This window comes from Cucurbita pepo, chromosome LG10, assembly GCF_002806865.2.
Source record: "Cucurbita pepo subsp. pepo cultivar mu-cu-16 chromosome LG10, ASM280686v2, whole genome shotgun sequence".
NCBI classification, from domain to species: Eukaryota; Viridiplantae; Streptophyta; class Magnoliopsida; order Cucurbitales; family Cucurbitaceae; genus Cucurbita; species Cucurbita pepo.
The window spans coordinates 2,675,502-2,801,325 of NC_036647.1; the positions used below are offsets into that span (position 1 = coordinate 2,675,502).

Sequence of the window (125,824 nt, forward strand, 5' to 3'; positions counted from 1 at the left end):
CGACGTCGCTTTACGCCTCCATCCGTTAGTGCCGCTCGCAGTCGGTTCCCACATTGTCCGCGGCGTGTCGGCTGCCCCCATCGCTCTCTGCGTTGGAGTTTTCTCTTTTTGGATCTAAATTTTCTTTTATTTCCAACATTAAAACGAAATATTTGTATATTTAATTCGATATAANAAAAAAAAAAAAAAAAAAAAAAAAAAAAAAAAAAAAAAAAAAAAAAAAAACTATACATACCCGATTTCTTCAACGTATAATAAATGCGGTAGGTTAGGTATTTCTCTCTTTTTTTTAATATAAAAAATTAATGAGTGGATGATACGTTTGCACAAGTTTCAAATATCTATTAGTATTTAAGAACCTTAGGAATTGTGATATGTGATTGATATTATATAATTATTAAATTTTCATTATTTTTAATAGGATCAATATTATCTTTCATATGGACAAAATAACACAAATATTATCTTTCATCGTGTGATACTAATGTTTAGGCTCTATAAAAATAATATCATTTCAGTATTTAATAACTTCAACTTTGATTCCACTTTGATCACGTTCCAAGCATTTTTGCCCTTTCAAAATTGATAGTTTTGTTTGAGTTTAAATACATGTTATTGCCTCACATGCTCTTCTTTCACGTCGCTTGACTTATTTTCTTGTGCAACGTCAATGCCAAGAAAATTAATATTATCATTATGCTGCAATATATATATAGCCAAACAATGGCAAGAACAAAGGAACTAAGGAAGTAAAAGACAAAGCACACATTTTTATAAATTTGTAATAAATAATCCTCAGTCAAGAAGGTTATCCACGGTGGGACGAGCTCTGCACATGGCCTCCAACGGGACCATCTTGGTCATTGTGGCACCTACCCTCTCGTTCATGTCCAAGTCTTCTGCTCCAATTCTCTCCCACTCGAAGCACTGAATCAGAGCCCCCAAAGTTAGACCCATTATCCTATGCGCCATGGCAGACCCAGGACAAGCTCGCCTTCCTACTCCGAAGGACAACAGCTTGTGTACCTCGACTTCTGACTTTTCGTATCGCTCGGGTTTGAAACTTAAGGGATCCTCCCATTCGTTTGGATCCCTATGTATGGCCCATGCATTGACTAGTAGCATCGTGTCACGTGGCACGTCGTATCCATGTATTGTGCAGTCGTTGGCTGCATAATGGGGCAACAACATCGGAGCTGCGGGAGTCAGCCGCAGAGTCTCAGAGATGATTCCTTGAAGATATGGTAGTTTGGACACGTCCGGTTCTTCAACTAGGCGTTCTTGTCCAATTTGAGTGTCTATTTCGTCTCTTGCCTTCTTTAACACTTCAGGATTGTTCAATAGATGACACAAGGCCCATTCAACTGTCACGGCCGATGTGTCGGTCCCCGCAGTCAGTAACACCTACAAATCAATTGTTACTAATAATACAATTTAGAGCTATTTGAAGTATTTTAAAAAAAATTATTTACCAGTATAAATCCTTTGATTATTTGATCGTCATAGACAGCCGGTTGCGATTCCTGCAGGGAGAGCAAGTGATCGATCATCGTGTTCCTGCTTTCTTCCTTCTTCCTGCGGTGGTCATCGATGAGCCCCTGCAAGAACGCATCCACTTTCTTCCCCAATTCAATCAATTTCCTCTCGAATCCCTTCGAGATCCAGTTCAGAATGGGGAAAAAATCCCCTGGATTTGATACTCCTCCTGCCGCCACAATCTCCTTAATCAACTCCCTGAACCTCCTCGCCTCTTCCTTGTCCGTCACGTCCTCGCCGTAATACCTCTTCACGGCCGCCATTCTCATCGAGATGTTGAACGTCATCTCCGACAACGCCGATTGCATTTCAACTTTCGAATATTGATGGATCGAATTGCGCGACAGTTTCCGCACCAATCGTTTCACTTCATCCCTCCGGATATCGGCGAATTTGTTGATTCGAGATGAAGAGAAGATCTCGATGGCGCCAATTCGGCGGAGGTTCCGCCAGTGATCACCGTATGAAGCCCCAATCATGGTAGTGTAGTTGTAGCCGAGGTATTTTCCAATTAGCAAACGAGGACGGTTGGCAAGAACGACATCGTTTTTAGTGAAACACTCCTCCACCGCTGACGACGAAGATACAACGACAGCGAGGTTAGATCCGAGGCGGAGAGACATAACAGGACCATATTTAGCGGAGAGATTCTGGAAATTTCGATGGAGTGGCTTTTTCAAGAGATGAAGATGGCCAATAACCGGAAGAGATGGCGGACTCGGCGGTAAGTTTTTGCGAAGTCGAAGAGATCGAGTGATGAGGTTGAAAGCAAAAAGAAGAAACAGAGTGGAGAAGAAAGAGTAGAGGAAAGTGTGTAAATCCATGGCGTTTGAGTTAAAGCTCTGTTACTGAAATGGTTTGGGATTCAATTTGTTGTGTGTTTATAGTAGAGACGGAGAGCCGTTGAGTATCCTCCACGTCTGGAAATTTTGAAGAGTATAATTGCAGAGATGAATACGAGTTCCGTGAATGAATTTTGAAATATTTTATTTTTCTTCACGAGTCAGCGCAGCCAGCAAGAGCAGAAAAGTCCATTTGAGTATCGTCCACGTTCTTATTGGCACAGTTCAAAATTAAATTTCAATAATCTCAACCATATATTTGACCTTCATATTTTTGTAGCTTCTAGACCTCCTTTTTTATCCATAAATTTAGCATACCCTAATTTTGTTATAAATTAACGGAATAAANAAAAAAAAAAAAAAAAAAAAAAAAAAAAAAAAAAAAAAAAAAAAAAAAAAAAAAAAAAAAAAAAAAAAAGAAAGAAAAGAAAAGGTTAAAAATAGGGATGGGGAAGGGGATTGTAATTTTAGGAAAAACAATTACAAAAGCTAAGTTTGCAGTCACGGGATCCGCCAGCTGTCAATGACAGATGGACAAAGTAAATGAGGAGAACCGCCAGATGTCCGTATAGCATTGGTGGGTCATCAAAACAAGGCTCTAAGACGCCGCACCGTAATGTCATTGACGGTTCTCGTTAAAGTGACCGTGGGTTTCTTTCTCTCTACGACTTATTCGGCACCCTGGAAGCCTCAAAGCTGCAGTTTCACCGGCTCTCCCATTCCCGTTAACATAAAGCGGGTTTCCGTTTCATTCTTCCCTCCAACTGACCTCTACTGGAAATCTCTCCACCTCGCCCGCATGATCGTTTAACCCCTCTCCGGCCTCCCTGCCGGCCTTCTGCTGCCATGACGTCCATCACTTCCGTCGAATTGAATTACCTCGTCTTTCGGTACCTTCAGGAATCAGGTGGTTTTCGCCTTTCTAGCTCCTTCTAACTTTTTCTAGTTTGGTTTGGTATCTTTTCATCTGTTTGGATAGATGAGGAATTTTCTGCTATTCGCTTTCATTACAGAAGGAAATGTTGAGCTTAATTTTTTTAATTTTTTTTTTTTAATTTAGAAACGTAGCAGCAAGGATTGGTTTTTGAGCTATCTAGGGCTAGAAATTTAGTGTTCGTGTAATCGAAATTTTTAGATCAATGCAACTCTGGTCGGTTTGGTTTACTTGAGCTTTCTGTTTCTTTCTTCTTCTTCATTTTTTTTACATTGTGTGTGGTTCTGTTAGGGTTTTCGGTATTTTGATGTGGTGTTAATAAGTGAGTTCTAGAGTAGGTTAGGCTTTGCATACGCGAGTGATGCACTATCTACGGCTAAGAGCCTGGCGCCCCTGCCATTTTTTTTGCTTGGCGCGAACAATGACAATAGTCTGGGTAACCGGGTTTACGAATTTTGGCTTTGTCATTCCCTTTCATTGAAAGGAAAAACTAGAATCTAAGTAAATGCGTTTTCATTTTCATACACAGCAATTACTTTGAAGTGTACTTGAATTTAGACCGTGGATGACCAAGTAAGCTCTCGTCTGTCATGCTTAACTTTACCTCTGAAACGATTAGAACCCTAAGTTTAAATCTAAGCACTGAAGTGAGGAACAGTTTAAACGTCCTCTTGGGTGTTCTCTAGATCTGTCGAATACCATCTTTGTGCTAAATGGATGTTCAAAATAATAGCAACAAAAGGGGATTGACAGAGGGCCCTTCATATTCCACAAAAGGGATGGGAGGGTGATAGGAAATTTCCTCCTTCACTCTAGAACAAGTATGATCAGGGAAAGAAGTCACTCTATAAGATTGAAAAAACCACTACCAAATCCTCTCAACAAACAAACAGATTCAAAGCATGCGATCAAGCCTCAGATATGTGCTTGCTTGAGTCACAATCCACAGAAAGAATCTGACCTACTTTCAAACTAAAACCTTCTAGAGTTCAGTCTAAAAGAGGACTGATATGTATGCTGGGAGTTGGTAAGATGTGTAAATAAGGACTTACCGGTGTTTTACCTTAGATGACCCAAGAGTCTAGGCCCTTCTTGGTTTTCGTTTGTCTCTTGTTGATTGCTCAATGGGAAGGTAATGCTTGAACCCAAGTGCTGAATCAAACATGTTTGGATCTAAAAGAATAAGGAATCAACTTGGCTACCTTTGTTGAAAGGGTATTAGGGCAATGGTTAGAAGTGAATCTAGAATATAACACCTACCTTGGCCCCTCAAAAAGATTCTTCCACTAGACATTACAAAATTTCAACCTTGGAAATTGTTGGAGACTCCATAGGATTAGAATACCTTCTGAGGGTCCCCAACATTGAGAGTGTCCAATTCTGAACCCTTCCTCTCTGTATACTTCTAATCTAGGTGAAACATCTGTGCCTAGTTTCTCTAGATTGTACTTCTTTCGATTAACTTTTTTCTGACAATGTCGAGGTATATAGGTCTCAGTCCTGAAAAATGAATTTCTTCTAAANTTTTTTTTTTTTTTTTTTTTTTTTTTTTTTTTTTTTTTTTTTTTTTTTTTTTTTTTTTGCAAATATAAAATCTCGAGCCGATTGTTAGTTTCTCTCTGAAAGTTCATTTTCTGTTCATTTTAATTTTTTTAACCAATCTTATATCTAAGAAAATAAATTATAATATTTTCTTTTTGTTCTCCATTTCCTTTTTAGGTTTCATACATTCAGCCTTTGCTTTAGGATATGAAGCTGGCATTAACAAGTGTCCTATTGATGGCAATTTGGTTCCACCTGGTGCTCTAGTTACTGTTGTACAGAAAGGGCTTCAGTATTTGGAGATGGAAGCTAACTTGAGTAATGTTAGCACAATATACTTCTTTTCTCTCCTATCTTTGTATGCTTGTATCTATTTAAAATCTATGCAGGCTGCAACCTGAGAAACTTTTGTGTTAATCTTGTCAGAATGACACAGATCTAGATGAAGATTTTTCATTCCTACAGCCTTTGGACCTTATTACAAAAGATGTCCATGAATTGCGTCAAATAATCAAAGATAAAAAGAAGAGTTTACCAAAAGATAAAGAGAAAGATAAAGATTTAGATAAAGAACTTGAAATTGAACGGGGACGTGTAAGAGAGAAGGAACGACGTGAAATTGAAGTTGAACGTGGGCGTGCAAGAGAGAAGGAGCGACTTGAAAGGGAGAAAGAAAGATTGGAAAGGGATAAGGAGCATGATAGGGATAGAGATAAAATAGAAAAGGACAAGGAGCGAGAAAAGCATCATGAGGACTTCACAGATAAAGATATGGTTATGGATCAAGATGAAAAGGTTCATGCAAACCAAGGAGAGAATGGAGTTTTTGGAGGTATCGTTTCCTCAGTGTCTTTCTTTAGCCCATGTTTGTATCCTTGAAAATTACCATTATATGTTGTTTTCTTTTCATAGTATGTCTGTACATACCATTGCCTTTTTCTCTATTGTGTTTTTCAGATACTATCAGGTTTTCTTTGAACTGTTTGACTTAATACATATCATTTTCTTGGCGGATAATTTAGTCCTTATGTATGTTTGTTACATTTGGTTGGCATTATTAATTTGATCCGTGAATTCATATGAAATCGCAAGAATGTTAAAAGTGAATGGATACTTTAAATTACTCTCTAGTGGATTTTGTGGGCTTGTTCGTTTGTATGCAAATTATTTCACTTTTTCTCCATGAAAGTTTGACTTTTNAAAAAAAAAAAAAAAAAAAAAAAAAAAAAAACTACTTTCTAGTGGAACTGTTTTTTGTTTGTTTTGTTGCCTCAGCAGAGGATGGGTTCTGTAGTTCCCCCTCATCACCAATGATCTGAGCTCTTTCCACAGACAAACATAAAAGTATACAACTTTTTGATGATTGAACCTGTGCATCACTATTTTATTCGTAGGACCAGAACCAATGGATATATCTACGACCTCAACATCTCAGTCCTGTGAAATTTCTAGTTCTGATGTGACAATTTTGCAAGGACATACTTCTGAGGTGGGAACATTTCTCAGACTTCTTCATTTATTCTATAATCTTTCTTTCCTCAAAAGAATTGTTTGATATTTTATATTCTCCCTTATCCCCAATTTTTTCTATTCCAGCTGTATCCTATGTGACGATATGTTGCTTTCCACATCTAGGTTTGTGCTTGTGCATGGAATCCAACAGGTTCTCTTCTTGCATCAGGGTAAGCCACCCTTTTTTTGATACACAAGAAATATTTGAATTGGTTTTGGCTTGTAAATATTAAGGGCTTACATGTTAATATCTCTTGTTATTTTGATCACGTTATTTTTTTAGCCTTTGTACCTCCACATGAAGTTTTATGGTTTATCAGTATTAGTTCACTCTTGCTTACGCCAATTGGAATCTTTCATTTAATTGCAATAGTTGCGTGGGATGATATCGTGTGCTTTATTGTGTACCTGAGCAATCACGATTTTGTACCTAGCATTAATGTTGTACGTCTCAAGTGTAACTGGAAAAAGGATACTTATACAGAATGTATATTGGAAATCTTTGTATAGTCTGACATGTCTCCATCCTCCTAGATTAGCAAGAAATGTATATTATGGTTGTCTTTTGATCCCGAGGTTTCTATATCCTTTATGTATACATTTTCAGATTCTTACTTCAATTACAGTTCTGGAGATTCAACAGCACGCATTTGGACAATAGCAGATGGTAGCAATAGGTCTGGAGCTCAAATTGGTCCTTTAAATGTCTTAGTGTTGAAGCATGTTAAGGGTAGAACTAACGAGAAGAGCAAAGATGTTACTACACTAGATTGGAATGTAAGTTTTTTTTAACATTTTAAAATATTGTTTACAGGTGCTTGCTATTGATGAGCTCTCACATCTAAAACTGTCGCAGGATGCTAATAATAGGATATCATTTCGTCTTTATTATCTTTTAAAATATCTTCTTCTGTGAGATTGGTGGAGTGGTTGTGTTTGCTTCATTTACTGTTTCATTTTGCAGATTGGCTTCGTTTACCTTTCTGTAGTTACTTTAAAGTAATGTTTGCTTCATTTACTTTCATGTTGTAGATTTTATCTCGTGTTATCTATTTCCCAATAAACTACAATGTATTTGGTATTATGGAGATGAATTAGTGCCAACCCATTTTGTCCTCAGATTTTTGATGTTGCGTGTGTTTTGCAAAATTATGCTTCAGCCTTAAAAAAGAATTAAACGACATTTTGGGCTTTTCCCTTGTGATACTGAGGGGGATGCTTGTTTGCTTATTTAGCTTTGCAAAATGCAAATTGCGGATCTCTCGTTGAGGGAATTTGTTTATGGACTGGTGGCTATATTGGAAGTAAGCACAGTTAGGCTGGCTGTTCTCGTTCTTTTTATACTCCCTTTGTGGGTTGCCCTGGGCGGGATTGGATGCCAAGTGATGGTTATTGTATCCAATATGCAAATGAGAACCCCCCTCCGCNAAAAAAAAAAAACAGAAAGAAAGAAAGAAAAGAAAAAAAAAAGAGAGGATGATGTCTCATGTTCATGCCATTTCTTTATTCTGAGTGCTATATTTATATGATTTTTTATTCTTAGATTGTTGTGTGACAATTCACAAAGTTCCTTAATTTCTTAAGTTTGATATTTTGTAGAAATGTGCAAAATTGTGTATTTAGGTTTGCATCAACTGCTAAATAGGAATACGTGCGGCTTTATTCTCCTAATCATAAACCTTTAGCTTTTTTTCCTTCCTGTAGGGAGATGGGACCCTGCTGGCTACTGGTTCATATGATGGACAAGCTAGAATTTGGAGCACCAACGGTAAGCTCTGTAATAAATTTGGTACTTAGAATTTTTCCTTGAGAAGGTGAAGCATAAATAAGATACATCCGCAACCAAGAATTACGAACACGAACATCAAATCTGCCAAATTTCACAAACACATCAGCATGCCATATTCTGAGAAATTAGGACATGAACATATTTTGACTTGTTTTAATAAATGGAGGATATGAACATAAATAGATGTTAAACTAGAACGTTTATATTTAAAATATAAGATCAAAGAAAGGATAACATATATAACACAAGAAGTTGAAGAAATCCAAACCTGATCTTGTATCTTATAATAATATTTGGTTTAAAGAAATCCAAAATCAAGAATTTGTATAAATTTCAACATCTAAACCCTACACACACAAGCCAGCCATTGACTAACCTATTGGTCAATAAAGACCAATATAAATAATAAAGTCTTAGAGGGAATGAGTTCAAGGCATATTGTCCATTCACTAGGATTTAATATTCTCGAGTTCCCTTAGCAACTAAATGTAATAGAGTTAGGCTATTATCTTATGAGAATAGTTAGACAATGTACGAATTGGCCTGAACACTCGTATATATATTCTAGTGTTCACCTGCTAATTTTCATTAAGAGAAGAATCTCACACACATAATCGGGTGGGTGTTAACTACCATGGGATGACCTAGTGATCAATAATGATCAATGTAAATAATAAAGTTTTAGAGTGAATGATTTGAAGCCATGATATCCACATACCCAGAATTTAATATGCTCGAGTTTTCTTAGCAACCAAATGTAATTGAGTTAGATAGTTGTCCTATGAGCATAGTTTAACAACGTACAAATTGGCCTGAATGCTCATATATAATCTAGTGTACACATGCTAATTTTCATTAAGAAAAGTATTACCGATGATGAAACATTTTAGTCGAAGCATTTGATAACTGTCAATGTATAATACATTTTTTTTTTTATAGAAGGAAACCTGATTCACTATTTAGTCGATGGATTGAAATTAACAAAAAAAATAAAAAAAAAAATAAAAAAATGTAAAATTCCATCCACTCATGGTATTGACTACAGAAGTAAGGATATAGTCTTTAAACAGTCCGTGTCCTTGTGTTTCATTTTTTCTCAATGAAAGTTGGTTTCTTCATTAAAAAACATAGTAAAGAAACTTAATAATAATAATAATATATATAAGATGGTCAAGGGGAGAAGTTAAATCGTTGAAGATGAGATTGTTCCTTTCACACCATAGGTTCTACAAGAAGGCCTTATTTTTGCCCCTCATTCTGTTCGAAAGGATGTGTGTCCCACAGACATTGAGACAAGAAATTCATGGATGATACCTGGCATGACCATTGACCAACCGAAGGCTTCCAAAGTCTAGTAGTTTGTGCTTTATACCCTACTTGAGTAGATACAAATAGTTCTTGAATTAGAGGCCAGCTGCAATAAAACTTAATAGGAAATTGGCATTTAGCATAAAAAGGAAATACAAGCAGCGATTAGCAAATTCATGCATCAAACATCAAAGATCTTGTTGGGCCAGAATTTGGTTGTTCATCATTGAATTACAAACTGATTTGCAAGAGAACCAATTTTTTGCAACCAAACCCAATCATACTTGAAATTAGGGACAATCAAATTAATAATGTGGACTTCAAGAAAACTTTAAGGACCTACTCTAGCTCCTAGACAGATTCAATACATGGCAACAAGGACATGTCCCTATCAACTAAGATGACCAATTTGATTGGGGTGCAACTTGGGCTTAATGCCAATAGAGACACGCCATACAAGCACTTAAGAACCACTCAATTTGAGAGGAAGGTTGGAGATTCTGTAGGTATTGGAAGAAATAGAAGATGTTGATGGAGGAACAAGGAACATAGGCAAAGAAGTGTTGCTGGAGGTACCTTAATTATCGTTAACCTTGTCATAAACTTTACTCTGCCTCACACAATATTGTTAAAGGGTATGCTTTATGGAAAGTGGTAATGGTGTGAGACCCATGACTTCATTGTCGATATCTTGGCTGCTGATTTAAAGCTATCTTGGGAGAAAAATAGAGGATTATTAGGGTCAAGCTAGACCGTTATAAGGGAGAAAGGGTCTGTTGAGGAGTGACACTATTACTAGGAACAAACTTGAGGGGGTGGAGGACTTTTTACCTCTTGAATCAGGTAGCTGTATCACTATTCTTAGTATGAGGATGGTTGGGCACTATGAGGAAATGGAATAAAAAATTGCAACAGAAAATGTTTGGGTTGCTCTGAAACCAAAAATATCATCTTCTGGTAAATGTGGGATAAATGGGTAACTTAAGTGACATGTTGGTACAAACCTTATATCATGACACCACCGAAGTCCTGCCCAACTCTGGTTTGGCATGGGCAGTTTCTTTCATCCATTCCTTCAGTGGACTAGTTACAACTTGTAAGAAAGAGATGTGATCTTGGATTATCTTAAGTTTCTGCAGTAAGAGATCAACAAACTATGGAAAGGAAACATAGATGAACACCAAATGATTGTTCTGATGTAGTCATAAAAGTTGTGATGTAAGCATAGATAAAGGGGATGGGTGAAAGTTCTGGGAGAGGTTGGAAGGATGCTACACTTTGTACTCATTCTTTTGATGTGAATACAGTTTCCAACAGCTCCTCCGTGAGCTGTCATTCAGCTGTAAGATCCCTTTAGCATGTTAGTGTGTGGATTACAAACTAGACGAATAGAGACTTAATAATTTCATAAAATTATCCTTCACATATCACCCAAAACAATTGCCAAGATGTCTTAACTATTTCCTTAACAGAGTCTTCATCCACCTAACTATTGAAAGAGCAAATGGCATCTACCAAACTACTGACTTTTGTAACTCTCAATCAAGACCTTGATCACTATTTGAGCTAACTGACTAAAGAACTATCCACTACTACCTGTAAAGAGGATCTCCCTGCCTCAGACATAAACGTTTTGTATACACACCAAAGAAGTTTTGATAACAAAAAGAAATGAGTACTAAGACAACCCCTAATGCAGCACACACCTATTTGAAATAATTTTTTTTCCCTTTATTGAACTTTATTGCCCTGAGTTCTCTGTGTACTTCATTATGGCTGAACTACTTTCTATGTATGCTCTAGGTGATTTAAGGAGCACATTAAGTAAGCACAAAGGTCCCATATTTTCTCTAAAGTGGAACAAGAAAGGTGATTATCTTCTCACTGGAAGCTGTGACAAAACTGCTATTGTTTGGGATGTGAAGGCAGAGGAATGGAAGCAACAGTTTGAATTTCATTCAGGTTGCATACTACTTTGAATGTTGCTGAAGGAAATGAATTCTTGCTAAAAGTTTGCCATAATGATTCTGTTTTTACGTTTAGGTCCAACGCTTGATGTTGATTGGCGCAACAATGTATCCTTTGCAACAAGTTCCACAGACAATATGATCTATGTCTGCAAGATTGGAGAGACTCGTCCTATCAAAACATTTGCAGGGCATCAGGTCCTTTTTTTCTCCCTTCCCTTTTTTAAATGTTTGGTATTGCCAGTTGTTATCTACTTGAATTGTGAGTTATGAATCTGATTGACTTGGGTGCAAATTCATTATTGAGGTCAATGTAGTTTTCTAATTTTGTTTCGAGTTTTGAAAGTATGCAAGTTGCATGGGTAGCTAAAGTCCTTCCTTCTATCTAATTTTGTTTTGTAACTTTGCAGGGCGAAGTGAACTGTGTCAAATGGGATCCCACAGGATCACTGTTGGCTTCGTGTTCTGATGATATCACAGCTAAGGTTATTTATATTCTCCAATTTTGTGGCTCTGTTACAACTAAAATCTGGGTTGAATTTTAGATTTTCTTTGGTTTTAATTTTGAAATGAAAACTGAAGCAATAAAAGGATGTGCTTTACAATTGTGTTTTTTTTTTTTTTTTTTTTTGAAATTTTAAAAAGGATGTGCTTTACACATGTCACTTGTTTGTTACATGCTATGCTTATATCTTGTTTGTTACAGATATGGAGTATGAAGCAGGACAAGTATGTTTACGATCTGAGGGAACATTCCAAGGTACTTGTGATCCAATTTCATGTGCTTGAATTTATATTTCTCTTCCATTTAGACTACAACCTCAGCGTTTTATTTTCAGGAAATATACACCATAAGATGGAGTCCCACTGGACCGGGTACAAACAATCCGAACCAGCAGTTAGTGTTGGCTAGGTGATTACCTGTGTTGATTGATGCTCTCTCTTTTCTAACCTGTGATAATTTATTCATGCGACTGATCTCTTTGTTTGCCTGTTTATAGTGCATCATTTGATTCAACAGTGAAGCTGTGGGATGTAGAACTCGGGAAACTCATCTACAGTTTAAATGGACATAGGTACCATACTTGATTGTCAAATATGTTTAAGATTCTTTTAGCAATGAAGTTTTATTTTAGTATACCGATTCTTCCAGAATTTTAGACTTGTCTACTAATTCTATTGGTTGAATCACCAGGGAACCTGTATATTCTGTTGCATTCAGTCCAAATGGTGAGTACTTGGCCAGCGGATCTCTTGACAAATCAATGCACATATGGTCACTGAAGGAAGGCAAGATTGTTAGGACATATACGGGTAACGGGGGTATATTTGAAGTCTGCTGGAATAAAGAAGGTGATAAAATTGCTGCCTGTTTTGCCAACAACACTGTTTGTGTCTTAGATTTTAGAATGTGAGATTCTGAGAAATTCTAATAGGATTAGCTGTTTTTCTTTTTTCTATTTTGATGTGAGAGAACTTCTATCCGGTGGAGGGCGATGTTCTCTAACCTAGACCTTAAAGCTACCTTTTCACGTCAATTTGTACCGTTCTATGTAATTGTCACTACATTGTTAACAGTCCCAACTTCAACAATGTTTCAACGAACTTGTGTACAGCATTTGTAACTCTGGTTAGCAATTCTTGGTTTATTGTTGTATTGCAAGAGTGTGTTTGTTAGGATTGTTTCATTGACTTGTGTACAGCATTTTTAACTGTAGTTTGAACTTCTTAGCTAATCATTGTTTTGCAACACTATGTTTGTTTAGGATTGCTTTACCGGTCTCCATCAATTCCTCCATATTTTAAAATGAAAGCTGCACTTGATTCATAAAGTTCCATATTTCCAGATATTGATGCGTCGGAATCTCACTGTGTATAGAGTTTTGCTCTTTCGGTGGAACTGAATTGAGTTCCCTTGTCCATATTCTAACCTAGTAGCTACTGAATTCAAATCCCAAATTCTGGGAGAATTTCAGTTTATGATATTTGATAAGCACATCTTACATTAACGCTAATAATTTGTCACAAAATCCTGGTGGATTATAGCACTGTTCACAAATCATCTCCTTTCACCAGTAACCTCCACAAGAACATAATCCATCTTCGAAGTGATGGAACCGATTCCGGTCCCTCATTACAATCTTACGTCCAGTGATTTTTGATATCAACTTCATTACAGCATGGCAATCTGAACAAACTCGGAGGTTCTTCACAATCTTGATGGTGGTGCCTGGTTGAGTACTGATAAGCCCAAAGGCAACAGCAAGCTTCTCACTATGAACTTCGAGTGATCGTTCCTTTTGTTCCTCCCCGAGATCATGTAAAACGACATCGGTCTGTGGCGTGTATCTGTGAGCTTTGAGCCAGCTATTTATCTCATTCAACATCACATATATTTCTTTGCTTTTGGGATGTTTCCTCTCCCCAGCAAGGAACTCATGCACCTTGTTGTTAACTTCAATTGAGCTGCAACCAGGCTCCTTTTCAATGCCATGCTCTTTCATCAACGTCCTCATCTTCGAAACCCCTTCCCAATTGCCTGTTGCAGCATATATATTGGAAAGAAGAACATACGTCCCTGAATTTGCAAGCTTCTGGTCAACAAGAAACTCTGCAATTTCCTCTCCCAATTTTATGTCACCATGAAGTCTACAAGACCCGAGCAATGTTCCCCAGATAACAGGGTCAGCTGCAACTCTCATGTTTTTCACGAGTTCATATGCTTCTTCAAGATGTCCCGCACGTCCTAGAAGATTAACTATACATCCATAGTGCTCGACCTTAGGTTCAATTCGGTATTTATCTCTCATCAATCTGAAGTAACTCCTTCCCTCCTCCACCAAGCCGCCATGGCTGCAGGCACTCAAAATGCCGATGAAAGTGATATCAGTTGGCTGGTATCCGATCTCAGACATTTCCTCGAACAACTTTAATGCATGTTGGCTGAATCCGTGCATGGCATAACCAACAATCATCGAATTCCAAGCGACCACATCCTTATCCCGAATCTGATCAAATACCAACCGTGCATCTTCCAAACTACCACATTTGCTATACATATCAACCAGTGCGGTGCCCACATGAACATTCATCTGAATGCCCTTATTCTCAATATACGAATGAACCCACCTTCCAGATTCGAGGGCCCCAAGCTGCCCACAAGCCGAAAGAACAGCCAGAACTGTTACTTCATTGGGCATGACTTTCGCCATCAACATTCGCCTGAAAAGCTTCAATGACTCATTGGGAACACCATTCTGCGCGTACCCACCAATCATCACATTCCAACAAACCACATCCCTCTCTTTCATCCCGTCAAACAAGGCCCGTGCCTCGCCAAGCTCCCCCAGCTTCACGTAGCAAGTAAGCATGGCCGTTAGAGAAACCAAGCTTCTCTCAGACATTTTATCAAACAGCTGGCGGGCGCACACGACATCGCCCCCCCTCGCGTATACATCGACCAGTCCCGTCCTGACATACAAATCAGAATCGAACCCGAACTTTATTGCTTGGCAATGGAGGACCTTTCCGAGTTCGAGCGAGCAGGATTTCAAGACCGAGGAGAAGGTGAAAACATTGGGCTCCACACCACCGTTTAGCATTTTCAAATAATAATTGAGAGCTCGGTCAAATAATCCACATTGTACGTGGCTATGAATAATTGCACTAAACGAAAAGACATTGGGTTCATCGGAGGTGTTAAAAACGGCTACCGAGTAATCAAGGCGTCCGAGAGCGGCGTACGAGCGTTGGAGCTTGAAATTTAAGATGGGGTTGTGGTAAAGTCCGTGGCGGAGAACAGAAGCGTGGATTTGAAGCAGGCGGTCGACGGATTTCGATTTATCAATTAGCAAGGCAAAACTTTCTACCTGTTGGAAACGATCAGAGGTTCTGGCGGTGGAACAAGAAGATCGCAAGACAGAGGAACAGTTGGTGGTGAAAATTGGCGGCGGTGATGCAGGTGAAGCTGTGAGAAAGGAAGATGTCATCCTTTCGGTGTTAACTCAAGCACTTGGCGCCATGGAAATTCATGGGACACACAGAAATGGCATAAATTAACCCAAATACCGAACGGAAGAGGATAAATGTTTCAATTTTGGATTTTTTTTTTCACTTTAAACAATAATTTTTTTATTTTAATCCAATAAATAAGTGATTGGAAACATGGTCAAAAGAAAAATTCAATTAAATAAAAAAATACAATTTCAGATAACAGAGATTATTCGATTAGACACAAAATTTTTAATTTTCATGTGTCTTCTCACTTTAACAATTATTTGTGCCTTTCTACACGTGAGAGCATATGAAATCGTTGCATGTTTTTGTTTGTAGACGTATTAAACGTCTTTTTCCTCATTTGAGCATGTATGTTGATGTAATTTATGTATACAAAAGAGTTTAAAAGGGAGTTAAAGTTGGTTGGGAAGGGCTTAATATTAGCATCATGGAATGAGCTTCAAGTAAGATATCATGAAGGCAAAACAGGAAGGAATGTCTGGGTTCTTGAGAATTTCCGCTTTTCATTCAAGTACCCTACCAAAGTAGCAAGCTTTGAAATTCTTAGCCATTTAGAATATGAATATAGAGAACTTAAAAGTATCCTGTTTTCAAGAACCATATGCAATTATGTGATAGCAACACAGAATTGAACAAGAAAAATTAGTGCACGAAGTATAATCCAATATTCTATACCCTTTAATTAGTGGAATATAATGCAACAAGCCCAACATTTGATAATCACTCATTTGGATATTCTTTTAAGGTATTCCAGAGACATTGGATGCTTTTGTTTCCAACATTTTAATCCTTATCCTACACTGCTTATTCTTAGTCTTATCAAAAGTACTTCAACTTCTCTTCAATTGTGAAAGTACCAGAAGTTGAAGCTACAAACAAAGAGTGAAGAAGAAGAATCTTTAGAACAAAGATTCAAATTGTCATTATGGTGACAACTTAGGCTACAATACAAAGATATGCTTAAAGTATTATAAACAAATGAATTCTCATACAAGCTTAGAATTGTTTTTGTTTGGAATATTAGAGGACATAGATCGAGAGATATGAAACCAAATCATCCTAAAAGAAAAGTAAGTTTGGCATCGAATCTTCTTTCATTGCCCAAACACAAATATGTGTTGTCGTCTCCATTGGTCTCTTTCACTTTCTCTCATATGCTTGCCAAATTCACAACATGGAAACACTCAAAGCCAGTTGGAAAATGTGGACATGACAACCTCAGGGCACCTAGCTGTACAATTGGACAAGACATCCCCTCCATTCTCTTGCATCTCTATGTTTTGTCACCATTGACATCCCCAAAACAGGAAATGAAAAGAAGGAACAGAACTATTCACAATTCCTACCATTTCCATGGAGGGTCCTCTAATTAATAGTTTTCTCATAATAAGAACGTATCAAAACTGTTCTCTTTCTCTTTCCTCCTTAACTTAAGTCACCCGTAAACAAATATTGTATGTTTCTGCCTGTTACATATCAAGTCAGCCTCATGATTTTAAAACGCGTTTGTTAGTAAGAAGTTTCCACACAGTTCTAAGGAATGTTTCGTTCCCCTCTCCAACCGTGATGAGATCTCACAATCCACTCCCCTTTAGAGCCCAACGTCCTCGTTGGCACACTATCTAGTGTCTAGCTTTGATACTATTTATAATAGCTCAAACCCACCGCTAACAAATATTATTCTCTTTAGACTTTTTCTTCTGGACTCCCCTTAAAGTTTTAAAACGCGTCTACGAGGGAGAAGTTACCACACCCTTATAAAGAAATGTTTCATTCTCCTCTCTAACCGATTTGAGATCTTACAATTCGTTTCTTTATAAAACTTAAGAACACATGAAAGAAAAAATTGTTCTTTTAAGTAACTCTCTTTCTTGCTTGAAATGTTTGGTTACAAATGAGAAAAATGATACCTTTATGTACTTTCTTTAAAGACAGCTTTACAAATGAGTACATGTATACATACTATTCATGTACTAGATCATGCCATGCACCTAGAAATTCATGTATCTAACCATTTATGTATTTAGAAAATGTACTCAAATAACTCAAGACGATATCTTGAAAATATTTTAATCCAACACTTCGTTGTAGCATTAAAACAAGTCATCTTGACAAAAAGCAAGGGATCATAAGTTCAAAGTATGAGATCATATTAAGTTTTTCTTAGTATAAAGCTTAAACTTCTAAATTTAATGCGAATTTGATACGATTTTAAAAATGGATCCTTTAAGAAATTTTAGTTAAATATGAATACATTACTTAACTCAATTTCTGAGACAAATACATTATGGAACAACGTAGGATAGTTTAATGAGAGAGAGAGAGAGAGAGAATAATGGATTAAAGAGTGACAATGAAACATTAGAATGTGGAATGTTTGTCTGTTAGAGGTGTACATAATTGAATTGACAGTACACAGCTTCTCTTTCTTAGCTTTTATTGTTTAAAGGTAAGCGAACAATAATACAACTCCACTTGTAACTCACTCCCTCCCTCCCTCATCGGATTCTTACTTCCTTCCCCATTTATATTTATATTAAACTCCCACACCCATACAATGCAGCCATCACCTTCTTCCATGAGTTTCCCCAACAAATATGACTCAAATGGGGCGCCCATCCACTGCCACCCAGATCACAACTTGGGCCAATTGTTGAGCTTAGGCCTCTGCACACCCGAGGGGCAGCCCTCCACGGACACCAAAGCCAAGCTCGCCAACCGTGGCGAGGACAGGCTGTTCTCCTGCAACTACTGCATGAAGAAGTTCTACAGTTCACAAGCGTTGGGAGGCCATCAAAACGCCCACAAGAGAGAAAGAGGAGCCGCCAAAAGGCACCACCACTCCGATCCCAGGACCACCATCATGCTCTCTACAATGGCTGCTTCTCTCAACTACGCAGTTGCTTCCCTTGGTATCACACCCCATTCCCTTCCCCATAACCCCACACAAGGTGCTGGGATTCAAAAAACGCCATTGCCAACACCTTTGAGAAGGGAAGATCATGCCATGGAAGCTTCCGATTCCACTTGGCCTGGAAGCTTCCGATTTAAGAAACAAGGATCATCCATGAACCACCTAGACTTGAACCTTCGACTATGATCACCGCACCCACACACCAAAAAATCAACCTCACTTGTTTTAATGTAAATTTTTACTCATTTTTAAAAAAAATTTAATTCTTGCTTCTACCTCATCAATGCAAATAAACATAAATCATTACATCAACGGTTCTTCTCTCTCGAGGTCCGACATTCAAATTCTCATCTAAACACTTCAATTCATTCATTCTAGTGTAATATACTCTCGAATTAAAGGTTTATATGCTTTATTATATTAAACTTTTAAAATAAGAAACTTGGTGTTTGAGCTTTTCTTTTAGTTTCTTACATCACATGTAAAAACATATTCCTTCCATGATTTAATTTTAGCAAGAATCGAATAATTCCAACAAACATTTCTTCAACTTTTATTATAAGAAAATTTTTAATTTTTAATTATCAATCAAAATTGAAGATAAGCCCAATGTTAAAGGCCCATTACAAGGGAAGATAAGCCCAATTAATTGAAGAATGACCGACCACCTTAAAGTCCAACAAAACGGAAACATTGGGCTTATGTTCCCTTGTAATGGGCCTTGTCGTTACTGATTGTATACAACACAATAGGGTTAGTTTCTTTACTTCATGTGTCCTCGTATGCTTAAATTAGTTAGTTGAACTATACAAATTGACACGTAATATATATATATATATATATATATATATATATATATATATATATATATAATAAAAACATTATGATATATAAATTAGATTTTAAAATGATGGTTTAGTGGTAATGAAAAGGAAAAATGAAGGGTTTGATCTAATCCATATTAATGTGAGCGACAAGAGAGCAAAAATTAAAGGAATATGTTCCCTAATAATAATTAATTAATGTAAGTGCAAGAGATAATGGAATTACTAATTAATTAATAAATCCAGTAGAGGCTATTTTAAATTAATATTAAATTTTAATTGTCGAGACTTTTTTTTTTGTTGCTTTAAATGTCCATTAAAAAGCCACCATTTTTTGCCATTATTTCAACGCCAAATTAATAATCTCAATTAAGTCTTTGTTGCAACCATCAAAACCCTTCTTTGACTTCTCTAATATTCACTAACGTTGTCCTACAATTCTTCGACAACAGGTCGGCCCACTAAATTGCTTTGAATATTTATGCTTCAAAATATATATTAGGGTATGTTAGATGAATATCCAACACCTTCCCTTAATCGAAGCTCGACTCCTTTTCTTTTGGAGTCCTTTGTTCGAACATTTGAAGATTTACCAACCTATTGGCACGACGAAATTTAGGGCATAGCTCTTATACCATATTAGATGAACACGACTCTCCACAATGATATGATATTGTCAACTTTGAGCATAAACTTTTATAGCTTTGTTTCGGGCTTCCTCAAAAGGCATCATACCAATGGAGAGAGTATTCTTTAATTATAAACTCATGATCATTCCCTAAATTAGCCGATGTTGGACTTTCATCATCTAACAGTCTCAAGATTTTTTTTAAAATGGCCTTATAAGAGAGTTTAATGCTAAAATCATCTGGAAAGCCCATTCTAAGGTGTGTAGCCCACCCTTGAAGTTACCAACGAAGTAAAGGTTCTTCTGTGTCATCCGAGTCCAAAAAATAACTCGAATCGCCTTCCAGCTCGTCTATGAAATCTACAAACTAACAAAATGTTTCTAAAAGTAGTTGCATCATAGCTTCGAACACGATTAAGAGTAGACTCAAACGAATGAATATTACCAATATAGAAAATATAAAGACCAACAAATATATTTATAAAAAATAAAAACAAAACAAATATATAAGAACAATGCACGTGTGTTGTCCCCATCTATCAGAACTTCTAGAGGACACTAATTAAGCATTCAAGGCTAGCAAAGGTTTGGTCAAAGTCACGGGTAGGATTTTTGAACATTAAATAAACGCGTGCGTTTTAAATGTCAACACAAATACCCTATTTCAATTCAAACCCAATAAAACATTCAAAAATAATTTTAATATTTAATTTAATTATATTCAAATAATAAAGAAAATATATTGTTTAATTTCAAATTAAAAATAAAAATAAATAATTGGGCCAACTTAATGAACTAAAATCACAGAAGTTTATTGTATATATATTAAGAAAATGCTTCTTATTTTAGCATAATGTGAATCAAAAGAAAAAAGAAAATGATGTGTTTGAAAAGTTGACAATGATGAGGTACACCTCGTCCTTATTCATGACGTACATCAATATAATATTTACACGTCAGCCATGGCGTTTCCAACTTAAAAGGAGAGGTTCCCCATGACCAAAACATCAATACATCACACCCTTGGCCCTCCTTCCTCTGCTTACTAATTGTCGGATCCCGCCGGCAGCCGTCATTGTCGCCGATCAACCAATCCAGCTGGAAAGGATCCTCAATCTGACCTGGCACTCACGGTGGCCCCCGCTGCTCTCCTCTCCCCTCGACAGAGCTACTCGTCCTGACCCCATCTGTCCTTTCTCTTTGCTTGCATGATGTCAACTATGACGTGTCAATATTAATCTATATATATACACCAATCCCTTCTTCTTTTTCCTCACTACTCACAGCTCAAAACTTGAAACATATATCCATCGCCATATCAGCTTTCTGTAACAATGGCCGTTGATTCTCCGGTTTCTCATGCCAAGGCCCTCCGGTTCATAGAGGAAACCACTACAAATGCTGACTCGGTTCAGAAAAGAGTGTTGGCCGAGATTCTGAACCGGAATGCTGATACGGAGTATCTGAACCGGTTCCGCCTCAATGGAGCCACCGACCAAGACGCCTTTAAGTCCAAAGTTCCGGTGGTTACTTACGAGGAGCTGGAGGCCGACATCCGACGTATTGCTAATGGCGATCGCTCCCCTATCTTTTCCTCTCATCCCATTTCTGAGTTTCTTACCAGGTGGAATTTTATAATAATTTCCAAATTATATACAATTAATTAATATAAATTATATCATGGTTACTCTAAATTGGATTTTAATTATGATTAACTGTATTTAATTTGCAGTTCTGGGACATCGGGTGGGGAGAGAAAATTAATGCCCACAATTAAAGAAGAAATGGAACGTCGTCAGCTGCTTTATAGTCTTCTCATGCCTATCATGAACCTGTAATTATCAATCTTAATCTCGGATTTAATTGAATGAAATTTGGAGATTAAAAAAAAAAAAATGACAAGTAATGATTTTTCAGGTACGTGCCGGGGTTGGACAAGGGGAAGGGACTCTACTTTTTATTTGTGAAGGCTGAAACCAAGACCCCTGGAGGGCTAGTGGCACGTCCAGTGCTCACCAGCTACTACAAGAGCGACATCTTCAAGACTAGACCCTATGACCCATTCAATGATTACACTAGCCCAAACGAGGCAATTCTATGCGCCAATTCCTTCCAAAGCATGTACACTCAGATGTTATGTGGCCTCCTAATGCGCCACCAAGTCCTCCGCGTGGGCGCCGTCTTTGCCTCTGGTCTCCTCCGCGCCATTCACTTCCTCCAGCTCAATTGGAAGCAGTTGGCATATGACATCTCCACTGGCACCCTAAGCCCCAAAATCACAGACCCTTGTCTCCGTGAATGCATAACCTCCAAATACCTAACAAACCCAAACCCGGAGCTGGCGGAATTCATCTCCAAGGAGTGCTCCATAGAGGAGTGGGAAGGAATTATCACAAGAATTTGGCCAAACACTAAGTACCTGGATGTGATTGTGACAGGAGCCATGGCTCAGTACATACCCACCTTGGAACTTTACAGTGGAGGGCTACCCATGGCTTGCACCATGTACGCTTCCTCGGAGTGCTATTTCGGGTTAAATTTGAACCCAATGTGCAAGCCCTCGGAAGTGACCTACACCATCATGCCAAACATGGGCTACTTCGAATTCCTCCCTCACGACACGTCGTCTCCTCCAGCTCACTCCCGCGACTCCCCACCTCGACTAGTCAACCTCGCTGACGTGGAACTCGGGAAAGTGTACGAGCTCGTAATCACAACCTACTCCGGACTCAACCGTTACCGAGTCGGTGACATTCTACAAGTAACAGGGTTCCACAACGCAGCCCCACAGTTCCGATTCATGAGAAGAAAGAACGTTCTTTTGAGCATCGATTCTGATAAGACAGATGAGGCCGAGTTGCAAACGGCCATCAACAATGCGGCGTTGTTGCTGCGGGAGTTCAACACCAGCGTGCTAGAGTACACGACCCACGCAGACACCAAAACAATCCCAGGGCATTACGTCATATATCTGGAGCTTCTTGTAAAAGACACCGCAAATCCCCCTCCCGTGGAGACCTTAAACCACTGCTGTCTGGCCATGGAAGAGAGCCTCAACTCGGTGTACCGCCAATGTCGAGTGGCCGACAACTCAATCGGACCGCTGGAGATCAGGGTGGTCAAAAACGGGACGTTTGAAGAGGTAATGGACTATGCAATCTCAAGGGGTGCATCAATAAACCAATACAAAGCGCCACGATGCGTGAACTTCACACCCGTTCTCGAACTCCTCGACTCTAGGGTAATTTCGGCGCACTTTAGCATATCCAAGCCGCACTGGACACCCGAACGAAACCGTTAGAGGTTGTCACTCTTGACTTATAATGATGGTCGGATACAAAAGTAATTAATTATTAATACGGGTTATGCTTTTAAATAGATTTTAATTCTTATTTTATAATATTTTATCTCAAATTAAGTAATTTAAATAATCAGACAGAACTTGGGCCAATGGGCCATGTCTTTCATGGGCTCGTATGGACCTCAGACGTCCGATGACACACATTGGGCTTAGTTTCCTCGTAATGGGCCTCGTCCATAGCAATGGGCCGCTATGATTTGAATTTTTTTTAGTAATTTTAAATTTGTATTAATGGGTAGTTAAGGGCTATTTTGGACATTTGATCATTATTAATTAATATAAAGTGAAGAAATTATTACTTAAAGTTGATTTTGTGGTGATAGTGAAAAGGGGAAAAGAAAATTTATATTCTTGCAGGCGACAAGAGAAGCAAAATTCAACGACTATGTTCCCTCCTAATTAATAATATAGACGCAAGAGATAATAGGATTACTTAATCCTACACTAATTAAACACACAGTATAGAGGCTAATTAGCCACTATTTTAATATAATATTCTCACAAATAAAATAAAATATTTGTTAGGTCTTTTCTCGAGGGAGAGAATATTAGCTTTAACCACAGCATCTACCACGTTACCCCTATTAACTAGTTAGCTTATACCAATGGGGTACAGCATGCACCTAACTACATAACTCGACTAGACTAGTATTGTGTGTCTGTAATGAAATTAGGTTACGATCATAAATATAACAAAGTTACGAGAAGTTATATTTAAAATGTATCATTGTATAAATACTTGAAAGCTTATTGTTGTCCGAACAATTTTAGGTTGACAGACATAAAATGAATGTCGTATGAACATATAAGAACATGAAGAACGATCGGAAAAGCCATTTAAAACCGCGAAAGATCTAAAGAGTAGAATCCAAAGAGAGTGGGTTGGATAGGATGATTAAAGTTTGATTTCACATTGAAAATTCACGGCCTTTATTCATATTTGGATTGACAAATGTGGTTTTTGGTCTGATACAATGCATGATTCTAAAAGTTTTGGAAGTTGCCTCATTTTAGCCAAGCAAAACGCTATCCACAATCCAATCTAATTCCCCAAATTCTATTGTAGTGGGTGAGAGGATCATACATCAAAAATATATTTTTGTATTCTTTATTTAAATCAATCTATTTGGATTACTCAATAAATTCCTAAACAAAATTATTCATACCACAAATACATGATAAATTTCAAACATTTCAATCTAAAATGTGTTCATGTCTGGCTACAAATCTCCAAAAGATATAATAATTATATCAAACATAGACGTCATTTCATATCAAATCTAAGCATAATTTAGCTAATTAAGACAAGTTTTCCGACCAATACGTTAGGACTTCAAGTCTTTTTGAGACGTTGTTAATATCTAATTTGACATTAATAGCATTTGGACCCACTGGTTGACAAAGTGTTCCAAGATTATGTTGGGAGAAAGCATCCCATTGAATATCATATCACAAACAAAAAGAAAAGCACGTGAAAAGTGATTGAATGATTTGAGAAAATTTGCAAATTTTCGTCCCTATCTTCATTAATTACTTCCATTGTTATAAGCTCACGAGTGCTCTACATCTTTGGTTTAATTCATCAACACATTATTATTTTTTATTTTCCTCATAATCCCATTTTATAGTAATGTTTCCCTAAACAAAGTTACTTTGATTTATTTTAGTGCACAATCACAGAATTACCGACTTAGAAGTGCTAAGCTAAAAGCATAACATAATCAACACATTATTAATTTTTAAAAACGAGCCGAAGCGAACAATATCGGTTAGTAGTGGGGTTGGGCTGTTACAAATGGTATTAGAGTCAAACACCAGACGGTTGCTAGTGAGAACGTTGGGTCCCTAAGGAAAGTAAATTGTGAGATATCATACCGATTGGAGAGGGGAACAAACCTTCTTTATAATGTTGTAGAAACCTCTCCCTAACAAATGCGTTTAAAAAATCGTGAAGTTGATGACGATACGTAATAGGGCAAAACAGATAATATCTTAATGGTGAGCTTAGGCTGTTACAAATTAGAATCATATGAGTTCACAAAGCTAGATCATATGAACCTAACCAATGAACCAAAGCTTGAGAGCAACGGAAGAAAGAAGAGAACGAATGCCTTATTTTGGAGGACAAAGAAGAACAAAACATCTTCCTCATCTCTCGTCCTTTTCACTATAACAAGTAAAACAAAGGGTTCGTGGTTCTATAAGAGTTAATTACAAGTGCATGCATATGTCCTGTCTGGTTTTATTTTGAATCTTGCTTGTCCCAATTGTCACTCTAAATAATATTGTTGTCGTTGACCGCAAACCCCAAAACTCTAGACATCATTTTCTACGTTTTCTCTTCCACAGCCAGCTTCTTGCCTTTTCCATGCTGCTTTCGTATACGTATGCCACTTTGCCACTTATTAACACACGTGTTTCCGACCATCTAAGCTGAGCCAAAAGGTACTCGAGAGAAATTCGTGTTCAAGAGAAATTCGTGTTCAAAATATTATGTTACGTAGAAGTTTTCATCAATTTTAGTAGTTTTTGGGTTCATTAGTGATTTAATATAGATAGCAAACGAGAAGGTCATGTTCTTAACTTGAACCTAACTCGATTTGTTTAGGCATATATCCTTTGATCCATGTTGGAATATTTTAGGTTCAATTATTACGCGTGATTGAAGGAAATTTGTCTTATTTATCCTTTCGATTCTTTTGAGCTTCGAGACAAAACAACTTCTTACCCATGACCTAATTTTATAAATATGAACAGTTATTATAATTTTTGTAATATATGTTATGAACACAATCCTTCTCTGACAAGATTTGTTTTTCTATTTGAACAAATATATATGAAAATGACTATACCCTTTGAAGAATCTAGCTACAAGTTTAGTACACGTAAAGTATTCTCGATGTTTTGTCATTTTTGTATTGAAAAAGGGATGGTTTTGGTGTTTATTGAGGGTATGTAGTAGGGAAGAATAGTTTTATCGACATGTTTTTACGATTATGAATCAAAATTTGTTTAGATAATTAGATTAGCGTTGTTAATGAACTCCAATTTCTTTGTTGATGATATTAGGGACAAGAAAACACATACACTTAGCTTGGTTGAAGGCTTCTAATTGATACCATGGACGCCCAACATGGCTGCTCATGGCCTCCCAATTCATTGGCCTCCAACGAACAACACAACTAGGTGGGTGAAGAAAAATCCTTCATGGGTTAAATTACTTTTGAATTTAACAAATAACATAGAAATTATTGATTTTTTTGTCACAAGATTGAATTTCAAGTCGCAATCTATATTGGAAACCATCAAAATTAGGGAAGTGGGTAAAACGTGTGGACAAGTTTTGACAAACTCCCAAACCTAACTGTTGAATGTAATGAAGGAAATTAGGTTAGAAAAGAACCAAAATTGTCTCAAATTTTGACCATTTGTTGCTTTCATCGACTTTCAAAAGAGGCAGCTAACTATTCTCTGTCCCCCCAAACTTGCTCTAGTCAAACGCCTTCAAACCATATGGCATATGGCATATTCTAATGCCCTCTTTTCTACGAGACAAAACAAAACATTATGTAATCGTCCAAGCCTACCGCTAACAGATATTATCAACTTTGATCCGTTATGTATCGCCCTTTGCCTCACAATTTCAAACCGTGTTTACTGAGGAGAGGTTTCCACACTCTTATAAGAAATATTTCGTTTCTCTCTCCAATCAATATGGGATCTCATAATAATCCATACGTTAGAGAGGGGAACGAAACATTCCTTATAAAGATGTAGAAACCTCTTTCTAGTAGACGCGTTTTAAAATCGTGAGACGATACATAACAGGCCAAAATAGACAATTTCTATTAACGGTGGGCTTGAATTATTACAAATTACATAAGAGTCAATCACGAGGTAATGTGTCAGTGAGAACGCTGGACCCTGAAGGAGGATAAACTATAAGATCCCACGGTTGAGAAGGAGAACGAAACATTCCTTAAAAGGGTATGAAAACCTCTACCTACTAGACATGTTTTAAAATTATGAGGTAGATCGCGATACGTAACGGGTCAAAACAGACAATATCTACTAGCGGTGAATTTAGACGGTTACACGTTGCCACATAATTTATGAGGGTTTGTGAGTTTGAAAACTGGAAGTAGAGGCATTAATAATTAATGATTAAAAGCGAGGAAAAGATGGTGTGAAAGTCATGGGGGATATAAATAAAGAGAGGGTTTAAAGATGAAGCAAACGTGTGTGGGTTAGGAAGTCAATGCGACAACCAAACATAATTTGGTGTTGCTAAGAAGTTTGAATCTGGGAAGCCAAATCCTTTGACCCTCCGAATGTTTTGTGGTAACTTAGCAACGCCCCCTATTGCCTTTGCCCTTTGCTTTCCTCTATCTTCAACGCTAATTAATTCCCCAAAATTCAAACTCTTCTTAATTCCATGTTCCACAATTCCTCGACAACACGTCGGCCCTCTCGATTGTTTGACTCTCAATCTCAAACACTTCTCAACGCCCATCCGTTTTCCTTATATTTTACAAATTTATAACAAAAATGTCGAAGCTTTCGATATATGTAAATAATATAACATAACGTCCTTTTCCTCTTATAATATTTTTCTACCAAATAATCTTTACGTGTGAATGTCTACAATAAGGAGATACAAGCTGTCACTTGTGGGTCATGAATGTGCATGAAATTCAATAATAATATGTCCTATTGTGACTAAATTATTAGGTAACGTCACACGTGTCACGCTATTACGTGTTTAAAATAATGTTATTTTTCAAAGAATATATACGCATAATTGAGAAGAGGACCATAATAATCTTGTATTATTAGATTATTTTCATAATTTAATTATAAAGTTTGGATAGTTAGGGTTTGGCAATAAATGCATTTCTTTTTTTCTAAGTAGAAGCCAAACAAAATCAAATCTATTTATAAAAACTAAAGCTTTTTGTTGCAAAAGAACAAAAGTTGGACGGCCAAATTTTCAGTGGTCGTGACATTTTTCATTAAGAACAAATAAGAACTGTATTTAATCCTACAAATTTCTTTTCCTTTGTATAGCAATTTGAGACAATGGCCAATTTGGTAGTAGCAACAATAGTTCCAACCTCAAAATGACCCAACAAACATTCTCATTTCTTCTATTTTGTTTTCCTATCTTCCAATACAAAAACTCGATAGTAACAACGCTCGTATTTAATTTAAAGTGACACGAGAGTAAAAAATTGTAGGTATAACAAAAAAACGAACAAAAGGAGAGGCTAGAGGAAGGTCTTCCAATTCAAGAATATAGTATAAATATCATAATTTGAATATGGTTTTTCGTAATGTCATATGTAAGAGTCTTCTAGTTTGATACACGATTTTGTTCGATAATTCAAATGATGTACCCTATATAAACAAAATACTCTCGATAATCTTTATTTTATTAGCAATAATTCCAAAAGTACTTTTGAAATCTTATTCAAAAAGCTAAAAATTAATTAATTTTTTTTTTAAAAAAAAAAACATTGTTTTATGGTTTGAAATACGAAAAAGAATTAAAAGGGCTACTTTGTAATTAAACCAATAGGACCTTGATTAAATGAACAATGGATTCAGGTTGGAATTATAGTTGATAGAAGAGATATGCAAAAGAAAGGGATATTATTTGTGTCAACAACGTTTTTGGGAGGAGAAATGAAGAGAATATATTCCATTGTCAAAAATAAACCAAACAAATTTAAAACCTTAATTACAGTTTTGATAATAACTACCTCTTATGACATGCAGATTGGGAGATTTAATTTCCTTTTCTTCTCATTTTTTACACAATCATCATTTTCTATGCCAATTATTTTTTATTTTGTTAAATATCCAAACTTCATTTATATTTTAAAATAACCATTTCATAATTTATTGGTTGGAATAAAAGCAAAAGGATAATATAACATAAAGATAAAAGTAATAAAAATTGAGAGACATTTATGGAAACTTTGCATGAATTATATTAAATTTTGAAGGAAAAGAAAACGCATAGGCTGGCGAAGAAAACTATGTAAATGCAATGCAACTGTCATAAGTTTAATTTTAAAATAAAATAAAACAAAAACAAAGCCAGATTTTTACCTACCCTCTTCGTTTTAAATGCTCGACACCAAGGGCAGGTTCAAAATTAAAATTGTAATCAACTGAAAAAGGAAAAAAGAAAATAAAATTTATAATCAACGTCATGTTCACGTGATAACACCACCAAATAATAATTCAATAATTCCCATTATGATCTTATCACCAATTGCTTTTAAACAATATATTATATGATTAATTATATTTCCATCTTATCCTATCCCCATGTTTGCGACCATTTTTTTTATAAAATAAAGTTTTCTAAAGAAATTAATAAATCGTTCTATTTATTAATGAATATGTAAAATGATTAGCGTGGGATTAGCAATTAACAGTGGAGGCGTTGAAATATACGGAAGTGATTGGCCGCCTTCTCCCTTCCTCCTTCTCGGGTTCTCCCTTGCCTTACAAATTGGCTGCTTCCGCCGGCAGCCGTCCTTGTCTCCAATAACATGGTCCTCACTCCAAAACAAAATCAGTATTTGACCTGGCACAAACATGTGGGCCTCACATGTCCACCCCTTCCTACACACGCCTATGTGTACTGGACCCACATGTTCCTTCTCTCCACACCAACAGTCACATCCAAATATATTTTTTTCTTCCTTATATGACGTGGATTTTGAGGTGTCATCACAGCATGCATTACCATTGCCTCCCACCTCTTCCCTCATCTCATTTTGCTATATAAATCCCACACTCACAACTTCACCGCTCATCTATTCCTTCTCATATTCCTACTACTATCTCTTTTCAAACTTCTTGCCTTCTTGTTTTTATAATGGCAGTTGATTCTCAGCTTTCGTCCCCTCTTCCCCCGCCGCCCTCCGACAAGGACGCCAAAGCCCTTCGCTTCATACAGGAGGTCACTACAAATACTGACGCGGTTCAGCAAAGGGTGTTGGCAGAGATTCTGAGCCGCAACGCTAATACTGAGTACGTCAACCGCTTCCGCCTCAATGGAGCCACTGACAGGGACACCTATAAGTCCAAGATTCCCGTCGTTACTTACGAAGATCTCCAGCCCGACATCCAACGTATTGCCAATGGCGATCGCTCTCCTATTTTTTCATCCACTCCCATTTCTGAGTTTCTCACCAGGTCAATTTTGTAATTAACCTAAATATATTTGGGTTTTTTTCTTTTTTTTTTTTATGTAAATGGAATTTAAATTGTATTTAATTTCACAGTTCTGGGACATCGGCTGGGGAGAGGAAACTGATGCCGACAATTCAAGAAGAAATGGAGCGTCGTCAGCTGCTTTACAGCCTTCTCATGCCCATTATGAATCTGTAAGAATTCACTCTTGTCTCGACTCGACCTGACTCGACCCGACTCGTTTTTAATTTAATTTTGAGGGGGAAGAAAATTAATAATGAACAAAATGGTCAGGTATGTGCCGGGATTGGACAAAGGGAAGGGGCTCTACTTTTTATTCGTCAAGGCTGAAACCAAGACCCCTGGAGGGCTAGTGGCTCGTCCAGTGCTCACCAGCTACTACAAGAGCGACATCTTCAAGACTAGGCCCTATGACCCTTTCAATGATTACACTAGCCCAAACGAGGCCGTTCTATGCGCCGATTCCTTCCAAAGCATGTACACTCAAATGTTATGTGGGCTATTGATGCGCGAGCAAGTCCTCCGAGTTGGCGCCGTCTTCGCCTCTGGCCTCCTCCGCGCCATCCGCTTCCTGCAGCTGAACTGGAAACAGCTGGCACACGACATCTCCACCGGAACCCTAAACCCCAAAATCACAGACCCTTGTCTCCGTGAATGCATCGTTTCAAAATACCTAACAAACCCAAATCCGGAGGTGGCGGAATTCATCTCCAAGGAGTGTTCCACAGAGGAGTGGGAAGGGATTATCACTAGAATTTGGCCAAACACCAAATACCTTGACGTCATCGTCACAGGAGCCATGGCTCAGTATATTCCCACGCTGGAATTTTACAGCGGTGGGTTACCCATGGCTTGTACTATGTACGCTTCCTCGGAGTGCTATTTCGGGGTTAATTTGAAGCCAATGTGCAAGCCCTCAGAAGTGACCTACACCATCATGCCAAACATGGGCTACTTCGAATTCCTCCCGCACGACACGTCGTCCCCTCCTGTTCTCTCCCGCGACTCCCCACCTCGACTTGTCGACCTCGCGGACGTGGAAGTCGGGAAAGAGTACGAGCTGGTAATCACAACCTATGCTGGACTCCGGCGGTACCGAGTGGGCGACGTGCTGGAGGTCACAGGGTTCCACAACGCAGCCCCACAGTTCCGATTCGTGAGACGAAAAAACGTTCTGCTCAGCATCGACTCCGACAAGACCGACGAGGCGGAGCTCCAGAAGGCAGTGGAGAACGCGTCATCTCTTCTCCGAGAGCTGAACACCAGCGTGGTGGAATACACGAGCTATGCCGACACAAAAACAATCCCAGGACATTACGTCATATATTGGGAGCTTCTAGTGAAAGACGAAGCTGCAAATTCTCCGCCGCCTGCGGAGATTCTAAATCAGTGCTGCCTTGCCATCGAAGAGAGCCTGAACTCGGTGTACCGCCAAGGCCGAGTCGCGGATAACTCAATTGGACCACTAGAGATCAGGGTTGTGAAAAACGGAACGTTTGAAGAGCTAATGGACTACGCCATCTCAAGGGGTGCATCAATCAACCAGTACAAAGCACCACGGTGCGTAAACTTCACACCCATTGTGGAGCTCCTCGACTCTAGGGTAGCTTCAGTGCACTTTAGCCCATCCAAGCCGCACTGGACACCCGAACGACGTCGTTGAAACCAACCAACAAAAACAAAAACAAAAAAAACAAAACAAAAAACAAAAAAAAAAAAAAAATTGAAAAAGACCCATATGTATAAAAAGATTATATATGATGATGATGACGACGTAGCAGCAGCCAAGCAGAAGAGGATAGAGTTTGAGTTTGTTGGATTATGCATATGTCTTTTAGAAGTAAGTGTTTTTTTTTTTTCTTTCTTTTTTTTTTTTGGGTTAAGGAAAGGTTGTAGGTTGATGTGTTTGTGTGTAATAAGGTTGAAGTAATGTCTAAAATATGGGCTTCATGATGTAATTGTTGTGTTTACAAATATGTCTGTTGGTCTATTGCATCCTTTTTCTTTCCTTTTTCCTTTCTTTTGAGTGTAAAAAGAGAGTGTGGAAAATAATAACTTTTTAAAAAAAATTATTTTCTTGGCTGCCGCTGCTTCTTCCATAAAGCAATGCCATATAATTTGTAGCTATCACAAACCCTTCTCCACTCAATTCATTCATTTAGATGCATTGCATTTATCTATTTTTGCACTTATTCTTCATAATTATATCAATTATGTTCTTCCCTCCCTTCTTCATCATCANTTTTTTTTTTTTTTTTTTTTTTTTTTTTTTTTTTTTTGGTTTTACGTTGTAAGAAAATAAAATAAATACAATTTTATGGAAAACAAATATGAGAAATTCTATTTTTGTGTTTTTTTTCTTTAATTAGACTAAAAAAATATTAAAAAGAAAGTTTTTGAAAGGTGGGTGTAGATTACACATAAAGGAGAGTAATTTTAATGAGACTTTTAAAATATATGCATAAAGCACTTTAATTTAAAAAAGCGAAGAAATACAGAGGACAGGACATGTCAGAAATTTGAGAGTTGTTTTTCAGATACAATTCCAAAAGCCTGAATGCCTCCTTTTAAAACACGTTAAGACATGTTCAGTGATTTCAGATTTCATCGTTTTTCTACAAATTAGTTATTATTATTTCCATAAATAAATAAATAAATAAAAACTGTGAAACTAAATACCATTTTTTAAATCATCAATATTCAAAATAATGTGTCAAAACATGTAAAAAAAAAAAAAAAAACAAAGTGTGCATGGAGGTTAGCGCACGTGGGAACATATTCCTTGTGTGTGTCTGAAATCGGATATTTTGAGCATTTTTGGCGAGCTGTCTGTGAGGAAAATAGTAAATAGGCAGTGATATTAAGGCATCAATTTTGGTTTTGGCCGTTTTAGATTTGGAGCCACCTGCGTTGCTCGCTTCTCCACGCCCTCCTCCTCGCTCCTAGGGTTCCCTCTTTCACACATTAATATTGGTATTATTATTATTATATTTCCTCATAACAATTACAGGAATCTATGTCGTGGGAGCAAATGAAACATAGTTTAATTGATTTAGTCATCAACACTGGATGGATGGATGAAGAGACTGACACATGTTTGAATGCTATATTTAATCAGTTTTAGAGTGGAAGTAATATTCCGTGTTTAACACACATTAATGCACTGGAAAAAGGGGTATGTGTATAGCTTAACGCCAATTATTTGTAGGCATTGGCCAATAAACATGAATGCGTATATTGACTAAAAGGATGGCCAAGCTCTAGGGCTATTAAATTATTGTGTCTTTTTCTGATAATTAATTAAATAATTAACATTAACCTTTCAAGAGATTAGTTGGGATTGTTACGTCAACTTTGATTCCTAGCTCGGTGCATGTGTTTCTTGTCTTTAAATTAAATGTTGGGAGGATAAACCAAATTCATCATGTTGTAGCCACTCATTTTTTTCAACATTAACTATTCATAAAACCTAACCTAAATCGCCTTAATTGTATTTTAATTATGCAAGGGTTTGGTATAACGATATATCCTATAGTGTATTTTTTAATTACCCAATAAAATAATTCGGGAATTGAACCCACGTATGATTCACATACCACCAATCAAATCATAACAACATAGGAAATGATAATATGTGCTTAACACAGCTTTTACTTCAAAAAATTTAAAATTATAAACTTGCTTTTAATTAAGTATTTGTTATTAGGATAAAAATATTGAGTTTGTCCCCCATAATCATGTATATGTCACTTTAGCAATTTTTCCTTTACCTGTTTTAAATGAATGATTTCAGTATCCTAACATTTTTAATGGATAAGATTCATTTCTAATTTAATGGATAAGATATTTAATAGATAATATTCATTTACACGACCTAACACTTTCGACTAAAATATTTGAAGTTTGAATTCTCGAACTAAAAAAATTATACTTAAGATGACACCAATACAAACGATACGATGCGTTTTTGAAAATTGAAAAAGATTAACTTGAAAGGATTACGTGGAGAAGTAGGTCGGTGAAAAAAAAGACCTAAAAAGTAATTAAAAGTTGTTTTACGAATATTAAATTTAATTAAGACTTTGAAATTGATGGCCTTTGTCGACCAAAGTGATTCAACTATGTTAATGGAATAGCTTTTAAATGTTGGATTGTCTGAAACAAATAATTTAACTTAAAATTTACCCCAAAACAAAGTCAATCGATTTTGACAAATCCTTGTTTTCACATTGGGTTATATTCTTGTTCATTTTTAATATGAAATTTTAATCTTAAAATTTGTTGATTTCGACAAATATTGTCATTAAAAGCAAAACACAGTATAGAATTAAAATGAAAAATGGATTTATAAAATTATAATTATCATAAGTTGAAAAAATAATGAAGTTGAAAAGGTTTGGAACGGGTCGGGAGCACACAGAAAAGTGTTTGAAGCCTTTGTTCCCCTGAAATGGACACTCTTTAGGGAGAAACAAACGGATCCCACACTTGCAATCGACACTGCAAAAACAGCCATTACTGTTTTGTAAAAAGCCGATAATGTTTTGTCGTCTTCTGTGTTCTTTTCTGTAAATTACTTTTTTACTGTTCCTTCTTCCTTTCTGGACTTCTCAGTTTTACCTTTTTTGTTTTTTACTTTATTCCTTCCCACTGTTCCATTGCCGACCGAGAAAAGAAAGGGACATTATGAGTTCATTTTTCAAAACCATAAAAATAATATCACTGTAAATGGGCCTCATTCAAACTAGGGACTGCTACCATTTTGGATCGAACTGGGCCCAAATAATTGTACGATTTGATTGGAATGGGCCTCATTGAAACACCATCATTCTTCAAACTGGAAGCCCAGCGGCAAAGGAGAAGAGTTGATAGTTTTGGTAGTCTTTCGGTGGTTGATGATAACCAGGCCGACCCATGAGGGTGCTATCCCACCATAAGTGGCACTGTCACAATCAGGCACAGCACAAGCCCCATGGCTTATGAGTCCCCCACCCTGCATTCAAATAAACATCTTACCCCACATTTTGAACAAATAACAATGCAAAAACTATATACCAGTTACTCTCTTGGACAACAGTATTTATACGACGAATCAGCAATGACCCATGAAAATGCCTATAAGAATGATCTACACCCCTAAAAGATATTATCTGTTTTGACTCGTTGCGTATTGCAATTTTAAAACGCATATGTCACGCTCCTTGTTTGTCCACTCTATTCTATTCATTCTAAATATGATTTAATCAAAGTTTCAAGAGTGAGTTTGAGATGCTAATAATAAACGTGATTTATTGTAAAATGCTTGTACGTATTTCCTTGAAGGGGAAGGTTAGAGAGTGGTTGGATTCTTTCCTTAGTATGGAAGTTGGACAGTGTTTTATAGCATCAAATCTTTTTGTGTTCTGCTGCTTTAGTTTGGTTCTGGGAATATCCTATTCTTAACCATCAAAAAGCATGGCCGCAAACACCACCGACACTCCTAGTTTTCTTCTTTTCATAAAGGTTAAATGCGGATCAAGCTGCTAATTGGAATTTAGCTTCTAATACAAACATTAAATCAAAATTAGTATGTTCGGGATCAATTTCAACTTTCAACGTCATGAACAATGTCAATTAATAATAATTAATAATAAAAGAAAGAAGGCAGACGCATTTTGAGAATTATTTATGAATTATAGAAATATAAATTATGTAGCTACCGCTACAACTGCCACCACCGACATGAATGTTATTTGTGGTAATTCCCAACCAAAAAATATATTTCAGATCCCCCACCAAACATCGTATCCAAAATATATATTTAAAAAAAAAAAAAAAAAAAAAAAAAAAAAAACCCCTCACACTTCACTTATCCCTGTCGGTGGACTGCTGTTTACTACGGTTGATGTTGCTTTAAAGAATAATAAGTGTTCATATTTTGTTCATACATTTCATCGAATAAGGCTTGTTTAATTGGAAAGCAACCTCAGGATTTTCACTAAATTTAGTTTTTGAGCTACTAGATCTGTCTGTGTAGATGTCGTGTTGGAGTGTTCCTAATTGACACACATGATGTATTAGGAAACGAAGGAGAATTAATTACAGAACACAAACAAAAAGGATCCCAAATGTTGATCGATCAAAGCAAACACCCAAGTGTGGTCGATTCGGTACAAACAAATTTCATCAATCAATTCAATCAAAAAGCACCTCTTATGATATGGAGTACAATGGAGGAAATTTTAAACAAAATAAAGATTCAATTTAAATAAATGAAGAACGATCACATCATCTCTCAACTTATTTTCCTCGCTCTAGATGATGAAGCTGAGGGCGACGGCAGCCCATCCCAAAGCCAAGCTTCCGGCCACCTTCTGCAGTGTTTCAGCTCCACTCTGCAACAAAACACAGATCCATGACATTTCTTTAATATTATGCTCAAAATTAATAATCTCATGTGACTCACTACTAGTCTATTTAATTTATTAATCTGTTTGCCGTAGTGTGAGCTCAGAACACTGGACTGACATTTATTCATCTCGAGCGTAGTGTGATCTGACATTCTGACGTTTTCTTTCCTTTTGATTTGACGCGTTATTGAGTACTTCTATGCCTTGGGTTAATCTTTAGACTCGACCATGGTTACTATCTCGACTTAAGGCCTCTTAGACGCTAGATCTACGCGTGTCGGTGGCGCGTGGCATTGAGCTCATTTCACTTTGGCAGAGTGAAATGAGCTCAATGCCATCAATTCTATACAGATTATGGACACATATTGGGTATGATGGTAGAGATTTAGGCGGAATTAAATTACCTTGTCTTCTAGTGAAGGGCCGGGTGAAGGACCTTCCTCGCTTGCACCAGGGGCTTCGGAAGGAGGTGCAGGTGGACCAAGCAACGCCGGGGAAGGAGCTGGTGCTTTGTGCTTCCTCGACTTCTTGCTAGGCGCCGGCGATGGTGCCTCAACAGGAGGAGCACTTTCGGGAGTGCTTGTCGGAGTTGGCGCAGGAGGAGATTGCGTCGGAGTTGATACTGGAGGAGAGCTCTCCGGCACTGGGACTGGTGGAGAACTTGCTGGAACTGGAACCGATGGAGAGCTCGCTGGAACGGAAGCAGCGGGGGGAGAGCTAGCCGGAACGGAAGCAGTCGGTGGAGAGCTAGCCGGAACGGAAGCAGCTGGTGGAGAGCTAGCAGGAACGGAAGCAGTCGGTGGAGTGCTGGCCGGTGGAGAAGCTACTGGAGCGACTGCTATTGGCGCAGATGCGGGCGGCGTGGAGACGGGAGCTGGGGAAACCGGCTTTTGGGGAGCGGCGACGGGAGATGAATTTGTCGGTGGCGATATAGGAGACGCGGCTGGAGGTGTATACTTTGCTGCTGCAGGCGAAGTAGCGCCCGGAACGGTAGTCGGAGCTGCAGCTGGTGACTGGCCACCGACGCCAGCAACGACGGCGCAAATGAGAACGAGTGCGATTACAGACTGTCTCCCCATTTCTACCGTGGGAGCGTTTGTAGACGATGAAGTAGTGAATGTCACCAAGCACTTGGCTTAATCGTGTATATATAGATTATAGACCCACAAATAATACCCCAAAGGAAATTTCTAAATTATAAAAATATATTAAACAATAAATAAAAGAACAATAGAACTGGTTACACAAATGGGCCCACTATTAATGGGCCTGTACTAGCCGTTGGGATAGAGAAGAGGGCCCACGAAGGGAACCAAACAAAAAAAACGGCATACCATGGGAGATTTAAACAGATCTTCTAAAGCCCATCGGGTTATTTTCTCGACTTAATTTTCTAATATTTGTAATCAATAATTAATATGTATTTTAAAATTAAAATAGTAATAATACGTTAATCAATGAACATAGGGTGATTAAAACTATAGTATAGTAATTGAACCGTTAAATTTAGGCGCCCCACGTGAATAGTAAATGGGGGATTAATTTGGCGCTTTAGTAACCAATAATTTGGTTGGAAGGAGGAGATTTTGATTGAGTGAGGGGAAGTGGATACAGCTGGATGATTGATCNTTTTTTTTTTTTTTTTTTTCATTTATGGTTTTGTGTTAACAGAGTATTTATATTGGAGTATTCTTCAATTCATCTACCAAAGTTCTGGTTTTATTTCAAACCAATTTATTCTAAAAGCAAATAATGCATCTTGGGTTTTCTTTTGCATCAAGTGATCTCTCTTTTCTTTTTATTATTTATTTATTTATTTTATTTTCACATCTTTTGATGTTGTTTTTTTTTTTATTTTGTTTGGTTGATTTCTATATATAGTCTTGTTAGTGCACAATAAATACTCAATAATTGTCAATGTGTTTTTTATAATTGTATGATAAAATTAATAATTTTTTAGAATTATTGAATCATACTATTGAAGATGGGGCTAATAATTTTTCAAACTGGCTTTATGTTTTTGTAGGTTTACGTGATTCCTAACTTGAAAAAAAGGTAACTGTGTAATTAATCTGATGCACTTTACTCGTCAAATCAATGGCTCGATTCATTATTCTAATTTGCATAGCTTATTATTTTCAATATTTATTGGAAATAATTCATTTATAAAATAAAAAATATCTTTATGTAATTTCTTATGTTCAGTAAATTTTATAAAAATATCCCTAAATTCCATGATTTTGTTTCGGTAATGAATGAACTTAAAACTAATTATTATAATTGTTATTTTCCGTTTTAAATTTTTTGTAATTAATTATCTATTTTGATTTACTTATATCACCTTGTGTGTATTTTATTTTATTTTTTATTTTTTATTTTTTGGGTAGGGCAGGCGTAGGGCAGCTTTAAGAAAAATCATCCCAAATATGTTATTATTGGAACGCTTACCAAAGTAACATTTCCGCTGCAGCCACGTGCGTCCAGCATTTTTCTGATATAATATTGAAAATATTGTTTTAAATATAATAAAAAATTGGACATTTACTTTAATATGTACAGTTTATGCTCCTTTTTGTTTAATATTTTATTTTAAACGTCACTTTCCGAAAATATTACAAAATTTAACTAATTCCTTTTGTAAATAATATAATACTGATGAAAAGTCCGTGACTATTAAATAAAATTAAAACTTATCCGGAAAACCAGGAAATAAGGTGTGAGCGCAATATATATATGTGATGCTAAATGTCAATTCAATTTTTGTTTATGTTTTTAAAATTAATCATGATTTACTTAAAATCAAACATTAAAGCAGTAACACAAATGATATGACGCTAATTAGACTGCAAACTTTACTACTTTCAATTAATGTCTACTTATATTCTATATTTAAATAATAATAGTAAAGTTTATATATAATATAAATACTTTTCCTCAAATTTCATATTTATCTAAACAAATAATAATTTATATGACAATTTGAACGTATCTTGGCAAATAAAGAACATATTATTATCGTAACAGTTGATGGTTGATACTCACGTATGGGCCTTAATGGGCTGGATCAATTGATCTTCATAAGAGATTTGGCCCATTTGAAGGAGAGAATNACCATGGGAGATTTAAACAGATCTTCTAAAGCCCATCAGGTTATTTTCTCGACTTAATTTTCTAATATTTGTAATCAATAATTAATATGTATTTTAAAATTAAAATAGTAATAATACGTTAATCAATGAACATAGGGTGATTAAAACTATAGTATAGTAATTGAACCGTTAAATTTAGGCGCCCCACGTGAATAGTAAATGGGGGATTAATTTGGCGCTTTAGTAACCAATAATTTGGTTGGAAGGAGGAGATTTTGATTGAGTGAGGGGAAGTGGATACAGCTGGATGATTGATCGTGGGGCCCTTCCCATTTTCGACAATCCAATAACAGTTGACCACGTGAACTGTCCCGCCAATTATTGCGGGGAAATTTACTGAGAGGTCTTACCAGTGGGTTGGGGTTCTTTTGTCGCACTACCACCGCCTTAGAAACCGTGCCTCACAAAAACGATATTTCTCTTCTTCCTTATGTATATACGTATATTATACGTACTTACATACATTACCAAACACATAATATAAAATATATATTTATATTAATATGCATTATCAAACCCTAAGTATGTANATATTGGAATCCTTAAAAAAGCCCAACAATTTCCTTCAATTTTATTTATTATTTGTTATATTTTCTGTTATAGAAAGGGCTGGACAACTTTGGTCCGTGCAGAGCAAGAAAGGCTCGAAGTCGCACCAATACAAATAGAGGGACGGAGGGAAAGGAAGAGAGACCCAGAGAGATCGAGAAGGACGCGGAGAGCAAGGGAAAGGGATCGGCTGGCTATCGGAGACTGACGGGCGAGTTCAACCGATAAACCCTCATAGGATAAATTTAGCGTGCCGACAAGGGAAGAGTGTGCAAGTCGTTGTTGTGGGCTGATTAATTCAGTGCCCTAAAACCATCCTCTTTCCACTTGCTGATAATCTCAGGCTCCGGCGAAACAGAAGGACGTCGATGGGCATTATCAGAAGTGGCTTCTCCCTTATAGCGGGAACTGTGTTAGGGATTTACATCGCTCAAAATTACAACGTTCCCAACATTAGGAAGCTCGCCAATACTGGGCTTGTGATGGCCAAACACATCGAAGAGAATTACAGGAAGCCAAAGAAGAGGGAGGATGATGATTGATTACAAGGCTCATGATCCAGGTTCCCTTTTTGACGTACTATTGAAGAAGTGCTTGTTAATTCTGGATTTGTAGGCATTGAGTACTATATGTTGAAATTTTGTGATTTTCAATTTAGGGAACTGAAAAGTTCTTAGCAATTAAAGAAGTTTTGATCACATAATTGGAGTTGGAATTTATTCCTTCGTGAACGCGCCATTGTTGTTTTCGGATGCTTATTGTGGGTAATTAAATTGGGGAAAAATAATGCAACATTTTCTAAAACCCTAGGTATGCGTTTTGTTCTTTGCAAGTATTTATCGATTGTCTGAATTTGAAGGCTAGCTATTTTATCAACAGTTTGATACGTTTTGCCCGGAGTACTCTTTAATGTTATTGCAAAAGGCCTTTCTTGGGGGAAATGGGATTGGAAACGATATCTGTGCATCTTTTTTTTCTTAGTTTCAATTTAATATCCCTGGAACTCTGACGTCTCTTAATGTTGAATTCTCATTTGTGCTCATTGGTTCAATTGGTCTTTTGTTAAAAGTTGAGTGGCTTGTCCTATCAAAATCATGGTGTCGTAGTTCAGCTAGTGAAATTTGATGGTGCTAGCGTAAATCCTCTGCAAAGGAATCAAGTACTCCATCCACCTGACAAAAGTTTTGGATAATATTGATTGTATGTTGGACTTATCGTGCCTGTATATAAGAGTATGTCCATCTTATTGAGCTTGGATTTTATCTTATGGGTCATTTTGTGGTGGAAAAAGGGTGCTGTACTGCTGAAAATTCTAATCGGAGGCTACAAAAGTGAGCTCAGCCAAAAAAAATCTTAACACTCCTGTATTTGTCCTGAAAAAGTATTAATTTTTTTTTTTTTTTTCAATCCATAGATTCCAATAAAAAGCACTTAGAGCATTCAACAATAGGGCTGAAACTTTAGCACCTGAACCAGCCACCACCGGCCCCAAACTCAACGAGAACATGTCCATATTATCTATAGATANATATTGGAATCCTTAAAAAAGCCCAACAATTTCCTTCAATTTTGTTTATTATTTATTATATTTTCTTTTATAGAAAGGGCCGGACAACTTTGGTCCGTGCAGAGCAAGGAAGGGNGGCTGAAACTTTAGCACCTGAACCAGCCACCACCGGCCCCAAACTCAACGAGAACATGTCCATATTATCTATAGATAGGCACAAACCAATTCAAGATGAAGAAATTAAGAGGAATATAGAGAGAACTTAGAGTCTGGTTTATTTGTTCTGTCTAGACTAGCATTTATGCCAGGCGTGTTGTTCCATACTTTCTTTCAATACAGCAGCTATTTACCTCCATGATGCAAGATGCAAACAAGCCGTCTTGAAAATCCAAGTGAGTACTGATCTTGAAAACTAAAATGGCTAGAAGGGTAAACCAGAATCTATCAGAAAGAGAACCAAAGAGAGTAGAGGGGTCAGAGCATTTGTTGTCCCCTTGGGGTGCACTTTTTCCTTCATGGATTTTTCTTTGTGTTATTAGGTGGAGACAGGATTTTGGTGGAGTCCTTCCATACACTCTTTTCTTTTCCAGTTGAGCATCTGTTAAGTCTATATATGTTTTTTTAAATATATATGACTATTAAGTAGATTCAGTCCAAATATTGTATTGCTGTCATCACAACGAAAAATTTGGCCACGACACCTTGATATGTGTGCTTTGGGATACATTGCTTGAAAAAGGGTTGCCTAGGTTGCTATCAACCACTTCATGAACTGATATTAGTTCGAAAACTAAGCACTCAGTTCTTGAAGATCACGTTATATGGTCTCTTACTCTGCTTTATACTTGTGTTTCATCATGATTCATATGTAAACTTCATCCCAGCTTGAATTTATGCAGTCGGAATCTATGGAGCCAAGTGAAGGTTCTTGACACTAGAAATTTGGAATAACTTGAACCATGGTTAGATCTTCTACCCTTTGTCATTCTCTATGATTTGACGGTTAGTTTCACTGTCTTCATTATTAAAAAATAAATATTGTTCCAAGGGGAAGCAGAAATATTTGAGGAAGACAGTTTTTCCTTTATTGAAATGTTTGATGTGATCATAGTCAATTAGGTCTAACTTTTTGTTGAATGTGACTTCGACTTCCCCGGTTAAATGATATTGTAACAACCTAAGCTCACCGTTAGTAGATATTGTCTGTTTTAACCGGTTACATATCGCCATCAGCCTCACTGTTTTAAAACGCGTCTATTAGGGAGAGGTTTCACATCCTTATAAAGAAATGTTTCGTTCTCTTCTTCAACCGATGTGAGATCTCACCATTTTAATAATATTAAATGTGTTTAGTTTAGTTAGCCTATTATAAGAATTTTACATCACATGTATCATGATTCTGGAAGCTGTTCATATATTGATTGGAGTTTAGAAACTGGGTAAAAGGATTGGAGACCCTCCCAAATGTAGAAGAGCCAACAAAAGCTCGCTGAAAAAGAAGTTATGCCAAAATTAGCTTTTCTTTTAAAAAGACGAAACATTTGGCAATCACAAAATTTGAAACAGTACGAGAATGATCCAATGGCATTGTTGTCCTGTTCCATTCCTCATTGGCTCTCTCTCACCCATAAAAGCATATTCACTCTACACTTTAATCATGACTGTCACTATCGTCCATCGCCAACGCCTCTCTTTCTCATGACTCCCACCATTGCCGATGCTCAACCCTCTCCGTCTGCGCCACAATCATTTTCCCTTTAGACATTAATTTGTGATTTGTGAACTAAAAACATTATANATCATAGTCAATTAGGTCTAACTTTTTGTTGAATGTGACTTCGACTTCCCCGGTTAAATGATATTGTAACAACCTAAGCTCACCGTTAGTAGATATTGTCTGTTTTAACCGGTTACATATCGCCATCAGCCTCACTGTTTTAAAACGCGTCTATTAGGGAGAGGTTTCACATCCTTATAAAGAAATGTTTCGTTCTCTTCTTCAACCGATGTGAGATCTCACCATTTTAATAATATTAAATGTGTTTAGTTTAGTTAGCCTATTATAAGAATTTTACATCACATGTATCATGATTCTGGAAGCTGTTCATATATTGATTGGAGTTTAGAAACTGGGTAAAAGGATTGGAGACCCTCCCAAATGTAGAAGAGCCAACAAAAGCTCGCTGAAAAAGAAGTTATGCCAAAATTAGCTTTTCTTTTAAAAAGACGAAACATTTGGCAATCACAAAATTTGAAACAGTACGAGAATGATCCAATGGCATTGTTGTCCTGTTCCATTCCTCATTGGCTCTCTCTCACCCATAAAAGCATATTCACTCTACACTTTAATCATGACTGTCACTATCGTCCATCGCCAACGCCTCTCTTTCTCATGACTCCCACCATTGCCGATGCTCAACCCCCTCCCTCTGCGCCACAATCATTTTCCCTTTAGACATTAATTTGTGATTTGTGAACTAAAAACATTATAAAAACAAGCCAACATACCCATAATCATAAATCAGAGTTCCCCAATTTTATCATTAAAGTGAAAGAAAAAGGAGCTCAATTTTTTGTTAACAGAGGAAGAGAGATTAAGTATTAGAAGCATGCGTGGCATTGTTGATGAGTTTAGGTGTCTAAGGCTAAGTCTAAGCCTCACAGGGAAAGGATGCATGCGAGAGCTCCTTTAGCCTGTTGGATGATGGAAGTCCCACATCGACTAATTTAGGGAATGATCATGGGTTTATAAGTGAGGAATGCTAACTCCATTGGAATGAGGCCTTTTGGGAAGCCCAAAGCAAAGCCATGAGAGCTTATGCTCAAAGTGGACAATATCATACCATTGTGGAGAGTCGTGTTCGTCTAACATGGTATCAGAGCCATGCCCTAAACTTAGTCGTGCCAATAAATTGGTAAATCCTCAAATCCTCAAATATCGAACAAAGAACTCCTAAAGAAAAGGAGCCAAGCCCCTCCTCGAAGGCAGTCAAAAATGACTAAGACTCCAAAGGAGTCGAGCCTCGATTAAGGGGAGGCGCACTTTGTTCGAGGGGAGGTGTTGGATGATGGAAGTCCCACATCGACTAATTTAGGGAATGATCATGGGTTTATAAGTGAGGAATGCTAACTCCATTGGAATGAGGCCTTTTGGGAAGCCCAAAGCAAAGCCATGAGAGCTTATGCTCAAAGTGGACAATATCATACCATTGTGGAGAGTCGTGTTCGTCTAACATAGCCATTCAAACGTTCGATCACGAGACAATGCTAACTTTTCCTGTTCTTCTTTTTCCTTTTCTGGAGTGTTCTTACGGTTCCCCTTCCTCCTCCTTACTACCACCGTCTTCGGCGCCGGCGTCACCGTCGACCCGACCGAACACTTGCACCCAACTCCGCTCAGAATCCCCCCGTGCTTTCTCTCTATTGATACACTAGCTCGAGGTCTCCTCATAATCTCCTTCATGCTGTTCCCGTTGCTTGCAGCAGGAATAAAGGCCTTCTCGCTGTCGCTTCGGCTGACGGAGGAGTTTCTCCTCGTGCTGCTCCGGTGTTTGAGATCCTGTAGTTCCATTCCGGGCGCTTTCACTACCCCTAACCGGAAAAAATCCCACTTGGAGGAGGATATTTGGCGGCCTCCGCCGGTGCTCGCCTGTCGAAACGTGATAGGCGAGGCCTTAATTTGGGGTTTGGGGCTCGGGTGGGAGTGGAATAAATTCGGGACTCTGGGCAGCGAGTTTCTAACAGCGGAGGTACTTGTTATGGAAGTAGTAGTTACGCTCGAGGAAGAGCACTGGCTTCTACTGCTACTGCTTCCACTGCTATTAATACTTCTGATGTTCCCAAACGAACCGGAGCCTGAGCCTTGCCGGCGGTGGAATCCAGCGGAGGTGGTGTCGGAGCTAACAGAGAGGCGAACGGGCAAAAGTTTACCCTGGTAGAAGACCTCGTCGGCCAAACACATTTGCGGCGGCGGCTGAGCGGAAGAATTACTGAAACCCCCTAAAGAACCAAAATCAAATTCTTCGTCGTCGACGGCGGCAATGGGTTTCTCGCCGGCTCCGAGCTTTTCTTCGAACAGAAAATGGGGTTTGTCGTCTTTGACCACATGTATGGGAAGATCGCACAAGGATAAAGTTTCGTCTTCGTGGTCGAGTTGCTCCATGTAAAATTCATCTTCGCCCCATCCTTCATTAGCATAGCTTCTCCCCATTTTCGAGTCTAAGAATTAGATTTTGGTTAAATAACAGAAGAAACCAAAAACAGAGTGAGAGAGATGGAATGTGAAGGCAAAGGGAGACAGACTATAAAGAGGCAGAGCATTTGGAAGCACTGAAAAGGCAAAGGGAATTGATAATTGGATGGTGGAAATGGATTGGTTTCCATCTATATATATATATCATATATGGGTGATCATGATTAAGATGTTAAACATGAATTAATAATGTTGAACACCCAAGATCATTCAAACTAGAAAATATTATAAAAACAGAAGATGGGAAGGAATTTTCAAAAAGTGCTCAAAAGAAGTGCAATGGACCCCCAAAGTGGCGCCCTTTAGATAGTTAGAAAAGGGGAAAAGGATTCAAATCAGAAGAAATGGGTAATATTATTATGCATGCAGAAGTGGGTAGTGAAGGAAAATGAAGATTTTTCTGCCAAAAAAGTGAATGATTTGGAAGCTAAAAGAGAGAAATTACCAGCTTTGAGAGTTTAGTGGAGATTTCTCAAAAGGAAGGAAAGAAAGAAAATCAGAGAAAAGAGAGACCACTTTGGAACTTAGACTTGGGATTTAATTTGAGATCTTATTTTTATATGCCTCTCTTCCTCTTCCATATGCTTTGGACCATACCCATTCTTTATTTATTTACCCTTTTCCCTTCTTTTTAACCTTATCGATAAAGTTAAAGTGAGGCAGAAAGAGAGAAGAGTGNAAAGTGGCGCCCTTTAGATAGTTAGAAAAGGGGAAAAGGATTCAAATCAGAAGAAATGGGTAATATTATTATGCATGCAGAAGTGGGTAGTGAAGGAAAATGAAGATTTTTCTGCCAAAAAAGTGAATGATTTGGAAGCTAAAAGAGAGAAATTACCAGCTTTGAGAGTTTAGTGGAGATTTCTCAAAAGGAAGGAAAGAAAGAAAATCAGAGAAAAGAGAGACCACTTTGGAACTTAGACTTGGGATTTAATTTGAGATCTTATTTTTATATGCCTCTCTTCCTCTTCCATATGCTTTGGACCAAACCCATTCTTTATTTATTTACCATTTTCCCTTCTTTTTAACCTTATGGATAAAGTTAAAGTGAGGCAGAAAGAGAGAAGAGTTTGTCTTAAAAGTAAAAGATGGGAACCAGCCCCAGGTGAGGTAGAAAGGACATGTTCTAAAGTGAACAACTCCTCATTTTGATCATTTATATATACATATAAGTATAAGAGTATTTGAAAATAAAAGCAAATAAAAGCAAAAATCTAGAGCATTATTCTTTTAAAATCTGACAAAAAAAAAATTAATAATTTAATTTAAAGTGTGTAGCATAGCATATAACTTTAAAATGAATGGTTTAAAAGGAACAAAAATAGCTTTTAAAAATATAATGTGATTGTTGTCAAATAAGAAATTGTTGTAATTGAAAGTGCTTCTTTATAAAATGTTAAAACCTAAAAACAATTTTTGTTATAAATATTTTAAAAGGAGTGCTTAACGTATTCTAAATACACCCTCCAAATCGTAGGTTTAAATTTTCAACCCTAACTATAGACCAGTAATTTAAATGAGATTTACGCTCCGCCTGTATTTTTTGGTGTTTTTCGTTCACACGTGTTCTGTAGGAGCTTAGTCCGTCTTATTTCATATATTACTTGGCCCATGGGCTTACACGTTGTGGCCCAAGTAATATATGGTGGGCCCTTTGTGGGCTTTTGTATGTCTACCACAAAGGGAAATGATTGGAAATGCATAAATTTAAATGTTATATCTTGCCACTGTTGTTCATGTGTTATCCATATGTAGCTTTATGAATCATGATCCCCCATGTTCTATGACACATAGAGCTCGAGAAATAAAAAATAAAAAACCTGCGGCACATGGTACTATTAATTTTAAAAAATTATTATTATGTTATAAATTTCTTAAAATACACGTCTCATAAACAAGTCCACCAATATAAATATCTTAGTACACATCAAAATAAATGTTTTTCAAGAGGTTCCAGCTTTACTGCAAGAGCCTTCGGATTAATAAGTCAAGAACCCAGTTAGAGATAAACGCAATTACGAGGGATTATGAAAGCAGCAAACGCAATTTCCTGTTATTATCAATTTTTTTTTTTTTTTTTAAATTTATCCTTTCCTTTCCTTTTTCTGGGTAGAGTAGAAGAACAAAATGTTAAAAGAAACATTGAAACCAGCTCTATTTCTCGCTGGAAAATCGACAAATATTACATTAACTTTCAGGCCCATCTTCTTCATTGCCCTCTTTCTACGTCCAACTAAACGCAATCGGACTTCCCACAACGTGCTTCCCGTCCGTCCATTCAATTCGACCGAACCCTTCAGCGCTCGGCGGTGCAGAGGAACCAGTCGCGGTTGTGAATGTGACTGTGTATGACTTCTTCTCATTGGCTTTGGTGAAGCTCAATGATTCCGGCTCGACGGAGATTTTCACCAGCTTGGTCTCCGACGAGATTGAGACTTTGTAAGTTCCTGGGGAGCCGACGTTTGTGAGAGTTCTGGTGTGCTTCACTACACTGGAACCACTGCTTCCGCCGCCCAATACGCCGTCGAAAACGACGGCGAATGAAGGGTAGTTGAGATTGTTGACACTGTACTTCTTCCCCGAGTCGCAAGTGTAATCTCTCCTCGCCAGGGAGTTGATCTGCGACGAAGTGTAGTTGAGTGCGCAGAGGAAGTCCAGGTAATCGTCCACCGTTAGATCGTAAACAAGACCCGGATTGAGGGCTGAGACGGGATCGACGTGTCCGGCACCGTGATCGAATGGGGTGGATGGTTTTCCGGTGGCGATGTCTTGGATCTTTTGGCCGTTTTTGTAAGCTGTGTAGGCTGTTGTCATCAACGCCGATCGAATCGCCGCCGGACTCCAGTCGAGATGAGCGCCCTTGATTAGGGCGGCGAGACCGCTCACATGGGGGCAGGACATGGAGGTTCCAGAGATAATGTTGAAATCCACTCGTCTTTCATCGATGGGTAAACCACTCGGTCCCACTGCTTTTGACCATCCAGCTAAGATGTTGACGCCAGGGGCGATTATGTCGGGCTTCAGCACCTGAGGAGTGATAGAATTTGGTCCTCGGGAGCTAAACGCTGCCACCACCGGAGACGGTTCGATCCCCAATTTCGTCCCTTCGAATAAGATCGTCACTGTCGGCTTTGGATCCGAAATGAGATACTTCCGTATAATGTCACCGGATTTCTGACCCACCGCCGAGGCGGGTAGAAGATGAGAATCAGCCACCAGCTCTTCTCCATTCGCGGCGGTATTGGCCAACACCATTCCGATTCCACCAGCGGCTTTGACCACCGCCCCTTTCTGAACCCTAGGGTTGACACCCCGGTCACAGAACACGACCTTTCCGGCCACTTTTTCGGGGATCAAAGTACCGGTCATACACAAATTTCCATTGGCAGAGTTACTCGCATTAGCAGCGTAAATAAAAGGCAACAACGTTCCCGGCAATGACTTGCCTCGATAGAGCGAAACGCCGGAGAAGTTCTTGCCGTCGCCGATACTGACGTACGCCGGGAAATCGCGATCTAATGTTCCAGCGCCGACGGTTGTTATCCATGGAGACGTATTTGACAAGCTGTAAGGGCTGGGGCCGGCATTCCCAGCAGAGCAAGAAATGAGGATGCCTTTTTCCATGGCGGCGAAAGCTCCCGAGGCGACGCTGTCTTTGTAATAGTCAGATATTCCGCCGCCGAGAGACATGGAAAGGACATTAACATTGTCCTCCACAGCCTTTTCAATGGCGGCTAAGATATCGGAGCTGAAACATCCGCCCGCCCAGCAGACCTTGTAGGCGGCAACCCTCGCACGTGCGGCCATCCCACGGGCGGTGCCGGACGCGTAGCCAAATAGGCTCGCGTTTTCAACCACAGAACCAGCAGCGGTGGTAGCGGTGTGGGTTCCATGTCCGTCATCATCTCTCGGAGATCTCGATTCTTTCGATTCGTCGATCGGACCGAGAGTCGCCTCGTAGCCCCTGGAGAAAAATCTGGCTCCAATCAGCTTCCTGTTGCAGTTCGACGCACTGAAATTGGTACCTGATTCACACTCTCCTTTCCAGCTACTCGGCACCGGTCCGAGCCCAGTATCGTCGAAGCTCTTACTCTCCGGCCAAACCCCAGTATCCAAAACTCCGATGATAACCTCCGATGTGGAGGTTGATTCAGGGTACAGATCTGCATTCTTGTCGAGTCCAAGAAACTGAGGAGTACGAGTTGTATGAAGTTCATATCTCATCTCCGGCACCACAGCCAGAACCCCAGGTTGGGCCTCCAGTCGCTGAGCTTCCTCCGCCGTCAATCTGGTTGAAAACCCATGAACGACGGTTTTGTAAGCATAGATCATATCGGCCGTGTCGGACACCGATTTGAGCGACGCATCGTACCAGTGCAAGTGGTGCTCAAAAGTCTGGGGCATTTGGTACTTGGCCATGTGCACGACGTAAGTCTTCTTCTGTGCAGCAGCAGCAGCCATGAACGGCCCAGAGAAGAAACAGAAAAGTAGAAAAACCCAAACCGGCTTCTCCATTGTCTCTGCAATCAGAAAGAAAGCATCAAAATAGAAGAGGGAAATGAGGGTGGGGAGATTTATAAAATGGAGAGGGAAACAGAAAAAAAACCAGAGAGAGTGGGGGGTGGGGAGTGGTTGTGTTGTTGAGTGATTGAATAATTGCGTGGAGTGGAGCCAAAACGGAAGAGGACCTAGCGACAGCTCTGCAGGAACGTGGAAGGGGTAACGCTAATGGTAATGGAGGAGGAGGGGGAGGAGTTACTTCTTCCTTTCATCACGTGTACAACCGCTTTTTCTTCTACTCTTTCCCTCCTACCCTCACCTTTTGCTACTTAAAAGCACTTTAAACTTAGCTTTATTATATATATATATATATATATCCTAAATTTGTACTTCATTCAAGAAATAATCTTAAATTTTCAATTTTTTCTAATCCTCCTTGAATTAAAAAATAATATACAAACTTTTTAAATTCATGAATATTTTTTTAATAATATACACAATTCCATATATTTGGTATAATTTAACCATAATGTATATCATATGTTTTCAAAATTTATATACCCTTAAATTCTAAAAAAAATTATAAAACATAATTCAAATTGCATAGGTAATCATTTACTAATGGTGAGCTGATTTTATGGCGTAATTATATTATTGACTAAGTTATGTGGAAAAAATCATTAATAATGTAGGTAGGAAATGAGTACCTATTTTTTTCTTTTTGTTTACATTGAAATTTATATATTTATATACTTATCTCATACCAATCTATTTCTACACGTCTTTTTAACCATCCGTTTTTTATTCATATACTAATTATCAATAACCTAATTTCATTAATACTCTTTAATTTTTTAAAAAAATTTAGAATACTTTTATAATTAAAATATACATAAAAATTTATAAGTTGTATTAATACGTGTTATCTCTTATAAACATATTTTTATTAATTTATGTTTAGGAAGGTTAAAGTGGGAAGAAAAAAATGTTTAAGCGTGGCTGGTTCACGGGTATGTGTCAGTTGTGTCTGGTAGCGAGACTTTAACTCACGGAAAGCTATCCGATATTTTCTACTCCCAAATAAGCGGCCAAATTTCGACCTCATTTTCAATTTTCTTTTAATGATTTTATATTATTGCCATATTCACATCTACCCACTTGGCCTCATCATTTCCAATGCCCGATTTTTTATTTTTTTATTATTATTATATTACCAAAAGCAAATCTAAAATTCGATTTATTTATTTAATAAATTTATTTAACGGCTATGTACTTAAAAGAATGTATATACATGATTTAGAATTAAAACTTTTTTATATTATTTATAAAAAAATCCGTCATATAAATACAAAAAACTGCCAGCCGTCTAATAGAAAGTAAGTACAATAACAGCTGTAGTTGTTACAAGCGTAATTATCTAATAGGTTTCAATATCACACACATTATAGATATAGTTACGTCATTTTATTTTTTTACAAATGAAAAACTTGCAAATTAATTATGGGATAACTCCAAATTTATGTGTCCCATTACAGTGCTTCCTAAGCAACAGAATATATGAAAATTTAATACCATATTATTTAATGACCATTAGAATCATTAATCTTGTATCACTTTTTAAAAAAAAGTAAAAGGTCATACGAATATTGTCCACTTTTGAAATAGACCCTAAAAATTTATGATAAATGAAGGGACAGTGTTTAAAATCATTCCATAAAAAGGAATTTTGGCGAATTTTCTTTCCCTCTTAAGAGGTAAGGCGGCCGTTGAGCTTAAGTTTGATTTTATAGCAAATTGAACGATGAACTATGACTATCAATTTGGAAGCTGGTCAAAATAAAAAATTTGAAAATTTTTAAATTCCATGTTTAATAAAATTTTACATTTTTAAATTTAATTTGATTTTATATTCTTAAACTTCAATTATATTTCTTTTGGCTTATGGGAATCCTATTATTATAATTAAAAGATTCGAACGTGGGATTCAAGAAAAGAAAATATCGATTTTACATCACTTTTTTTTATAAGTTCATGAAAAACAAAGGGATAGAAGAATCCCTAGAAAATGTAAATGCTCCAATTTGTGGAAAATAATAAACGGTGGGGCCGGGATCACGTGGTTTCCTTTGAAGGGCGAGATGTCCATTGTTTGTTTTATATATAAACAAAATAATAATAATAAAAATATTATTGGATTTTACGTAATAATCCATAATTTCTTAAATTATGGTAACATGAGAATCAGAGGCAGTATGTGATGGTATAAGAAAATTTTCCAACTTAGGCACGACCACCGGAGGAGATAGGTAGTTNGAAATAGACCCTAAAAATTTATGATAAATGAAGGGACAGTGTTCAAAATCATTCCATAAAAAAGAATTTTGGCGAATTTTCTTTCCCTCTTAAGGGGTAAGGCGGCCGTTGAGCTTAAGCTTGATTTTAGAGCAAATTGAACGATGAACTATGCCTATCAATTTGGTAGCCGGTCAAAATAAAAAATTTGGAAAATTTTAAATTCCATGTTTAATAAAATTTTACATTTTTAAATTTAATTTGATTTTATATTCTTAAACTTCAATTATATTTCTTTTGGCTTATGGGAATCCTATTATTATAATTAAAAGATTCGAACGTGGGATTCAAGAAAAGAAAATATCGATTTTACATCACTTTTTTTTATAAGTTCATGAAAAACAAAGGGATAGAAGAATCCCTAGAAAATGTAAATGCTCCAATTTGTGGAAAATAATAAACGGTGGGGCCGGGATCACGTGGTTTCCTTTGAAGGGCGAGATGTCCATTGTTTGTTTTATATATAAACAAAATAATAATAATAAAAATATTATTGGATTTTACGTAATAATCCATAATTTCTTAAATTATGGTAACATGAGAATCAGAGGCAGTATGTGATGGTATAAGAAAATTTTCCAACTTAGGCACGACCACCGGAGGAGATAGGTAGTTTTGGTCTGCGGTGGAACGAAGATTTTGATATCCACACGTCGTTTAGACGAACTGGAAGAGTTGCGTTAGGGGACCTCTTTTTTGGCACTTTTCTTCTAATTTCTATGGTTGTCATAACCACATCGACAATCTCCAGCTACNTTTTGGTCTGCGGTGGAACGAAGATTTTGATATCCACACGTCGCTTTAGACGAACTGGAAGAGTTGCGTTAGGGGACCTCTTTTTTGCCACTTTTCTTCTAATTTCTATGGTTGTCGTAACACATCAGCAATCTCCAACTACTTTCATATTCATTCCTACCTATCTTTTTTCTATTTTATCTCGTATTATTTACTTATCTTACAATAATTTTGTAATTATTTAAAACTACTTTGATCGAGCTCTGTGAACGTATGATGATGTAATCAAGATAAAGGATATTTTGGTTAGGAATATCGAGAGGTCTCCATCAACGTCGAACTTGTAAATGGTGCTACAATGTCTTATTTACCCTTTAGAGTTACTTTCAAAATATTTAAAACAATCATGGAGTAACTTGAAAACCTATCTTGTTCCCGGGGATGTAAATGGCAATTTTCGAATAAATTGGGATTCAGCTGTAGTGCCTAGCTTTGTAATAGGTATAATATTCCAATTTTACGACTCGAGAAAAATATAATTAATTAACAGGGTTCAATTCGTCGCCTGTCGGGTTGGAAAGTCCCACCTGCCCTTGGACTACCACCAACCATATCTTTCGGCCCATCCATAATTACTAATGTTGTATTAAATAAAAGTGAAAAATATAGATTTTTATAATTTCCAGTCTTAAATAATATCGCCGAATATAATTTTGCAGGTACCGCGCTCAGATGTATATTTTATTTATTTGTTTTTAAAGAGATAATTTTAATATTTTTTATTATAAAACGCAATTATTAGGCTTATCCAAGATATATGTGTTATATGATAAGTTTGACATTTTAATTTTACCGTACGCGTTATTATTTATTTTTAAATGAAATTTTTAATATCTTTTTTTATTAGAAAATGCAACCATTAAATTTATCCACGATATATTATGATGAGTTTGACAGGTAAATAGTGAAAACAAAACACAAGGTATTCATTGATTTACGCCGTATGTATTGGTAGAAAATGAACAACATTTACTAAAATTTGTCTCTTTTTATACTTCTTTGTAGCATATTTAAANACTTTAAAAAAGGACAAGAAAAGAAAATAAAAGATGGTGGCATCCGGTTCGGTCTGGTTCATTTGAGTCGGTCTAGTTTNAAAAAAAAAACCACCAACAGTTTAGACCAAAAAATCCATAGGGGAACTAAAATGAATTTACCCATAACAGAAAATTTGTGGATTTATTGCTTAAAATTAATTTGGGGTAGTTGTTTGTTACCTTATATTAAATATGGTGGTATTGCATTTTTTGTGAAGTTCTTAAATGGGAAAAGATACATCTTTCTTCTATTAAAACAGCGTTGCAATAAATAACATTTATTGTTTGTACTTTTATCTTTGAATATGATAATGCAAAAAATAAGAAATAATGGGAAATGTATATTGAAGTTTTGACGTTACCACAAGCCGCGAAGATAACTAAATTAATATTACTCTTAAAATTGATAATCTTAAAAATATTCTTAAAATTAAAAAAAAATTAATAATATCTTTTTATTTTTATTTTTTTTAATAAAGAGGAAGAGTGTTAATTCTAGTTTTAGAATCTATAGGTATTTTTTAAACATAATATTAATTATAAGAATATTTTTTAACTTTTTTAAAAAGTTGAAGAGTATTAATGAAACTTTTTTAAAATTTAAAGTTTTTTTTAAACACTATTAAAATTAAGGGTATTTTTTAAAATTACTAAAGATTTTCCTCCCAAATTAAAGTTGAATATATATTTTTAGGCAAAATATAAAGTATTTGCGTATTTTTATACTGATGTAGCAGCAGAAAAAAAAAACAAATAATAATAATAATAAAAAGCTATACATATATTTATTGAAATCATGTGTTTGGCCATTTTTTTAAACCATAATATTTCTCTATTGAATTCATATATTTCCATTTTTTAAATTCAGATGTGGAATATATGTATTGTTCTTAAATATTTTATAGTATTTATGCCATAAATTATCAATTACAATGATAAATCAAAATTATAAAATGGCTTAGTGCAATTATAATAAAATTTTAAAGAGTATTTTATTTTGTATCCACTTACTCATTTTTTAAAAATAAGATAAAAATAATTCATTGGTCTTTAGTATTGTTACAAAATGAGTGTAATATTAAGGAATTTTTAGACCATCAAAAGTTATTTATCTTTGTTTAATTAAACTTATTTAAGCACAGTTAAACCATTAAGCAAGCTCAACATTTAATAAAAGGTGATTTGAGTCCTTTCTTTTAATGGGAAAATTTGGGGCTTAGCTAGCTTGTTATATTAGACTTTAAAAAAGGACAAGAAAAGAAAATAAAAGATGGTGGCATGCGGTTCGGTTTGGTTCATTTGAGTCGGTCTAGTTTATACGATCCCGAAAGAGAGTGCCCCGATTCGCGCCACGGTAGAGATCCCGGACCATTGCACGGGTCACCCACTGCAAGCCTGTACAATTCACGATACGCTTGCGATTGATTTTTTTGTGCCTCTCAACTCTTGAATCAAAATGAAACTGAAAGTTACTCCGGTCAATGGAATGTTCCACCGGCGGGCACTTTCTTTTGTTTCAATTCTGCAAATTCGAGCCAAGTCTGCCTCTTATCGCCCAGTATTATGTTATTCGAGATGTGGAATTCGGCTGTTTACCTGTGGCAGTGGCTCAGTTCAATCTGAATTTTCTGGAGAGAACGCATACGATATTTTGAGAGTTTCAGAGACCAGCTCCAGCGATGAAATCAAAGCTTCTTTTCGCAAATTGGCAAAGGAAACTCATCCAGACCTCGCTGAGTCGAGAAATAATTCCGCTGCTTCCCAGCGTTTTGTGCAAATCCTTGCGGCGTACGAGGTGCTTGTCTACAGTACTCTTCTTCCCTAGTTCTAACTTTTTCTCGCTTGATAAATTGCACTGATCTCAATTTTATACTAGTTCATTTCTTAGTTTGAAACATGCGAAACCAACTCGAGCAATTCAATATCTCTGGTTCATTTGTTAATTGAATGTAACGTACTTGTAGCTTGTATTATAACCATATGTATTAGATTTGAATCTAAATTTTATTTTTCGCGAAGACTGAGATGTAGGCGAAGCTAGAATAGAAAATTATCTGAGTTCGAAAAGGTTCGTAATGGCATTAGCAATAGAAGGTGATATTTAACTCATAGGTATTTTGATAAAAATGTTTTTAAGACTAAATATTGGATTTCGAAGAACATTTTTTATCCATAGTCTCGCATGGGAACTGAGCTTCACTGTCGCATTTTTTAACCGACACGGCTTGTTCATAGAGCTTCATAGTTAGCTCACTAACACATGCAACGACCTTCCTGCTGTTACCCCTGTGATGTTTGAGTACTTCCGTGTTCATAACTTGTGTGCAAGTCACTGTAGATAGCTGCATCTCTTCTAAGGGGTAGTACTGCTTCTACGCTTCACAATTCAGATAGAAAGCGTAAAAACTGGTTAATAGTAATATTTAGTCTTTTTGTTTGCTTTGTGATATACAGGGTAATCTGACATCAAAGTATAATCGATGATGGATTGCAGATCCTTTCTGATTCAGAGAAGAGGGCACTTTACGACAGTTTTCTTGTAGCTCAGAGAAAGTTAGTTAAAAAAAATGGTAGCTACGGCTCAATATCATACGTATATAAATCCAATCAGACAGCTTTCAAGCAGATGGAAGTTGTTGAATGGTTGAAGTCCTATAGATCTTTTATTAATGAGATATTATCAGAAAGGAAACCTGTTGTTGTTACGGACTATTTTGATGAACTTGAGAGGGATTTCTACTTAGCCATGCATGTTGCTTACTTTGGTCCAACCATCGAGTCTATGGAACTTCTACCTGATTGTTTTGAAGCTGAGGAGAGGTCAACTCATGAAACTTCCGAGATATTGCACTTGGTTTCAGGGCGCGATCTTTTTGGGATAGTCAGTTTTGCCGAGGAGGTGGCTAAAGTGGCTTCTGCCACCAGTGGAAAGTCTATTTCTTCAACTTCTAGGTGTCTAAACATCACTCAAGCCATTGAAAATGTTAGCAGCTGCGTGAATTTGACAAGAGAGGAAGAATTTGAACTTCCTCAGGCCTCAATGTTTTATGAATCAGATGCATACAAAGATTTAGAGTTGCATATTTGTGGAAAAGTAATTGCTAGGGCTTCTAGACTTCCTCCAAAGTTCCATGGTAAGAGCATGGAGGATAAAGACAATCAAGATCAAATACATGTTTTTCTTACTTCCAATGATGAACCCATGCATACCAGTGATGGATATTTTATAGATTTCTCTTCTGGGGATGCTGCCGGGGCAAGGATTCCCTTGGGTTCTATTTTTGGTCTAGGTACATCTGAAGAAGAAGGATCCTGCTCCGTTTACAATAAACATGGAACACAAACACATGTGATAATGAAACATCGAACATTAATGGTCTGTATAGTCTTTAAGCTACCACCGTCCTTTTATTTTCTTTACAGTCATCATCATAAATTATTGTTGCTTCAAATGTTACATTTTTCTACAGTTCATGCATTTATCTGCTTGTTTGCTATTTATGATCTTGTGTCTTATAGAAGCCAAGAGTCATCAAGGTGCTTACATAGTTCCTAATGCATCGCCATGACATTAGTATATATTGACAAATTTTTAATGTTGGGATTTTTTCTGTCTTTCATGTTTTCTATTTTTTTTTTACACTTGTCCATTTGTCCAAGTTTTTCACCAAATGGCTAAGTGTTCAAAACACCTTGGATCACTTCTGTGGGTCTTAAATACTTGGCAAGTTCTCAGACTTACAAGTATTGTAGAATGAAATAGTAGTTCTGGTGTGGAGATGATACACAGGAGAGATGCAAAAAAAAAATAATAATAATAAACAAACAATATTTTATTCTTGCTTTTCATTTTTTGTGCTCCATGACATTCTTGACATTATATATTAAAAACAAGCTCCTCAGGTGCACGCTTAGTATTTTTTTTCTGTTTGACTTCATTATCATTATATTTCCTACTGGGTAGTATGCTAGGATTCATTTGTTTACATCTATATGATAATGCTGCAGTATGGATGCATTTTTGTGCATATGGTAAGATAAGTCAGCAAATTCCTTCTATGGTGAATGAAGACAGAATAGATATAAGAGAGATTTGTCTTTCGCCATCCATTTAATTTTACACAATGGTAATGTCACAACGATGCTGTGGAAAAATATATTTTACAAAAAGGTATAAGCTGCATGACTCTTGCACGATCAACATATTGCTGTTTCAGTGGAAACTGAATGTATACTTGATTATCCTGCGTATTTAAATGGTATATTTATGTTTTTGATACTTACATACTGATTTCTAATTTTACAGGTGAAACACATGCACTGGTACAGTACAGGAGAAAAAGTTTCTGTCTGTGAGTGTAGATGCAGTCGAGCACGTTTACCCCCAAGCAAGTGAGTTCTGTGTCTCCAGAATTTTATGGATTGTTGTCCCCATATTTAGTGATGCTATTAGTTATTGATCCTGCTATCAGTGGCACTTGGCTCATAAAAATAGCTCTTTCTTTTTACTTTATTGACATCATAGTCGTCTGATACTTTTACCTGGAAGTTTCAAACTGTAATGCAAGATTAGGACTCTTTGTGGGAAGGAGGGAGATCAAGGGCTTGTTGCCACTCACTTGGCTAATTATGAGTGAAACACTAAAAAATAAATGCACGATTAGAAGTAGGATTGTGATCTTTCAATAAAAAGTAAATGAATTTGTAAAGGGGAAAAAGTTGTACAGGTCGATTATCATGAGCAAGAGTAAGGGTGCCTTAAATAACAAAATGCACGGGATTTACCGTAGAAGCCCTTGTAAATTATTACTCGAGGAAATAATTTTTTGGGAAGCCTTCTCGGTTTAACTGCAAGGAACCACACCTTGGATTCTTTGATCTCTATAGTTGGACCAATTTGCATCTTCAACTCAATGGCTTCCATAGTTTCTTATTTGGACGCATAATTCGATACTTCAATGTTTTTAGCATAGCTTCTTGGTGGGTTACTGAAAGCTTAACTACTTTTTGGAATTTTGATGAAATGGAATGGGTGTAGATAGAAAGAATTTGGGTAACTTGTGATCTTCTTTCTCCCCCACCTCCTATTTTGTTGAAAAGGAGCTGGCGGGTGCTTTTGATCGTTCAGATCTTTTTCACTACGGTGGTCCTCAATTATGCAGATGTCTCTATCTTGTGATAATCATTTTTTCTAATAGGAGGTTAGGGTGTTATATTTGCATGTCATGTTAAGGACCAACTCGTAGGCCAATCAACATATTGTTGATTAGAACGCGATAGCAACTATCCATTTTACTTATGGTACAAGGGAAGTGCATGAGCTTTGCGAGTGGAGGTTGTTAGAATCATTATGCATGTAGATGATGGCAAACAAACTGCACTATAATGATCTTGAAATTTAAAAGATAAAGAACCTCCCTCTCTAGAGAGCTAACACCATGGCATTGCTGAGCTTGATGTGACATGAAGATCGGTAGAGTAGAAATGATGAACTTATAAACTTGCATTTCTCTTTCTTGATTACTTGGTTTAACTACAAGATAAACCAAGTAATTTGAGGTATTTGGACCCTCCCTCTCTAGAGAGCTTACACCATGGCATTGCTGAGCTTGATGTGACATGAAGATCGGTAGAGTAGAAATGATGAACTTATAAACTTGCATTTCTCTTTCTTGATTACTTGGTTTAACTACAAGATAAACCAAGTAATTTGAGGTATTTGGACCCTCCCTCTCTAGAGAGCTAACACCATGGCATTGCTGAGCTTGATGTGACATGAAGATCGGTAGAGTAGAAATGATGAACTTATAAACTTGCATTTCTCTTTCTTGATTACTGTCCTTGTTAACTTTTAAACTCTTCTATCTTATAGGTTTTGGCTATTTGAGCCCCGGTGTGGTCTGCATGATGTAGGGGGCTGGTATGTCGAAACATTTGGTAAAAATAAGAAAGGCCGAACAGTCCCATCAAAAAGGTTTTGGGATGGTTTTGATTCTCAAGAACAATGTCAAGAGTAAGTTCATGCCTGAGTATACGAATAAACTTTTAATCTTAAAGCTTCTATTTACACAGAATGACTTAATAGGATAATCAAGAAATTTTCGTTTTTACTTTCTCATTTGAGTTTGTTTAGGATAAAAAACGTGCCAGGTTTAAAAATTTGATATTTGGCACGTCTATTTCTCGACCTACTGTGAAAATTAATTGCACATTATCTCCATCTCTTCAAGCTATTGGTGTGATTACCGGATGAACCTTTTGGTCAATTGCCTTCCGATGTTCATCATTGCTGTCATCTTTTAAATCTAAAATCGTGCAAAATCTAAAATCATGCACGTCTATGTCTCGGTTGGTTTGGTTTCATGGTAGATTTGTGTTTTCTGATCTCTTATTTGAAATCACTTGCGTTTATTCTGAATTCTGCATCACATTTCTCCTAAAACTGTGTTTCAAAATTAATATTTTGTCAATATCGTTGCAAGCCAAGTTATCTACCGTCTGTGCAGGCGGCTTCATCCAGCAATGTATCTAATTGCCCTTGCATACAGAACTCTTGATATCGAAGATGCAAGGCTGAGGAAACAAAGGATCAGGGATACGATCAAGGGCCAACTTTTTAGGATCCTCAATTGGTCCAAGAAACTTATTTAGGGAGAACATTGGTCCTTTTGATGTCGAAAATGCTTCAATTATTAGGCGTGATAAATGCTACAGTAATTATTAGGCGTGATAAGTGTCTGCGAGAAGGTCAGTTCTTGCACCTGGCCTGTTACGAATATACCAAGCACAGCTAGAGGCCTCGGTAAGAGCAAATCTTCCTCCTGATTAGCATTATAGTATAGTTGAGAACGACATTTTGTAAGTACTTTAAATTATCTGAAAGAGCTTTTACCGTATGGAAAAGACTCGTCTAAATTCTAAACCTTCTCTGGAAGGACAATAGCATATCGTCCTTATTTAGTTTTTAATTTTTAAAAAACTAATGTCACAAATGCTACGTTCTTTTGTCGTTTGGTCATGTACTTTTTACAAGCGTTCTCAAAATCTTCTGAGCCATGTTTTGAAACCCAAAAAAATTCTTTAAAACTTGGTTTTGTTTTTTAACTAAGAATTCAAGATCATAGAGAGGATATGCTTTTGTTTTCGAAAACTGAAGAACTAAATAGTTATCAAATTGCATGAATAAAATCATAATTAAAATTATACAATATAAACTAGTTACACAGAGTTCTATCATTAAAAACAGATGAATTTTGAATTCTTATTACTTTGTTGAAGCAGGACTAAAATATAATGAATTTAAGTATGACAACTATATGGTTATAACATTCTTAAATATTTTAGGTTTAAGGCTTTAGGTGCATTTACTGGCGGTAAGTGAATTCCCGCCTTGTCACACTAACTTTCGATGACCGAAATGAGACGTTTATAACCTTTGTCCAATTGACGAGCTTCGAAGCACAAAATCAGTTCAACTTACCCAGACGCCTCCGAAACCGGAAGTAGGAACAGTTAAAAGGAAGAGATCGGTGATTCCTTCAAAGGAAAGAAAGATGAAAGCCAAGAGCGGAAAAAGTTCTTCGAGCTTGAGATCGAAGCTAGGTTTGCCGGCCGTTATCTTCGTTTTATGCCTTTTTTGTTTCCTTGCCGGATTCTTCGGCTCTTCTCTTCTCTCTCAGGTTGATCCGCGTGCTTCAAGTTTCTAATCACCATAAGATTTCGTCACCTTAATGCTAATGTTTTAATTTTCCGACCATCTCATTGCTATCGGACGAACAAACAGGATGTAGATGACGATAGGCCGAGGCCGAGGTTGCTTCAATCGGTCAACGGTGGTAGCGAGTTCGATTTGATGCCCTCGGGAGAAAACGGCGACGATTCCATTTCTTTGATTCCATTTCAGGTGCTCTCCGTTTGGTTCCATTTGACTTTAATTCTTATTTTCCCACTGCTACGTTAGTTTCACCATATTGTCACTCAAAATGAGTTGTTATTGCCAGGATTGTCATGTATTTATGCGAAATATTACTTAAGCAACGAACGAACCTTGCAACTGATTATTCGACCTTCAGTATTCATGATTTTTTTTTTTCTGTTTCAATTATTGCATGTCTAATTTAAAGTTTTCATCAACGTAGGTTTTGAGCTGGCAACCACGCGCTCTCTATTTTCCGAAGTTTGCAACTGCGGAGCAATGCCGAAACATAGTCAATATGGCGAGGCCGAGGCTTAGACCGTCTTCCTTGGCTCTACGTAAGGGAGAAACGGAAGAGAACACGAAAGGAATCCGAACAAGGTATCTTCTGTTTGCATGTATTGGCACTTGTGACTTTATTAATTATCTTTTTTAGCACGAGTTATAGATATGCCCGATCAGGTGATTCAAGGAGTTCATAGTGTTAATGATATTTAGTACTCAATTATAGTTTACCATATATATTTGATCTTTTATTATAGGCAAATATCTAGATGTTTGCCTTCCATTATGGCTTACCATAGTTATCTTTCATTTATTACTCTTTCCATATTAATTTATTTGATTATAAATAGAAAACTTTCATGGTTTTAGCAAATATTCTCACATAGCACTATGGGGATTTTGGATGTGGATGTATGTTTGTATAAAGTATTTGTGGGATTAGTATGTGTTATACTCGCATTCTATGGGAACGACATTCTGATTTTGTATTTAATTTTCTCTTCCACTATTCTTTGAACTGCAACATTTGTTTCTTCCCGTACCTCCAATTATAACCTTCGGTCTATATATGTGATTTATGTTATGGTCTGTGAAGATATCTTTTGAGATTTTAGGATTTCAGCATAGATATAGATACTTTCTTTTTTGGTTTTTCCTCGTCAGTTCGACTCTCTGGTCACTCTCACCCATAATTATTGTGTCTTGGAATTCCATTTTAACGCCTAGGCGTTGGATTAGGAGGACCCAACAGTCTTATAATTTTACATTATCCATGCAGTTGATTCATAACTAAAAAAATATGTATCCTTCCATTGTGTTTTCTTTATTGTGTTCTGTAATTGGTACCGCTGCAATTTAATCCAGCGGAACTTCCGAGTTAGCCATGGGTATAGGTGAAAATAGGAAATTTCTATTACTTTATTTTGGTTTTTGGTTTCGTGAATTGAAGGGAATGTCTAATTTTGTAAAGGTGCTTGATTACATTTTCAAATTGACTCCTCTCCCCCTCTCTCTCCTTCTCTCTCTGTCCCAAGCAGTTCTGGAGTGTTCTTTAGTGCTTCAGAAGATGAAAGTGGGACGCTGGGGGCCATTGAGGAAAAAATTGCAAGGGCGACTATGCTTCCAAGGATGCATGGAGAGGTATTATGATAGTAAGGTTTACCACTTTGATCGTCTATATTTCCACCCAGCTTTCTGTTGCTACATCGTCCATAAGAATTTAAACTTCCAAAAGTACGTTGTTATAGAATCCTAAATATATTTGATGTAAAATTTTGATAGGGAATGTCATAGATTGAACTCTGTCAATTCCTTGGAAAAGTTGAAACCATTAGCAAGTTACTCTGAAATTACCTCTGATGTCATTACTGACTTGCTTATAATTTCCATCTCTATGTATAGTAGTTGGCCTTCTTAAAATTTTGATGCTTGACGTGGAATCTTGACAATCGATTTTTTACAGTCTTTGATGGGATTTATGTAAATCTACTATGCGCCCCCTTTAAGTCAGATTTTGCTGGTTATGTTAAGCTGACATTAAAATTTTATCAAACCTTTTGTTTCTTGTTTGAACTTTTGGAGAATGAAGGTTTGTTATCTCAAAAGTGGATTAGTATTGAGAATATTTGCTAAAACCACTCCACCTAAATGATGTGGAAGTTCTCTATTTATAATAAAATAAATTACAAAGATATGGAAAAAGTTACGAATGGAAAGAGCAATAAATGGAAAAATACCTATGATAAGCCGTAATGGAAGATATTTACCTATAATAAAAGATCAAATATGATATATATGGTAAACTATAATTCAGTACTAAATATCCTTAAGCTGAACGTCGAATTTGAACGAACGTGAAACTTGGATCTAAAAAATGCAAATAGAGGTCGAGAAATACTTTTTGTGAAGATGTCTACAACCTGGTTTGGATGAGACGTCGAAAAACAATTTCTTAGCCATCGAAAACTGCAGGGGGATCATCGCTCAGCGGCGATGCTGCTTTGGCTCCTGCAAGAATATGTCTAACCCACAAAGTAGAAGGGGGAAACCCGGAGGAAGAAGGAGAATAGAGAGAGAGGGTTCGATGGTGACTATGAAGAAGAGAGGAACAAGAGAGGAAGAAGAGGGTATAAACTGAGAATGCAAACTCTGGGGTGTATTTTAGACGAAGAAAGAAAGAGAGGGGCGGAGACGGAGTGATGTCTGCACCTTGTGGACTTGATTTGCTATTGAGCAAATGAGCACGAGTAAGAATATCTCAAGCATATTTTGCAACTGGAGTTTGCACTGGTGACTCCAAAGGAGCAATAGGCGAAGCCGATGGAGAAGTAACTAGTGCCATAGCAAGTGGTGAAGTTCCAATGGACGGAAAGTTTGCCACGCCCCCCAGAGCAAGGGACGAAGACGATGTTGAAGTCGGAAAAGTTGCCACAGCGGGTGAAGGATCCGATTTTGGCGAGGAGGCTGGTGGTGACTTGGTTGGCGAAAAGGCCAGTGCGGCACTCAGATTTTAAGGGTAAATCTCTGCATAAGGTTAATGGGATTGTCGGGATTCCATATATTTTCGATGAGAATGTTGATGAGGATCCTGAGGTTAGGGTTTCTGTGAAGGATGAAGGGAAGATTGGGAAGAAAATGAAAGAGGCTATGTTGGTTAAGGGGAAACCGATTATGTTGGAGAAGGTGAGGTTGTATGTACAGAGTATGACAAATGGTGATTTGGAGGCCAAAAGGGTGGAGCCGAAAGAGTAATCAATCGGCTCTGCCTGCGTTAGCCATGGAGACTGCCCCTGCGGCGTCAAAGCCAGCAGGGGTGGTGGAGAAGAAGATGAGTAAAGGATTCAGAAGCCATTGAAAATAAAGGATCGGGGTTGCGAAACCAAAACGACTTTGATACTATGAGAATATTTGCTAAAACCACCCCTCCTAAATGGTATGAAAATTTTCTATTTATAATCAAATAAATTACAATGGATACCTATGGTAAGCCGATATTTGCCTATAATAATAAATCAAATATGATATATATGGTAAACTATAATTCAGTACTATCCATTATCTTGTCATGTTTTTTAATTGTCATGTTTTTTTAATTAAGTACCAAGATACATAGTAACAGGTAACCTGAAACCTGATAATTTGTCATTGTGTTCTATCCATTTGATGCCCCTGAAGCTTTATATCTATGTTTCTTTCTTTCAATTGTTTGTAGAAATCTGTTCTATAATACTGCTTCATTTTTTAGTTAATGTACAGGTTGTATTTCCGCGTGGAGTTGTATGTTTTAATGTTTTGTTGTGTCTGTAAAAGGTATTGAACTTCTTGTTTCGCAAATATTTTTAAATGGATTGAGGGTTTTGTGTTTCAGGCATTTAATATCTTGCGTTATGAGATTGGGCAGAAGTATAATTCTCATTATGATGCGTTCAATCCTTCTGAATATGGACCACAGAAGAGCCAAAGGGTACAAAGTAGATAGATCAGCCTTTCCTTTGTTCATTGCTCGTACACATTCACAGATTTTCACAATCGTTTAGGGTTCCAAGCATGAGCTAGTGCAGGAAGTGATTGTTCTCAAATGTTGTGTCAATTCTAATGGTGATTGCCAAAAGTTTATTCAGCAGAATTCATGTTGCTAATTGCTCTTTTATTGGTTATCTTTTAATTACTTGAATAGTGAATATAATTTTAGATTAAATCTTTTTTCATGCATTTCTAGGAGTTCCTTTACACAAATATCTTGATCCCCGCCTCCCCCTTCCCTCCCTAAAAAAAAAAGGAAAATAAAATAGAATGTTGCACTACTTTGCCTAACTGACATTTTAGCATCCAAACATTCAGGTGGCTTCCTTTTTGTTATACTTGACTGATGTTGAAGAAGGTGGAGAAACCATGTTTCCATTTGAGGTAAGACCATAAGACCTCATGAACGATGCGGCTGTTCTCTTGACATGTTTTACATCCAGTTTATCTTCTGAACATGAGTCAAATGGAGTATTTACTATGTTTGATTGACAGAATGGCTTGAATATGGATGGAAAATACGATTACCAAAAATGTACTGGTTTGAAAGTGAAGCCACGTCAAGGTGATGGACTTCTGTTTTATTCTGTTTTTCCAAATGGTACAATCGATCCGGTTAGTGTTCCTGTTCCTATCTCTGTTGCTTGATATGGTGATTTTAGTTTGAATGCTGTATGGATTATTGATGTGTATTGTTGAACAACGAGTCAGCCTGAGGGAGCATATGCTTTGTTTGAGCATGGAGCTTCTCGATTTATGATAAACCCCCTATCATATGCTACTCACCATATAGACATTGACATGATCGTTAGGATCCCAGTCTTAAAATTGTATTACATAAAATGAAAAATACAGATTGATATAGCTTTTGGACAGGATCATCTCTATCCCAAGTTCCACAATGGACCAGTTATCTAATAATATGCTGATCTCTAAACTCCCCAACTCCCTCTATTGATAACCTTCCCTCCTAACCAACTATCAAGGAATTTGAATTTGGCCACTGCTAATACTTTCCTATTAACATGCTCTAACACGGATCCATCAATTCCTTTAAGATTACTAAAGTCTTTGCCACTTTCTTCAGGCTGTTACAATTTGTGACATATTTGTTCAGACTTCGATTAGATATGCTTTGTCATAGACAAGGAACATCAGGGATTATGAATTATGCTAAATTTTCCCAAAGCTGTTATAAGATAGTGCTCGTTAGGAAGCATGGACACTTATTATGAGCGAATGTAGAGGTGTTGGACATAGACATGCTTCAGATACGTATTTTAGGAGTTTAATTTATTTTTAATTTGTTCAGACATGTAATTTAAGCGTTTTGTTTATTTTTAACTTGTTATGTTTTGAATGTTTTGGTTCTGCTTCTGGTGACACATTCAGGAGATGTCGGGACTCATCTTGTTTAGGAAATACAGAAATTAAGGGAAAAAAAAAACAATAATTTCCTTTCCCCATTAAAACTACAAATATTTGAATTTGTATCAAGTAACTATGAGTAAGTATATGGAAATTTTCTAAAACTAAACTATTAAAAAGAAAAAAACTAAAACTTCGTCTGACCAATTCCAGTAATGTAGTTTTGGAAGTTGATAGAAGATGCTCGTTTATTTTGTTGGGGACTTATTCTATATGATGATCTGACCTTAATACGTTGGGGGGCCGTAGACTAATTAATATTTGAAGTGGTAGTTACTTCAAATCTTTACATCATACATATCGCTGCAGTTGAAAGCATGCATGTGCATAAGGTAATAGCAATTATTTTGGAAAACATATTTTGTGGGTAATTCATTGTCTGTATGCTGTCCATGTATGTGCTTTGAGTTATTTGCTTCTTTGTCATTCGGAAGCATTATGATGTAATTTTGCAGCAAGATTAGTGGGCTAGTTTAACGTTAAATGGTGTGCTGTTCTGTTTAGCATTTTGCGTTTCTTAAGCGCTGCTTGTCTGAGAATCTTATTTATTGGATGATTTTGTAGACATCACTCCATGGAAGCTGTCCTGTGGTCAAAGGACAGAAATGGGTCGCTACAAAGTGGATCAGAGATCAAGTACAGGACGATTAAGCGTTACTATTTACCACAGGCAATGCATAACTCGTAAATCTCAGCCTATCATTTTCTCTATATTAGACAATGAATTTTAACATTATAAAAAAATTGATTCCCATCCTCTTCCCCCTACCAAATAAAATACTAGGCGAGTTAATGTTAAAATGTTTTTTTTTTTTTTTTAATGTAGTCAAGTGCTTAAAGTTTTAATTTAGGATAAGAGAAATGTCTAAATATTAAGCCAAGTAAATCCCCAACCTAATAACAGTCTGGAAATATGAATACTTTATTGAATAGATTTAATAATTATTGATTGGTATATAAATTACATATTGATGTTGATTGATAAATAAATATTGATTAGTATGCCAGCTGCTGGGGTTTATAGTTTTATCAGTTAAAAACATCTTGAACATATTTGAACAAAAGTTGAACTAAATTATATATGTACTAAAATTTGATTAATATAAAACTTTGTTATTCACGAGCTAAGCAAAGTTACATAATAGAAGAAAACATAATATTCTATCATTCAAAGAAAATGAATCCTATATTGACTGGAAGGTTAAAAGGTTCACCCATTTGGCAGCTACTTGTCTCCATCTACACCATTAGAATCTGAGTGAAGAGTCCTCTAGTCCTTGTCTTCATGATGATCTAACGTCTCATCAACAGAAATTAGCATGACACAAAAGGGAAATAGGATGATTGGAATTGTTGAATTTGAATCTTAATCAACAAAAACTGAGATCCCATAACTTGATCTTGCAATCTCGAGCAGAAGATTAGCAGTTGCACTTCTGAAAGAATGCTTACCAATTTCATACCAATTTCATACCAAATCATGAAATGTTGAAAACACAATTTTACTGTTTTTGCCATGTCTGATAAGGATGCTTTCCCCAACGCTTCAATGCATACATGCTGCCAGCCGAAGTGAACAGACCAAGGGCAGCAAATGCTAGTATCACTGAATTTTCGATACGCCGGTAATAGCCACCCTACGGAAATAAGACACAATGATCATCTATGTAATTTCTCATCTAAAGAAAGATATAGGAAATAGAGGGCTTTATTACTCGAGTCTTGTGCGTCCAAAAATATTAAACTTAATAACATGTCATCTGAATTCCCGTAGTAAATTGTTCTTATCGTCAGGCTTAACAAATCATATATTTAGTGTTCATAATGATAGCATCAGTCTTGGATGAAAGGACAGGTAATTTTCAGATCGATAAAATAGACCCTTCCTCATCTTAAAGTTTTAAATGTGCTTTGAATTTCTTCACTAACATTGGGTTGGAGTAAGAATGAAAAATGAAACCCTTACCAACGTTCTCCTTGGGGCTCCCAATTTTTCACAAGGCCCCTTCATGGTAAACAAATTAGATATAGACAGGAAAATTCTTAGCAGGTTTTGTTACCAATTGCATGTACGAATTTTTAACCTATGGCCCGTAACTACTTGCAAAACATGCCTAATTCTTTGCTTCTACAATTCAAATTGCTAGAGAGATAAGTTAAGGTATTCTTGAATTATACTAGATGCATTCTTTTCATCCAATGCGTGCTCCACCATTCAGAAGAGTTCAATTGAAGGTAGAATTTACATACCTGCAACAGAAAAAACAAAATTGCCGCATTTGCCGGAGCCAGAGATAAGCTAATCATCCCTCCACGCAACTTATTTGGCACATACCTATAAGAAAAATAGGAGGATAAAAAGGACATTGTGCAATCAGTTGCAAACATAATTACGTTTCTGCAGATGCTATCACAATAGCAAGTCAACACTTACATGGTCCTTAATCTTGCAAGTAAAGGTACAATTAAACCAACACAGGCATGAAACATGGAAAATAGCATCACTAGAACTCCAAGATCCTGCATAAATAGTAGAATATCAAGCTCCTTACTCGTCCAAATTTCTCAAAAAGCTAAGAAATTAGTCATATGTAACATACCTGATAATCAAAAGCAACAATTGATATCACGAGCCCTGATACTACAAAGCAATATAGTAAACAATCTTCAGTCCGAAGGGGTGATGTTCCACCCATGAGCCATGGAAACAATGAGCTTCCAAGGATTCTTGACCCCAGCAAACATGGGTATATCAACCCAAGATGCACTTCCCGCCCATCAGCCTAGATCAGAAATAATAAAATAACTAAAAAATTCTGATTTACAATGCCTGTTAACTGAATCCAACAGCATCACTATTTTCAAATTGATACTCTTAAAAGATTACTAGTACAGTGGTTTTAACTTGTTCAGTGGCATATAATTTCAAATATTATAAATCCTCTAACAAATTAACTTTGATACTTCAATGTACTTTAGATATGTACCACTAATGTTGGAGCCCAAAGAATCCAAAAGAATGCAACAGAGAAGTGAATAGAAGCTTGGGCCCATGCCAATAACCATATCCTTTTATCTGCAAATTATGAAAGTTTATGAATTTTGAGAACATCTACTAATTTATCGTATTTCACAAATTATTTTATGGGAAGTATAATCTTGATAAAAATCCTAGTTCATAACAACTAAAGTTTATTGAACAGTGAAACCATCTAATCAGCTGATGTGCAAAAAGAAAAAATTAAGGTAAAGTACACATTTGATCCCTAAACTTGAGAACAAGTTTCTAGTTGGTACATAAATCTCATTGATAGTTTAGTCCCTGACCTTTAAAAATTGTTTCTAATAGGTTCTTAGCCCGTTAGTTAAACGAAAAAAATGCTTTGGTTATTCCCTCCCTTCTTTTCTCATTTTCAGCGAGCCCACTATTTTGCCAAGTTCACAAAGAAAACTACTAAAAAAATTCATCTCCTCACAAAAAGTAACAAAGAAATACATCTTCTCTCCTCTCTCTTTCTCCGTAACCAGAATGTCCTCTGCCATGAAACAAAGTACTCTGATTTTTGTGCTCAGAGATTATGGCACATTATAGGCATTAAAATAGCTAAATCTAAGAATTCAATTGAAATTTTAAGCTCCCACCTTAAAAAATGTCATAATACGATTAATTGATGTCAATGGAGAAAAAACCAACAAACAAATGCCAAAGCAAGTAAAAAAAGGCAACGAATTCAATCAAATTTTTATCATCTCTCTAAAACCTCAATTGAAAAAATAAAACCAAAACTTGAAGCATCAACCAACAAATCGGAAAAGAAAACCAGAAAACGCAAGAATAATGAAACAGAAATTTATATAGATCTGAACACCACAGAGATCTAAAAAACCCAACGACCAAGTCCTTCCAGATTATTCCTCTTAAAAATGGAACAAAAAGGAGAAGATGAAGAGAAGAAAAAAAAAAAACTCTGCCTAGTGATTTACAAAAAAAATCTTCATGTATTGTACAGAAAAGGTTGAATTTGATTGGTTCTTTTTATAGTTTGCTAAGAACTAGAATTGAATGATATAAAATGGGGGGTTTGGTATAATATTTTCTTTTTGGAGTTGAAAGGTCTTTGGATTTGAATTTTTAGATAAATTTCTTTGTGAATTTTCTTCATGAAGTCACCAAAATGGTATAGGAAGAAGGGTAGGGAAAAAGAGAGAGAGAGAGAGAGAAGCCACATAAGCAAAATTAAAATCTAGTCAGCACGTTCATACGTGCCAAATCATATTTTCGTCAGTCAACTAACAGTCCAAGGACCTTTTAGAACCATTTCCTATAGGTCACGGACTAAACTATAAATTTTTTATAAACATAGGGATAAAAAAGAATCCTATCCTCAAACACAAGGACCAAAAGTGTATTTTACACTAGAATCTACCTTGGTGAAGACATTAAGCACCTGGTGAGCATTTTTACTCTTGAATACACTGTTCCATAGGTTTCTCATTAGTAGAGTGCAGAAGAAACCAAGAAAAACAAAAATAATGGCTGCATTCCATTCTGAAAAAAGTTAAAAATGATATTCGAAGACCAATATATTTTCAGTAGACATTGCAAATAACTAGAAAAGACCCAACTTTGAACAAGGATTTGTCCAAAAAATCCCTGAAAACGATATGAAAGTATTTGATAGTTTCTGGTAGGTTGGGGTTCGGCAAAATTAGTATATATTCAAATACATCAGAGACGTTAATGTGTCAACAGAGCAAAACTGTTAATTAAATTAACAATAGAAGGCATAAATATACTTGGCTGAAATTTCTACCCAGTCAAACAAAACCTAAACCAAGATGTAAGTAAATATAAGGAACATATGGTGCTTACCACTAAAAATATATGCACTGAAAGAAGTTCTATAGTCCTCCAGTTCTATTCTTTGTGATGCTTCTGTCCACCCTTTGGTGACCAAAGTTAAACATATCAATGCCAAGAACACAGCAGCGGTGGAAGGAGAAAACATATTTCTCTTAATATTATCACCAACCAGACTATTCACAAGCATCTGGTTTCCAATCAAAGAGACAGACTCAAATACGGTCATTAGCCAGAATGTGTCACTTAACATATCTTGCCTTTGACCTTGCTGCAAGGGGAGAAAAATATATGAGGGAATGACTTTACATTAGTGCTTTATTTCAAACAAGAGACTCATGAGGTACTGCAGGAGCTCGAATAGAAATCATCATGGCCAACCATTCAACCAAGTATAATCAAAACAAGTTGGAGCATAAGTTGAGATCGATAAAACAGATGAATAAATATCTAATTAAACTTACTAGGTTACATCAACTTAAATATAAATAAATAAATAAATAAATAAGCTGGTTGGTTTGATTTCAAGAACCTTAAACTTGAAGTAAAAAATATTACAATCAGAGTCCATTGATTTCATATTTAAGGGTCCTCAACTCCTTTAAACAAGTATGACATGAATGTAAATTGATGTGGCCTACTATGATGACTACCTAAATAAATCCAAGTGCAAAGCTACGTTAACAAACCTTCTCATGATGATGTACCATCCATGTTTCGAAGCTGAATGAAAATATTGAAGTAGCAAGAGATAAACCAATACTGGTGATAAAGAGACTTGGATGCACAGAAATCCTCTTCCATACGGCAGTAACAAGGTGTATTATGCAAAACGTCATACATACTTTCTTTTGACCTCTACAACAATAATAAAATCATTTCTTAGAAGAACAACATCATTTACTTCATTGTATTTATAATAAAATCTTAGTAATGAAATCTGAATGGGAGCATTGAAGGAGAAATTCTACTCTCTAGTAAAACCATGAAAATCGAGCTGACAACCTAGCAAGTGACGGTTACTGGAAAACAACGTTGATTTTCTAGACTGCAGCATCTTTTTCTTTATATTTGTTCCAAAAACTATACTGTCCTACTTAAATGTTCATAACGACGATCTTAGAAATTATGTGAAATCACTATTTCCTTTGCCAAAAAACATCTGAATTTCTATCATCAGAATATTGCGTAAATAAAATTCTATGATATATCACAGTTACCAGTATAATTCCATGTTCAACCAGAAAAATAATCTAGCATCAGGTTTCCATTTCCTGTGCATCATGGCATATAGACGAAGACAGCGTACTAGCATTTCGGAATGAGAAGGTAATCGAGTAAATAAGCGAACTAAAATTACATCAAATCGGATAGAACGCCCAAAAAGGAACCGACGAAGAGAGAAGCCGCATATCCAACACATAGAGACAACACTATCTGTTCTCTGCTAACTCCGCGATACGTATACTCAAACTCACCATATACTGACCATAAGCCTTCCATTACTGTAATATAAAGAGGAGTAACCGATTAGCAACATCCACGCCCCTTAATTGAAAGGAGAATTTACGTTTGCTGAACTCGATGAACTAGAAATGTCAGTAAAGAGGGGGAAATAATCTGGAAAAAGGTTAAATTAAAAAGAGAAGATCCCGCCTGAGAGAGACTGACTCTCTAAATTACCAGTTACTTTTAAATTTTCTTTAGGAAAAAAGGAAGAAAGTGTGCAAGAGTAATACGCGGAACTTACCTGACGCAAGAGAATAGAGTAGCAGGAATTTCCGCTGGAAACTAGAAAATGAGGATGAAAATCCATGATCGAACGGAGAAGGAGCTCTGGTGGAGCTATTCTTGGAAGCATAAGGTAGAAGAAGGATCGAAAGAAAACAAGAGAGGAAGATGAAGATGAACAAATATGGATTTGGCTCCCAAATTGAATTGTCGATGATCACCGCCATTTTTCTAGCAGTTAATCTCTCAAAGAAGCCCTAGATCTCTGGCCATTTTTGAGAGAGAATTGTGAGATCGCAAGGGGAAGATGCGCGGTAAAAACAACTAGCATTGCTCGTTTCCCTTCAAATGCTTAGAAGTGGGACGGAGGGNTGGTGATAAAGAGACTTGGATGCACAGAAATCCTCTTCCATACGGCAGTAACAAGGTGTATTATGCAAAACGTCATACATACTTTCTTTTGACCTCNTTTTTTTTTTTTTTGCAAAAATACTGAAATTTCAAAATGAACCCTCCATTTTTAAGTTTTGAAAATGATTCAATTGCTTAATGGAATGTTGAGGTTGAAAGACTATGATGATGTGGCAATTTGGGCAGATAAATAGTTAATTAACTATAACGATGTGGCAATTTTAAATTATAACGAACAAACATATAAGTTATATGCATGTATGTGTATATATATATATTTTTTCCTTTTTGGTTACTTGGAAGGCTGATGTGGCAATCGCCTTCCTTCTCCTTCGCCTCTTTTCTTCTCCAAAAGGGCAAGATATTTCTAACTGATTAAATTTTAATTGTTTTTTTTTTTAATAACTTAGCCTAATTGTATGTGAAGATTCTACCATAGTCGGAGAAGGAAACGAAAACATTCAACGATGTGGAAACATATCTCTAATGATGAAAACTTCTTCCTACGTTTTAAAACATTAAAGGTAATTCCATAAAAAAAAGAAAACTATATCTATTAACAGTGGGTTTGAACTCTTTAGAATAGGTCTCAATCCAATTAGTAGTTACTAATGAAGGGATGAACTCTTTTTGGACTACAACCTTGCCAATCAATCGGTCCAATTTATTTTCACATGTCAATCCAGACTTGCAGTGGAGGAATTATTTTGAATTTACAGGGAAAAATAACTTCAAATTGCTATTTACAAAGAACGCTAGGATTGTCATGGATAAAAATAAATTACGCTACAGGTTCTCCTAATATGCAAACCGTATGAAATGGCTTAATGGCCAAGAAAGAACCAAACAAAACCAAAGCTTGGGGGGAAATTATACAAACTGAATTTTGACACCATAGAGCCTCCACATCACTGATGAGCTTCATCCCCTGCACAGTTGAAACAAGGCTTTAGTTATTCAGATTTCATGAAGTAGCAGTTCCAGAAGAAAATCGATAATCGAAAAGCATCAACATTCGACGTTACAAGATTGAGCTTTTTCCCCCTTCATTAAAGTTGTATCGCTTCGGAACCTAATTTTTCATATTCATGAGAACGATAAGCATTTTGATCACTATTTACCTGCAATCAAAAGCGAAAAAGAACCCGAATTTGAATTGTCAAACCAGTAAGTCCCGTTTGTTTTCTAGTCTACTTGTTTGGTATCATCACCGTGGAACCAAATACTTACAGGAGGCATTTTGGGCTTCCAACCAGGAATGTTCTTGGAAACAAGGTTTATATAGCTCTCCATAGCTACCTCAGGGGTCATGTTCCCCAGCTGCTTCCATGCATTCCTTGAAAAAATTGTATCCAATTTAACAAAGCCAACAAAAGCCTAAGATGTCAAGTTTCACACATACAAACCATCCATGATATCAAAATTATACCTAAAAGTGGAAACTAATGATATTTTACATCAATTAAACGTTTTCAGTTTATTCTTAAAACAGTTAAGACTAGACCAAATCTTGATTTATTAATCTCATTAATATCCATCCATATCTAAATGAAGGTAGTACTCGATTCATGAAACTTGACCCTTCCATTTTTATCTCAATCTCTAAATCAACTTCTACTCATGAATTGCAAGCATGAAAACAATCAACTCAACAACAGTGAAGTCAATAGTTGATCCAAATTCCTGGGTTAAATTGTAACTTAGAAATCTTCAAACATGGCAATTATTTTGGAAGATTTGTTTTCTACCCATTGGCCACTTCCCCATGCTATAACTATTAGACAAAAGAGAATCCTAGAGTTGCAATGTGCATTATAATAAAGATAAACTTCCCATTTAGTCTTGAATTTCCCGAAATTTGATACACATTCTTGACCTCGGACATTTTGGTTAACAGTTTTGTGAGATTCAGATCTTTTTTTCCCGAAAAAATCCCAGAAAACAGAACACAACAATTGAGTTGCAGGAGGATCATGGCAGCAGAAGAAAAATTGAATCAAACAAAAATGAGAGAGAAAAGAGGAGTCCACTTTACCATTTGGCTCGAGCAGAGATCTTCAAAGCCATTGGCGGTGGTTCTCTGCAAGGCCCTTCCATGGCTATCTTGTGAAGCCCGTTCAGCCGCATCTTCAATTCACCGCCAAATTTGGGGTCCTCGATATCACGAATCTTCACAAACTCTAGTGCGGTTTCAAATAACTTCTCCAATTCAGTTCTTTCAATTCCCTCCCAATCGTCATCCTCGACGGCAATCTCCTCCGCCGATCCTCCCTCGCTTACTCCACCAGATTCCTTGCTCCGATCACTCTCAAACGCCTCAACTCCATCGTCCTCGCATACGTCTTCCTCATCCGGACCGATTCCAGTTTCTTCACACCTGGTCCTAACAGAACTTTCATCGATCACCTTTCCTGCAACCTCACCGCCGCAATCACCACCACTATTATCGGAGTCACTCTCTAATCTATCTTCAACAATCCTCACAGAGTCAATCACCACACATTCGCATTTACTCTCAGTTTCATCTCTCGATTCAAGGATCCCGGTGAAATTGCCCTGTTTCAATTCGCATTCTGCGGTCTCATCCGCACCGACAAAATCTTCAACAACAACGCTAGGTTTATCACTCTCTAGATTACGAATTCGAGATCGAAATCCTAAGTCAAAGCCAAACGGAGCCACTTCTTCGTCGGTTGAGGCCCTGGAAAGAAACTTACTGACAACAAAGGAAATAAGAAGAGGAAGACTAATGGTTAGCGCAAGTTCAAGAAAAAACTCCATAACTCAACAAAAAGTGATGGATGAACCCGAAAGAAGAACGGCGGAATTAGCAGCGGCGGTGGAAAATGAGATTAGACAGAGAGAAAGAGAAGGAAATCAAGATGAAGATAAGAGTTGGGGAAAAAAAGAAGGAATGGAATTTTGGAAGAACTGAGCAAAGTATATTCGAGTCCGCATCAGCATCAGAGGCAGCTATTAGGTGTCGGGCCCATGATGTTGGCAATCGTCTCAAAAGCAAGGTGTTGTAATGGAACCCTTGCACCAACTGAGAACGACGATCCAGATCACACCCCTCCGTGTTTCCTGATGCTGCCTTCTGTAATCATTGCCAAACACGACGAGATCACGATCATGTACGCCGCTGGTGTTTTATTAGGGACATGAATCCAAATCAATCAAATATTATTAGATTCCTACCGAACTTATATTTCGAATTCCTTACAAATTTGGTCACANAAAAAAAAAAAAAAAAAAAAAAAAAAAAAAAAAAAAAAATTGTATAGGCTACATGATATACGATTTTCTTTTGTTATCTTTCTTTTTCTGTTTTCAAATTTTATATATATATATATATATATATATATATTTTGTAAAACTTGAGTTAAGAATACTATTCATATTCATATCAAGTTATCTTAAGCTCAATCTACTTCTAAATTTGTTATAACCTATTTCATGATATTTGATACATACAATTTAGTCCCCTAGTTTCAAATTCATAACAATTTAGTTGGTGGGACGATAACTACCAATTCTCATTGACAATGACTTAGTTTTTATAGTTTATAAACAAATTTAATCCGTAATAAATTCATCCTTCTATACATGTAATTTTTTTTTTTATTGAAGTTTCATATTAGTGTACACAAAAAGGGTTAAGTTGTTATAATTGGTAAACTACAAATACTAAATCTTTAATTACATAAAAATTTAGAGACCAAAAATGTTTTTTTACTTATACCTTGATAATTGTTTTTGTTTGGTTTGAATTTTAAAAATAAAAAATGTCCAATACATCTGGAAATGTCCATTTGACAAACAGATAAATAATCACTCATATTTTCAAGAACAAACAATTTAAAAAATTATAAGGGTATTATATAGGCAATAAGGAATTTGACTTATTCCTTTCATCTTGAGTTTCATCAACATGAATCATAAGCTTAAACATTTGCTTCAATTCTTATAAATAATAATACTAATTTTTTTTTTAATTTATATTTTCTGTATAACAAAATCCAAAATATATAATATTAAAATAAATTCAAATTAATTTTGATGTTTCGTACAAGTTTTCATTTTTTGGGTTTGAGAAGAAGCAGCAGCACACTCCAAATTATAATTAAACTATATTGAAGCTTTTATCATATCACGTTTATTGGTCGTACAAAGCAATAAAAAAACGACAGCCAACCAAAAGCCAACAAATTCAATGCATTCACTCCATCTCTATCTCTATCTCTGTTCTAAAAACAAATAAAATGCCGCAAGTAAAACATTAATTAAAAGGAAATTTAGTGGGAGAGATTATTTCCAAGGAAGGGGATGAGTCACAGGCAAGCCAAGCTCGATTCTTATTAAAAAAAAAAAAAAATTGAACCTAAATGGAAAATATTTATTAATTATTTTCAAATATAATTTTTCTAATTAACAAGACCCTAAATAAAAAATATTTATATAATTACAAAATTGGAAGGTGAAAGAGCAATTAGACAGCTTAATTAAACAGAGTTTAAAGTTATTAGAACGCTGAAAGATCTTGAAAAGACAAGTAATGAAGAATTTGGTAAGAGTTTGGAAGACATGCTTCAGAATTTGCACGTAATATATAGTTTCTCCAGAACAAGAAAAGCGACTTCAAAATAATATGGAAGTCCTTTTTAGCTTAAGTTTGTTAAACTACAATACAACAGGGCAGCTCATATTTCTTTAGTAACACTGATATTTAAAACATCCCATACTCCATATTACTATTTAGTTTATGCAAATACTCCGGGGATAATGTATTTCTACTGTGTGCGCATCCTGCTATTTTCAGCAGCCCGGACTTGGGAGAAATATGGATGTGCCTGCAACAGGTATACAGACCAGCAAACTGTTAACATCGCTCAATATGCTACGGTAATTAATAAAATGTCTGCCCTCGAGTCTAGTGAAGAACTATGAATATGTATGAAGAATTAAAATATTGAACTAAACCTAGAAATCAATGGAGATCTCCCAAAATCAATCAGCAAAATACATTTTTACTCTAGTTTGGAATGAAACCTTCTTATTACTTGGGAGGAAAAGAAGCAAGTTCTGAAAGGAGCAATAAGTATTAAACCTTTCACTAAGTAACTTTCATACGAATAACTCTTACAGCTCTCTCGTCTAAATCCGATAGATCAAAGGTTTCAGCCAGGCATTAGGTAGAAGCAAGGAAATATGATCAATGAGCTCTTAATTAGCAAATGTGATGGGGCAAAATTTAAACGAGTTAAAATACCATAGCTTCTCTTGCCGTAAGCCGGTCCTGGTGATCATATCGAAGAAGCTTATCAAGAAAATCAATGGCCTGCATTTGAAAAGTCACAACTCGTGGTTAGAAAAATGCTGAATATTTCAGCTAAAGCCTTTCTTATCCTCCTCTTCTGGAAATACTCGTTCATTTTTATATAGAAATGACAACAAGTTCTATGTCAGAGACATTACATAATGAGAAAGGCTTTGAATTCAGAACTATGGTTGGAAAGAACCCACTTTAAGATAGACATTGTTCTTGGCCAGATCAGTTTGAGTAAGCTCGTCTCATACCCCCCCCCCGTTTGGTGTTTTCTCTCCAATTCTATTGATGGTTTTTCTTTAGAGGATATTAATTTAAATTGGAATATTTTTGTTATCCTTTGTAACTCTGTTGGTAGTTAATTTCACTCCTTTCGGAATTTGCATCCCTTGAGTAAGTCTTCTTTTATTTATTAAATGAAAAGTTTTGTTCTTGTTATAAAAATAAAAATAAAAGACGAACTGGTGGATACATACGCCATTGTTTTCAAATAACCAAGAGATAGATTACCTCAGGAGAAACAAGATGTTGATTGTCTGCATTGATAAATTTAGACCACGGCCTCCTGCTGTGCCTGCAGAAGTATATGTAAATAGATTTAGTAATATAAATCTCCACTTCTATTTTTAAAAATAAGCATAGGTCACCAAGTAAATAGATATACACATGGAATGAATCATCCCAACTGAACAATGTTCCACTCTAAAAAACTCATGAATACTAATATCACTTTGGTAGGCAGGCTTCCACCAAGAAGTTGACTGGTAAGTTTAAAACTTAAAAGCATCCAACTCTTGAATGCCCAAAAGTTTAATACCTTATGCAATAAAACATATTCTACAAGAAAACTATCATATCTTGGAATAACAGCTTCTCTCTTCTAAATTAGAAGCGTCTGTTTTTTAGAATTCACAGAACTGATTCCTTCTCCACAAGATCATATCAAATTTTACACACACCTCCCAACAAGTGCATCAAGTTGAGGATCGAGCTCTAGATGATACTTGTTCAAATATGCATTCAATTCATCTGTCCCAAGAACCTGAAATTGCATCCAGAACCAATAGTTATATTCTTTATTCAGATTATGTTTACAATTAAAGACCAAAGTACAAGAGAGAAAAAATGTCATTTTCACCAACTTTGAATACATTACCTTTGCAATTTTTAAAAGCTGGTCATGATTGTCATGGCCATAAAAGAAAGGTTCCTTGCGAAAAATCTACAGTAGAACAAACATGGAAACACTTGCTCAAGCACAAATTATGGTTTGCATAGGTTCATGGTTTGCTAAGTTCAAAATCTTTAGAATAGAAATTGCTCACCATTCCAGCAAACATGCAACCAAGGCTCCACATGTCCAAAGAATAATCATAATCTTGCAAATCGACCAACAATTCAGGACCCTTAAAGTATCTGAGAAAATGGATATAAATTTCATCAACCAACAAAATAACATATACCAAATCGATGCAGAAAAACTGAGAGACACTCTTCATATACCACAAATAAAATGGCAACAAATCTCAGCTTTTCATTCTTTTTAATAAAGAAAACATGCTTTCATTAGAAAAAGTGAAAGAAAAGACAAGGTCATTTTAAAAAAACAGCAGAATGAAATGCCCTCAACCAAACAAGCTATACAAAAAAGGCATCCAACTTAAAAGGATTAGAGCTAGAGGATAATAGCAAAAAAAAGTCACTGATGCCCAAAGGGAAGTGTTAAAATAAACCTATGATGAAAACAGATGTTTTCAAGCATTCAACTAATTCTATGATGGAAAAATGTCAATAGTGTTTTTAGGCATTGACATGAATGAATGAGCTCCTGAACAACCAATGTCATCCATTAAAGTCTCAGAAAACCTAATATTTGGGGTGTGAAAAAACTTAATGACTCAAAAACCTAATCATACAAACTACAAGGCATTCAGATTCGGTCAGGTTATAAAGTTCAAGTTGGTTTATTCTAAAATTAGTTTGAATTGAATCAAACTAAATTTATGAAAAAATTATTATTTGTTCTGCTTAAGATGATGTCAGTTCAATAAAACAAATTATTCATGGGATATATACCTTTTCAAATACTTTCTTCCAACACTTGGTCATGTTTAACTGCAAATGACAAAATTCAAGATCTAACTTCATTGGATGTTACCTTGATGCCACACGAACATTATATTCCTTGCCAGGATGATAAAATTCAGCAAGGCCCCAGTCAATCAAGCGAAGTTTCCGCAACTCATGGTCTATCATAACGTTGTGAGGTTTGACATCCCTGTGCATTATCCCTTGAGAATGGCAATAATCTAATGCCTGTATGTAAGATAGGGCTGCATCATATTACAGAGAAGAGCCATACAAAAGATAATTGAGATGAAGACCTAATATTTCAGAACCCCCACACTGTTCTTATAGCAAGATCTTCATAACTGAACCGAAGGGAGGGTAGTAAAAAAAATAAGGTCTGGATAAACATCCTCAACTGTAACAAGTTAGAGATGAACAGCTCTTATAAATCAGCATCATTAAACCACAACCCTAGTAAAAGATCAATAGCCTTCATAGAATCGATTAATTTTCTTTTAAAGAATAATACCTGTACCCGTGCCCAACTAATTCTGAACCAAAAAATATAATTCAAACTTCTAAAACATAGACATGTTATCATTTTTAATGAACACACCACTAGAAGTTGGAAGAACAAAGGGGAGCTGTCATGCAAACATACATTTCCATTTTCCATGATGTATCCTTACCTTCAAAAGCTCATATATGTAGTAGCGTATGTCATAATCAGTCAGTGTTGGATAAAGTACTTTGAAATCTGTGCTGTTCACATACTCAAAAATCAAGCTGGGTGTTTTCGAATGCTGATCTCTGACAATATCAAAAAGCTTGACAATGTTTGGACCCCCACAGAGGTTCTGAAGTATTTTTATCTCTCTCTTTATCTGCAGAAGAACAACTGAATCTTCAAATTGTAGCTGAGATGATCTCATTGAACATACAGGTCTCAAATAAGAGCTACTAGCATCACAATAGAGCAATGTTCCACGCATTGTTGCACACTTTCTAGTTAACAGACGGAGGCCAAAAGAGCATAATCTTTCACATTAAATTACTATGACCAATCCCATAAGAGATACATTATAAGTAAATGACCATCACAGTATTTCCCATCAAACTGATAGAGACAACTGAAACATACCTTCTTCTTTTTAACAGGCTTAAGGATCTTGATTATGCACCGCTCGTTGTTATTAACATTTATTCCCTCAAATACCTCACTATATTTTCCTCTTCCAACTTTCCGGACAACCTCATAATCGTCTTGATCACTGGGGAAAGAGAGAGAAAACCCAGTAAAAAGTGTGAAATAGTACTCCCCCAAGAAAAAAAACAAAAATGATAGAACGCTCCAGATTCATCCTCCATTTGATCGGGAAAGAAGTTGGTAAAGCAAAGTTCTCCAAATTCAGATCCAATTTTACCAAGTACTGTCAATCTCAACCATCCTCAACTATACTAGTAGATATGGTAGAGAGCTAGAAAGAAAGAAAGTTAATTGCGCATAGCAATTATGTTACAGATCATGCAGTGATGATTTATATGCCCAGAAACGGTATAACATCGCAACAACGAAGCAACCTAAAATCAAGTTGCCCAAACGAAAAATCCACCGAAATCTTAGGGTTTAAGACTTACCCCCATTGAACGGCAAGAGATTCGTAATCCCAATAGTCCTTGGGGCGCAGAACATTGACATCAGCATAAACACGGGCTTTAGACATGGATGGGTAGTTAGAGCCAAACAATCCGATCGGTGTGGATTTATCCCCCTGAACAACACCAGCAGAGTTGAAGAAACTGCCGTCGGAAGGCGGTGGAAGGGGAGGGGAGCGTAAGGAAGGGGAGTGGACGACCGGAAAAGGAAGGGAAAAGACGGCGCACACTATGAGAAGGCGGATGGGCGCATGGTTCATGTGGCGGAGCACCAGGCCATGAGAAAAGGCTTGTGCTTCGCAAAAACACCAGTCCAGACTCGGAGAAGGGAAATATCGGTACGGCTGAAATGGCTAATGTAGACGACGTGATAGAGCGCGCATTATTGCAATTTGACGCAGAAACTTTAGCTCTCCTTGCGCGTGTCACTGCTACCATCCCGTTTTGTTTCCGTTTGAATTTACAACGTGGAAGAGACCAGAGGTTCTTGCTTTTGTTACTTAATACAAAAAAATATATATATTTATCACTTATATTAGTGACATTTTGTTACTTAATTTTAATGGTTCATGAATTTCTTTTGCCATATAAATGCTCAGTCACACAATATGAACTTGTGAATGTCGATAGAAATGTCAACATGTCAATGTAAATTTCCATGTGACAGACTTTATAAATTAAAAGTTTGCACATTAATGAGATATACGAGGATTTTATATATAATATACTATAATGTTGCAATCCAAGGGACTAGCCAGGGCTTGCATCATCTACCTCATAGATCCTCAGACAGCTTTAGGTTGGATTTGCTCAAAATCAAAGACCTCAAACATGAGACGCCTCACATCAGGCTTTCCATAAACTGTATAAGAAAGTCCATGAAGGGCTTGCTGAACAGCCGTGGTGGCTGGGTTTCGAAGCCTCCGGTTGTTCTCGTATGCATCTTGAACTTGTTCGGAGTAGACGATAAGTTTATGAAGATATTTCTCCCTCAAATACCGCCCGCAGAACTTGTTCATGAGCAACCGCCGGTGCTTCTCCTGCAACCACTTTCCAGGAGCATCTAAATGCTTCATCAACAGTCTCTCCGCCATCACAATGTCCTTGAACAAACACAATCAGGCCGACCACCTTAAGTTTCTTAATCTAAACACAATGCGCTAAAAGAGTAGATAGATAGAGAGAAAGGAGTTTCACCCCTAATACAAGTAAGACAGGTCTTACCTGGATCTTCTGGCCGAGGTATTCTAATCGCTCGTAGCAGAAACGAGGGTGCTCAAACTTGTGTTTTGATGGGTGCAAAAAGCAAAGCTGCATTTGATTAAGAAATTGCCTGAGATTAAACTTGATCATGCTGTTCAACAGAATTCACATATAGCCTTGAAAGGTCCTTAAAACCATCATATCGATCTATATCAAACATCGGGCAGAGATTCTAGACTAAAGACATTCTTTAATTATCCTCCTTCACACATAAGATGCAACAAAAATCATAACCAGACATCGCCTTCATAAACACGGCCAAAACCGACATTGACAATATAGTAGTAGTATGATCATGATTTGGTTATGAACGAGGAGAAAGAAAAGTCATTTGTTGTGTGTGTGAGTTCGTGTGTGTGTATGTGTATGTGCACGGTGGTGGGTGGGGGAGTACCTGCAGTCCAAGTCCGAGTTCAATATTTCTCGCTTCTGTGATCTCGGGAATTTTATCAGTAACAGGTACAGGGTATCCTAGTGCTTGCATGACCTGAGGCCGGCTATCATAATCCCATATATTACCCCGAAATCGATGCATGCCAGGCGGGACACAAGCTCTGAAGAGCCTAGGATGCGCAAACAGAGCATCTTCTGGAGGCTGAAAATGAAGAAAGGAAAATACGATCACAAGAGTAAGATGATTTCATCCTTAAAGAAAGATGAAAACAACGGCATAATAGTTTATTGTGCTGTTAAGAATAAGCATGAAACTTGCCTTATAGGCAACCATATCTTGCCAGCTGATCTTTTTGTCCTCAAATTCAACAGAGACATAATCTACATCTTCGAGTTGCCTGCGTAACCTTGGTTCGCATTCCTCTGCATCTGGGTCCATTCCAAACACCTCAAAAAGGACCCGGTACACTTCTGGCATTCCAAAACACAAATATATTGCCCCAAACAACGCCCAAAATACAGATCTGCTTGAAGAAAATTAATTTAGACTCACATTGTTTGATATAATAGATTGAATCAAACTATTTCAGAAAGAGAAACGACCAGAGTTTAAGTTCCCAAGTAAGTTAATAATCTACCAATTAAGTGCAAGACAGTTCGCTCAGAAATGCAAGGGAAAGTAACACCATGATTTGAAGTAAAAGCACATCCACGATTACGAGGCACATGGAAAGCCAAGTAGGTAAAAGATAATCATATTGGCCTGGAAGCCACATTCATGGAAGGAGTCCGTAACCTGCCGGTATTACATTCAAGGAAAGAACATGTCGGGCTAGTTTCACATAAGTTATTGATAAAGAATTGACCCGAAGGCACCAAACCACCAATAAAAAATCCCATATAACTTCAAATTAAAGCTTTATGTTACATTTTCTGGGGAACAACTTCCTTAACATTGTCTCTAGCTGGTCTTTTGTAGCATCATCATCACCACAAATGGGTGACCATCTATATAATGAAGCTCAGTGTCCACGACCATCTTCTGGTTGAGTGTGAATATGCTATGAAATTCTGGAGCTACATTCTTCACCCCTTTTGAAATTTCATATTATGAAAGAAACTATTTCTTATCCAAAAAAGTGTCCACGACCATCACAGACTAAGCTAGCCTAAATCTAGATTTCCAGGAGCAGCAACCATACCTTCAACACCTACCCTCATCAAATGCCTTATTGATTGCTCTTCTGACCCATAAATCCCAGTTCCTAGTCAACCATACAAGGTATTACAATCATATGGCACAATCAGCTCTCCTAAAGCATTTGGTACTTTTCACTCTGATGATGATGCCACATTTTTGTGATTCTTCTAAAACTTAACATGGGTCTTAAGCTTAATATACCAATGACAACTTTCCAATTATCTTATTCTCAGCATCATTTTATAATGGGAAAAAGAAGAATTAGAGACAATGAAAAGACAATACCAAACTTACTTCACAGGTGGTTCGCGGTCCTTCCTAACCATCTTATCCATGTCGTCATATGGGAATATCAAATTCTGTAAACTGGCAGCTTTGATCCACTGTGGAAGGTTCCTCTTCCCAATTAACGCAAAAACCCTCTCCCTCATTGGACCTGGCGATTCCCTAGGATATCTCTGCAGAAAATACTCTGCTAACGCCAATTCGATTACATATTGGCCCAAAAACAATAGCCTCGAATGCCCCGACCTTATGTGTCGGGCCTTTGTTCTCTCGCATGAGGGATGCTGAAACGCCAAGTACAACAAAGTATCAAATTGCTTTGCAGGATTATCGTCTCCATAACTATCGGAGGGCTCAAGGGGGTATCCAAGGGCTTGCTTGGCTTCCAGCAAGTACTCGTCCATCCAAGTTTTATCAGCATTGTTAAGCCGCGAAGATGGTAAACAAGAACTCAGTAATGGGAATGATTTAAGAGTTAATTGAGGGCTATTGAGAAACCTTTCCGCTAACTTCTTGTCATCTAACGGCGGCCTAAGAATAAACCTTCTTGGGGGAACCTTTTTCTTCGGAGAAGTGGCTCGTTTTCGCTCCTCGAGCTCTTTGAGCAGTCTCTGAGGGTTGTTTTTGGGCAGCTCTTGTTGTGGGTCAACTGCAACTGCAAAAATACGCAAACTCCCAGAAGAGGGGTTCGATAAACTGGGATTATTGGGGTGAATTTTTACAACAAATGGGGTTAAAGAAGACGAGAAAGAGAAATTAGGAGTAGGGGACGAAAGTTTAACAAAACAAGAAGAAAGTTCCATCGGTTGTGAATAATGAAGATAATGTTGGGAGGGTTTATTCGGAAGGTCGGAGGCCGAGCGTCAAGTATTCCGGCTACCAGAAACTGGACATTGCGGGTTTAAGAATGGGCAAATCCTCCGTATGAAGTTCAATATTTTGCCCTTCGTTGCAGGGTTTTGGGAGGGGTTGGGAGCAGAAGGGGAATGGATAAGGTGCGGAGGCGCAGCGTGACACCAATTATAATTGGGTTAAAATTGTAAAAAATCCCAATTATCTTGTCTTTTTTTTTTTTTTTTTTTTTTTTTTTTCCTTTCCAAAAATACCTATACTCTTTCTAAGGTCAATTTCGTAATTAATTGGTCTGGTAACTTTAAAATGTGTCCTTTCAATTATGTACCTTATGTTATATTCAATATTTTTTTACATCAACACAGTAATTATATATAAATATTTTACCATGCACAAAATATAATTATTTGATAGCCATTAACTTTTAAATTTTAATAAGCATAAATTTATTACACTTTTAAAGTTTCTATTCCTAATTTTAAAAAACGAATTCTTAAAGAAAAGAAAATTGCACATCAAACTCAAACTCTTTTTTTTTTGTGGGACTTTTGAAAGTGTATCTAAAAGTTTTTAAATTTTCAATTTTGTGTGACTTTTTTAATAATAATATTTCTAAATAATGTACCCTATCAGTATTTTTAAGATTACCTTGATTATGTAATAAATACATAAAAGATTTTTAAAAAAGATTATATATATTAAAAGAAATACATATAATTCCCCCTTGGGCCTCTCTCAAGTCACATTAATAATAGCTTGAAATTCAAAAGTGATTCTTTCCTGAAAGTTAAAATTTACAAAGCAATACACATCAACATCTGGATATACAAGCAAGATGAAGAAGGAAGCTGAATAGCACTAAACATCAATGACCCTGTTAATTAGTGAATGAGAAGCAACCAAAGATATTGTTCTTCTCATATAATTTGATTGATTGATTGAAATGAATGGGTTTTCTTTATACCTCGAAAACTAAGTCATGTTAAGGCTCACAGCTTGAAAAAGCCAAGGAGGGTAATCTACCTCTACCATCTTCTTCTCTCCCCTATCACTTCCGTTTTGGAATCCCGAGGGATTTTCAGGTACCCCCAAAACCGCCATTTCCTGCCCTCTAACTTGCTTTCTATCCATACGTCTTCCCTCATGGCTGGACCCTGTCGAAGAAGAAGAGTGGGTGGTTATCCCCGAGTCTGAAGTATTGTAACTCGAAGGGCCTAGAGTTAGTTCCAGTTCATTCTCGTTTATGATCTGCAGAGCTCCGTTATTGGCCTCTGCTTCATCTTCCGCCGGCTGTTCCAAGTCTAGTTTGGTCGTCTGAGTTGTTGATCTACAATAGTTTTTTGCGTCCTGTTCATAGATTTGTCTGAAGCATATCTCATTCCTTTTGTCCCAACTCTTTGGATTCCATCCACTATCCCTGCTTTTCTCGACGGTTTTCATTAATGTCTTTTGGGTTCGATAAAGCCGATGAAGTTCATGTACCTGCATTATATAGTTCCTCCCAACCTTAGAACATTAAACCTCTTTCACTTTTTTCATGAAAGTATAATACATCTCTCTCTACTTTAAAAATAATAAACATGTCCATAAAGGTTTAATAGTTCTTTTAGTATATTCAACGTTTTTTTCAATTAACAAATTTGATATACATGAAATTAAATTTTGTATCTAATAACAACATTTAACTTCCAATGGACGAACCCATTCAATGATGTTAAATATCGATTATGAGATATATGGGTTTTCTATGGGCTAATGAATGTTTTTTTCTTTTTCAACGATGTAGCCCATAGAAGATTATAAGATATACGACAAAAACCCTAAATGGACAATAACTATGAATTCAATCCAATCCATCCATTGCCCTGCCACCACAAATTCTAGATTTTTCTTTTCCCCCACTTTAAAAAGTTGCACCGCACTTTTCTCAGATCGAACCACAAGAAATTCAAAACACCCATATTTATTAACTAACATGAAAAGAAAAAGCGGAAGTACTATCAAAATTATGGATCAAGTTGAATATGTTTTTGTTAAGATGACCAGATTGGAAAAATCAGTGGTCAGAAAGCAGAGATGCATCTTTAACAGTGTTATAATTGCATGGTTGTTTTGGGTTATAAACAAAAAAGAAAAGAAAAAAAAATGCAAACTGAAGATCAAAATTGGAGAAAAACCTGTTGTTTGAATGTTTCTTCATGCTTTAACATGGCCATTCTCATGTACTCCTTTTCATGTGCCTTAGGCAGCTTTTCCATTGGGATTTCAGCCCCCTTTTCCTGTTTACCTGAGGCCGTATTGAATCTTGAGTCTCCAGAACAGTCTGGGAAAAGAAAGTCCATTAACAAAATAAGAAGTGGCTCAGAAACTCAGAATCTGCTTCTGGAATAACTTCTAGTCTGAGAAAATCATTAATTCAATCGACTACAGTTTGATAGATTTTATATTTTCTTTTAAATACTACTGACCAACGCATTATAAATTGGGTATTCAGTAGCAATAATGAGGACAGAACAGCCTAGTACGAATGAATAAAAACTTGTGATAAAGCCTTTACATCGGTCTTTTGTTTGCTATCCTAAATATCCCTTTCGCATTCAGTCATTACGTCGAGCACNATAAAAAAGAAAAAAACAGAATCGTTTCACATTATAAAAATTCGTTTGAAAATCAGACCAAAATCATCTCTATTTACAAATTACAACGTCGAAGATGGATCAAACCTCGAATTAAACACTCAGATCAATCAGGAGAGTAATAAGAAACCAAACGGGAACTTCTTAAATGTAACTAAAACACGAAAAACATTAGGAATTACCTGAAACGATCCGACGTTATCCTAACGAGCACCGATCAACAAATGAAATTGCAGAGTTTGCATGAATGTTTCTTTTTATCAGAATACTGCAAAAGAAGTCAAAAGCTAAGACGATGCAGAGGGAAGAAATGGAGGAAGATGAAGACGAAGAAGAAGAAACTCCATCTCCTCCAACAAAGAGTTCGCAAAATCGTAATCCGTTTGCAGAGAAAACGATGGAACATAGAAAACTCCAGCATTCCCCGAAAATCATGAGTGAATATAAACAAATTGAAGTTAAAGAAAAAGATTCTCTCACATTCGCGCACTAAGGAAGAGGGAACAAGAAGATGAAGAGGAACAGAAGCGTACCCCCAAGTTCTGCGATGTTTGGGGTCAGATTCCAGCCAATCTCCTTCAAGTTTCGTGAAAGATATGCTTCAGAAATAGGCAACACCAGCAGTGCACGAGATTCCAAGTACTTGGTATATATAATTCACATCCACCTCTCTCTCTCTCTCTCTCTCTCTCTCTCTCTCTCTCTCTCTCTCTCTTCCTTGACCTTGTTTTTTTCCTTTTCTTTTTCTTTCTTTCTACGTATTTTATTTGCCTTTTTATACTTTTAGCCTAATTTTGATAACGACTTTATTGGATTTTTCTCTAAGAATATTACATTTCTTTTTTTTATTTATTTAAAAAATGCTCTGATATTATTTTGAAAAGTATTCTAATTTTAAATCAAATTTTAATATACACGATATACATTAAAAAGCGCAACAAAAAAAAAAAACTTAAATTTCAATTAAATAGCTAAATTATATATGGAAATTCGATGGGAGAGAATAAAATAAAATTTAATTCAAAGTTGTGAGATGAAGACGTGGTATTTAATTATTGATGCAAAAATTTAAAACAAAAAAGAATATATAAAAAGGAATTCTTAATAGCATCGCCGTATTAAATTATTTTATAAAGTTACAGAAACAAGAAAGAAAATGATGATGGAAATTATATAGACAAAGGCGATTCACATGCAAATGAGAACTATGTGTCACGGAAACAGTTGTCTGAAACTAATAGAGCAAAATAAATAAATAAATTAATTAATTAATTAAATAAATAAAAATAATAGTTGTCTCAATTATATGTATAAGAATCTTGATTATATCTATGGATTACTATTATAATATATATTTGGGAAAATAAATGTTAGATAATTATTACCATTAAGATAAAGATTGCTTTGCTATGGCCCACAGACAACTTGATAATGGCCGTACAATATAAGTTTTCTATCAATAATGGTCCAAAACAAAATAATGAGACAGAACTGCATTTTCTTGTTCTCTTTTACTTTAAACTTATTGCCTTATTTCGTAATCTAATAACTCCAAAGTCACGCAATTATTGAGGATAAACATGGTTTAAGGTTTAAAACATTTTTATTTCCATAGTTACATTTATTAACTTTGTATTAATTTTTAAAATATTTTATTCTAATCATAATTATAATATTTATGAACTGAACATCGATTTGTACTTATCAGTCACTTTTTTTTTTTATGGGTCAGTCAAAAGTTTGCAGGAATCATTAATAAGCATGTTTAGGTGGAAGGAGGAGCGAAGCATTATTGAAGTAAAGAAATGGAGGGAGAGTTTGTGTTTTTGTGGAAAGGTGAGTAAATTGGTGAAGACCACATTTATAATTATAAGCTTTACTTTAAATTGCAACAAGGAAGTTGCTATAAAGAAGAGGAAATGAATGAATACAATAATGTAATAGAAATAATGTGAAAAAGCAGGTGAATTGGATGATGAATAAGTGTACTACCAAAATTTGAAAGCAGGAAAGTTGGAAATGAGTTGTATTGTTGAATCCAAACCGGCAAAGGAAGTCGAACCAGATCATTATCTGTGGCCGTCCATTTGTCTTTCCCACGTGGGTGCCATTTGCTAAACCCCTCCCTTACCCCTCCTATTTAATTTTACTCGTTCATGGGCTCCACCCCTCGCACGTTTCAATCCTATTTCCACTTTATTTAACTATTAATATTAATAATTAAATTATACAGATATAGTAGTATGTTAATGGATTTAGTGGGTTAACAGTGGAGAGCATCCGGAGATTCTATTTTGGTCCCGCCCGCTGCACATTATAAATTGAGATTCGCTCATCTGTGGTACCAAACCAACGCTTTGCACTGTGTCAAACATGACACCCAGAGAAGAAGAAGTGGACAGGGAATCACGCCTTGCCGGCGTATGGTGGAGCAGCCCGTTGAGGCGGTGGATCCACCCGGACCCCCCTCCCCTTCCTCCCCACTTTTCCCGGTGGGCTAAAAATATAATATTGGAAACTTTTTGTAAAAAGAAAGTCGTTTAATTTCTACAATTTAGTTCAACCTCTTAAACTCTAAAATATTTATGGGTAAATAAATAAGAAAATAATTTAAATAATAAAATTAAGGGCGGAAAGAAAGGGGAATCTTCTTGCTTTGCTACCTTGTCGGTGGATTGTGGAGTCTCGGGTCAACACCCACGCCTTCCGGTCCCATGTATTGGATTATATCATTTATTTAACCTTTACCTTCATTTTTTAATACATTCATTTTATATCTTAGGCCATGTGCTTTATTAAACTCCAATTTTAATAATTATCTTTAAGTTTCCACTAAATTATTTAATTTAATTATGCAGTGGAAGAAAATTTAGCAACTAACCTCAATTACTTGCCTTAATTAACCACTCATTAAAATTTCTTATCTACACTTAAAAGTCCATCTGTTTTTAGTTATGTATACATGTTGGTTGAGATTTAAATTATACAATGCTTGTCACAAGTCTATCGATAGCTAACTTTTAGATAAGAGGAGTAGTGGTTGGATCGAGTATTGACCCTACGCATTTGTATGTATGTTCGTTTATTTATTAAGTGTCAACTTTTACCATTGAGTTGCATTATGAATATCAACTTCCAGTACGGACCCTACCTACTGTTATGCATGTTTATATAATTTTTGTAAAATTAAATAAAAGAAGATTATCTATTTTACTTCTTCCACATTCTTACCTGGACTTAAAATTTCTTATGTTTTTTTTGTAAACAAATTATTGGAAATAATGGNTTTTTTTTTTTTTTTTTTTTTTTTTTTTTTTTTTTTTTTTTTTTTTTTTGGTCGGGGAAAAGTAGATAGACATTTAGGAGCAGGAAGAGGGTAGAATTAAGAGACAAGAGTTGTCATGTCAGTGAGCAGAGTGAGTAACCAAAGGCATAGGCATCATAAGAAATTTATAGCAAAAGGAAAGGAAGGGGGCGATGGTTCAGCGTTTTTGAACTGCAGCCACGCACAGATGTCTTAAACAAGGGCCCCATAGCGGCCGAACCCGAACCCACCCAACGGAGATATTAATGGAGAGTTAGGGTTTAGGCGTGTCCCGGCTGTTGCCTTGCCCTTTACCTTAACTCTGGAGTTAGGTTGGGTTGGTATGGTGGGGGTTGTTATCCATTGCGCCCACCAGCTGTTGGAGAATTTGTTTGCTGACTGGATTCACACAACTATTGTACTTGTGGACCTCCTAACTTCATCTTTTTCTCTCTTCTATTCATTGGATGGATATTTGTAAAGGACAAGACCATTCCAAATCACTACACAATCAGGTGACACGTTGCCTTGCCTTTTAGTTTCCAACTCCATTTTCATTATGAAGCCCATTAAGGCCCAAAATTAAACACTTGGGCTTTATTGTGCGCTAATGGGAATCAAATCGATAGCCCAAGGCCCAATATTAAAAGAAGTCTATTTAAATATATATATATTGCATATTATTTATCTTTCAAGAGTTGACTTTTATGTTTATAAATAGAGCCCTTGTTAACTAACCACCCTACATTTCATATTAATTATAGATTTTTGTCTTTACAATTTACAATCGAGATCACATTAAAAATATATACATTGTAATATTCGTGAATAATTGAAGGAAGCTCTTTGAAATATATATTTTTGTTAGTTTAAATATATTTGTGATGTCCCACACTGGTTGGGGAGGAGAGGAAACATTTTTCCTAACAGATCCATTTTACCGCCTTGAGGGGAAGTCCGGATAGGAAAACCTATAGAGGACAATGTCTGGAATATTGATAACAATTATACATTAATCAGTCAATTAAATTCCTTTTTTTTTTTTNTTTTTTTTTTTTTTTTTTTTAATTCTTAAACAACCAATTTAATGAGGTTCTATTTAATACAATGGCTGCTAAAGGATGAGTCAACCTGTAAGAGAATCCTGAACTACTAGTTGCAAGCTTGGCCATAGCTAGGCGGTTGGCCTTAGTCAAGCCGCCAGCCACGGCGGCGCAATTGATTATAGAAGTCTTTTGTTGACGAAGGTGATTGGATTGGAGCGTATGCATGGCCTACATTCTTACCAACTTCACTGAAGGGCTAACATTTAATTCGTTGTTATTTTATTTTTGTTTTTCTTTTAATTTTAATTACAAAGTCCAATTGTTGGCCTAATTTTCATTAAAAAAAAAAACAAAAAACAAAAATTGGAATTTGTAGCTGGATGTAACAAAAATATTTGGGGTTTTTTAGTACACAAAATATTAAATTTCATTAAATAAAAATGTATAAAAAAGTCAATTTAATGTGCATAAAAGTCAGTTGAATTGATTTAAATGATCATTAAATGTTGACGTGCAAATTAGGAAGTGACTAGAAATGAGACGTGGGAATATTTATCGTATAAATTGTCTTTTATAGGACAAATTTATATTTAACAGTCTGTAATTAGTTTGATCTAAAAATTATTGAATTTCAAAATTAAATAATAATAATAGTAATAATAATGTACTATTTGGGTGATAAAATATTTTTAAAAAATGGCGCTCGTCAAATAATAGAGCATCAATCGCATATGGGTTGGAATTGAAAATAATTTAAGCATTTGAATATTTAATTAATTTAGTCGGGGAGGAGACAAAAGAAGCGCCACTGTAATGTTTGTCTTCTTGTTTAAAAATTAAATAATTAGGGAAACGGATATATCTTAGGATGAAGGGAAGATAATGGTTCAAAAAATGGTTAAGATGTCACATTAATCACCCCAAAAAATTATTCAATCAAGGGACCATATGGGTTCCTATATTTGTTGGTTCTATAATTTTTTTTTTGCAACCATTAATATTTAAAATAATAATAATAATAAATGTAACAAAAATAATTCGAATACAAATAAAAAATGGATGAAATATGATATGTTCTTGTATTTTTTCATATTCAAACGAATAATTATTTTCACGACTGATATTTACTTTCATTTGTCTAAGATATAGAAATTAAAATTTAATACGCTAACCACTTTTGATTCTAACATGCATGGCATATTTTTTTAATGCATGACATATATTTTTTAATGCATGAACAAACACATTTCACCATAAATTATTGAATATCAAAAGTCTCAATGTTCATGCATATCAATTATAGAGAGTTTGAAGATATATCATGAATACAAAACTATCGATATAAATTATAAATAATTCCAACTATATTAGTTGAGGTGACGACAAACCGATATATATTTTCTCGAACACATTGCATCAAATTGAGCTGATAAATGTTTTTAGAACAAGGATTAAAAAGAATACGAGCTACATTCGTAATTTATCTGTTATTTGGGTCGGGTTGGGAAGGAGGGTGGTGTGACGGTCCTCCAATTCAACCTTTTGGAAGGAGGGCACCTACCTAGTCACCAACACTACACAACAAGGCTTAACTTGGATGCTAAGGTTTTGTTATGCCCTTTGTAACTCAACGCTCACTTTACCCCAAAACCGAATCTCTATCTTTCCCTTTCATCCCTTTGAATATTCGTCTCATTACGTGTTCTAATTTTTCTCTTACACTTCCCTTACCAAACGCTTCCAAGATTGCACCCTAACGCTACACTCCATGTCCATAGGCGGCCATATTAATCTTCTTCTTATTTAGTCCGAATTTTGATCCAACTGGCTAATTGGCGGCCCCTCCCTACAGCCCATCCCCTCCTATATATTCCTACTGCTCCCTCATTAATGACGCCCATCCTCTTCCCCTTCAACTTTTATTAGTTTCCTCAAATGGGTCGCTTCAACCTCCTCATTGCACTATCTCTTCTTTCTTTGTTCGTCTTTCCTTCTCCAACCCTCGCCCAACTCCGACAAAACTTCTACGCCAACATCTGCCCCAATGTCGAGAACATTGTCCGCTCCCAAGTTACCAAGAAATTTCAACAGACATTCGTCACTGTTCCCGCCACTCTCCGCCTCTTCTTCCATGATTGCTTTGTTCAGGTCATTCTTGTTCTGTTCAATTCAACCCTGGAGGTTACAGAGTCATGTAATTTTGTNTTTTTTTTTTTTTTTTTTTTTTTTTTTTTTTTGTTGGATTTTTAGGGATGTGATGCCTCTGTGATTATTGCTTCCACTCCATCCAACAAGGCTGAGAAGGATCATCCCGACAACCTCTCGCTTGCTGGAGATGGATTTGACACCGTCATTAAGGCTAAAGCCGCCCTGGATGCCATACCTCAATGTCGAAACAGAGTATCCTGTGCCGATATTCTTGCTTTGGCCACTCGTGACGTCATCGCATTGGTTAGTATAAACTCATACTCGCACATTACTAATGCTGTTTAGAGAAACAATAAATTCAAAATCTCACGGTCTGTCTCCTAATTCCAGTCCGGTGGACCGTCGTACGCGGTGGAGCTGGGAAGGTTAGACGGCCTGGTTTCAAGAGCCTCCGACGTGAACGGGAGACTGCCAGCACCGACCTTTAATCTCAATCAGCTCAATTCTCTGTTTGCTAAGAATGGGCTGACACAAGAGGACATGATCGCTCTCTCAGGTATCAATCACGTACTCCCCACGCTCCAATAAAAGTTCGACACGTGGCTATTGAAGTAATTATTATTTCTCACATGCAACTGAAACTGTTTGTTGGTGGTGTATGATGTGGCAGCGGCTCACACCGTCGGATTCTCACACTGCGGGAAGTTCTCGAACCGAATTTACAGCTTTGCCCCTGGAAAGCCAGTGGACCCTTCCTTAAACAGAACATATGCAAACCAGCTACAACAGATGTGCCCGAAGAGTGTGGACCCCAGAGTGGCGATTAACATGGACCCAATCACGCCCAGAGCATTTGACAACATATACTTCAAAAATCTGCAGCAGGGAATGGGCCTATTCACCTCGGACCAGGTTTTGTTCACCGACTCCAGGTCCAGGCCCACCGTGAATTCCTGGGCCAGCAACTCCCAGGCCTTTAATAAAGCCTTTGTTGCAGCCATGACCAAGTTGGGCCGGGTCGGCGTAAAGACCGGTAGAAACGGTAACATCCGGCGTGATTGCGGAGCCTTCAATTAATCCATCTCTACTTCTATTCTAGTTTGCGTGTGTATAGAGAGCACGACTCGACGATTCGATTGGGTCGGCATTCCGTTGAAGGGAACCAGTTTTAATAAAAAAATTAAATTTTAATTCCTCCACCTTATTTATTATAATTTCAANCAAAATAAAATAAACATCACATGAAAAAGAAAAATAAAGTTTGTATTAAAAAATTATGAGATTATACAATTTATCTGTACTAAGAATGGATAGTTTTGTTAAAAAAATTTGGTTGGTTTGTTGGAATTTGTATTTAATGGTTTATAGAGTTTAAAATAAAGTATATAATTGTACATCCAATAGAATATTGACACATTCCACGTTTTGAATGAATATAAAATATAAAATGTAATGTTTGAATACAAACAAATAAAAGATATATTTGAATTATTGAATAGAGTCCAACATTAAGGTCAGCGCCACAGTTCTTGACTTTTCGGCGTATAGAAAGAATGGGCCTGGTTCTGTAAAATGTGGCCCAGATGGATCCAAACCCCGAAAGAGAAAACTGAATGAAAATTGTAACATACAAAGTTTGTTTGTTATATATATATATATATATATATATATATATATATATATATATATGATTTGGATTTGCATGAAAAATGGATGTAATGCGGAAGTTCATAGAAGACGGTCGCATGTGATAAATAATCCAAGTTTTTCTTAGTTGTTACACAGTGCAAAATGCCGGAAAGCAAACAGCAAAAAATGAAGAAAAAAAAGGGTGAGTCCATAATCTGTACTGCCAAATGTCGGAGGAAAGAGTGTCAAATCTTTATTGCAATATGACACCAAACCCTCTGCCTCCTCTGCTTCATCACAACCATGGTCTCCCTTTTTTCCTGGATCTACAAACCCTAAACCCTAAATCCTAATCCTAATCTTAATCTTAAAGCACTCAACAAATGGATGATCGGAGTAGTCTAGTCTATCTGTTTCAACGAATTAATTTGGTTAGCAAGGTACCCAAGCGGTGGCGAATACGACGTCGTGCCCTTTCCATGTCAGCACCAGGTGGTCGTCTTCCTTCTTCAACCCCCATCCCGCCGCATGCTCGTCCAGCATCGTCTTCACCTCCGAAACCGCCTCGTCCCCGAACGGAGCCCCACGGAATTTGGCGTTGCGCATCCGTTGAATCCACCGCCCCTTGGGCTCCAATCTTTCAACTCGCTGGATGCCTTCGTGAGCGATTACATTCTCGATCTTCCAACAAATGTCGGCCTCGTACCATTCCCTCTGCTTGCTGCTCCTCGGAAGAAACGAATCCATGGAGTCGTAAGGAATCCACAGGTAATTGAATGCGGATCTCAATCGGCTAACTAATTCGGTGGACGTGAAATCCGCATCTTCCTCTACTAGAATCACAATCGTTGGATCTAAGCTACGGATGGTTTTGAGAAACATGGATCGGACTGAAGACGACATGTCGAAACTGGGAGAGGGGTTTGGGTTTGGGTTTAGTGTTTCTTCGGGGATGTAATGGAGAAGCATGTGGCAATTAAAAACCAGCGCTCCGTTATTTTCGGGTCCGTAAATTAAATGTTGCACTCGGATTTGTTCGATTAAATTGGCAAAACCGTCTGTATGGCAAGAGGGGACCACTCTGAATTCCATACTCACGTTTCTAGACCTAGCGAAGTTCACCAATTTCGCACCTAATTCGTCGTACGACAGCTCCAGCATCGGCGGCGCGTCTTTAACGGCAGCAGCAGCGACGGTTGTGAGTTTGAGTAGAGGGGGGACCTCGAAACGAGTAGCAATGGCGTCTATAAGAGTGGGGATTTGCATGCAATGCATCAGGCTGAAATCAACGACGTGGACGGCGGAGTAACCGTCGATGGCGTCGAGAATGGCGGCATTGGCAGCGGTGAAGCCAAAGCGGTGCCAGGGGGTTAAGTCGACAAAGGCGGCGAGGTCCATGAGGGAGAAGGTGTGTGTGGTGAGAGAGGAGGAGAAGGCAGAAGTGGTGATGGAGGCGAGAATCTTGCAGTTGCCAGTGTTGGCAGCGCGTGTGACAAGAGCGCGTAAGAAGGCGGAAGTGAGGCGTTGGTTGGAGTCGCCATCGGGAGGGGCAATGTTGTTAAGAACCCAAAGGATTTGTTGGGCGAGAGTGGCGTCGTTGGATTCGATGGCGTTGGCGCAGTGGACCAACAACTGTTCCATGCAATTGGCGTCACCGAAGCAAGTCCCCAAAGCCTTGGAAGAACAAGGGAACAACAATCCAGGCCATGGGCGCCTCCGAAGCTGGTGCCCCGACGTGGTCGTAATTTGGGTTTTATTACTCATAGAGATGTCCGGAAATGAGTTAAGAATGGTGTGGTGGAAGCGTGGGGTATGTGCCTGGATTGCATCATGGAGAGAAGAAAGAAAAGGAAGATATAGCCAAAAAGGAAAGGAAAAAGGGGGGAATTCAGAGACAGAGAGAAGGGAAAAAGACACGACCAGAGGAGGAGGAGGAGGAGGAGGGGGGGAGGAAGAGGAGGAGGAGGAGGAGGAGGAGGAGGAGGGGACCTCGGGGGAAGGGAAATTAACCGAAAGCAAAGAGGAAGGAATACAAAATTAGCATAACCCAACACAACACTCAAACTTGGAAGTCAAAAAGAAGAGAAGGAAGGACAAAAAGGGGGTGTGGTCTGAAATTCTAATCTTGTAGCTCATCATCATATCATATCTCCTTTTCGAAAACTGGGGAAAATGAAAGGCAGCAGAGAGCGTAGCAGCCAGCCAGCCAGCCAGCCAGCCGGCCAGGGAGTTTGTCCTTAACCACGACTTGGGATTTTGTCATTTATTGCGCACAACATGCTCTGCTTTCTTCCTTTCCTACACAACTCACTCACGGGCCATGCCATGCCATGCCATGCCATGCCATGCCATGCCATGCCATGCCATCATAATAATAACTCAATTCACATCATCACCAAATCATTTTTATCCACTTTCTGTTTCTATGTCATCAATTCATTCATGTTATGTTGTTTATGTATGTAAATTCCATTTGAAGGGAAGGGAGTAGTGGAAACTGATTGCACCCTTCTCAAGGCGGTACATGCTTTTTCATGTTATACCTCTTTCAATCTGCTTCCTTTTTTCTGTGTGTGTGTCTATAAAGCTGGTGGGTGGGTGGGTACGTTTTGAAGATCTTATCCCAGGGACCATTTTTGGATATTCAGAGGAAATTTTTGAACGTGACATGTAGTTAAAAGGAATAAATATTGGCAGCATCTAGCAGGTGAATAAATACTCCATAAAACTCTTCAATGGAGGAAGAACACTGCAAAGCAAAGCAAAGCAAAGCATGCAAGACGGAGAGCAAACACAGGATTATATTCTTACGGAGATTGGTGAAGCTTTTTTATAAAAAGAAATTGAATTTCAGTTTTGGAGAATTTTGAGGAGGATTCCCCAAATGACTACAGGACATACGTGTTCGAGCAAAACCCCCCACTGCAAAATTCCAATTTTTTATTATTTTTATTATTTTTTATTTATTTTTTTAAGGGAAGAAAAACTGGGGATTTCTGAGAAAAAGGGAATTCTGAAACATGCATTTCATTTGTTCTCTCCTCTATCAAAACGACAACGCCAAAAACAAACACGTAAGCACCAAAGTAAGCACCCACGCCATGTGCTTTATTATTCTAAACTAATAATTTTTATTTATTAATATATAAACTGTTATCTTTTAAGCACAGCCAACAAGACGTTATTATCTTTCTTTATTCCTCTCTTATCTTTTAACAAAAGCCAAAACACATGCCGACGCTTCTTTGTTTTGTTCGTTCCTCTGTAAATAATCAATACAACCATTAAAAGATAAAAATTATTTATCCACTACTAAGAATTAAGTTTGCAAAATTAAACCGTTTGGTTAAACATTCCATTTAATATTAGGATTCTACCATATTTACTATGTTTTTATATGGTAGGTTTGAATGTTTGACATATATATATATAATTTGGAGAGCACCCATTTGAATTATTTGGTGAAATATTGATAGAAAAGTGTGTTGATAATTGAGAAGGAAGTGAAGTAAATTTAAAATAAAAGATGAAGACCTAATCCGATGTCCATATGTGTGAGTTGGAATACAAAAATAATAGGTTTAACCATCATGGGTCAATTTCTCTTAATTAATATGAAAATTTGTGACACAAAGAAGTTGACATCTTTCAAGGCATTCCCCATTTCGCGCAGCCTTAAAAATAATAATAATAATAATAATAATAATAATTTTTTCATTATCTTGTTGGCTTTCTTGTCTTCTTCTTGTCGACTTTGAATCATCGCCACAATTAGAATAAAATCAAGAGATTGTTACTTTTTGTCTGCTTCTGTCAACCAATTCCTTTGGAATTAGTAATATAGATGGGACGGACGGAGGAAGTTATATGTATATATATAATGTATATATAGAAAATTGTTAGTGTGGGACCCACGTAGACAAATTTGGGCCTCCACGCACTTCAAAACAAAAAAAGATGGTCCATTTAGGCCCAATTGGTGGCCCACGGTTGGACCCAAGAGGCACCGGTCAGTTACCCCTTTCACTACAAAGAGCGGGAGGTTATCGCTGAGGCCAGCCTGGCGCGTTCCCCTACGCTTTAGGGACCATATAAGATGGGCCTTCACCCAACCCATACGGCCCAACTCTTTACTTGAAATGGACTGGTCCAGTTACTAGCCACATAGACCCGAACCAACCAATTAGGGCTCACGTTCCATCTCCCATTTTGCCCTCACTCGAGTTACAAGCTTACGCAACCAAGCTCAGCGATGGTCACGTGGTATAAGAAAGGATTAATAGTGCAAATCAAGCGTAAAAATTAGCAATGTGGGACTCCGTAACAAAGTACGTATTGAGAATTTTTAAAAGATGAAGGGTCAAATCCAGAATTATTCAAAAGATTAAGGACTAGTGGGAATATTTTAATCTGATCGAGTTAATTGCTTTTACTTTGCTCACGATAAAGGTCTCTGTCATTTGATTCTTCTAGATTTTACTATAGTTTTCTTTTTCCAAAAGATTTGTTTTTTTTTTTTTAATGTAAAAATCAACATTTCAGTACTTATTTGTAATCTTTATTGGCTCCTTTTTCTTNAAAAAAAAAAAAAAAAAAAAAAAAGAATAGGAATATATATATATATATATATATATATGAGATGAGGTGGTGCAGGTGGGAACGTGGAAACAGGATGGACCGAATTAGACCGAATTAGACCGAATTGTTGACATGTTAACCACAAGGGAATAAACAAAACAAAACAAAAAAAGAAAGAAATAGAAATAGAAATAGAATAATATGCGTATGAATAAATAAATAACAAGAGGGAATGAATGAATTTGGCTTTAAAATGGCATGAAAGGGCAGATGTCTATTGCAGAAGCCGCAAAGAAAGAAACACCCCCTGGCGTGAAGGCCACAATCATCCATTTGCCGCCCGCCCCTTCAACTCCAGCAAGAGTGAACTCAACCTTCTCTTCTTTCACTCATTTTATCAAACACCTTGTGGGCCTCCTCTTTCTTTTCTCCTTTTCCCTTCTTCCCCTCTCCACATCTCAATTCCATTAAGAACCCAAAAAAGAATCCCAAACCCAAGTTCGTTGTGAATATCTGTCCCCTGTCCTTCTTCTTCATTGCCATCCACTTGGGCGTATGTAAGGAGTGGCCCAATTTCAATTTCACTGCCTCCCAATTATCCGTAAAACCTAATATTATCATCTCACACTCATGCCTTATCTTATAATTATATATCATTTATTATATTATATGTCACACATACCAATACAAGCATAGCTCAATATTAGTATAATTAAAATAAGATAAAAATGTGTGAAACAGAAAGAAGATTCTATACCTTATTTTAAATCTTCTCTATCTTCTTACCTAAGATTTTGAATATATAAATATGGTCTGCAATTTGCATGGAAGATGATGCCATTGAATTCCACGTAATCCAAATTCCATTCCATCTTCAATAAAAGAAAATAAATGACAAATCTAATCTTTAATTATGTAACCATAAGATTGATTACTTCATTAATTAATTTGAAATGAATGATGTTTAAGAAGCAATTTTGTTTAAAAAATATAAATATTACAAAGAAAAGAGAGAAATTGAAGATAAGGATAAAGTTAGAATTAGAAGGAAATAAATAAATTATTATTCCAGCCATCTCATTCCTTTTAAGAAAGGATTGCTGTTTTGGCATCCAGGTGTCGTAATGGAATTAAGTATTAAAGTAATGGAAATGCTGAGTCAGAATTTCGACCTAAGAAGAAGGGGTCTGGTCGTCAATTAAATTGGCTGATTATTTTGAACAAATTTAAATAAATAAAAAAATAAAAATGTGGGGCTGGAGTTGGAGATGGACATGGACATGGCTGCGTCGCTGCACCAGGAAGCTTGGAGTTGTTTGTCGTCATTGTCCAAATTCAGTGGGAGAGGCTAAAGCCACCGTCACAGACCAATCACCGCACAGGCTCGCAACTCAAAATATCTTTTTCAATTAATAATAATAATAAATAACAATAATTAAACACCACAGCCGGTGGTGATATCCGCGTCACATCTTTCCCACTTCCGAATAATTTTGCTGGCCACCCATTTCTTTTTCTTCCCATCTCTTCTCTTATTCTTTTTTTTTTTTTTTTTTTTTTTTTTTTCTCTCCTCATATATGGATGCTTCTGGTCCCTTTTATTTAATTATTTGGATTCAATGCAAATTTGTAAGCATCCTTTAACATATCCTTTCCTTTGGTTTTTAATAGTCAAATAAAAGTAGGAATTTGATGCCAACGCCAATGCTTATTGATTTGATTGTTTATCTTAATAGTTATGGGGAGGGTGGGGAGTGGATGGTGAGGTGGCGAGGGGTCCACAGTGCATGAGGAAAGGAAAGAATGTCTGGCGGGGCCCAGTGCAAAAAATAAAAATGCGGCGACTCCCCACTAGCTTGACTTTAGCTAACCTCACGCCCCACTAGCTTGCCCTTCACTCGCTCGCTCGCTCGCACCATTCATTCCCTTACGTCTCTTTGCGTTCTCCAAAAGCCGCTTCTTTCTCTCTCCTCATCATTCCTTCTTTCCTGCCAAAGCTTTTGGAGCTCCTCCTCTCTCCTACCAACCACTGTGGATAACCCTCCATTTTTTCCTCTCCATTTACCATTTTAATATTATTATTATTATTTTTCCATTTCCCCCACGCGCCTGCTCCTATGACGTCAAATATCATTATAACCCATGAACTTCTAGTAACGACGGGTTTTCTTTGGAGTAATAATCTAATATCCTCAGATGTAGTACGACTTGTCGTTCAGTTGGGGTGCTGCACCAACTGAATTATATGAATTAAGTACATCATCATTTGTTGTGATTTCGAGGGAGAGGGAGAAGGGATCACAAGCAATATGTTTTAAATTCCAAAATGGATTTAATTTTATTTAATTTTTTATTCAGTCACGCAGTCGCCACACCTAAATTACAAAAAAACCAAAAAAGAAAGAGAGAAAACGGGACCACCACCGACAGACGCTCATTTCTCACTTCTCTGTCTCGACAGAGGAGTGAAATCCTGTACCGGTGGGATGGATGTTACAATTACGATCAACAAAACTCGCCGGAATCTTCACTTTCACGGCTGAACCTCCCTTACTTCCCTTCTGGGTTTCTTTCTTAAGTAAAACCCACAAAAATTTTCGCCTAATATGGCCTGTCTTTGCGGCTGTGAACCTCTGATTCACAGCACCACACAAAGCCAAACGTGTGTTACAAAAATTTTGTTCTTAGACGAACAAATTGAGAAGCTTCCGTTGGGTGGTTCCTTCTTCTGGATAGTAGTGATGGTGATCCCCCAGGCCACTCTCGAAGCACGTAGTGGTCTCGGATTCCTCGGAATTCATCGACGGTGTAGCGGCGCGCGGGGTTGATTTGGATACAAAAGTAGGCGTCAACCGGAGATTTAGGTCGTTCAGTTGGTTTTTGGTGGATGATTCCTCGGATCGCTTGCGTTTCGGAGAGAGCCTGGATCGGGAGTTGGAGAATCGTGAATTGGGATAAGAATCTCGTAGCTTCCACATGTCGGTACAGGCGACTTCAGCCTCGGAAGTTTCGTCGGAGGACAGATTGGGAGAACCAGCGGCGAGGAAATCGTTGATCGGCCGCAACGTGCCGCCTCGTAAGACGGTGTCAACGGCGGCTTGACAAACATGCCAGTTGCCAGTCCATAGAAGGCCAACGGCGCCGTTGACGGGATTAACAGTGCGTCCACAGGCTTCGAACAACAAAGACTGAAACAAAGCTGAAAAAGAAAGGGAATAGAAAACATCAGAAAAATGAAAATAGAAAAGATAGAAAATGAGAAGAAAAACAGGGGAAGAAAAGGGAACATACAAGGTCGCTGAGATTCGGGGACAGCGGAGATGAAGGACATAAGGCCGGCGCGGCCGAAGAACTTGGCGACGAAGACAGTGGCGTGGCCTTGGGCCTCGGAGGTCTCAATCCACTGCAAGCAAGGGCGAAGAATACAGGACTCGCTGCAGCCCTTTCGAAGAACGCGGCAACCGTTGCAACTCATGCTTGGTACGACGACGGTAAAATGGAGGAAATGGAGAGTGGCATGGAAATCGGGGATGAGAAAGGTGGGTGCGAGCAATCGGGGGAAGTCGGAAAGAGGGGTATATATAAGCGGGAAAGGGGGCCGTGGGGAGGATAACTAACTATGGTTAAGGTTGGGTTAGTTTGAGGGTGAGGTGAAGATGCACGCGACCGGAGAGCGCGTGGTCATACTAAAACACTTTTCATTCTTTTGGGATGAGATTCCAAAGACTTGGGTGCTAGCGGCTCCGTGTCTCCGCGGATGGCCTCTCCTCCACCGTTGGATTTCCTTTTTTCTTTTTCTCCCTTTTGTCTTTTTGTGGATATTGCCTTGCTTCCTTTGCTCATGCCCCTGCTCCTCTCTCATGCTTGCGTGGACAAACAATAAAATATCTTTTATTTGTTTTTTTTTTATATTAATTTTCTTATATATTTAAAAGATATGCAATTGATATGCTCTCTCCAAGCCTCCATATTATGCCTTTACTATTTGATATGTTATTTAATTTTAAAATAATTTAGTTCCTTAATTTCAGGAAAGTTAAAACTCAATATGAAATATCTTTCAAGCTATAAAAACTAAATTTATAAGAACCATTCTCAAGCTATAAAAACTAAAATTAAAACATTAAAAAATGAGTCTCTAAACTCGTATTTAATAGTCATGAATTTTTAATACTCTAAAAGAAGAAAAATTATTAAACAAAGATAACCAGAATATGAATGACTACCTCTTAATAACCATTGAACTTGGATTAAAAAAAATGTACGATCTCCTCAAATAATTTATTCCTTCTTCAATACGACTCTACGAAAAGGAGTTCGGACAAGTGGGCACATACTCGAAAAGAACATCACTCATTTTTTCCTCCTACCTAAGTTGTTGAAGAAAAAAGGAAAAAGGAAAAAGGATAAGATAAAAGGAGTTTAAAAGAAAGATTCCAACTAATAAAGACTCTAACTTTTAATTGTGGGTGACAACTCTAGTGGACTAAGAGTCCTATTTATATAGGTTACAGGTTCCAGAAGTCAAGAGTAATATTCTAATTTTTTCTAGAATAAAGTAATTTTAAATTTACCTGTGTAAATAATCAACTGAAATCTACTAAATCCTCATAAACAAATTCAAAACTATTATCAGCAAAAAGTAATATCCTTTCGAACAATTTCACCCACATTTTGTCATGATTTTAATTCTTCATGTGCTCGATAATGATGAAGGGCTACTAACAATAGCAGGAAGATCCATTAGCAAAACTTGAAGAGACTATGAAGTAGCAAAGACCAAATCTAAACGGGTTTCACAGATATTGGTATTTTCAGCCAAGCAATGTTGGCAAAGCAGTGCTGGAGATTAATAAAACGTCCCACCAGCCTGGTCGAAGGTGGGTTGAGGGGAAGATATTACAAGAATGTCAACAGAGAGGAACATGTGAGATTTCACATTGGTTGGAGAGGGAAACTAAACTTTCTTTATAGGAGTGTGGAAACCTCTCCCTAACAAACGCATTTTAAAAAATTTGCCCATAGAAGACTATCTGTTAGCAGTAAGCTTGAGCGGTTAAAGAACAACTCATCCTCTAAGGACCCGATCGGCAATAGCTTTGCGTTGGGAGGTGATGAGGGACCCTATGGATCCCTAGGAAGGGAAATTCCAGCTTCCAATGTAGCAGCCAATGAGTTGGCTAGATAAGCTTGTTCTCAAATTATGAGTTGGCTAGATAAGCTTGTTCACAAATTATAAGCCAAACTTAGGATTGTTGTTTTCTATTTTCGACCAAGGTGGCAGCTTCCACCCCCGTTGATTGCCATTTTGTTCTGTCCTTTTCTTAATGAAAGTTATCACAAATAAGACTTTAAGCCTAACTCTTTCACCCACCCAAGTCTTTGACTAAGACAAGACGATCTTCCTACCAAGATGCCTCTTTCGTTGTTTCTCAATTGAGTGAAGTAGTTGAATTGCATTTCTCACCTCTTGCTTAGCTCTGTAATGCAATTCATTAGCTCACAGAATTATGCTTAATAATCTCGACCTGTCATCACTTCCTTTAGGACTATTTGTATTAGTATGTTGTACCATACTTAGATCAATAAACAATTAAATATAATTTGGGCAGCAAAGTAAAAGGAAGTAGAAAGAAATGAATATGCAATGGGAACAAAAGTCATTGCAAGAATCATAATGTCATGTTTAAAAAATGTATTAAAAATAAAAACTGAAAATTATTATTTTCTAACTAACCCTTTTATGTTACAAAAAGTCGTTTCGAAGTAGAATATTCCACATCTTTACTAATAGACAGACACGATATAAAAGATAAAAACAGAGAGACGCAAGCCGTGAGCGGTCCACGTCGAACCAAGGAAAAGATAATGATCAATCCATGTTGTCTCATTCCGAGATTCAAAAGCTCCATTACCTTGTAATTCAACTGCCTAAAGAAGAACGAGGAGGAAGAAGAAGGATATGGGTGATTATGGTTCAAGGCTAGTGGTGTCTGTAGATGTGAAGAAGAATCCATGGCAACAGAAACTTCCACTTCACAACCGGTGGCACCCGGAGATACCGCCGGTGGCGGAGGTCAAGGTGGATGAGCTCTTCAAAGTCGAAATGGTGGATTTTAGCGGCGGAGCAATCACCAAAGACTACTCTGCTGAGGACGTGAAACATGCTGACAACTCCTTTGTAAGTCCTCTCTCTTACACACATACATCTTTGACTCGTCCCTGAGTTTTGTATTGGAAAAATTCACACCAGACCCAGTTTACAGAACAAAATAAAGGAGCGATATTTTCAACTTGGCCTTCGGTTTGGAAATTGCGTCCTTAATGGGCAAGAAAGACAAATTAGTTTCTTGTCCTTTGTCTTATCTTGTTATCTTTTTGTGTACTTTTCAACGGTTGCTACTTCGATTAGAGGAGACTGGGAAATAAAAGAACCTAGCAGAACAAACTCAGTTTCCTAAGTTTCTGTGTACTTGTAGTCATAATTCATGGCTCCTTCTACTCCAAGACTAGTAGTTCCGATAGACTTGAAAAAAAAGGCATGGGATCAAAGTTTACCTCTTCACAACCGGTGGCACCCACTTATACCCCCAGTTGCTGAGGTTCACACGGATGAGGTCTTTAGGGTTGAGATGGTGGACTGGACTGGAGGAGTTATTGGAGATAACCACTCTGCCACTGATGTCCAGTTTATTGACCTTTCAATTGTAAGTATAAATAAATACTAACCTTATCCAAAATTTCACTAACTGTTGCTCTTTTGAGCCTTTAAACAGCCTAGCCTGACATTTGGTAAAGCTTTTAGAATCTGATGCTTGAATTAACAGTAAGCTCCAAAGAAGAGAGATTTAAGTGTTAATAATTGGCTGTTATGTTTTTCACTAATGCGTAGACTCATTATCTGAGTGGCCCAATTAGAGTTGTGGACAAGGATGGGGTTCCGGCCATGCCAGGGGATCTACTTGTAGTTGAGATCTGCAACTTAGGCCCTCTCCCAGGAGATGAATGGGGCTATACTGCAACATTTGACAGAGAAAATGGAGGTGGTTTTCTTACTGACCATTTTCCTTGTGCAACCAAAGCTATTTGGTATTTTGAAGGAATATACGCATACTCTCCTCAAATCCCAGGTAAACGTTCCAATCTGAAACAAAGCTTTCAATAGGAATTGGTAGCATAGGTACCTTAAACCATATACGCCTTCCAGGGGTTCGATTCCCAGGTCTAACTCATCCTGGAGTTATAGGAACTGCACCATCTGCAGAACTTCTGAACATTTGGAATGAAAGGGAAAGTCACGTTCAAGAAAATGGCCTTCAGACTTTAAAGCTTTGTGAGGTTTTGCATTCACGGCCATTGGCCAACCTACCATCAGCAAAAGGTTGCGTTCTTGGAAAGGTAAGATAGTGAAGTTCCATCATTCATCGATACATAAAACGATTAATTCCAAATTCTACAAGAAAAATAATGGGCATACTGATTTTTCCCCTATTCCAACATCCCTTGCTCCATTGCTTCAAACTAGATCAAAGAAGGCACAGAAGAATGGGAAAGAATTGCCAATGAGGCTGCAAGAACTATTCCAGGAAGAGAAAATGGTGGAAACTGTGACATCAAAAACCTCAGCAGAGGTTCAAAAGTCTACCTTCCAGTATTTGTGGAAGGGGCAAACTTGAGCTCAGGTGACATGCACTTCTCTCAGGGGGATGGTGAAGTCTCGTTCTGTGGAGCAATTGAAATGAGCGGTTTTCTAGAGCTTAAGTAAATTTCTCAGCATGGCTTCTCAATCTCTTAAGATCTTTAGTAGCAGAATTTTAAAAACAAAGAATCAGTCGGTCCATACAGACATTTATAAATATTAGTTGTTATCTTCTCGTTCAGGTGTGATATTATAAGGGGCGGAATGAAAGAGTACCTCACACCCATGGGGCCGACTCCTCTGCACGTGAACCCAATCTTTGAGATAGGTCCAGTTGAACCAAGATTCTCAGAGTGGCTAGTCTTTGAAGGCATCAGCGTTGATGAAAGTGGGAGGCAACATTTTCTTGACGCGAGTGTAGCTTACAAGCGCGCTGTTCTCAACGCCATCGACTACCTCCACAAATTTGGGTACTCAAAGGAACAGGTCCAATAACATTCTTCGGTTCCCTTCTACAAAATATATTGCCATTGCGAGTTCTCCAGTTCCAGACCTCACACGAACAATATCACAAACACCTGATATGCACACAAAAACTAAAAACCAATTCCAGTGCAATACTATTATTGAATTGAATATAATAAGATGTGTGAATTCAGGCTTACCTGCTGCTGTCGTGCTGCCCATGCGAAGGAAGGATCTCCGGGATTGTGGATGCGCCTAATGCTATGGCTACCCTGGCAATCCCCACCGCCATTTTCGACCAGGTAGCTTCCTTCAACTGGATCGATCCATTCACCCGCTCTACTAATTGTTAATCCACTCTAACTTGGACCGACACTCCCCAGCCCAAACCGAGTTACTCTTTTTCCTTAAAAACATTTGGTTTCTTTTTTTCTTGAAAAAAATTACATTNAAAAAAAAAAAAAAAAAAAAAAAAGCACACGAGAAGGCACGAGAGTCTAAGTCCTAAAAATGTTTTAAAACGTCGACAATATCTTAGGTCAATTGACAAGTTTTTTCTATCACATAAATTCGTAGATTATTCGTTTTAAATTGAGAGAAAATCAGTATTATCTCAGATCAAATGCATAAATTTCTAAAAAAAAAAAAAAAATTGTTGGACATGAATGTATAACAAAATCTGTGAATGAGCAGGACATTCGCCCAAAGGCGAGCAAAGTTCCAATTGGACCTCGTGTACTAAAAAGGCCAGATGTCCTGAAATGCAGCTATGATGGGAATTTGCCCATCACCAAGAACCCTAGCGCCACATCTTAAAACATGGTGGATCCTTTCAGCTTCTTCTTGGTCTGAATAAACCATTACTGTTATAATAAATTATTCATCGTTTTGACTGTCTGTAATAGTACTGACGTAATAGATATACCAAGTCTTTAACTTTTATATTCTGTCCTTTGCTACTAAACTTCAGGGTTCCTAAAATAGACGCCAACTAGCATAGATCTAGAGAAATTACCCCGAGCTTCTTCTGCCAGAATTCTGCCATTCTCTAACTGGCTAGAGCATTACAGAAGGCTATCATATCAAATATTGGATTGGTATCAGTAGTAGATTGAAAGAGTACGATGGTGAGGCAGAGATGGGAACTGGATTCCAAAGGACCAAAGCCAAAGATCTAACTCCACGCTTAGAACCTGCAAAAACCAAATCTTTCAACTCCATATTTTGAGAAACCAAAGCATCAGCAGATATACTTTCTGACGTTCTTTTGAACACAATCAGATGCTAGGATGATGAAGTACATATATGGATCGAAAATTGTCTAGAGATTGTAATTTTGGAATACCTGTTTTCCTGATTTCTGACTGATCAATTCTCTCATTTTCTCAACTGCATATATCGAGCAAGCCCGGAGTTCTACTTCCTCCTCGCTGCCTGAACCAATTTCATTGTTAGCATCGATGATGTTAGCGAGTGTAGAACTATACTTTAGCACCCCAAGCTGTCGAAGTACTGCAGGAACGATGTAGTCAGCCATAATGGTGATTGAACCAATGTCATTGAACTCTCCGTATCCTTTGCCACGGAATGCACCCCAAAGGTCAGCAGCAAGTATTTGAGCTCGTTTGTATAGGAATACCTGGTGGCCTTTGTAGAGAGAGTGGTCTCGAAAGCCTAATGTAAGGAGATGATGAACATGTCATACAACCATCTCAAAATATTCTTCTTAACGTATGCACCTACGTAATGATACTAACATATTTCCTAGAATGATATAAGAGTCGATACCAGGAAAGTGTCGTGTGATAGCAGCAACAAGCTTCACAGCTGATTTCCCACAGGACTCCACTATATTAGAAGCCTTACCCTCGAAGCTTCTCTCTAGTTCGAATCCAACCTAACACATGAAATAGAATGATCTCACAAATATATTTCCTTACAAGGAGAAGTAATTGCAAGTCAGAAGAATATGGTCCATATCAAAAGAGTACACATATACTAGAATCTACTGATGGAAATTGTTCTCACCTCATGCAGCAAGCGAACCCGTTCATCTTCCAAAGGAAGTGGTCTAGGCCATTTCAACAGTTCACGCAATTGAGGGCCTGATCACATACAGCCATCACATTGATAAAATAATCAATGAAATAAGATTATAAGGTTAAGATGATATCATTTGTCACTTACCAGTGTACTTTTGCAGGCGATCAGCATCAAATGCTGACTTGTCATTTTGAAGAGCAGCCTTCAGTCCAGAGGCCAAGTGATCATAGCTCAAGTCCTTATCTGAATCCGAGAGGAAGAAAATAATTGTTATTGAAGCAAAATATGCCTTTGATGCTAATAATGGGTATAAATTGCCTCTGTAGATTATAATATTGCATTTAAACGTAGAATGATATAGCCCACTTATATGACCTCCACAAATGTCAAACTGAGATGGACACTGTCTCTCGAGTTGAAATTCTATTTCATCATTAGAATTTGAATCTGTTCAATCATACCTTTGAAATCATTTTGACCTTATTGTTTCTCTATTATAATGGTTATAAGCTAAAATTGTTTCTCTAGGCATACATCAACACTGGAAGATTAACAAGCTTCTCTGGCGTTCTAATTGTGCTAATCGCTCGTTGATCAATGGCTTTGAGTTCCAATGCTATCTAGAATATCTGGAGCGAGTAGAGCATGATATTGAGTTTGGTACAACACGAGGCTCAATTCAAAGATTTCTTGTTCATAAGATGTCGAGCCTCTTGCAATCAGGACATTCAACATGCAGGGGCGTTCCATATCGAATTTACAAGCGTAGAGGAAACACTTAATTCCTAACTGATTGATGAAAAATAAAACAATAACCAAATAAGACAAATAAAAAAGGAGTGTTGAATTTTACCAGGCCAGAAACAGAAATTCAAGGCGTCCAAGACGAACAAGTACTGGACGGTTAACGGACCATTATCAAAATAGTGAATCCCTTCAAAATCCCAATCAACTTTCGGGATCGACTCTATAGTATCCACCACTTTCTCAATCCCTACAGTATCAAAACAAAAACCAAACAACCGCATTTACCATCGCCATCATCGAACAGAAAACACAAAACACACACGGCGAAGGACTGAACCTGAAGAGTCGACAAGGACGTGGGAGGAGTGGGTAGCAACCCAAGCAGAGGTTGCCCTAACATCATCCATGGCGGCTGTGTTTGATCCGTAAGAGTGTGGGCTGCGACTGCTGTTTGCGTAATTTTCTCCCCCTTCCCCGTTTCGAAGATTCCCGCGCCGTGTCGCTTTCAGCGCGCATGGACAAGCACTTTTATCCGCTCAGAACCAGAGCCAGTGCCTGAGTCTGCTTTAGGAAGGCCGTTACTTTCGACCACAAAAATCCCCCATTTCTAACTATCTGTCGGCCCGTGGTTCACGTGCGTCCTTATTACCTTTGGGCTTCCACGTTCCTTTTAGGCCTGTAAACATTGGGCCCAGCTCCATTAATTTCATATATGTTCTTCATTAATTTCGTTAATTACATGCTATGTATTCATAATACACCTACAATACATCTTAATCGGCAATTTTTTTCAAATAAAAGTGTATTAAAAGGTAAACATTAAGTTAAACTTGATTAAGTCCATGTCAATTAGGAGGTAAAAATGGACATTTTTTCTATATAAAAAAGAAGACCCTGATTCTGTGGAACTAATGTTACTGTCGATAGAAATAGGTATACGAGAGNAAAAAAAAAAAAAAAAAAAAAAAAAAAAAAAAAAAAGAGGAGAAAGATAAAGAAGGAGGAAAAGAGGGTATTTGAGTCGAAACATCGATGCCGGTACCTTTTTGGTTTCAATCAGCGTTTTGATGGCCATAAGGCCGTTCAATTTCAAAGTTTCTCCCAATCACCATACCCATCTTTCTTCCATTTTCTCTCCTCCTCTCTTATCCGCCTTCTCTCTCCGCGAATCGGCGTCTTCAATCTCCCTCATCTTCCGCCGGATTGCTTCGTCGGCGACCTCTCTATCTCGTTCCCAACAACAACATCCGCCGCCTCAACCGCCGTACAGAACAAAGCCGCGTCTGCGTCCATTATCCCCGCAAGAAACCCTGGCGCAGAAGATCGGGAAGTCGATTCGCCGCCCTGGCGCTCCTTCGAAGGCTAGGGTTTATGCGGACGTTAACGTGATCCGACCTAAGGAGTACTGGGACTATGAGTCGCTCACCGTACAGTGGGGGTAACTTTTTTTCTTTTTTTTTTTTTTCTCCTCCGATGTATTTTATTTTATTTTATTTTTATATTAGGGATAGCTTTTTTTCCGATTTAGTTTGATTGGCAGAAGGAGCAGGGGTAGAAATGGGCCTGGATTGGTTTGTATTGGAAGACCTTGTATCTTTTAAAGTCCTTGTCGCAATATAAAAGTCTATGGAGACTTGATTCACTACTCCACAGACGCGTACTTGCATGAGCTTATACGAATATGGTTCCTTTCATTTTGGAGCTTTCTAATCTTGGGATGGGTTATGAATTTCATTTCGTAAAAGAAGTTGTGCATTTGGATGTAACTAATGTTCTTGGCTTCTTTGTTGTCCGTCTCTGGATGATATTATGTTCATTTTACAGGGACCAAGATAATTATGAGGTCGTGAGGAAGGTGGGGAGGGGGAAATACAGTGAGGTGTTCGAGGGTGTTCATTGCACTGACAATGAAAAATGTGTCATTAAGATTCTTAAACCCGTCAAGAAGAAAAAGGTGAGCTTTGTTTTGTCAAGAATATTGCACGGACGGTTTAACATTGTTGTGTAAGAGTTGTTGTAATATAGGCATTTCATTGACAATGGGAACTAATATCATGTGTGACATCGTGTGTTTTCTTCTTTTATAATAGACATCGCAGTTAATCTTAAGCATTTGATCATTAAGTTCTTAGGAAACTGATGGCATTGGTTGATTTTTTGCTTTTGTATTTGTGACTCTTCCTTACTCTTTAACATACAATTGTTAACTATATTAATGTATAATGTATCCTCCGTCCTTGTCTGTACTCCAAAGGCGCATTTTGGTAGCTTTGCCATTTTCTTTAGTAGAGTTTCGTGCTCTGTCATGCAAATTTGGACTGTCCTATATTTTTTAATCATACGTGTTTGGGACAATCAGGGGACCATGGAGGTTCAAGAAAATGAGGAAAAAAAATAAGTAAACAATTATTCGGCAACTAAATATGTATATGTATGCATTTAGTAACTAACGAATAAATAAAAAGATACAAAAACCTGTAAAAGTTAAGCCAAAGGGTAAAATGAAACATATAATTGTGTTCAATAAAATTCAAGTGAGTGGCATGCAAAGATGTGGGAATAAAGCAATTTGTTCAAGGGACTGCTGTGGTCGGCGTTCCCAATGTCATAACATTTATACCAACCGAGATGGTATAAAAAAGAGTAAGGCTAAGCTCATGGATTTTTCAAATTTAATTTGATCAAACGTATCCTTGCAATGTTAATATCCTATGGAAAATGTTCTGTTGTTGTGTTTGTGTCGATGCTCCTGATTCAAAGATTTGATACCTTCCTGAAATAACTTTATGTACTTCAATGTCATTTATTTATGTCTTTAGACAATTTCGCTAGTCTTGTTTTAGTCTCTGGATGCAATTGTACGTTCTAGCAAATGACTATCTATTGATTATGATCGCTTCATGTTGATGAGTATTTGCATGATTCATTTGCTTAGGATGAGATATACAGTACTAAGTTGTGTTAGTGTTCATCATTCCTGTCTATCGATATTTTTGACAAATTGAAGCTTCTTGTCTTTGGGAATATTCATGGATGTCTGATAATCAGATTACAAGACCCACATTTGATGTGCACACTTGCATATTGGTCTTGTTTCACATTGTTTTTATTGTTGAAGTTAAATCCTTGAAAGATCTTTGTTGCTAACTGTTCTTCTTTTGTTAATGAACAATTTATCACGTTATATCTTTAGCATCTTTTGAGCATGTTTTCAAGTCCTTCAGAATTTGCAAAGACATGCTTTTTCCTTTCTATTGATTTGAGGCTATTGTTTTCTCAAGATGTCATATTTCATATTTTGTTTGTTTTATTCGATGCAGATCAAGAGGGAGATAAAAATACTGCAGAATCTTTGTGGAGGGATAAATATTGTGAAGTTGCATGATATTGTTCGAGACCAGCAATCAAAGACCCCAAGTCTTATATTTGAGCACGTTAACAATATTGATTTTAAAGTTCTATATCCAACACTTGCAGACTTTGATATTCGCTACTACATCTATGAACTTCTAAAGGTAAGCATATAGTTTCAGATCTTTTCTATTGCCATGATAATTGAGCTTTTTTTGTCTTTCTTTTGCATGCCAACATGTTGCCAGTGTTGCAGTTGCTATTATAACTATCAACCCTCAACCCTCAACCCCACAATTTTATTTGACTTTGCTGACTCTATGTGTGTCCATGTTGTTGGAACTGTATGTGTAGGCATTGGACTATTGCCACTCACAAGGAATTATGCATCGAGATGTCAAACCTCATAATGTGATGATTGACCATGAGCAACGTAAACTTCGTCTTATAGATTGGGGCCTTGCTGAGTTTTACCATCCTGAGAAGGAGTATAATGTTCGTGTTGCTTCAAGGTTGTTTGTTTGTTCTCTTGGTGAAATCTGTTTTATATTTAAATTAATATATTAGGGTTTATTTAGTGGCGATGTTCCCTTCAATATTTTGTTGGGTACATGCAGATATTTCAAAGGTCCAGAACTTCTTGTTGATTTACAAGATTATGACTATTCTTTGGACTTGTGGAGTCTTGGCTGCATGTTTGCCGGCATGGTGAGTAATTGGTTAATCTCCACAATTTTTTACAATACAATTTTCTTGTCTAATAATAATTGTTGAATTTTTTAATAGAGGTTCTGACGTCTTACTATTGTTTATTTGAGTTATATATAGGGTTATTTTGTCATTGTAAGCAACTGGAAAACAAATTGGACTCAGTAAGTTACGGTGGTCTTTGTACATAGTAGTATCTTATGGAAGTGGCATGTCTTGCATTTGGCGGTGCCTTCTGCATCAAAGTTATAATGTTGTCTCATTTGAATTTGGCCATCTTTTCATGATATTTGTGCTTATTGGAAATTTCTATTTTCTAACCCCCCAAAATCTCTGTGGATAGAGTGGATATTATTCTACTTCCTGTTCATCTTGAGATGGAAGATGACTTGATTGTTCCATATTCTTGTTTAGCTTTCTCTTAAGAAATATTCCACCTTGTCTAGAACTGCTTTATGCTTATTATCATAATTTATGCTGTCAGATTTTCCGTAAGGAGCCATTTTTCTATGGACATGATAATTATGACCAGCTGGTTAAGATTGCTAAGGTATGGAATATTCTTTAATTCAATTCGTATTTTATTCTATTCTTGCCACAAATAGAATTTCTGTGACATGTTTTTGATCTATCCATGTGTACTTTCCAAGTTTCTTATCCATTATAAGCTACTCCATATTTTATTGGAATTTTTCCAGGTTCTTTTATCTTTTATTGAATGAAAGACTTCAGTTTAATTTAATAGTGCACACTGTTTGGGTGTCATTCATCTGGATATAGTTTTTAATGGATAGAATGAGTTAACGTACTGCCCTTGAGAGGTGAAGCTCGAACTTGATGTTTATGGTCTTTTGCTGGAACAGGTGTTGGGGACAGATGAATTGAACACATATTTGAGTAAATATCGAATAGAATTAGACCCACATCTTTCAGCTCTTGTTGGGAGGTTTGTCCGAGGACTTGACTCCTTGCATTTCTTTTTTACAATGGTTGACCACTTCAACTGCGTTTTTAAGTCATTGCTTACTTTATTTTTAATAAATTTGATGAAGGCATAGTCGTAAACCTTGGACCAAGTTCATTAATGTTGACAATCAGCATTTGGCAGTCCCTGAGGTAATAGTAACAGACAAATGGTCATGTTATGATTGGGCTTTATGTTTCTTCAAGGATAATTTTTCTGATCATATTTATTATACATTTGAAGGCTGTTGACTTCGTTGATAAATTGTTGCGCTATGATCATCAAGAAAGGCTAACTGCTAAAGAGGCAATGGTTTGTCACTCAACTAAAGTGTTTTATCCTTTCTTTTATCTTGAATGATCTATGTTCATGCAATCTTCCCCCTATTGTATTGAATGCATTATGTTAGCATAGTTTATTGTGATGTTCTAGTTGTATGTTGCTATTAATATTGGGTTGAAGATATATTTTGACAAGTTTGAAACTCCTGACAATAATTATACGAGTTACTTGGCCTTTTTTTTTTCGGTAGGGGGGTCATTGTTGTGGAAAAATTAATGATTTGAAATTAAGAGCATTCAAAGCTTGAAATATGTTTGGAAAATGTATCGCTAGAAATTCTAATAGATAGGTTTTTAACATTCTTTTGGCGGAGGCTTACTACAATTTTTGCACCCCATTGATATAGGAGAACTGGGAGATCCTTCCATTCCCATTTACCCTACCCCCGTTGGTGGTCTTAGCATTGCTCCTTTATCCATTTATATAGCTTCCATTTGAACATGTTTCCACACATACAGTGTCATCGAATGTTCTTTAGTAAGATGCATTTGTCATTACATCATTGTCTATATCGATATTGATGGGTTTCCCATACTAGAAGTTCAGGAAAGCACTGTAAAGGTCCTTGTTAAATTGATCATGCAACAACAATATGTCAGGGTTAAATGAGTTTTTAACTGGTAGAGGGAATATTAGGCTCTGAGATATAATAGTTGGTTTCTTTTCGATTTTTATGATGGGTGGTGGTGTTGATGTAAATGCAGGCCCATCCATACTTTTTCCCTATTAGGAATGCAGAAAGCAGCAGAACTCGGAACCAGTGAAATTCATTCCAGGTTGGAAGCTGACAAGTGTGCTTCTCTCTCTCTAATCTTCTCGTCTCTGTATTTTTGGCCATGCTCAGTTCTGTGATGTTTAAGAACTTCCATTTGGTGTAACGAGGAAATGTGGTCATCCCTTGTGTGCTGTAAAACCAAGTTATTTCCCGTTATTTTTCCCCCAAATATTTGGCTAATTCTGAAGTAATTTCTTTTTCAGTGGGTTAATTCTGAAAGCATTATTTCCTTGTGCATTTAGTGGCTGATCGATCGTCTGTGGTTCCCACTAATTTGGTGACAATTTCTTTCTTTCAACTACTTTTGTATGGATAGGACAGGCTTTCAGATGACGGAGGGGGTGTTCTGGTTGGGTTGAATGAAACTTTTGAACCAACTCAGGCAGTTGGATTCTTGACTGAATCTTGATTGATTTTGATAATATTTCAATATTTCAAAAGCTCATCACTCAAGGAACCCTTTCTATATATATACATAGTATGTTATAGGCTCGAGAAGATATTAAAATTGACATCTCCCCTGTTGAAATGGTGGAGGAACTGTAGGAGGCAGTCATGTGGTGCATAAAATATTTTAAAAGGTTTTTGATGACGGTCTAATAGTGTTACTGATTAATGAGTAGTCCCTCCCTACATCGTGGGGCCTTAATTCAGTAATTTATCTTGGGCTTGGGCCTATTATTTTCCTTTCCAATTTGAAGCCCCAAAAATTTTCAATTCGCATGAAATGGACTACTTACTGGTCTTCAACCCCGTTTTACAACCGACATCAAATGTTACATCCATGCGCCAATTCATTGATATGACAAAATTGACTTGGAGGTGGTTGATACTTAATTGTTGGCATGCGTGACATGAAAAATATTATTGATNAAAAAAAAAAAAAAAAAAAAAAAAAAAAAAAAAAAAAAAAAAAAAAAAAAAAAAAGACAACATTTTACAAATTGAATCAAATGACATTCACCAAACCAAAGTGTTGACGATCACAGCTAGCAAAGTGGTAAGATCAAACAATATTGGTTGAGAAAATGACTTGGAAATGCATCATGGGATACCAAATAACAACATCCTAGTCTTAGGCTTTTCACTGGAAGGCAATGTTGTTGTCAAAATCCAACTCCATGTCTTCCAGAGGCCCACGCCCACGTACACACTTGCGTCTACTTCAACCTCATAATCTTTGCTTTGCCCTCCGAAGGGAAGGGCCCCATTACCCCAAAGGCATATCCCATTTTATTCATCTACTTGTCTGTTTCCTTTTTAAAATTGTTTAAAATATTTCAATTTGGGGTTTGTGAATAAATGGTGTAGAAGATAGTTGAAGTGGTTGAGATGAAAATAATATTTATATTAGGAAAAGGAGAGTACCATATTTTAATTGGATTTTATATACCACGACTTGGTTGCTTTTAAAATTACTTGAAAAGACCTTGATACGATACTATAATATGATAATGTCCCAGTTGACCTTTAAATTCATTCAAAAGGTCTTATGATCTTATACTATGTGAGAGAGGATGATAATAAAATGGTGCATAACATGGCGGCTACCTGGACTTTATTTCTTTATTATCATTATTGTTTTGTGATTCTGCAAAGTGATGGGAGACTCCCATTATGACCCTTTCTTGTTTGTTTTGTTACAATTATTTAGAGTTTGAATCCAAGTCTCGATATTTTTCTATATTCCGTGACATGGTTATACTATTTATTTGTCCTTAATTTTAAAATATAATCTTGGATCTCGAACAGTGATTCGATTGATAATAAAGAAAGAGAAGTCTTAGTTTAGTTCTCCACCTTAACGACAGAAAAAATGATGGATCAAATTCTATTAAGTCTGACTCTTTTAAGCGTGAACATTATATCTCTCCGTAGTATGACTTATGTTAGCTACTTATTGAATTGTTTTTAAGAGTAAGAATTATTCCCACGTATAAATACAGCTTATTTTAGTATAATTTGTTGTCACTCCCATGTTTTATAAGAAAATATTGCTTAAATAAGATTAGTCCAAGCTAAGCCCACTAAATTTTGAAGTTCTCATTGGTATAAATAATAATTTGAGTTCTTTTTTTAGTGTTTCTCTATCTTCATACCACTCTCATTCAGATGCGACCTCATTTCATACCTATACTCTTCTCTTATTCATACGTTACATCTTTAATTACCTCCCCTTCGCACATCCCATTTCTTAATTTCCGCTCTCCCGATGGGACACATGCAAAACAATTGGCATGTGAAAGTACATTCATTGACCTCAATTTTGAATGGTTCACAACCGTTGGATACAAGTTCAAAATTGGTGAGTTTTTTTTCAAAAATTTGTCTCCTGCATGTATCCACGTGGGATTGCAACCATATTTGTTTGTTTTTTTGGGCCCCACGTAGGTGAGTATTAAGGAAGTAACAAACAACATAGTGATGCATTACTGACGTTAAAAAAAAAATAAAAAAAAAAAAACAGAAAATATTAATGAGATAACATTGAAATTGAGTAAACGACGGAGTGTTTGTTTTCATTTGGTTATCGGAAGTTATGGATGTTGTAAAGTGTACGCATGCAGAAGATAAGATTAAGAACAAATTCATGAAGAGAGAGAAAGAGACAAAATTATAAATAAAATAAAATTGGAGGGCTTGACATGCAATTTACTTGTCACTAAAGGTCATTTCTGCAAATAAATAAATAAATAAATAAATAAATAAAGAAGAAATGGGTGTGAATTGTGAAAGTGAGAAAATGGAGGCCAAATTAGGGAGACAAAATGCTGAATATTTGGGATTTGGGTCACCTATCCCCGCATCTAACTGTCGGCCTCTTACCTTACACTTTTTAATTTAATACATTATAATTATTATTAATGCCCCTAATTCCTTTTTTTTTTTTCTTTTTTTTTTCTTTTTTTGTAATGGATTTTGCACATTGACCCTTCTTGAGAATTGGGCTTCCCAACCCACAAGGCAANAAAAAAAAAAAAAAAAAAAAAAAAAAAAAAAAAAAAAAAAAAAAAAAAAAAAAAAAAAAAAAAAAGTAAAAAAAAGTAAAAAAAAAAAAGTAAAAAGGTCCAATGTTTGACTTGGAAAAAAAGGTTTAATCTTTATACCTAAAATTTAAGGTCTCGATGCCCTTAAAACAAAAAAGGGGTAATTAATATTATAGCTAAGGGGATGGGACTTTGGAACCTATACCCAAGTCCTATCTCACCCAACTTTTGTTTTCTTCTACTGTCTCCCTAATTAATCTAACTAATTACATTAATTAATTCAAGGGGTAGCTAATTAATTAGGTATAAGTATTTTTCGTCTTTTAACCTAATTCTCACGTCATATCATATCATATCATGTGATTATTATTGCAGACTCACCATCCGCTCGAATGAATTAATTTAATATTAGGTTTAGTTTCCATTGGCCTGACATTTTCCAACATTAAAGTGAACATGTTTCATTGTTGGTTTGGTTTTGGCATGGTTAATTTAAGGGAGATAAAAGAGAAGAACCCTAAAGTTGAATCCATGTGAAACCCAAGAACCAGACATGGGTTAATATCAATTACGAAGATTTGGGTGTTTGGAAGGAGGCCTACATCTCTCGGTCTGCTTCTTCTGCTTGTGAACACAACATGCCTCACCAAGACATCTCCAGCTTATTATATCAGCGATGAACATGAACAACACAAACAAACACAAGGGAACAAGATCCGTTGCATAGATTTCTCCGAGGAAATTGTCTTTCTTTCTCTCCCTTTTTTTAACTGTTTTGAATGCAACATCTTAACTTAACGTCAAACTTGTCGAAGACCCATGTTCTTGTTGTTCTTGACCAAACATTTCTTCTACCTAAATCAATCTAATTCTTAAATTAATTTTAATTCAATGAAAATGTAACGACCCAAATCCACCGCTAGCAGATATTGTCCTCTTTGAGCTTTCCCTTTCGGGCTTCCCCTCAAGACTTTAAAATGCGTCTATTAGGGGAAGGTTTTCACACCTTTATAAATAGTGATTTGTTCTCCTCTCCAACCAATGTGGGACATCACAATCCACCCCGGGCCTAGCGTCCTCGCTGACACTCTTACCTTCCTTCAATCGATGTGGGGCCGCCCCCAAATCCACCCCCTTTGGGGCCAAGCGTCCTTACTGGCACATCGTCCGGTGTCTAGCTCTAATACCATTTGTAACGACCCAGATCCACCGCTAGCCGATGAAAGAGAAGTTTAGAATAACCAAACTAAAGGAAAAGTCCAAAGAGGACAATATCCGCTAGCGATGGATCTGGGTCGTTACAGAAAACATGAACCGATCTTTCTTTTTCTTGATTGGGAGCTAAGCTTTTAGCTTAATTGCAAAGAGAATTAAGTGAGATTCCAAATACCCTTATCTTGGAATAACACAAACTAACTAATTCTCTTTTTTCCACAATTATTCTATTCTAAGGGTGATGGGTTTGAATAATCATTATCACCTTCCTTCATTTCTTCTTTTGGTTAAACAATTACAACAAAATCTTCGATTTGATTCCAAATTTGATAGTCTCCACCATCGCATAAAACAAATAAGAACAACTTATAAATAGATTGATGATCGGAATCATCTTTTAATAATGGGTATTATTTTATGAGGATGATGATTATATTGACAAAGAGAACCAACAAGAACAAACAATCTTCTTCTTGTCTCATCTACTCTATTCCTTTCAATCTTCATTTATTGTGTTCATTCCATAATTTAATAAGTATATTCATAGTAATATGCCTAAGTTTAGCTTCTTTTGTTTTGACTAATTATTTTTAATCCAATTTCTAGCAAATTATTAAACTCGATTTCATTAAGTATGGTTGGTTGTGCTCGTCCGAAGCAACATCGTTATCGTTGGTCGTTTATTAATTATTATGTTCGTCAACATCATCGAAGCGTAGTATTAATTTCCAAATGAATATGAGCAAAGTAAAGTAACCCCTTTTTTTTTTCAGAAAATTAATATGGTAAGCTTGAATGGATTAATATAAGAAAAAATGTTGATCATATTATCTTGAACACAGTGTGAATTATATATATTGGTGCTTGATTTAGTTTGGTCGTTGGATCTATAAATTTGAACATCAAATTTCATGTTCTTATGTTAATAAATAATATTGTTAAGAAGGGACATATTATTAAAAAAACGAGCTTATGAAGAATGAATGGCAGACAATGAAACATAATGTAACAGTTGCAGAAGAGAACAGCTTCATATGTTTTCTTTATAAACTATATGGTACCTATCTGTCACAATATACATTTTTTGACTGGTTTCTAAATATGGATATTAATTCGA

At 36.8% G+C, this 125,824-nt stretch overlaps 23 protein-coding genes across 33 annotated transcripts; 10 read left to right on the forward strand and 13 right to left on the reverse strand.

Annotated features, from left to right (window-relative positions):
- Nucleotides 1-671: 671 nt before the first annotated feature.
- LOC111803665 (cytochrome P450 81E8-like) lies at nucleotides 672-2,651 on the reverse strand. Its single transcript, XM_023688173.1, has 2 exons — nucleotides 1,473-2,651; nucleotides 672-1,404 (listed from the first exon to the last, which is right to left on the reverse strand). The coding sequence occupies exons 1-2, from the start codon at nucleotides 2,358-2,360 to the stop codon at nucleotides 796-798; spliced, it is 1,497 nt and encodes a 498-aa protein (XP_023543941.1). The 5' UTR covers nucleotides 2,361-2,651; the 3' UTR covers nucleotides 672-795.
- Nucleotides 2,652-3,014: 363 nt separating this feature from the next.
- On the forward strand, nucleotides 3,015-13,118 carry LOC111803663 (WD40 repeat-containing protein HOS15-like). The gene is made up of 14 exons (XM_023688171.1): nucleotides 3,015-3,285; nucleotides 5,032-5,177; nucleotides 5,281-5,686; nucleotides 6,249-6,343; nucleotides 6,490-6,536; nucleotides 6,993-7,143; nucleotides 8,071-8,134; nucleotides 11,267-11,425; nucleotides 11,507-11,628; nucleotides 11,841-11,915; nucleotides 12,137-12,190; nucleotides 12,270-12,343; nucleotides 12,432-12,506; nucleotides 12,626-13,118. The coding sequence occupies exons 1-14, from the start codon at nucleotides 3,225-3,227 to the stop codon at nucleotides 12,843-12,845; spliced, it is 1,749 nt and encodes a 582-aa protein (XP_023543939.1). The 5' UTR covers nucleotides 3,015-3,224; the 3' UTR covers nucleotides 12,846-13,118.
- Nucleotides 13,119-13,376: 258 nt separating this feature from the next.
- On the reverse strand, nucleotides 13,377-15,510 carry LOC111803286 (pentatricopeptide repeat-containing protein ELI1, chloroplastic). Its single transcript, XM_023687616.1, has one exon. The coding sequence runs from the start codon at nucleotides 15,417-15,419 to the stop codon at nucleotides 13,500-13,502; it is 1,920 nt and encodes a 639-aa protein (XP_023543384.1). The 5' UTR covers nucleotides 15,420-15,510; the 3' UTR covers nucleotides 13,377-13,499.
- A 2,494-nt stretch (nucleotides 15,511-18,004) lies between these two features.
- LOC111803697 (zinc finger protein 7-like) lies at nucleotides 18,005-18,636 on the forward strand. The gene has a single exon (XM_023688222.1). The coding sequence runs from the start codon at nucleotides 18,005-18,007 to the stop codon at nucleotides 18,545-18,547; it is 543 nt and encodes a 180-aa protein (XP_023543990.1). The 3' UTR covers nucleotides 18,548-18,636.
- Nucleotides 18,637-21,147: 2,511 nt separating this feature from the next.
- LOC111804342 (indole-3-acetic acid-amido synthetase GH3.3-like) lies at nucleotides 21,148-23,130 on the forward strand. Its single transcript, XM_023689104.1, has 3 exons — nucleotides 21,148-21,437; nucleotides 21,546-21,647; nucleotides 21,731-23,130. The coding sequence occupies exons 1-3, from the start codon at nucleotides 21,148-21,150 to the stop codon at nucleotides 23,112-23,114; spliced, it is 1,776 nt and encodes a 591-aa protein (XP_023544872.1). The 3' UTR covers nucleotides 23,115-23,130.
- Nucleotides 23,131-30,008: 6,878 nt separating this feature from the next.
- LOC111803101 (probable indole-3-acetic acid-amido synthetase GH3.1) lies at nucleotides 30,009-32,394 on the forward strand. The gene is made up of 3 exons (XM_023687373.1): nucleotides 30,009-30,386; nucleotides 30,476-30,577; nucleotides 30,678-32,394. The coding sequence occupies exons 1-3, from the start codon at nucleotides 30,067-30,069 to the stop codon at nucleotides 32,065-32,067; spliced, it is 1,812 nt and encodes a 603-aa protein (XP_023543141.1). The 5' UTR covers nucleotides 30,009-30,066; the 3' UTR covers nucleotides 32,068-32,394.
- A 4,110-nt stretch (nucleotides 32,395-36,504) lies between these two features.
- LOC111804499 (lysine-rich arabinogalactan protein 18-like) lies at nucleotides 36,505-37,929 on the reverse strand. The gene is made up of 2 exons (XM_023689328.1): nucleotides 37,198-37,929; nucleotides 36,505-36,778 (listed from the first exon to the last, which is right to left on the reverse strand). Exons 1-2 carry the CDS (start codon nucleotides 37,870-37,872, stop codon nucleotides 36,698-36,700), a joined length of 756 nt encoding a protein of 251 aa, XP_023545096.1. The 5' UTR covers nucleotides 37,873-37,929; the 3' UTR covers nucleotides 36,505-36,697.
- A 2,638-nt stretch (nucleotides 37,930-40,567) lies between these two features.
- LOC111803077 lies at nucleotides 40,568-43,160 on the forward strand. 2 transcript variants are annotated; one of them, XM_023687348.1, is made up of 2 exons: nucleotides 40,568-41,053; nucleotides 42,883-43,160. In XM_023687348.1, exon 1 carries the CDS (start codon nucleotides 40,860-40,862, stop codon nucleotides 41,031-41,033), a length of 174 nt encoding a protein of 57 aa, XP_023543116.1. In that variant the 5' UTR covers nucleotides 40,568-40,859; the 3' UTR covers nucleotides 41,034-41,053; nucleotides 42,883-43,160. The 2 variants fall into 2 exon arrangements, with proteins under 2 accessions (XP_023543116.1, XP_023543115.1); XM_023687347.1 differs by having other exon boundaries at nucleotides 40,569-41,053; nucleotides 42,898-43,160.
- A 341-nt stretch (nucleotides 43,161-43,501) lies between these two features.
- On the reverse strand, nucleotides 43,502-46,343 carry LOC111803076. Of its 2 annotated transcripts, XM_023687345.1 has the most exons (3): nucleotides 45,238-46,343; nucleotides 44,661-44,692; nucleotides 43,502-43,733 (listed from the first exon to the last, which is right to left on the reverse strand). In XM_023687345.1, exons 1-3 carry the CDS (start codon nucleotides 46,206-46,208, stop codon nucleotides 43,720-43,722), a joined length of 1,017 nt encoding a protein of 338 aa, XP_023543113.1. In that variant the 5' UTR covers nucleotides 46,209-46,343; the 3' UTR covers nucleotides 43,502-43,719. The 2 variants fall into 2 exon arrangements, with proteins under 2 accessions (XP_023543113.1, XP_023543114.1); XM_023687346.1 differs by lacking the exons at nucleotides 43,502-43,733; nucleotides 44,661-44,692 and adding an exon at nucleotides 44,196-44,427 and having other exon boundaries at nucleotides 45,206-46,343.
- Nucleotides 46,344-48,337: 1,994 nt separating this feature from the next.
- Nucleotides 48,338-51,088, reverse strand: LOC111803538 (subtilisin-like protease SBT1.7). Its single transcript, XM_023687992.1, has 2 exons — nucleotides 50,854-51,088; nucleotides 48,338-50,767 (listed from the first exon to the last, which is right to left on the reverse strand). The coding sequence occupies exon 2, from the start codon at nucleotides 50,760-50,762 to the stop codon at nucleotides 48,471-48,473; it is 2,292 nt and encodes a 763-aa protein (XP_023543760.1). The 5' UTR covers nucleotides 50,763-50,767; nucleotides 50,854-51,088; the 3' UTR covers nucleotides 48,338-48,470.
- Nucleotides 51,089-56,283: 5,195 nt separating this feature from the next.
- LOC111803498 lies at nucleotides 56,284-61,834 on the forward strand. 2 transcript variants are annotated; one of them, XM_023687932.1, is made up of 5 exons: nucleotides 56,284-56,726; nucleotides 57,426-58,307; nucleotides 59,238-59,323; nucleotides 60,804-60,944; nucleotides 61,480-61,834. In XM_023687932.1, exons 1-5 carry the CDS (start codon nucleotides 56,388-56,390, stop codon nucleotides 61,580-61,582), a joined length of 1,551 nt encoding a protein of 516 aa, XP_023543700.1. In that variant the 5' UTR covers nucleotides 56,284-56,387; the 3' UTR covers nucleotides 61,583-61,834. The 2 variants fall into 2 exon arrangements, with proteins under 2 accessions (XP_023543700.1, XP_023543699.1); XM_023687931.1 differs by having other exon boundaries at nucleotides 56,287-56,726; nucleotides 61,438-61,834.
- A 558-nt stretch (nucleotides 61,835-62,392) lies between these two features.
- Nucleotides 62,393-68,882, forward strand: LOC111803499 (probable prolyl 4-hydroxylase 9). The gene is made up of 8 exons (XM_023687933.1): nucleotides 62,393-62,610; nucleotides 62,715-62,834; nucleotides 63,070-63,227; nucleotides 64,169-64,271; nucleotides 66,499-66,594; nucleotides 66,972-67,037; nucleotides 67,149-67,268; nucleotides 68,646-68,882. Exons 1-8 carry the CDS (start codon nucleotides 62,485-62,487, stop codon nucleotides 68,730-68,732), a joined length of 876 nt encoding a protein of 291 aa, XP_023543701.1. The 5' UTR covers nucleotides 62,393-62,484; the 3' UTR covers nucleotides 68,733-68,882.
- A 281-nt stretch (nucleotides 68,883-69,163) lies between these two features.
- LOC111804482 (molybdate-anion transporter-like) lies at nucleotides 69,164-75,038 on the reverse strand. The gene is made up of 9 exons (XM_023689305.1): nucleotides 74,693-75,038; nucleotides 74,303-74,447; nucleotides 73,632-73,800; nucleotides 72,955-73,213; nucleotides 71,069-71,157; nucleotides 70,682-70,864; nucleotides 70,516-70,601; nucleotides 70,332-70,416; nucleotides 69,164-69,718 (listed from the first exon to the last, which is right to left on the reverse strand). Exons 1-9 carry the CDS (start codon nucleotides 74,898-74,900, stop codon nucleotides 69,584-69,586), a joined length of 1,359 nt encoding a protein of 452 aa, XP_023545073.1. The 5' UTR covers nucleotides 74,901-75,038; the 3' UTR covers nucleotides 69,164-69,583.
- A 689-nt stretch (nucleotides 75,039-75,727) lies between these two features.
- On the reverse strand, nucleotides 75,728-78,268 carry LOC111804058 (acyl-CoA-binding domain-containing protein 3-like). Of its 3 annotated transcripts, XM_023688737.1 has the most exons (4): nucleotides 77,120-78,265; nucleotides 76,315-76,420; nucleotides 76,110-76,205; nucleotides 75,875-76,012 (listed from the first exon to the last, which is right to left on the reverse strand). In XM_023688737.1, the coding sequence occupies exons 1-3, from the start codon at nucleotides 77,863-77,865 to the stop codon at nucleotides 76,134-76,136; spliced, it is 924 nt and encodes a 307-aa protein (XP_023544505.1). In that variant the 5' UTR covers nucleotides 77,866-78,265; the 3' UTR covers nucleotides 75,875-76,012; nucleotides 76,110-76,133. The 3 variants fall into 3 exon arrangements, with proteins under 3 accessions (XP_023544504.1, XP_023544505.1, XP_023544506.1); XM_023688736.1 differs by lacking the exon at nucleotides 76,110-76,205 and having other exon boundaries at nucleotides 75,728-76,012; nucleotides 77,120-78,268; XM_023688738.1 differs by lacking the exons at nucleotides 76,110-76,205; nucleotides 76,315-76,420 and having other exon boundaries at nucleotides 75,933-76,012; nucleotides 77,120-78,267.
- Nucleotides 78,269-79,656: 1,388 nt separating this feature from the next.
- On the reverse strand, nucleotides 79,657-84,535 carry LOC111803263 (casein kinase II subunit alpha-2). Its single transcript, XM_023687592.1, has 10 exons — nucleotides 84,119-84,535; nucleotides 83,622-83,751; nucleotides 83,170-83,364; nucleotides 82,569-82,726; nucleotides 81,736-81,826; nucleotides 81,567-81,632; nucleotides 81,370-81,452; nucleotides 80,921-80,984; nucleotides 80,354-80,422; nucleotides 79,657-79,934 (listed from the first exon to the last, which is right to left on the reverse strand). Exons 1-10 carry the CDS (start codon nucleotides 84,394-84,396, stop codon nucleotides 79,875-79,877), a joined length of 1,194 nt encoding a protein of 397 aa, XP_023543360.1. The 5' UTR covers nucleotides 84,397-84,535; the 3' UTR covers nucleotides 79,657-79,874.
- Nucleotides 84,536-84,757: 222 nt separating this feature from the next.
- LOC111803262 (ribonuclease III domain-containing protein RNC1, chloroplastic-like) lies at nucleotides 84,758-88,288 on the reverse strand. The gene is made up of 5 exons (XM_023687591.1): nucleotides 87,288-88,288; nucleotides 86,112-86,316; nucleotides 85,794-85,994; nucleotides 85,361-85,447; nucleotides 84,758-85,239 (listed from the first exon to the last, which is right to left on the reverse strand). Exons 1-5 carry the CDS (start codon nucleotides 88,079-88,081, stop codon nucleotides 84,922-84,924), a joined length of 1,605 nt encoding a protein of 534 aa, XP_023543359.1. The 5' UTR covers nucleotides 88,082-88,288; the 3' UTR covers nucleotides 84,758-84,921.
- A 550-nt stretch (nucleotides 88,289-88,838) lies between these two features.
- LOC111803264 lies at nucleotides 88,839-91,430 on the reverse strand. 2 transcript variants are annotated; one of them, XM_023687593.1, is made up of 4 exons: nucleotides 91,300-91,430; nucleotides 90,949-91,034; nucleotides 90,308-90,453; nucleotides 88,839-89,612 (listed from the first exon to the last, which is right to left on the reverse strand). In XM_023687593.1, exons 3-4 carry the CDS (start codon nucleotides 90,386-90,388, stop codon nucleotides 89,103-89,105), a joined length of 591 nt encoding a protein of 196 aa, XP_023543361.1. In that variant the 5' UTR covers nucleotides 90,389-90,453; nucleotides 90,949-91,034; nucleotides 91,300-91,430; the 3' UTR covers nucleotides 88,839-89,102. The 2 variants fall into 2 exon arrangements, with proteins under 2 accessions (XP_023543361.1, XP_023543362.1); XM_023687594.1 differs by having other exon boundaries at nucleotides 91,247-91,430.
- A 5,504-nt stretch (nucleotides 91,431-96,934) lies between these two features.
- LOC111803125 (peroxidase 73-like) lies at nucleotides 96,935-98,463 on the forward strand. Its single transcript, XM_023687408.1, has 4 exons — nucleotides 96,935-97,264; nucleotides 97,367-97,567; nucleotides 97,655-97,820; nucleotides 97,935-98,463. The coding sequence occupies exons 1-4, from the start codon at nucleotides 97,052-97,054 to the stop codon at nucleotides 98,339-98,341; spliced, it is 987 nt and encodes a 328-aa protein (XP_023543176.1). The 5' UTR covers nucleotides 96,935-97,051; the 3' UTR covers nucleotides 98,342-98,463.
- A 528-nt stretch (nucleotides 98,464-98,991) lies between these two features.
- On the reverse strand, nucleotides 98,992-100,837 carry LOC111803698 (scarecrow-like protein 32; the record flags this gene model as incomplete). Its single annotated transcript, XM_023688223.1, has 1 exon — nucleotides 98,992-100,837. A coding segment is annotated over one exon (1,512 nt), but the record flags the coding sequence as incomplete, so codon positions are not given.
- A 4,980-nt stretch (nucleotides 100,838-105,817) lies between these two features.
- LOC111803548 (LOB domain-containing protein 37-like) lies at nucleotides 105,818-107,047 on the reverse strand. Its single transcript, XM_023688007.1, has 2 exons — nucleotides 106,763-107,047; nucleotides 105,818-106,670 (listed from the first exon to the last, which is right to left on the reverse strand). Exons 1-2 carry the CDS (start codon nucleotides 106,944-106,946, stop codon nucleotides 106,156-106,158), a joined length of 699 nt encoding a protein of 232 aa, XP_023543775.1. The 5' UTR covers nucleotides 106,947-107,047; the 3' UTR covers nucleotides 105,818-106,155.
- A 2,186-nt stretch (nucleotides 107,048-109,233) lies between these two features.
- LOC111803545 (formamidase-like) lies at nucleotides 109,234-112,517 on the forward strand. Of its 5 annotated transcripts, none has more exons than XM_023688003.1 (8): nucleotides 109,514-109,652; nucleotides 109,951-110,178; nucleotides 110,364-110,601; nucleotides 110,679-110,869; nucleotides 110,997-111,232; nucleotides 111,353-111,596; nucleotides 111,770-111,877; nucleotides 112,269-112,517. In XM_023688003.1, the coding sequence occupies exons 2-8, from the start codon at nucleotides 109,960-109,962 to the stop codon at nucleotides 112,389-112,391; spliced, it is 1,359 nt and encodes a 452-aa protein (XP_023543771.1). In that variant the 5' UTR covers nucleotides 109,514-109,652; nucleotides 109,951-109,959; the 3' UTR covers nucleotides 112,392-112,517. The 5 variants fall into 5 exon arrangements, with proteins under 5 accessions (XP_023543772.1, XP_023543768.1, XP_023543770.1 ...); XM_023688001.1 differs by having other exon boundaries at nucleotides 109,636-109,652; nucleotides 109,884-110,178; XM_023688004.1 differs by having other exon boundaries at nucleotides 109,234-110,178; nucleotides 110,718-110,869.
- LOC111803547 (queuosine salvage protein-like) lies at nucleotides 112,424-114,980 on the reverse strand. The gene is made up of 7 exons (XM_023688005.1): nucleotides 114,703-114,980; nucleotides 114,472-114,612; nucleotides 113,763-113,861; nucleotides 113,604-113,680; nucleotides 113,364-113,472; nucleotides 112,921-113,249; nucleotides 112,424-112,768 (listed from the first exon to the last, which is right to left on the reverse strand). Exons 1-7 carry the CDS (start codon nucleotides 114,770-114,772, stop codon nucleotides 112,676-112,678), a joined length of 918 nt encoding a protein of 305 aa, XP_023543773.1. The 5' UTR covers nucleotides 114,773-114,980; the 3' UTR covers nucleotides 112,424-112,675.
- Nucleotides 114,981-115,335: 355 nt separating this feature from the next.
- Nucleotides 115,336-120,742, forward strand: LOC111803949 (casein kinase II subunit alpha-like). The gene is made up of 10 exons (XM_023688571.1): nucleotides 115,336-115,803; nucleotides 116,190-116,319; nucleotides 117,686-117,880; nucleotides 118,071-118,228; nucleotides 118,334-118,424; nucleotides 118,909-118,974; nucleotides 119,288-119,370; nucleotides 119,477-119,540; nucleotides 119,632-119,700; nucleotides 120,435-120,742. Exons 1-10 carry the CDS (start codon nucleotides 115,433-115,435, stop codon nucleotides 120,492-120,494), a joined length of 1,287 nt encoding a protein of 428 aa, XP_023544339.1. The 5' UTR covers nucleotides 115,336-115,432; the 3' UTR covers nucleotides 120,495-120,742.
- Nucleotides 120,743-125,824: the final 5,082 nt, after the last annotated feature.

What these genes read in the sequence shown, in the direction of transcription:
- LOC111803101 (XM_023687373.1), top strand. Translation starts at nt 30,067, where the DNA reads ATGGCAGTTGATTCTCAGCTTTCGTCCCCTCTTCCCCCGCCGCCCTCC. An exon ending in ATTTCTGAGTTTCTCACCAG is followed by an intron (nt 30,387 to 30,475) that starts GTCAATTTTGTA and finishes TTAATTTCACAG; the next exon opens with TTCTGGGACATCGGCTGGGG. An exon ending in CTCATGCCCATTATGAATCT is followed by an intron (nt 30,578 to 30,677) that starts GTAAGAATTCAC and finishes CAAAATGGTCAG; the next exon opens with GTATGTGCCGGGATTGGACA.
- LOC111803663 (XM_023688171.1), top strand. Translation starts at nt 3,225, where the DNA reads ATGACGTCCATCACTTCCGTCGAATTGAATTACCTCGTCTTTCGGTAC. An exon ending in AGAGAATGGAGTTTTTGGAG is followed by an intron (nt 5,687 to 6,248) that starts GTATCGTTTCCT and finishes TTTTATTCGTAG; the next exon opens with GACCAGAACCAATGGATATA. An exon ending in TAGAATTTGGAGCACCAACG is followed by an intron (nt 8,135 to 11,266) that starts GTAAGCTCTGTA and finishes TGTATGCTCTAG; the next exon opens with GTGATTTAAGGAGCACATTA.
- LOC111803263 (XM_023687592.1), bottom strand. Translation starts at nt 84,396, where the DNA reads ATGAACCATGCGCCCATCCGCCTTCTCATAGTGTGCGCCGTCTTTTCC. An exon ending in ACATATATGAGCTTTTGAAG is followed by an intron (nt 82,727 to 83,169) that starts GTAAGGATACAT and finishes TCTTACATACAG; the next exon opens with GCATTAGATTATTGCCATTC. An exon ending in CTTGATGCACTTGTTGGGAG is followed by an intron (nt 80,985 to 81,369) that starts GTGTGTGTAAAA and finishes ATACTTCTGCAG; the next exon opens with GCACAGCAGGAGGCCGTGGT.
- LOC111803949 (XM_023688571.1), top strand. Translation starts at nt 115,433, where the DNA reads ATGGCCATAAGGCCGTTCAATTTCAAAGTTTCTCCCAATCACCATACC. An exon ending in AACCCGTCAAGAAGAAAAAG is followed by an intron (nt 116,320 to 117,685) that starts GTGAGCTTTGTT and finishes TATTCGATGCAG; the next exon opens with ATCAAGAGGGAGATAAAAAT. An exon ending in GCTGCATGTTTGCCGGCATG is followed by an intron (nt 118,425 to 118,908) that starts GTGAGTAATTGG and finishes TTATGCTGTCAG; the next exon opens with ATTTTCCGTAAGGAGCCATT.
- LOC111803697 (XM_023688222.1), top strand. Translation starts at nt 18,005, where the DNA reads ATGCAGCCATCACCTTCTTCCATGAGTTTCCCCAACAAATATGACTCA.
- LOC111803262 (XM_023687591.1), bottom strand. Translation starts at nt 88,081, where the DNA reads ATGGAACTTTCTTCTTGTTTTGTTAAACTTTCGTCCCCTACTCCTAAT. An exon ending in GACCGCGAACCACCTGTGAA is followed by an intron (nt 86,317 to 87,287) that starts GTAAGTTTGGTA and finishes TTCTTCAAGCAG; the next exon opens with ATCTGTATTTTGGGCGTTGT. An exon ending in AACTCGGACTTGGACTGCAG is followed by an intron (nt 85,448 to 85,793) that starts GTACTCCCCCAC and finishes AATCAAATGCAG; the next exon opens with CTTTGCTTTTTGCACCCATC.
- LOC111803665 (XM_023688173.1), bottom strand. Translation starts at nt 2,360, where the DNA reads ATGGATTTACACACTTTCCTCTACTCTTTCTTCTCCACTCTGTTTCTT. An exon ending in TAATCAAAGGATTTATACTG is followed by an intron (nt 1,405 to 1,472) that starts GTAAATAATTTT and finishes ATTGATTTGTAG; the next exon opens with GTGTTACTGACTGCGGGGAC.
- LOC111804499 (XM_023689328.1), bottom strand. Translation starts at nt 37,872, where the DNA reads ATGGGGAGACAGTCTGTAATCGCACTCGTTCTCATTTGCGCCGTCGTT. An exon ending in GCCCTTCACTAGAAGACAAG is followed by an intron (nt 36,779 to 37,197) that starts GTAATTTAATTC and finishes GTTTTGTTGCAG; the next exon opens with AGTGGAGCTGAAACACTGCA.
- LOC111803498 (XM_023687931.1), top strand. Translation starts at nt 56,388, where the DNA reads ATGAAACTGAAAGTTACTCCGGTCAATGGAATGTTCCACCGGCGGGCA. An exon ending in GCACGTTTACCCCCAAGCAA is followed by an intron (nt 59,324 to 60,803) that starts GTGAGTTCTGTG and finishes TCTATCTTATAG; the next exon opens with GTTTTGGCTATTTGAGCCCC. An exon ending in TCTCAAGAACAATGTCAAGA is followed by an intron (nt 60,945 to 61,437) that starts GTAAGTTCATGC and finishes CCGTCTGTGCAG; the next exon opens with GCGGCTTCATCCAGCAATGT.
- LOC111803077 (XM_023687348.1), top strand. Translation starts at nt 40,860, where the DNA reads ATGGGCATTATCAGAAGTGGCTTCTCCCTTATAGCGGGAACTGTGTTA.
- LOC111803499 (XM_023687933.1), top strand. Translation starts at nt 62,485, where the DNA reads ATGAAAGCCAAGAGCGGAAAAAGTTCTTCGAGCTTGAGATCGAAGCTA. An exon ending in TTCCAAGGATGCATGGAGAG is followed by an intron (nt 64,272 to 66,498) that starts GTATTATGATAG and finishes TTTGTGTTTCAG; the next exon opens with GCATTTAATATCTTGCGTTA. An exon ending in AAACCATGTTTCCATTTGAG is followed by an intron (nt 67,038 to 67,148) that starts GTAAGACCATAA and finishes TTTGATTGACAG; the next exon opens with AATGGCTTGAATATGGATGG.
- LOC111803538 (XM_023687992.1), bottom strand. Translation starts at nt 50,762, where the DNA reads ATGGAGAAGCCGGTTTGGGTTTTTCTACTTTTCTGTTTCTTCTCTGGG.
- LOC111803548 (XM_023688007.1), bottom strand. Translation starts at nt 106,946, where the DNA reads ATGAGTTGCAACGGTTGCCGCGTTCTTCGAAAGGGCTGCAGCGAGTCC. An exon ending in CCCCGAATCTCAGCGACCTT is followed by an intron (nt 106,671 to 106,762) that starts GTATGTTCCCTT and finishes TTTCTTTTTCAG; the next exon opens with CTTTGTTTCAGTCTTTGTTG.
- LOC111804058 (XM_023688736.1), bottom strand. Translation starts at nt 77,865, where the DNA reads ATGGAGTTTTTTCTTGAACTTGCGCTAACCATTAGTCTTCCTCTTCTT. An exon ending in ATCTCTGCTCGAGCCAAATG is followed by an intron (nt 76,421 to 77,119) that starts GTAAAGTGGACT and finishes AATTTTTTCAAG; the next exon opens with GAATGCATGGAAGCAGCTGG. An exon ending in GGAAGCCCAAAATGCCTCCT is followed by an intron (nt 76,013 to 76,314) that starts GTAAGTATTTGG and finishes TCAACTGTGCAG; the next exon opens with GGGATGAAGCTCATCAGTGA.
- LOC111804342 (XM_023689104.1), top strand. Translation starts at nt 21,148, where the DNA reads ATGGCCGTTGATTCTCCGGTTTCTCATGCCAAGGCCCTCCGGTTCATA. An exon ending in ATTTCTGAGTTTCTTACCAG is followed by an intron (nt 21,438 to 21,545) that starts GTGGAATTTTAT and finishes TTTAATTTGCAG; the next exon opens with TTCTGGGACATCGGGTGGGG. An exon ending in CTCATGCCTATCATGAACCT is followed by an intron (nt 21,648 to 21,730) that starts GTAATTATCAAT and finishes ATGATTTTTCAG; the next exon opens with GTACGTGCCGGGGTTGGACA.
- LOC111803547 (XM_023688005.1), bottom strand. Translation starts at nt 114,772, where the DNA reads ATGGATGATGTTAGGGCAACCTCTGCTTGGGTTGCTACCCACTCCTCC. An exon ending in TCGCCTGCAAAAGTACACTG is followed by an intron (nt 113,681 to 113,762) that starts GTAAGTGACAAA and finishes GTATGTGATCAG; the next exon opens with GCCCTCAATTGCGTGAACTG. An exon ending in GTCAGAAATCAGGAAAACAG is followed by an intron (nt 112,769 to 112,920) that starts GTATTCCAAAAT and finishes TGGTTTTTGCAG; the next exon opens with GTTCTAAGCGTGGAGTTAGA.
- LOC111803286 (XM_023687616.1), bottom strand. Translation starts at nt 15,419, where the DNA reads ATGACATCTTCCTTTCTCACAGCTTCACCTGCATCACCGCCGCCAATT.
- LOC111803545 (XM_023688000.1), top strand. Translation starts at nt 109,960, where the DNA reads ATGGCTCCTTCTACTCCAAGACTAGTAGTTCCGATAGACTTGAAAAAA. An exon ending in AGTTTATTGACCTTTCAATT is followed by an intron (nt 110,179 to 110,363) that starts GTAAGTATAAAT and finishes ACTAATGCGTAG; the next exon opens with ACTCATTATCTGAGTGGCCC. An exon ending in ATACTCTCCTCAAATCCCAG is followed by an intron (nt 110,602 to 110,678) that starts GTAAACGTTCCA and finishes TACGCCTTCCAG; the next exon opens with GGGTTCGATTCCCAGGTCTA.
- LOC111803076 (XM_023687345.1), bottom strand. Translation starts at nt 46,208, where the DNA reads ATGGGGAGAAGCTATGCTAATGAAGGATGGGGCGAAGATGAATTTTAC. An exon ending in CGTGATCGAACGTTTGAATG is followed by an intron (nt 44,693 to 45,237) that starts GCTATGTTAGAC and finishes ATCATCCAACAG; the next exon opens with GCTAAAGGAGCTCTCGCATG.
- LOC111803264 (XM_023687593.1), bottom strand. Translation starts at nt 90,388, where the DNA reads ATGGAAAAGCTGCCTAAGGCACATGAAAAGGAGTACATGAGAATGGCC. An exon ending in AAGAAACATTCAAACAACAG is followed by an intron (nt 89,613 to 90,307) that starts GTTTTTCTCCAA and finishes TATATAATGCAG; the next exon opens with GTACATGAACTTCATCGGCT.
- LOC111804482 (XM_023689305.1), bottom strand. Translation starts at nt 74,900, where the DNA reads ATGGCGGTGATCATCGACAATTCAATTTGGGAGCCAAATCCATATTTG. An exon ending in GGCGTTCTATCCGATTTGAT is followed by an intron (nt 73,801 to 74,302) that starts GTAATTTTAGTT and finishes TTATTGTTGTAG; the next exon opens with AGGTCAAAAGAAAGTATGTA. An exon ending in TTTGGGCTCCAACATTAGTG is followed by an intron (nt 70,865 to 71,068) that starts GTACATATCTAA and finishes TTTCTGATCTAG; the next exon opens with GCTGATGGGCGGGAAGTGCA.
- LOC111803125 (XM_023687408.1), top strand. Translation starts at nt 97,052, where the DNA reads ATGGGTCGCTTCAACCTCCTCATTGCACTATCTCTTCTTTCTTTGTTC. An exon ending in TCCATGATTGCTTTGTTCAG is followed by an intron (nt 97,265 to 97,366) that starts GTCATTCTTGTT and finishes TTGGATTTTTAG; the next exon opens with GGATGTGATGCCTCTGTGAT. An exon ending in GGACATGATCGCTCTCTCAG is followed by an intron (nt 97,821 to 97,934) that starts GTATCAATCACG and finishes ATGATGTGGCAG; the next exon opens with CGGCTCACACCGTCGGATTC.